Genomic DNA, 121,896 nt, shown 5'->3' with positions numbered 1-121,896 from the left:
CTGGCAAAAATTTATAAGATGTTCTCATCATCTCTAGCCGCTTTATCCTGTTCTACAGGGTCGCGGGCAAGCTGGAGCCTATCCCAGCTGACTACGGGCGAAAGGCGGGGTACACCCTGGACAAGTCGCCAGGTCATCACAGGGCTGACACATAGACACAAACAACCATTCACACTCACATTCACACCTACGGTCAATTTAGAGTCACCAGTTAACCTAACCTGCATGTCTTTGGACTGTGGGGGAAACCGGAGCACCCGGAGGAAACCCACGCGGCTCGAACCCGGACCTTCTTGCTGTGAGGCGACTGCGCTAACCACTACACCACCGTACCGCCTGCTAGAGATGATGAGGGTAAGTATCCAACACCACCATGATCCAGGCATGGTTGCCAGATTGAGGTATATCCCGGTCAATAACGAAATAAAAAAAAAAAAAGATGAAATAAAATAAAAATTTCAAGTTGAACGAATTTCGTTTAGCTACTATAATTCGAGATTGTTTTGTGTAAATCTGACGAGTTTAAAATATGTACTCTAGCTTGGAAAGCAAGTCATGGCAACCCTGATGAAATGAAACCGAAACACAGATGATCACAGCTTCCGGAAACCACATTCACATCTCGCTCATCGTTTCTGAACATCATCACAATTTGGTATGTTGAAAACACCTACCTTCGGGTTTTTATTTACTCGATATGATCGGTTTTTTACTAGTTATCAGCGGTCTAATCAAGATAAGATAAGGCGTTTATAAACATACCGAACCCGGGACGCTGCTTTTCAGGGAGACCTGTGTGCTGTGCCTTCACGCGCTCGTCAGAGACAAACATCATGTTTTTGTTATGTAAGTGTGAGATGGGCGGATTAAGGCCTGATCATTTCAGCAAAAACGCAGTTTGGGGGTCAAAAAACGGCGTCTAAAAGCGCACACGGGTAGTAGTGTAGGTGTGTAGTGTAGGTGTAGCGGTTTGGTATTATTTTCGGGCCTAACTTTCTTCAGATTTTTGTTTGTTTTTCCTTTTTGTCTTCAGCACTTACACTAACTACAGCTACTGACCTGAACACAACTCACTCAGCTGGGTTTAGCTGCAGCACCATGCTCACATAGTGTGAGGGAAAGAATATTTAAAAGAATCGATGTAAATTTGGCATGCTGTAGGCTAATATTCTCTCTCTCTCTCTCTCATCTCATTATCTCTAGCTGCTTTATCGCAATCGTTGTGTCTCCAACTAGTCGCAGCCCAGTAAGATACTGGCTTTAGTGGTTTTAATGTTATGGTTGAGCAGTGTAAATAAGATTCTACTCCTCAGTTAAGACACATACACTCACTGAACACTTCATCAGGAACATTATACTAATACTGTGTAGGGCATGGAGGTGTAGTGGTTAGCACTGTCGCGTCACAGTAAGAAGGTCCTGGGTTCGAGCCCAGCGGCCGGCGAGGGTCTTTCTGTGCGGAGTTTGCATGTTCTACCCATGTCTGCGTGAGTTTCCTCCGGGTGCTCCGGTTTCCCCCACAGTCCAAAGACATGCAGGTTAGGCTAACTGGTGACTCTAAGGTGGGGTTTACATTAGACCGTATCAGCGGATCATCAGATTAACGTTTTTAAAAACGATTAGCGTGCACACAGCAACGCCAATACACGATTCACGTGCACACAGCAACGCCAATACACGGATACGCGAATCACATGACTAATTCGGCACGTAAGTTGAAATGTGTCAGTGCGGCTCATCGCTTCCTCCTCAGCGGCTGCGCTCCAAATCACTCTGCCCTGAACAGCGAGTGCCCTCTGGAGGGTGCGCACTCCGGCCCTGCGCAGCTCACAGAGCGCGCGAGTGTAGTGCACGAGCAGTGATTCGGGACTGAGCCGTTGTGCGCAAGTCACTTACCAGTTGCAAGTGGAAGGATGGCAAGCCTAAAGACAATCATAACTACACAATGGGCAGTATTTGCATCAGTATTTGCAGTATTTTCATACTCTTTAATGAAAGGTGATACAAGGCGGAAGTCCGCGCCGTTTTTCAGCAGTCGCGTCACATGACCAACGCCAGCGAATCAGGAAGGTGGATGTCACAATGACGTTGTCCAATGACGACGCCAGCTAGAGCTCAGCACAGCGTATCCACGTATTCTCAATGTTTACACAGCACCGGACCAGACACGATCTGGATTGAATACGTGGACGCTGGCGGATTCCCGTTTCCCGGCGTTTCCAGGTGGTTTAATGTAAACGGACAGTGCATCCGCGAAGAAAACGAGACAGATACGGTCTAATGTAAACTTGGCCTAAATTGACCGTAGGTGTGAATGTGAGTGTGAATGGTTGTCTGTGTCTATGTGTCAGCCCTGTGATGACCTGGCGACTTGTCCAGGGTGTACCCCGCCTTTCGCCCGTAGTCAGCTGGGATAGGCTCCAGCTTGTCTGCGACCCTGTAGAACAGGATAAAGCGGCTACAGATAATGAGATGAGATGAGATGTAAGTTTGGCATTCTGTAGGCTAATATTCTCTCTCTCTCACACACACACAGTTTCTGTGTAAGCGCCTATATGCTGTAGTCTGGTTAACACCAGACCATATCACAAGTGAAATATGGTCTGGAATCCGCCTATTGAATTTCTTGTAGAGGAGGTGTGGTTTACGATTGTCAACGGCCATTTATTGGACATTGCGAATGTCTATCATTTGGCGTATACGTAGCCCATGGCCAATCATGGCAGTTGTACCCGGTGACGTAGTTAGAGCGACGAAGAGGCGAAGAAAGACTGAAACGCCAAATGCTGTTCTTTTTTTTTTTTTTTAAAGATATTTTTTTGGGCTTTTTGCACCTTTATTGGATAGGACAGTGTAGAGACAGGAAATGAGCGGGAGAGAGAGACGGGAAGGGATCGGGAAATGACCTCGGGCCGGAATCGAACCCGGGTCGCCCGCATTCATGGTATGGCGCCTTAACCACCTGAGCCACGACGCCGCCATGCTGTTCTTTTTTTAAAACAAACTTTCGCTCTAAACTATTCAGAACACTGTCTAAAGCTTGATCGGAAGTTTGGTTCGTATCGCTTGCCGCCATTTTAAATGTGATCCGTAAACAGTCCCAAATAAACTACAAGCTTCCGTTTGTCGAGTAGTACGCGTCACCGTCTTTCCACCCCTCCCCACTCTCTGATTGGCTCCCTAACTCAGGCGAGCCTTTAGACCATAGTTTCCATGCTGTCTTTTCAGATCGGAACGATTGTGCAAAGCAGCATGGGATTTCCCAGGCTGTATATGCTGCGTAAATTCTCTACTTTTCACATTTGTATGTGCAATCCGTGCCATATAATCTCATCTCATTATCTCTAGCTGCTTTATCGCAATCGTTGTGTCTTCAACTAGTCGCAGCCCAGTGAGATACTGGCTTTAGTGGTTTTAATGTTATGGTTGAGCAGTGTAAATAAGATTCTACTCCTCAATTAAGACACATACACTCACTGAACACTTCATCAGGAACATTATACTAATACTGGGTAGGGCATGAAGGTGTAGTGGTTAGCACTGTCGCGTCACAGCAGGAAGGTCCTGGGTTCGAGCCCAGCGGCCGGCGAGGGTCTTTCTGTGCGGAGTTTGCATGTTCTACCCATGTCTGCGTGGGTTTCCTCCAGGTGCTCCGGTTTCCCCCACAGTCCAAAGACATGCAGGTTAGGCTAACTGGTGGCTCTAAATTGACTGAGTGAGAATGATTGTCTCTGTGTCAGCCCTGCAATGACCCGGTGACTTGTCCAGGGTGTATCCCGCCTCGCGCCCATAGTCAGCTGGGATAGGCTCCAGCTTGCCCGATGGATGGATGGATGGGTAGAGCCTCCTTTTACTCTCAAAACAGTCTCAGCTCTTTGTAGCATGGATCCCATAAGATGTTGGAAACATTACTTTGAGATTCTGATTGCATCAGAGAATTCCTGCAGATTTTTCAGGTGCACTTTCATTTGTATTTTGTTACTTGCAAAAATCGGAGATTTTTGCAAGTGGGTCATTCCACGTCAATTCAACCAGGGCCCGCGCACTTAGGTCTCAAAAAATTCTGAAAAAATCACCAGATGTACCCATGTTACCTAGGAGAAACACTGTAAATTTATTTGAATGTAAGATGTATACTTTCCATGTTACAGCCAGTTTTACTAGGGGAGGGGGGTGTCAATTTTATTCAGACTCTTTTTTTTTTTGTCAAAGTTCACAAGCCCATAGCTCAAGAACTAAACCATGTAGGAGGCTCAAATTTTGCATGCTGGTACATAAATAGGAATAGTATGTAGCAAAACTGTCATTTTGGTTCTGGATGATCCTGCATGGTCATAGCACTCCCTCAAAGATGATCCAAATTTTATTGGAGTTTTTGGCTGTGCTCTGTTTAGGCCTTCAGAAGACATATTTTTACCCAACATAGGCTCTTGATTTTTTTCCCTTATTGAGAAGTAGAAACGGGCGGCACAGTGGTGTAGTGGTTAGCGCTGTTGCCTCACAGCAAGAAGGTCCTGGGTTCGAGCCCCGGGGCTGGCAAGGGCCTTTCTGTGCGGAGTTTGCATGTTCTCCCCGTGTCCGCGTGGGTTTTCTCCGGGTGCTCCGGTTTCCCCCAAAGACATGCAGGTTAGGTTAACTGGTGACTCTAAATTGACTGTAGGTGTGAATGTGAGTGTGAATGGTTGTCTGTGTCTATGTGTCAGCCCTGTGATGACCTGGCGACTTGTCCAGGGTGTACCCCGCCTTTCGCCCATAGTCAGCTGGGATAGGCTCCAGCTTGCCTGCGACCCTGTAGAAGGATAAAGCGGCTAGAGATAATGAGATGAGATGAGAAGTAGAAACACTCAAAAAAAGCAATAAACAGAAAGGAAACTCTATCAGTGTTTGAACGGAAGACCTCACAAGTCTGACAAATCATTTTGGATGTCATTTTCAGAGCACCGTAACACCTTGTGGGAATGTGCGCAGATTTTTAAAATATTTTTTTCTTTATTCTCCATGATCCCTTCTTTTTAAAAACACGACTCTTTCTTTTTTATTTTCCACCCTGAACATGGGCAAAATGCACCATTGAGAGCAATATGTTTTCTATAACCTTATTGTAAAGAGTAAATAACCAAAGGCCAATTTTGCTCTGACATGATCACCTGAGAGTGCCTGTGCAGGGGGTGGCGGTATCCTTTTCAATTTCAATGAGTCAGTGATTTTAGGGGCACCTGTGGTTACTCTCGATATTGAATTTTTTGAGACCTAAGTGCGCGGGCCCCAGTTGAATTGACGTGGAATGACCCAAGTATGTTGATCTGTCCGTTTGTTTGTTGGTGCTCTAGCATCGTCATTTCTTGACCAAAATGCACAGGACAACTCACTAGGGTCACACAAAGACATCATTAGTTTTTGGTGGGTCAATGTCAAATCTTGTAAAAACACCTTAACTTCCATAACTTCTGTTTCTTTGTGATTTTCGCAAGTATTGTGCTCTGCACGACTTTTCATTTGTTTATTTTTCAGGGACCATGTACAACAGACATTGAACTCAAATATATGAGAAAAGATGTATTGCACTAGAGTATAACTTTTAGCTAATTTCCATCCGTAGTTCCTGCAACAGGTAGACACAAAAACAATAGGTAGGGCAGGTAGACCCAAGCAAAATACTACACTAGGAAGGGTAAGTAAACATAACATGGCAGACACAAAGGCAACAACTTGACACAACAACACACAAAAATAATAGAAAAGGTAAACAAAATAACAACAATACCCGTGACCCTATTCCCATTTCCTGACTATCCCCACCCTCCCTCCTTGCCCAAAAGAGCACATGCTTCCACAAGCCATTCATGCTGTGAATCTCCTGTTCTACCACATCCCAAAGTTGTTCTATTGGATTCAGATCCGGTGACTGAGAAGGCCACTGAAGATCACTGAACTCATTGTCATGTTCATGAACCCAGTTTGAGACGACTTTTGCTTTGTGACATGGTGCATTATCATGCTGGAAGTAGCCATTAGAAGACGGTAAACTGTGGCCATGAAGGGATGCACATGATTTGCAACAATACTCAAATAATCTGTGGCATTCAAGTGATGATTGATTGCTATTAACAGACCCAAAGTGTGTGACGAATAATTCCCCACACCATTACACCACCTCCACCAGCCTGGACTGTTGACAAAAGGCTGGTTGGGTCCGTGGGTTCATGCTGCTGGGGCCAAATTCTGACCCTACCATCTGTGTGTCTCAGCAGAAATTGAGATTCATCGGACAAGGCTATATTTTTCCAGTCTTCAACTGTCCAGTCTTGGTGAGCCTGTGCTCACTGCAGCCTCAGTTTTCTGTCTTCAGCTGACAGGAGTGGAACCCGACATAGTCTTCTGCCATTGTAGCCCATTTGCCTCGTGGTTCAACATGTGCATTCGGAGATGCTTTTCTGCTCACCACAGTTGGACAGAGTTACTTTAGCCTTTCTGTTGGCTCAAATCATTATGACCGTTCTCCATTGACCTCTGTCATCAACAAGACGTTTCAATCCACAGAACTGCTGCTCACTGGATGTTTTTCTTTATTGCATCGTAAACTTTTAGAGACTTGTGTGTGAAAATCCCATGAGATCAGCAGTTATAGAAATACTCAGACCAGCCCATCTGGCACCAACAATTATGCCACGGTCAAAATCACGGAGATTACATTTTTCCCCCATTCTGATGGTCGATGTGAACATTACCTGAAGCTGGTGTCCCGTATCTGCATGATTTTATGCCTTGCACTGCTGCCACACAATTGGCTGATTTGATAATTGCATGAATGAGTTGGTGTACAAGTGTTCCTAACAAAGTGTTCAGTGAGTGTAGATAAAACATAAATAAAATCTAGCCTGTCTAATAGAATCAGTTTGTTATATGTACATATCTGTCAAAATCTAATAACACTCAGTCAGTCAGTAGAGACTGGAAGCATACTTTATGAACATCCATCCTTTACAGATGCTGCTTGATTGAGACCCATATTCTTGAGAAATGGCCTCCTCAGTGACCACAGATGCTCATGGAGTCAGGGTGGTGACCCAGATCATCCCTATGGTGACTCCAGAGCCTGCCCAGATTCCCAGTGACAACAAAGACAAGACTAAAGTTCCTGACGTACCATACATGACCAGGATGTTCCTGAAGGGAGAGCCTGTAGCACTAGGGGTAAGAATAGCCATCCCACTCACTGAAACAGTCCCTTTATAGCAAGTCACAAAATAACAACAGACTCTGCTTTCTATACACCGTAGCAAGTTGGCTTAAAATTGTTACTGACGGGAAAAAAATCTTAAGGGTGTATGTAATCAAACATGCACATCCAGTCAAAAGGTTTTAAACGGGTGGGTTTTTACAATACAGTTTACCTGCTCTTGGAAATGGAATAAGAAAAAAAAATAACTCTGATTCTAATGCACTTGTTTGGTTAAGCGTAGATTTGTTGATATACAGGGTTAGTCAAAATTATGTTAACACCTAAATGGTAGAAACCAATCGGATCTGTAGTGGAAGTTCATCAATGGCGTGCTGCTGCACTATCTGTCAGTAGACGTCTGGCATCACTGTTGGGTTGTCGGAAAAGTAGGGCCCAATTACGCCAGCAGCTGTCAAGGCACACTATGAGAAAAATAATCCATTAGTGTTAACGTAATTTTGACTAACCGTGTAAAATGTACCATGTTGAGACATGTTGAATACTGCAAGTAAGTAATTGGAGCGATCTAGATTTCCACATTTCTCAGTTCAGTTATTTCTAGTTTCTTACTTATTTTCTAATTCTAGAGTATTAAAGGAACAGTCCACCGTACTTCCATAATGAAATATGCTCTTATCTGAATTGAGACGAGCTGCTCCGTACCTGTCCGAGCTTTGCGCGACCTCCCAGTCAGTCAGACGCAGTCAGACGCGCTGTCACTCCTGTTAGCAATGTAGCTAGGCTCAGCATGGCCAATGGTATTTTTTGGGGCTGTAGTTAGATGCGACCAAACTCTTCCGCGTTTTTCCTGTTTACATAGGTTTATATGACCAGTGATATGAAACAAGTTCAGTTACACAAATTGAAACGTAGCGATTTTCTATGCTATGGAAAGTCCGCGCTATAATGACAGGCGTACTAACACCTTCTGCGCACTTCGACAGCGCATTGATACGGAGCTCAGATATCAATGCGCTGCCGAAGCGCGCAGAAGGTGTTAGTACGCCTGTCATTATAGTGCGGACTTTCCATAGCATAGAAAATCGCTACGTTTCAATTTGTGTAACTGAACTTGTTTCATATCACTGGTCATATAAACCTATGTAAACAGGAAAAACGTGGAAGAGTTTGGTCGCATCTAACTACAGCCCCAAAAAGTACCATTGGCCATACTGAGCCTAGCTACATTGCTAACAGGAGTGACAGCGCGTCTGACTGCGTCTGACTGACTGGGAGGTCGCGCAAAGCTCGGAGAGGTACGGAGCAGCTTGTCTCAATTCAGATAAGAGCATATTTCATTATGGAAGTACGGTGGACTGTTCCTTTAAACTTGAATCCATTTCTTGAAGTTTACCAAAAAAGGTATGGCAATGTGTGTTACAAATGTGGCAGGTAGAAATTAGGTGATACAGTAAAAATCACCTAAGAGTATTTTTTTAATCCCCTCTGTATAATTGTGAGTTGATTGGTTTCGGGTTTTGGTCTTTCATAGATTGTGCAGATCTTGATTGGGATCATAATGATGCCTTTGGGAGCGGTTACTTGGTTCACACAAACTCTGTATGGTGAAATCCCTCTGAGCCTTGGACTGTCAGTGAGTATTAACAGCTTCACCTCCGTCAACATCCTTTCACACAACTGCTGAAAGCATGTCGAGAATTAAAAAAAAAAAAGCTGATAAAACATTTTATATTATTCTGTAACATGTAGGTCTAAATGAAACATTAGGAGTCAATTCATTCATTATTTGGTGTAAGGGCGGCACGGTGGTGTAGTGGTTAGCACGGTCACCTCACAGCATGAAGGTTCTGGGTTTGAGCCCAGCGGCCGGCGAGGGCCTTTCTGTGTGGAGTTTGCATGTTCTCCCCGTGTCTACGTGGGTTTCCTCCGGGTGCTCCGGTTTCCCCCACAGTCCAAAGACATGCAGTTAGGTTAACGTGGGGCGGTCTTGGGCTGAAGTGCCCTTGAGCAAGGTACCTAACCCCTGACTGCTCCCCGGGCGCTCTAGTGTGGCTGCCCACTGCTCTGGGTGTGAGTGTGTGTGTGTGTGTGTTCACTGCTTCAGATGGGTTAAATGCAGAGGATGAATTTCACTGTGCTTGAAGTGTGCATGTGACAAATAAAGGTTTCTTCTTCTATTTGCATTGACACAGGTTTAATTTAAACAAAATGCAAATTTTTATCAATGACTTATTGCAGGGGTTTTCAAAGTGTGGGAGAGTCAGCCCCCCCTTCGGAGAGCAAATAAACAACAGCGCCCCCCCCCCCCCCCCCCCCCCCCCTACAATTTTTGTTGTTGCTATACTTAATGTTCCATTCGTTTTTTTCTTTCACATTTTAAACATCTGTGCTTTTTAAAACATCTTGTTTTACACATTTTAAACATCTCATAGCATCATTAGCTAGCACCTCTTGGCAGACAACACACTGTGGCAGTGGAGCATCTTCAGATCCAGTCCATGAAAATCCAAACTTTAAATAATCGTGGTCATACTTCCTTCTTTTTTCAGTCCCCCCAGGATTCCGCGGGCCTTTTTTGTGATTGCTGCGGGCTAAAATGTCTGATGTTGCGGGGGGGTTTCCAGAAAATTGTGATGAAAGTTGCGGTGTTTTTTAGGTTTTTGTTGCGATTACATTGCGGGAGGAAGTGAAAGTTGCGAGAAATTGTTGCGATTTTCTCTTTTTGTGATTAAAATTGAGTGATATGTTAAATATTAAGTTATTACTGAAAAACTATTGATTAAAAAAAACAAAGACACTGAGAAATGGTCCTATAAACAACTTTACCAATATAAAAGATGACCAGGACTACAAAAATGCAGAAAAATAGGCTTTACTTATCCAAATGCTCCTGCTGGTTCAAAAGTTAAAGTGCAGAGAACCTCACAGCACAACATGAAGTTACCTTAAAATATAATATAAATGCCTCAGCTTTCATGTAAGAAAAAAAAAACTATTAATACTAGTACTGTGTGCAGGCAGTCTCTCCTGAAGACTAAATTAAACAATAATTATAAACTAATAAAATAAATGGCTCAGGCTTCATAGAAGAAAAAAAAACAATTTGAACAGAATCTCACAGTATGATGCTGAAGCTGCCTAAACAATGGAAAATAAAATACCATTTTGGCAAAAATGTTGGCATCCATGAATTTCTTGTATTAAGTAAAAAAATAATGTAAAGTGCACACAGTCCTTCACTGTAAACATAACACACTTTCAGTAACAGAATTTAAGCCTACATAAACACTGACTCGCACATCATGCAATGTTGCCAGATACTGCTGACGTTTTCCAGCCCAAAATATGTTCAAAACCCGCCAAAATGCACTTGAAACCGCCCAATCTGGCAACACTGCGCGCATGCTGCTTCTCTTGAACGTATACACGGAAGTAAGGCGGAAGGTAGTTTGTCGACGTCACCTCAAGACGACGCCAACGATTGGTCAAATTTGCGGGAAGGTTGCGGTGATTGGATATAATTGCAACACCGCCCTGAATTTGCGGGGATTGGTTGAATTTGCGTTGAAGTTGCAAATCACAACATCCTGGAGGCTCTGTTTTTTTGCTTGGCCCAGACTCTGTCTCCTCACTCACTGTAGCTTTAGGTACTAAAAATCGATCCATTTTGTCTCTGGTAAAGGCTAGCTGAAGTTCGCTAAATGTCCGCAATAGTAACTTATTCTGGTTTGTTTCCTCACGTTGCGCCCCCCCTGAAGAACTCTGGCGCCCCCCAGGGGGGGCGCGCCCCACACTTTGAAAAGCCCTGACTTATTGTAATCCTGGCCATCCAGCTACTATTATGCCACTTGTGCTACTTTTTTTTTCTCCTTCTTTTTAACTTGCTACACTTACAAGACCTTTTGAAGTGTGTTTTGCAATAACACTTTTTTTTTAAACCAGAGAGGTCTACAATCCCCAATATTGTTACTTTAGTGACCATAGGCAGGTAGTGAACATTTAAAACTATTTACAAGTTTAAAAAAACAACCAAACAAACCTCATTATGAATATTTTCTAGTTTATCTTCTCTGGAGCTGTAACCTTGGGTGCACACAAGGGAACCCATCTTCCACTTGTAAGTAATCCATATGATGGATTTCAACAAACACCATTGCAGTGCTTCAAATTTCTTCTACAGATGTTTGTCTTTTGCACCATTTCATTGTTGTGTACATATACAAGTGTGTATTTGAAATTCATATATCACTCCAGAATGTTTTGTTCAGTTCTGAATGAAAGATTTTACACTATGATGGGATACAGTCTATCTAGTTTATATTCTCTTTGGTTAGATTAAAAGTACAATCGCCATGAACATCATCAGTGCTCTGCTGGCAGTGTCTGGGATCTGCTACTTCTGCTTCGCACTTACCATCCAACTTAAACTGAATGAGTGTATTAAGCAGGATGACGATTACTGGTACAACTACTATGACTGCATCAGTAAAGGTTACTGGCTGAAGGTAAGTGTTATCGCTGGCGTCTGCATTTTTTTTCTTTACAAAAATGTTTTAACTGGTGCTAAGTAGGGATTTTGCTAAATTTGTTCTGGTTTTACCCTCTGGGGTCTGAAGGTATTTTCTGGCACTAATGATTTTGGCATGCTCTGATTTTGTTCTCAGTTTCAACAAATCTAAGCAGTATTTTCAAAGTCATATGACTTTTTTGTATTCAGCACAAGTTCAGCTACAATAATATCTCTGTAGTATGTATGTATGTCATGATTGCACTTTAAAAAACAGATAAATGAAGATTGTTGTACAAAGCAGTTTTAGAACTGTGTTGGAATGTGTGAAAAAAACCATGACCTTACCCATTCTGTCGAACTGTTTTGGTTTCCGGTTGAGAGTACGTCGTGCGCATTCTGGCTGCCACTTCTCACCGGAGCTTTTTTATTTTATTTTCTCTCCTTTTTTATTTTAATTTTTTTTCTTTTTTCTGCGTTTGATGTTTGTTTGAGTGTTTTTGTCCGCCGGTTGTGGTGTAGCTCCGGACCCAGTTTTGGGCGTCGGTTCCCTCCAGGCCTTGGTTCGCTGTGGGTGATGCCTGTGCTCCCAGTTATGGACTGCAGTGAGCTCGTTGCTCATTTTAATATATATTTTTTATTTTTCTTATAAACAGAACATAGCACATATTGACAAACATTTATCACAGTCATTAATGTAGAGTATGTCAATACAGAGCATGGGAGGCATTCAGGTCTTGCAGTACAGGAGTCAGTCTTTTCCTTTTATGTAGGACAGTAGAGGGTCCCAGATCTTATGATAGTATTTCATTTTGTCCACGTTGCTCATTTTAACATCGTGGTTGTCCAGCTCTCTGTGCTTTAATGCTTGGCGTGATGTTCCGAGCGATGTTGCTCGGTGGCGTCGCAGCAGCTGTGCAGGCGGTTTGGGACATACCAGCGCTCTACGTGGCGGTGCTTCTGTGCTTGCTTTGTGGATCCATGGCGTGGTGTTCGAGCAATGTTGCTGGCGGCGTCACGGCGGCTGTGCTGGAGATGTGGGACTTGTTTTTGTGCGCCTTTTGGTGGGACTGTGGCTGCTACACCACTGGAATGATATCCTGACCTCTATTTGGTGGACTTCTTTTTTCTTTTTTTCTGCCTATTTTTGTAAAGCAACCTTGGGTTTTGAGGACGGCGCTATATAAATTGAACGTATTATTATTATTACATGAGGTGATTCTGTTCAGTCTTCGGAATGGATCAAGCACAAAAACTTCAATCTGCTCCATTGATTTGGGAAATTAACTGGCCATCAAAAAATTTATGTCCTATTGTTTTGGGATAAAGGGTTGGCAGTGGGAGGGGTATTCAATGAGAAGGGTAAAAAATTTCCATTCATTTAGTGAGAAGAGTGAAAATCCCTCCCACTGCCATCTCTTAATCCCTTCAGGTCAAGTCCCAATGGGTAAGGTCATGTGTTTTCACACATTCCAACACAGTTCTAAAACTGCTTTTTACAACAGCTTCATTTATTTGGTATTTGACTTTATTTTGGTATTTGACTCTTTTCAGTGTCTTAAAATGAACTCTTGTACTGTTTTACTCAGTTCAGAGCCACAACCTACTCTGTTACACAATTACGCTGTAATTTTGCTCCCACTCCAACTCCAAATTTTACTCTCTAAACTCAAAATAGAGCAAAATTAACTATTTTGAGGAAAATACTTTTTTTTAACTCTGGAAAAAATTGCTCAGTCATTTTTCTTGTGTATGCACTACGGCGCACGCATATCAACTGATCTGCTCATCAGAAATAGAAGAAATATTTACACTTACTCAAGTTGATCTTTGGCTGGATCGAGTCGATGCTTAAAAAAAAAAAGGCACTGTTCATCATCAGTGTCGCAGTCCTCAAGATTGAACCAAATCGCTGTCCTGAATCACGAACTGAATCATGAATTGATTTGCTGTCCTGAAATTGAATCACTGTCCTGAATCGTGAAATGAATCATGAATTGAATCGCTGTCCTGAATCATCTGAAGCGCAGAAATCCTTGTGCCATCTCGAAACAAGTTTTACCTCCAAATAGCCTGAACTATGTCTGACAGATTTTATCCTGTTTACGGTGGGCGTTCCTGAGAGAAACTGGAAGAGTGAAAGTGATTATCGTGCCCTTACCAGGTGAATAGTCTTTTATGAATGTGTGTGTGCTCTGCACTACAACGCCGGTGTGACTGAGGAAGGTGGCAAGTTTTATGTTTCATCTAATTAAGGTAATTTAAAAACTATAATATTATTTGGCACTGGGCACAGAGGAAAATGTAAAGTTTCGGTCAATATGTTTATCATGCCTGTATGATGATAAACTCGCAAAGATATTTATCTCAATACATGACCTCCTCATTCTAAACCTGCCGAGCTTCGCCGGTGAAGCTCTCGACCCCAGAGGGTTAATGTCTGTGAACATACTGTACCTCTTTGGACCCCAATGGAAATAAGTGTTTTATTATTGTTATTGTATAATTTTTATACAATGTTATTTTAATAATGATTAAATCAATACAACACAATAGTAACTTTTTTCTTGAATTACTTGACCTATACTTGCCATTCCTATTTTTTCCTGACATTCTTCAGGATTCAGTACTTGGAATAAAGGTCATGCTGTTGGTTTTGTCCGTGCTGGAGGTGTGCGTGTGTACGACAACTATTGTCTTTTCCTGCAAGGCCAACATACAAGCATCTGGGACCACAATGGTAAGACTTCCAGAAGGCTAGCTGATAGTTTATCTTACTACTTCTGTCACTCAGTAGTCTGACTCTCTTGTAATGTGTAATATAAGATTTTTATTATGATTGTAGTAAATTTCTTCACCTGATATTCTTTAAACATGTACTGTACTCAAAAACATGAATTTTAAACGGGTAACTCCTTTTGGATGGATTAGTGCAATTAACAATTATTTGCTGAAGGTTTCATCTCAGTTATTATTTAAATAATATTGGCTGGCATTGCGTGGTATATCAGATATATTCCATTCAGCTAGCATGATATTGAATGAGTTCAGTATCATGCTAGCTGAATGGAATATCTGATATACCACCAAAAAAGCCAGCCAATATTATTATTATTATTATTATTATTATTATTATTATACATACATGCACATTCCTTTCGGGTGTTCAACGCGTCTTTCTCTTTCAAAATTCTCTCAAAATCTAACATATTTAACGAAGCAAACCTGGTGGCCATGTTTGTTTACAAATTGTCAGTCACCCTCTAGCACGGAAGTTTTACGTCTCTGACGTGTCTCTTTTCCAGTTTTTCGATGTCCATTGGTTTGTTTTTCTCTAATATGGATAGTGATGTAATACACATAGGATGGGCAATATGTGAACAATATTGCATGGTATTGAACCAAATGAATGAAACCTGCTAGAAAGGAATAGAATATGTTTTTATGCCATCAAAAAAATGTCCTGTCTGTATAATAATTAAGCTATTCCATGAAATCAAGTTGTAAATGAGCTGTTAGCAGACGAGGCGCATAGCGCCGAGTCGGCTATAAGCCATGTACAATGGGCTTGAGTGGAATAACTGTTCTATTTCGTTTCTCCTGACCGCCAGAGGCGGTGCTTTCAGCACATGGATATCCATCACACGAATGTGCAGGTCGAGTAATAGTAACAACAAAGTCACGTGTGACCTGGGTGACGTCACCCCGTGACCCCGGCACAAAAGACCGGTGAACCCAGGAAGTGACCTCATGCATCTTCTTGCGTTTGCAGGTTGCGAGTTGGATTGGAATTTGGACAAAGCGCCGTGTTAGTTTCGTTACCCGTAGGGTTGGGGCTGTGCTTACGCATCCTCCAAGAAACTGCGTTAAGTCCACCAATTCTTTTTCTCTTGTCGTTATATTCGTATGGATTTGTTACTCCGTTAAGCTGAGTGCTCTCGCTCGGTGGAGTTAGCTGATTAGCCCTCCGAGGCAGTGTCCTCGCCGCTGGAGGCCGGCTTGTTTTCGTTCAGGTAAGCGGTTTTCATTCATTTAAATTAAAGCGGTGTTTCTCGCCACTGTTTGTTATCAGTTCTGTGGCGCACGGCGCCTATCTTTGTTAATATTATCGACCGCCTTGTTTTGTGTAGCCTTGCCTCCGGCCTGCTCATGGGCCGGCTGTCTTGTGTGTGTTGTATTCGTATTGTTTGTTACTCCGTTAAGCTGAGTGCTCTCGCTCGGTGGAGTTAGCTGACTAGCCCTCCGAGGCGGTGTCCTCGCCGCTGGAGGCCGGCTTGTTTTCGTTCAGGTAAGCGGTTTTCATTCATTTAAATTAAAGCGGTGTTTTGTCACCGCTGTTTATCAGTTCTGTGGCGCACGGCGCCTATCTTTGTTAATATTATCGACCGCCTTGTTTTGTGTAACCTTGCCTCTGGCCTGCTCACGGGCCAGCTGTCTTGTGTGTTTTAGCGGCGTATGATGTCTTCTCACGTTAGTGAGTGACTGTTTAGTTGCGGCTGTCTTTTAAACCTGCGGCAGTAGGCTCGGGGTTCGCGAGGTCCGGGTGCTCCCGCTTAGGCCCTCGCACCATTTTTTTCCCGACCACGGGTGTGTTCGCCCGGTCGTTTTTCGTTGCCGCCTGATTGCTTATTTTGTGTTACTTACTAATTATTGGAGTGTTCTCACCCTATTTTTTAAGTTCCCTTCTGCCAGCTCGGATGGATCCTCCGTCTGACATCCCCTGGGCCTCGGGGGGACAGGACATGGTGCCGGCTGCAGCAGCGGGGCCCAGCAAGCGCCGTGGGGCTCCCCCACGCGTCTCCGCTTCCAAGGCGAAAAAGAAGCGCTCGGGCGATTTGGCTCGGAAGGTGGAGGTGATGTCCGCCGAGCTGGAGGAGATGAAGGCCCTGCTGGCGAATCTCCAGCCTCCGCCACAGGGCAACAGTGTTCCCGCAGCCACCCCATCTGCCTGGCAGCCCGACCGTTCGCCATCACCACCGCTTCTGCCACCGGCCGTCGATGCACGCGGCCTGGATGAGCTGTCAATCCAGGCGTCGGAGAGCTTTGACTGCGGTGGGTCTGACGGTCACGACTCCACCTCTCCGGCCGGCTCCCAGGCCACCAGCCATGGCACCGTGGCAGCGTCGGAAGGCGGACGCTCATCCATCCAGCCAACGCTGAGGGCTGCATTGGCCCGTCTGGGTTTGGACACGTCCCCGGTGGCCCAGCATCAGAGCGCTTTTTTCAGAGGCTCCACACAGCCTTCCTCGTTGTCTGTTCCGCCCTCGGCCCCATACATCGAGGAGTTACAGAGGTGTTGGGCGAACCCCAGACGCCTTTCCCACTTCCCTAGTGACTGCAGGGCCCTGGCAGCAATGCAGGACGCCCCCACCTACGGCCTCCAGCAGATGCCCAACATTGAGCCCTCCGTGGCTGCCCTCGTCCTTTCACCCAACGAGGCTCTGCGGCCTGACGCCCGATGCCCCCGCACTCAATGCCGTATGACCGACGACCTCATCGTGCGGGGATACGACACGGCGGCACGAATGGGTCGTATCGACAATTTCATGTCCCACCTGCTGCTGGCCCTCACCCAGACGCTGGAGGGGACGAGCGCGGCATCACAGGAGCTGTGCGACGCGGCTCTCCAGGCCTTTGCCTACTCGTCGCGGGAACTGGGCCGGCTGATGTCGTATCTCACCCTCGCCCGCCGGCAGATATGGCTGGCGCAGTCCCCCCTGGCCGAGCCCGACCGGCGTGTGCTGCGCTCTCTCCCTGTTGTCCCCGGGGAGCTGTTTGGCGAGGCCGCTCAACAAGCCCTGGACCGGAGTGCCCAGGTCGTCCAGGCGCGACAGCAGTTCGCTGGCCTCCGCCAGGTCTACCACCATGGCAACGCTGCCCAGTCCTTCACGGGGCCCACACCGACTCTGTCTCGGCCATGCACCCGCCAGGAGACCAGACGGGTTGATGACTTTCGTCGCCCCACCACCTCCCGGACCCGCGGCGCCGCCCCCTACACCCAGTCTGCTCCTCGTCGCCCCCCCTGGTGACCGACGGGGGCGGCCTGGGCGGCGCTGACATCAGCGCGCCGGCGGTCGGCCGCTTTTCCAGCGAACAGCTCCAACGCTGGAGAGCGTTGACCCCAGACCCCTGGGTGCTGGTGACCCTCACCCAAGGTTACCGCATCCAGTTCTGCCGCCGACCGCCGCGTTTTCATGGGGTCAAACACACCACCGTGAGCCATCCGGGGAAGTCCCTCGTCCTCCGGCAGGAAATCGCCACCCTCCTGGAGAAAGGAGCAATCTCTCCCGTCGACAGGCAGAGACAGCAAGGTGGGTTCTACTCCAGGTATTTCTGGTTCCGAAGAAGGACGGCGGTATCCGCCCGATCCTCGACCTGAGGTCCCTCAACTCCCACTTGAAGACCATGAGATTCCGCATGCTGCGTACAGTGGATGTCTTACACCACATCCAGGCGGGCGACTGGTTTGCACCGTCGACCTGAAAGACGCCTACTTCCATGTCCCCATTGCGCTACACCACAGGCAGTTCCTGCGGTTTGCCTTCGAGGGCCAGGCTTTCGAGTTCAATGTTCTGCCCTTTGGGATATCGCTGGCACCCCGTGTGTTCACCAGGTGTGTGGCAGCAGCATTGGCACCACTTCAGGCACAGGGTTTGCGTGTCCTGCCTTACCTGGACGACTGGCTCGTCTGTTCACGGTCAGCAGCTCAGGCCCACACCAACATCGCGACTGTGCTCTCACATGTCGCAGAGCTGGGGCTCAGGGTGAATTACAAGAAGAGCTCGCTGGTGCCCAGCCAGGAGACTATTTTCTTGGGCAGGCACCTGGATTCGAGGTCGTTGATGGCAACCCCCTCCCAGACCAGGATCCACAACATCCGCCTGCTGCTTGGCCGCTTCGGACGGGGCAGGTCACTCGCCGTGAAGACCTTTCAGCACCTGCTGGGCATGCTTACGGCAGCCTCCTCTCTGGTCCCGCTGGGGCTCCTGGACTTGCGTCCGCTTCAGAGGTGGCTCAACGGTCTCCACCTCCACCCAGCGCTACGGGCTGTGTTCCTCGGCCTACAGCACTTCCTCCCAGGCCTGGCCGGCAGACACGTTCTGGTGCGGACGGACAACGCTACGGTAGTGTACTACATCAACCACCAGGGAGGCACCAAGTCCCTCCAGTGCTTGGAAGTGGCCGGCCAACTTCTGCGGTGGGCCCATCGACATCTCTTGAGCCTGCGTGCCATGTACTTGCCAGGCACTGCCAACAGGGCAGCGGATCTGCTGTCCCGCCAGGACCCCGATCCCGGGGAATGGAGACTCAACCCAGCGGTGGTTCTTGCAGTCTGGGAACGTTTTGGCAGGGCAGAGGTGGCCCTCTTTGCCTGCCAGGAGTCGACACACTGCCCTCTGTGGTTCAGCCTCCACGGCCCCAGCTCCCTGGGCCAGGACGCGCTGGCGCATGCTTGGCCGAGGCAACTGCTGTATGTCTTCCCCCCGCTGCCGCTGATCGTGACAACCCTACACAGGGTGGCGATGGACCACCACGGGCTGCTGCTTGTCGCCCCTCAGTGGCCGGGCCGAGTGTGGTTTCCCAAGTTGCTGCAACTTCTGAACGGTGACCCCTGGTGCCTGCCTGTGAGGACGGACCTGCTATCACAGCTGGGAGGGCAGATCTGGCACCCGGATCCAGCCCGTCTGCAACTCTGGGTTTGGCCGCTGAAGGGCCGGACCCCCTGCTAGGTCTTTGTGAGCCGGCAGTGGTCAACACCATTGCAAGCTCTCGGGCACCCTCCACCAATGCCCTCTACGCCAACAGATGGAGGCTTTTCTCCAACTGGTGCTTGACTCGGGGGGAGGAGCCTACATGCTGCCCCCTGCCGACCATTCTACTGTTCCTCCAGTCTCTGTTTGACAAGGGTCTTACTCCTTCCACCATCAAGGTCTATGCAGCTGCCATCTCTGCTCAGCATGCCAGAGTTGGGGGAAGGACCGTGGGGTCCCACCCCTTGGTGGCACGTTTCTTGAAGGGTGCTCTCCGGTTGAGACCCCCCCGACGGAGCCGGGTACCCACATGGGATCTTCACTTGGTGCTGCAGGCTCTCTGCGACGCACCGTTTGAGCCCCTGCTCACGGCAGACATTTCATGGCTCTCCCTGAAGACTGCTTTTCTTCTGGCCATTACATCGACGAGGCGCGTCGGGGAATTACACGCGCTGTCAGTCAGTGGGGAGTGCCTGCAGTGGCACTCCGGCGACAGTGGGGTCACTCTGTGGCCTAACCCCTCTTTCCTCCCGAAGACCCTCTCTGCTGCCTTCGTCAACCAGCCCCTTAGCCTTGCGGCATTCGAGCCGGGCCATGGTGAGAGGTCGGAACTTTTGTGCCCAGTTCGCGCCCTCAGGGTGTACGTGTCCCGTACGGAGGGCTTCCGTAGGAGTGACGCCCTGTTTCTGTGCCACACAGGGCCGAGGAGGGGTCTGGCGCTCTCTAAACAGGGGCTATCCCACCTTCACCAGGTTTTACCGTCTTAATGTCGTCCCACATAATCCTGTGGCGACGGCCGTCATTCCAGGCCCGTTGCAGTAGCACTGAGTACGGGTAGGCACTCCTCATGACCTGGTTGGTATTAGTCATCCATGTGCTGAAAGCACCGCCTCTGGCGGTCAGGAGAAACGAAATAGAACGAGGGTTATGTATATAACCGCGGTTCTATGAGTTTCGGATGACCGCCAGAGCTTGGCAGTCACTCGGAGTGTACACGAGAAGATTTGCCAAGAGGTCACTTCCTGGGTTCACTGGTCTTTTGTGCCGGGGTCACGGGGTGACGTCACCCAGGTCACACGTGACTTTGTTGTTACTATTACTCGACCTGCATGTTCGTGTGATGGATATCCATGTGCTGAAAGCACCGCCTCTGGCGGTCATCCGAAACTCATAGAACCGCGGTTATATACGTAACCCTCGTTTTATTCAATCCACATTTACTGGATTTTGAGAAACAGAGCATTTTTATTTGTATTTTTGGTAAATTCGATAAATAAAATCTTTATACAAAACGTCCAACAAAATCATTTCCACGTAGAATGTAAATAGACTGTCGAAATGACAGTAGCAATTTGTGAAAAATGCTATAATAGTAATTCTTGAAAAAATTTTAAAAAGATACGTTCTTACCAGGTGGTGTAGTGCTTAGCACTGTCGCCTCACAGCAAGAAGGTCCTAGGTTCGAGCCCAGTGGCCTGCGAGGGCCTTTCTGTGTGGAGTTTGCATGTTCTCCCCGTGTCTGTGTGGGTTTCCTCCGGGTGCTCCGGTTTCCCCCACAGTCCAAAGACATGCAGGTCACCGGTAGGTTAACCGGTGACTCTAAATTGACCGTTGGTGTGAATGTGAGCGTGAATTGTTGTCTGTGTCTATGTGTCAGCCCTGCGATAACCTGGCGACTTGTCCAGGGTGTACCCCGCCTTTCGCCCATAGTCAGGTGGGATAGGCTCCAGCTTGCCTGTGACCCTGTAGGACAGGATAAAGCGGCTACAGATAATGGATGGATGGATACGTTCTTACCATCAAATGCTTTTATTCCATATTGTGTTGCTTTTTTGTATTTTAGGGGGTTTTGGGTTTGAGTAGAGTTTTTATTTCGTCCTCGTTGAACCAACCATTTTGTTTTTCTCTACTCACGGTATATGAGCTGATATCCTCGTCGTAGAGTAGCCAATCAGAGCATGCGATTCCTCATATCCAGTGAATGTGGATAGAATAATCACCGATATTTATTGAGCCTGAGCCAGATAATTGTTTTAGTATAAATACACAGGTGATTATTTAAAAAAATAAAAACAAATTGTATTTAAAAAATTTTTTATTGCAAACTTCAGAAGTGGCATGCAAATGTTATATGCACGGAGTGTGTCACTTATCTACGCAGAGTCACATAAAATACTTTGTTTTGAAATGGATAAAATAAATCACAATTCCACCTTACCTTTGAATAGTTTTAGACCAAACTTCATAGCATCTTTAGTGCTTTTAGGAACAGCATTTTCTTTCTTTCATAATTTGTAATTCTTCCTCACTTACGGTGACGAAGCGATTGGCCGACGTTTTGCCGAGTCGCTTGAGGTGATTATTGAGAAATTGATCGAGAAATTTGGACTATCAGTGCACATGATTTTCTATAATCACCTGCGTATTTATATTAAATAGGTTTATATGCTGATCATATATTCATAACCATTGATGATAGACTCTCTTTGTATTTCCATGTAAATATTATTACGGGGTCACTATGCACAGTTTGTGATTTTACAAAATGGTGTCAGTGACTTGAGCCTGTTTTGATCCAATATGCTAAAATATAGTAAGAATGGGAGGATAAGTACAGTTAACAAGAAACTCATAGCTACAGAATACGCATGCTAAGCCAGCCTAGCAAGTTCATGTTATTGATGAACATTAAACTTATTTATCATACATTTTGGCTACTGTAAGGCAAATTGCCCAGAGCATAACACTACAAATCAAGACTCAGAAATTGAAATCTCACCTTTGTCTACTTTAAGGAAGATAGTTTATAGCCGTTAACTAACTGACTAAATATGTACTATGTTACTTAGAAATATAAAACAGCTGTGCAGTAGCATGGAGCAGTGTCGGTAAAGCTAATACTTGGACTTGCTGTTTTAGTGCATCAACATTTCCTTATTTTTGGGTAAAAATAGTACACAGTAAAACATGGGTTGTTGATTCCTCCACTTGGTCCTGCTGTGTGTGTACCCTGCACATTTTTATGATGGTAGTTTAGGGGCTACTATTTCAAAAAAATATATATAGAAGATTTTGGGAATAAAGTTGTGATATTTCATGAAAAAAAGAGTATCTGATATTACGAGAAAGAAAAGTTGCATTCATTTGTGAATATAGTCATAATATTTGGAGAAAAATGTAACTATTTTGATAATACTATGACAAAATGGTACATATTGGAGTGATGTTCGTGTGTTAAAATGAAGGATGTTGAGGATTTGGTGAAGTCACACTTTAGTATTGGTTTACTAATAATGAAATACTTAATATTCTGGTGCATTATTTTTCCTTGATCTATAATGCCTTTTTTTTTTCTTGATGTATTATGACATTAGTCACCAAATAATCTATTTTTACTTTTTAAACAGTGCTCCTAAAATGCCATTGTACGTTTTAGTGTTTACCCTGCCCTAACACACTAATGCTATTCAAGGTCAAGGCTTTTTTATTTGGATGTGGATCAGTAATACAACGAAGAACAATAAAATATGCAGTGGCAGGCAGTGTTGTAGTCGTTTCACTAAACCTTGAGTCCGAGTCCAGTCTCGAATCCCCAGTGTTCAAGTCCAAGTCATTAAAGAAAATTTCAGGTCGAGTCCACTATTGATCCAAGTCGAATCCGAGAACATGACTCCAACCACACCATTAGACGGTGGCTGTTGCTGCCTTTATGTGAAACCATCTCTGCTGCTGTGTTGGACTAACGTTACTGCTCCACTGCCCCATTTTAGTTAATAGGTTACAGATAAAAAGCTTGTTCATCGCTCAGCAAGCCCCGCCCACTATCAACAGGGCAAATAACATGAGAGGGGGTTAATACTAGCTAGTTCATCAGTCAGCAAGCAAACCCTGCTATCAACAGAGCCATGAACATAGCATGTCACTTCCTTCTCTGGGTGGAGTCTTACCAAATGACGATTAAAGTTCGAGGTTGTCCCCGTCGTCTCCTCGATAGTTCTCCTACATACGGAACACACAGCAGTGCCTTTTTTCCTACTGCACGAGAAGTCTGTATAAGCAAAGCAGACAATCCTAGGGACTTCTCTCCAGGCATTTTAGCGCCATTAACGTTAGTTTGTTCCTGAACATGACGTATGAACAGGTGAATGTGCGTTCTCTTGCACAAAATTAGTATAAAAGTTAATGCGGATATAAATATCTTATGCCAAATTATTATGGCATGTTACAAAAAATAAAGAAAAAATCCGAGTCCTCATCTCCAATTTACAAGTCCGAATGCAGTTAATGCACGAGTCGTCCTCAAGTCTGAGTCCTGGACTCAAGTACTACAAGCCTGGTAGAAGGTACAGGACCAGGACTTAGAGCCACTAGCAAAAAGCACATTTCCATCTCAGGAAACTGGTCAGCAATCCATTAACTTTTTCAGGAACTTGTCAGAGGTTAATTTTAGTTCCTGGGCAGTGGTCCTTAGAATTTATTCAGTTCTTGTTCCAGGGTACGTAATAAAAAAAATTGCATACAGAGCATTTGCTTTTAGGTCGAATGTAAGGTTCACAAAACTGCTAACTCTCATACCCGTCATTTTAATAAGGCCTGTTCTGTATCACAGACAACTTAAATATCAGCCTCTTCTGTGTTTGCTATATAATGGTCATGGTTCCTGTGGTGTGATTGAAACACAGAGTAGAAACTCCAGGACCTTGTGTAGTTCTGCTTGAGAAAGTTTCAAAATTCATGGAAGTGTGCTTAGTTAGGGGTCATTTCTGTTTGCATTTTCATATTTATTTACAATTCCCTGCATTGAAGGGATGCTCCGAGCTCATCACTATGGTTTGTTTTACTGGTTAACACCTGATGTGTGTATTCCAGCCTCGTGCCCAGTGTTCATAGAATAGACTCCACCACCAGTCTGGCCAGGATAGTGATTACTGAAGAAGAATGAATAAATGAATTATCCAATCTAACTACATTTTAAAAAATGCAGCTACATTTGTAGCAAGATACAAAACTACCGTACATCATCTTGCTATACCTTTCCTGTTTCCATGACACTTATTGACAACTAATTAAACCATACATATCACAGTTATGTTGACTGTAACCAAGATTATGCCATTCATACACACACACACACACACACACACACACACACACACACACACACAGTGGGGCAAAAAAGTATTTAGTCAGTCACCAATTGTGCAAGTTCTCCCACTTAAAAAGATGAGAGAGGCCTGTAATTTTCATCATAGGTATACCTCAACTATGAGAGACAAAATGAGAAAAAAAATCCAAAAAAAAAAAATCACGTTGTCTGATTTTTAAAGAATTTATTTGCAAATTATGGTGGAAAATAAGTATTTGGTCAATAACAAAAGTTCATCTCAATACTTTGTTATACACCCTTTGTTGGCAATGACAGAGGTCAAACATTTTCTGTAAGTCTTCACAAGGTTTTCACACACTGTTGCTGGTATTTTGGCCCATTCCTCCATGCAGATCTCCTCTAGAGCAATGATGTTTTGGGGCTGTCGCTGGGCAACACGGACTTTCAACTCTCTCCAAAGATTTATGGGGTTGAGATCTGGAGACTAGCTAGGCCACTCCAGGACCTTGAAATGCTTCTTACGAAGCCACTCCTTCGTTGCCCGGGTGGTGTGTTTGGGATCATTGTCATGCTGAAAGACCCAGCCACGTTTCATCTTCAATGCCTTTGCTGATGGAAGGAGGTTTTCACTCAAAATCTCACGATACATGGCCCCATTCATTCTTTCCTTTACACGGATCAGTCATCCTGGTCCCTTTGCAGAAAAACAGCCCCAAAGCATGATGTTTCCACCCCCATGCTTCACAGTAGGTATGGTGTTCTTTGGATGCAACTCAGCATTCTTTCTCCTCCAAACACGACAAGTTGAGTTTTTACCAAAAAGTTCTATTTTGGTTTCATCTGACCATATGACATTCTCCCAATCCTCTTCTGGATCATCCAAATGCTCTCTAGCAAACTTCAGACGGGCCTGGACATGTACTGGCTTAAGCAGGGGGACACGTCTGGCACTGCAGGATTTGAGTCCCTGGCGGCGTAGTGTGTTACTGATGGTAGCCTTTGTTACTTTGGTCCCAGCTCTCTGCAGGTCATTCACTAGGTCCCCCCGTGTGGTTCTGGGATTTTTGCTCACAGTTCTTGTGATCATTTTGACCCCACGGGGTGAGATCTTGCGTGGAGCCCCAGATCGAGGGAGATTATCAGTGGTCTTGTATGTCTTCCATTTTCTAATAATTGCTCCCACAGTTGATTTCTTCACACCAAGCTGCTTACCTATTGCAGATTCAGTCTTCCCAGCCTGGTGCAGGTCTACAATTTTGTTCCTGGTGTCCTTTGACAGCTCTTTGGTCTTGGCCATAGTGGAGTTTGGAGTGTGACTGAGGTTGTGGACAGGTGTCTTTTATACTGATAACGAGTTCAAACAGGTGCCATTAATACAGGTAACGAGTGGAGGACAGAGGAGCCTCTTAAAGAAGTTGTTACAGGTCTGTGAGAGCCAGAAATCTTGCTTGTTTGTAGGTGACCAAATACTTATTTTACTGAGGAATTTACCAATTAATTCATTAAAAATCCTACAATGTGATTTCCTGGATTCTTTCCCCCCATTCTGTCTCTCATAGTTGAGGTATACCTATGATGAAAATTACAGGCCTCTCTCATCTTTTTAAGTGGGAGAACTTGCACAATTGGTGACTGACTAAACACTTTTTTGCCCCACTGTGTGTGTGTGTGTGTGTGTATATATATATATATATATATATATATATATTTCCTGATCTGCTGTTGTCACGATGCATAGTTTTTAATCAATTTGTAAGTCATTTTTTTTGTCTTAAACATCATAAAGAAGCAGAAATAATTTTTACAAATTGACTCTATGGTATTGAAGTATGTACTTCCCATGCTGTCAGTTGAAAATGTGTGGCAAAAGAAAGCAGTTGTTGTATGTTGCCTCAGAGTTTACTTATGTGTCAGAGGGGAAAAAAAGTTTGGATTGGATAAAACGTAGAGTCCGTGTACCTTTCTAAAAGTGAAAAGCGATTTATGGGATGATTTTAATTCATAAAACCACCCGCTTTTCTTTATCATTTACAAATGACAGGTCCATAGAGGGTTAAGCGTCCAGGGGTATGCATTACTCCATCACATATGAGATCAGATTACATAGTAATACGCTATTAAAGCTCACATTTTGGTGTAATAATTGTTCTTAAACATGTTGTGAGTTTTATGTTTATACTATGCGGTTTACAGGTGTCAGTAGAAATGTAATCCATGTCAGAAAAATAAAATAACGTGTCATAGAAATACAGAAGTGATGTACATACTACGTTTCTGATTGCAGGCAGAGACAGTGACGGTGATGGAGAAGGAAAAATACAGCAGCCAGGAAGCTCTGTTAAAGAGAGAAGTGGCTTCACCTTCATGCTATGAGCCCTGAGCGAACATCATACATATATAAAGCACTTTATGGTTTAGAGTATAGTCTAACTTAGTTTAGAGTAGTACACACACACCTTTTGGGACACTAATATAAAAGAGTCGCAGGTATATTAAACTGATTATTGCACTTACAATTCATGTATTCTGCTTTTGACATTGCACAAATTGATACAACCTTTGAAACCGCCTGCAGTTATTTTGCATGCCTGTCTTCAATAAATCCTAAAGTGCAATCCGTGTGTGTTGGTCCTCTTGTTATTGTGATTTAGTGACACAGTGAAACTAAGCCATTCTTCACAGATCCTTAGTGAAGAATATATAAGTAGTGAAGAATCTTGGATCTCGAAGATCTTCACAGTATAGTAGTGGGGTGAGGCAGTACCTTTGTCAAGTCAAGTTTATTCGTATAGTGCTTTTAACAATAAACATTGTCGCAAAGCAGCTTTACACAATTTGAACGACTTAAAATATGAGCTGATTTTATCCCTAATTTAAATTAGATTAGATTAGATTCACTTTATTCATCCCACATCAGGGAAATTCACGTGTTACAGTAGCAAGAAAATGTCAAACAGATAACAAATAAAACTGAAATAAAAATTAGACAAACGAAGGATTAAATACAGAGGGCTATTTGCATTATCTACCGTGAAAAAGTATAGAAAAATTGCCTTGTTGAGAGGCTCAGAAAAATTGCACATTACAGGTAGACTCTGTATATATATACACACATATACATAAATAATATAAGTATGCATAAAAATAGTTGGGGGCGGCACGGTGGTGTAGTGGTTAGCGCTGTCGCCTCACAGCAAGAAGGTCCAGGTTCGAGCCCCGTGGCCGGCGAGGGCCTTTCTGTGCGGAGTTTGCATGTTCTCCCAGTGTCCGCGTGGGTTTCCTCCGGGTGTTCCGGTTTCCCCCACAGTCCAAAGACATGCAGGTTAGGTTAACTGGTGACTCTAAATTGACCGTAGGTGTGATTGTGAGTGTGAATGGTTGTCTGTGTCTATGTGTCAGCCCTGTGATGACCTGGCGACTTGTCCAGGGTGTACCCCGCCTTTCGCCCGTAGTCAGCTGGGATAGACTCCAGCTTGCCTGCGACCCTGTAGAAGGATAAAGCGGCTAGAGATAATGAGATGAGATGAGAGGTAGACTCTGTATATATATACACACATATACATAAATAATATAAGTATGCATAAAAATAGTTGGGGGCGGCACGGTGGTGTAGTGGTTAGCGCTGTCGCCTCACAGCAAGAAGGTCCAGGTTCGAGCCCCGTGGCCGGCGAGGGCCTTTCTGTGCGGAGTTTGCATGTTCTCCCAGTGTCCGCGTGGGTTTCCTCCGGGTGTTCCGGTTTCCCCCACAGTCCAAAGACATGCAGGTTAGGTTAACTGGTGACTCTAAATTGACCGTAGGTGTGAATGGTTGCCTGTGTCTATGTGTCAGCCCTGTGATGACCTGGCGACTTGTCCAGGGTGTACCCCGCCTTTCGCCCGTAGTCAGCTGGGATAGGCTCCAGCTTGCCTGCGACCCTGTAGAACAGGATAAAGCGGCTAGAGATAACGAGATGAGATGAATTACTAATCTATCCCCAATGAGCAAGCCTGTGGCGACGGTGGCAAGGAAAAACTCCCTCAGACGACATGAGGAAGAAACCTCGAGAGGAACCAGGCTCAAAAGGGAACCCATCCTCATTTGGGCAACAACAGACAACATGACTATAACATTAACAGTTTTAACATGAAGTCAGTTTTGTTGATGTTCTAAACTCTTCATTGATGGAAACCTGAGTGCAAAACTGTTTGCTCACTTGAATCTGCATTCATGTCCTTTTCACTCAGACTGAAACAGTATCAGCTCTTTAACATCATATTACACTACCTTCTCCTTCTTCTCCTCCCACACCCACGACGTAGCACACTAGTGTAAATATCCCACTGGTTCTACAGCAGTGGACCTTCACCTACTTGCTGCAGTTCACCTCACCAGATTTTCAGCTGTGCTTTCCAAGCCCCCAGAAGCGTTTGCATCGTTCAGAGCACGCAGCACAGCTCCTGCAGCTGCAGATTGCTGGAGGATCAGGAGAGAGTGGGCTGCCGTGCTGTAGCTGTGTCCCGATTGCCTCGCATCAGTAGCTTCAGAGTGCTGCAGCAGTGTGGACCCCTCCTCGGCTTCTCAGCACCGCCTCTGCACAACCCAAGGTAAGGCTTGTTTGCTCAAAGCCCATGCATGCAAAGGGAATCGAAGCATTTGTTTTGCAGTTGCTTTATGGTATGAGCTGTAAGGTGTGAGTGATGCTGTGCTCTGCTGTTGCTGTGCTGGTTTAATGTCGTGCCGCTGACTGTGTTGTGTGTTTGGCTCACACACAGAGCATCATGTCGCTGTACCCGTCTCAGGTTAAGGCGTTCAAAAGCAGCGAACCCAAAACCCTCGGGGTGAGATAGTGTTTTGGTGTTTTGTTTTGTTTTTTTCTTGATAGACTATGCGATACAGACTGTACTCCATGAACAACAGCAGTACCATCAGGGGCCTAAATATGACTGACTATGTGTCTTTTACACCTGTTTGTGTCAGTCATCAGTGCTGATCATAACATTCACCTCTATGATTAAATTTACCAAATTTACCACTGACTGTACAAGGAAACGCCCATATCAACAAACTCCCTCTCCCTCCCTCCCTCTTTCTTTCTCTCACACACACACACGTGTGTATATATACACACACACACACACACACACACAAAACCAACAAAATTATAATTGCCTGAAAAAAATATGAAGATACACACACACACACACACACACATATAATGTGTATATATATATATATATATATATATATATATATATATATATATATACACACACACACACATATATATAAAATGAAATTTCTCCCTCTCTCTCACACACGTGTGTGCGGCTAGAGATGATGAGATGAGACACAAAACCAACAAAATTATAATTGCCTGAAAAAAATACAAAAAATATGAATATATATATATATATATATATATATATATATATATATATATAATGTGTGTGTGTGTGTGTGTGTGTGTGTATGTATATATATAATATGTGTGTGTGTGTGTGTGTGTGTGTATACATATATAAAATGAAATTTCTCCCTCCCTCTCTCTCTCACACACACACGTGTGTGCAGCTAGAGATAATGAGATGAGATGAGACACAAAACCAACAAAATTATAATTGCCTGAAAAAAATACAAAAAAAATATGAAGATACACACACACGCGTGCGCACACACACACATATGTATATGTATACATATATATATATATATGTGTGTGTGTGTGTGTGTGTGTATCAAATGAAATCTCTCCCTCCCTCTCTCTCTCTCTGTGTGTATATATACACACACACAAAACCAACAAAATTATAATTGCCTGAATAAAATACAAAAAAAATGAAGATGTACACACACACACACACACACACACACACACACACACACCGTATATATGTGTGTGTGTATATATATAATATAAAATGAAATCTCTCTCTCTCTCTCTGTCTCTCTCTGACACACACACACACACAAGCACGCAAGCAAAGAGATGCAGCAGTGCCTTGGAGCAGATCCATTAGCCAGACTTCTTTCTTTTGCACATTTAGAGTAGGGCAAGCACACGATGCAGTGAGTTGAAAGAAAGAAAGAAAGAAAGAAAGAAAGAAAGAAATCCACTGTCAATTTAATTATCTGGCAATTGCATTTACCTACAAATTACATTTGTTTCCATTTAATGCAGTATTATAGCTAATAGGTGATCAGCTAAGTTCTACTGCCCTAATAGTTCTGACATCCATAACTGTGGTTTTACAAATTGTACTACAGTTGAACTAACTCATTATAAAAGAGTAACATTGTGGTGTATATGCTGATATATTTGTATAATCTGTTTAAAAGGCAGTGCAGATCATCATTGGCTTGCTGACAGTCATTCTCAGCACAATTGTGTATAAACTGCACTATCACATCCAGCGGGAGGTCATCATCCTCATCCTGAATGGTGCTCAAGTAAGGCCTGGCTCTTATCAACTTATGAACTCACTGAAAATATTGTTCACTACAACACACAGCCATGATAATGTCAAAAAACTTGAGCAATACCTAGCTTGGCCCATCAGTAGAGTAAGGAGTGAAGTAGGCTAATTAACAGTCAGTTGGATATATTTGGGGGGGGGGGGGGAAAGGTTTGTCGAGCGTTCTTTTGATAGTTACAGGAAGGGGTTCTAAAGCTTCTTAAAGGTAAACCCTTTCTGCTCAGGGAACACAATGTTGTTTGGGTTCAACACAGAATCCACCAGAAGGATAAGTCAAAGCTCACTTTAGAGTTCTAGATTTCAGTAGAGCACTTTTTCTCAGTGTCTATCATAAACAGCTGAGACAAGAGATTTTAATCTGCTGTATGCAGTGTCAATGGCTGACGAGCGTCCAGAATAGTTTAATTACGTTAGAGATCTGCAATGAAAAGAGTAGTACCTAACTGCAGTAGTTATACTAAAATTCATTGGTCTGCTTTGCATGTCATGTAACAACATAACATATTGAGGGTTATTAAACCATTTAGTTGTTTTGGTTCGACTTACTGAAGTGATGCAGTGTTTTGTATTCCTCTTTTCTGCAGCTCATTATCACTGGCATTGTCTTGGTGGCTGCTGGTAGGAGGCCATCTAAATGTCTGGTATGATATTTTGTATCTCTTAATGTGATTTTTTTTTTCTATTTAATGACTATAATAAATGTATAAAATCTGTTAAGCACATGTATTTTAGAAAATGCTGGGCAAGTGCAATCTAGTCCCTTGGGCAGCATCCAATACTGACTGATAGCTGGAGTCTTGCTTCTTCAGCACCCTAGACGTCTGTGTTTTTATCCTCTTTTGTTGACAAAAAGGTAAATAGGCAGATTACTATTGTTTAAGATCTTTTTTTCTTCAATGATGATTAGCAGTGTGGCCACTGACTGAAATACCAGTTCAGTGCAGTCAGTTATTGACATCGATTTTCTCTGCTCAAAGATTCATCTTTCATTGCTCTTTCCTTGATGTACTTAGATGCAACTGTTCAGCTGAAAGGCTGATTTGTTGTTGAATATTATTTGTAAAATCTGCTGTTTTGCTATGTTCATTGTCTCTGTACTTTTTCTCTTAAAAAAAAAAAAAAAAATATATATATATATATATATATATATATATATATATATATATATATATATATATACAGGGTTAGTCAAAATTATGTTAACACTTAAATGGTAGAAACCATTTATTCACAAAACATGCATCATATGTGCAAGATGGTTTACAGGATGGTCTCAACCTGTTCGCCATCATGTTCAACACACAAAAACCAGCGAGCAACAATACCGTTTAAAGCCCGGACACACATTTCGCGGGGAATAGATGATACCACAGTCCTTATTCTGTCCTTGAGGTCATTGATATCATGAACTTTTCTGCTATACACGTGGCCCTTCACCATAACCAGAAATCACAGGTCGTCAAATCAGGGGAGTGTGAAGGTGACGGCAGTGGTCCACCGTGACCTATCCATCGACCTGGAAATGTGTGGTCGAGATAAGCATGAACAGTCTGGCCAAAATGCGGCGGTGCGCCATCCTGTTGGAAATACCCCGCCAATCGGATCTGTAGTGGAAGTTCATCAATGGCGTACTGCTGCACCATCTGTAAGTAGACATCTGATGTCACTGTTGGGGTGTCAAAAAAGTAGGGCCCAATTACGCCAGCAGCGGTCACGGCGCACCACACATTCAGGAGAAAAATAATCCATTAGTGTTAACATAATTTCGACTAACCCCGTGTGTGTGTATATATATATATATATATATATATATATATATATATATATATATATATATAATTGTTATGTGATCCTTCCAGCTCATGCCAGGTGCCAATACTATCTGTGTACAGTGTATTTGTCACTCTGCTCCTCAGTCTCTCTCTTCTGGGAATGTGTCCAGTTTCTTTCAGATACTGGGCAGATCTCTGTTGAACTCACCACTGCGGTATACAGTATGCCTGAAATTTACAAACCGATTTGCATTTTATGTACCTAGATTTCACATTTGTCTTTTTTATTATTATTATTTTCGCAGGTGGGTACAACCATTGTTTTGCAGTTGTTAACTTCAGCATTTGATATTGTCGGATTTGGTCTCATAGCCCGACATGTACCCTTTCATGGAGAATCCTACTATTACAGAGACACTGAGGTAAACATCTGCAACATCACACAATTCAGATTGTTCCCACCATTTTATTTGTCAATGCCAAGAAAACAGCTGCAGCATAATTTTAGAATTCAGTGTCCTGGTAAAAACAAAATGGTGTATGTTTTGTTGTCCCAACATGGACATAGCTGTGTTGCAGTTATATACGTTTGTGTATGATCAGTTAAATTTGCATTATATTCAAATGTGTGATGCTCGAATTGGAAAATGTTATACCTCCTGACATTTAACTCACATACCAAAATATATAATCAGTAGTATTCTTTTTCAACCATTACCTGTGAAGCATAAAATTTCCTTATTTAATTGCAAATGTGGAATCTACTTCTTAATTATGATTTTTAATGTTTAATAGACAAATATGTATTCAAATTAATCTCACAATTGGCCCTTAGATTGAGGCCCCTGGTTAGTTCATGCTTTATATAATACATTTAACAATTATTCCACGAAATTGAGTCATGCATGAGCTGATAGCCGACGAGGCGCGTTGGACTGAGTCGGCTATAAGTCATGGATGACAAGATTGATTGGAATAATTTTTTAATTCTATCCACACTCACTGGATTTTGAGAAACGGAACATTTGTATTTTTATTTTTTGCAAATTTGATAAATAAAAAGTTTATACAAAACATCCGACAAAATCATCTCCGCTTAGAATGTAAACAAACTGGTGAAATGACAGTACCAAATTGTGAAAAATGCTATAATAATAATTCTTGAAAAATAAAAAAAAGATACATTCTTACCATCAAATACTTTATTCCATATTTTATTGCTTTGTATTTTTGGGGTTTTGTTTTCGAGTAGAGTTTTTATTTCGTCCTCGGTTGGTTCAGCAACACGCGCCGTCATTTTGTTTTTCTCTACTCATGGTATATGAGCTGACATCCTAGTAGTCGAGTAGCCAATCAGAGTGCGAGATTGTTCATATCCAGTGAATGTGGATGGAATAATGCAGTATATACTGTAGTAGGAATAGAAAGCATCAGTTATAAGGTGAAGAAATTTTCAGTTGGATGAACCACGTTCCAAGCGGAATAAATAGATCAAGGATATCTAGGAAGGTATGTGTCACCTCTGAGAAAGGTGTGACTCCAGGCTGTGCCCTGCTCGTTTCAGTGGTGTTGTGACCCACTCCATTCAGTGTGGTCTTGCTGTGGAGAAGGAGATAAAGGGGGACATAAGGAGGTGAGTTATATTCCGTGCTTTATTATATGCACCATTGACCAGATTGTTTAATACAGTAGTTCCTCTGCAACAATAATTTTGTCAAAGACTTCCTTTGGTTTTCTGAATAAGTTTATTGGACCTTGACAAGGTTTTTTGTTTGTTTGTTTGTTTGTTTGTTTGTTTTAAACCACCAATAAAAGAGTTTTAAGACTGTGTATTTTTTAAAACAAAGTATAACATTTTCCAATGTGGCCTTTGAGCATCTGACACAGTATTGTATTTTATACACTCACTTTGCATATTATTAGGAATATCTGTACACCAACTCATTCATGTAATTATTTAATCAGCCAATCACATGGCAGTAGTGCAGTGCATAAAATCATGCAGATACGGGCCAACAGCTTCAGATAACATTCACATCAACCATCAAAATGGGAGAAAAATGTGATCGCAATGATTTTTACTCTGGACAGTTCGTGCCAGAAGGGCTTGTTTGAGTATTTCTGTAACTGCTGATCTGCTGGGATTTTCATGCACAACAGTCTCTAGAGTTTACTCAGAATAGTGCCATAAAGAAAAAAACATCCAGTGAGCAACAGTTCTGTGGATGGAAATGTCTTGTTAACGAGAGAAGTCAATGGAGAATGGCCAGACTAGTTCAGGCTGACAGAAAGGCTACAGTAACTCAGATAACCACTCTGTACTATTGTCATGAGCAGAAAAGAATCTCAGAATACACAACACATTGAACCGTGAGGTGAATGGGCTACAACAGCAGAAGACCACGTTGGATTTCACTTTTGTCAGCCAAGAACAGAAAGCTGAGGCTGTAGTGAGCACAGGCTCACCAAAACTGGACAGCTGAAGACTGGAAAAACATAGCTTGGTCTGATGAATCTTGATTTCTGCTGACGCACACAGATGGTAGGGTTAGAATTTGGCACCAGCAGCATGAATCCATGGACCCAACCAGCCTTGTGTCAACAGTCCAGGCTGGTGGAGGTGGTGTAATGGTGTGGGGAATGTTTTCTTGGCACACTTTTGGCTTGTTGGTACCAACCAATCATCAATTGAATGCCACGGCCTATTTGAGTATTGTTGCTGATCATGTGCGTCCCTTCATGACCACAATTTACCGTCTTCTAATGACCACTTTCAGCATGATAATGCACCATGTCACAAGTCGTCTGAAACTGGTTTCATGAACATGGCAATGAGTTCAGTGTTCTTCAGTGGCCTTCTCAGTCACTGGATCTGAATCCAGTAGAACACCTTTGGGATGGTAGAACAGGAGATATACAGTACAGCATAAAAGTGCACCTGAAATATCTGCAAGAATTGTGTGATGTAATCATGTCAACATGGACCACAATCTCAAAGGAATGTTTCCAACGTATTGTGGAATCCATGTCATGAAGAATTGAGGCTGTTTTGAGAGCAAAGGGAGTCACTACCCAGTATTAGTATAGTGTTCCTAATAAAGTGTTCAGTGAGTGTATGTGTCTTAATTGAGGAGTAAAATCTTATTTACATTTGCTTACATGCACTGATCAACCATAACATTAAAACCACTAACAGGTGAATTGAATAACATTTATCTTGTTACACTGGCATCTGTCAAGGGGCGGGATATATTAGGCAGCAAGTGATCAGTTTGAAGGCAACACGGTGGTGCAGTTAGACCTGTTGCCTCATAGCAAGCAGGTTCTGGGTTCCAACCTGCCGGTCGACCGGGGTCTTTCTGTGTGGAGTTTGCATGTTCTCATTCCTGTGTGGTTTTCCTCTGGCTGCTCTGGTTTCCTCCCACAGTCCAAGGTCAACTACCAACTAAATTGCCCAGAGGTGTGAATGAGAGTGTGAATGGCTGTCTGTCTCTTTGTTTTAGCCTTGCGATAGACTGGCAACCTGTTCAGGGTGTGTACCCTGGCTCTCGCCCAAAGTCAACTAGGATTGGCTCCTACCCACCTGTGACCTGCAATGGATAAGCTGTACTGGAAATGAATAAATGAAGAATAATCGGTTCTCAAGGATGGTGTGTTGGAAGCACAAAAAAAGGGCAAGCGTAAGGATTTGAGTGACTCTGACAAGGGCCAAATTGTGACGACTACTGTAGATGTCAGGGCCAGAGCATCCCCAAAATGGCAGGTCTTGTTGGGTATTCCCAGTATGCAGTGCTTAGTATCTATCAAAAGTGGTCAAGGAAGGCCAACTGGTAAACAATGGAAGAAGGTGGCCTGGGCTGATCAATCACATTTTATTTTACATCATGTGGATGGCTGGGTGCATGTGTGTCACTAACCTGGGGAAGAGATAGCACCAGGATGCTCTATGCAAAGAAGACAAGCCAGTGGAGGAAGTATGATGCTCTGGGCAATGTTCTACTGGGAAACCTTGGGTCCTGGCATTTATGTGGATGTTACTTTGACATGCACCACCTTCCTAAACATTATTGCAGACCAAGTACACCCTTTCATGGCAACAGTATTCCCGAAAGGCAGTGGCCTCCTTCAGCAGGATAATGCACCCTGCTACACTGCAAAAAATGTTCAGGAATGGTTTGAGGAACATCATAAAGAGTTCAAGGTGTTGACTATGCTTCCAAATTCTCCAGATCTCAGTCTGATCAAGGATGTGCTGGACAAACAATTCTGATCCATGGAGGCCCCAGCTCATGATTTACAGGACTTAAAGGATGTACTGCTAACATTGTGGTGCCAGATACCACAGCACACCTTCAGAGGTCTTGTGGAGTCCATGTTTTGATGGGTCAGAGGTGTTTTGGTGGCACAAGGGAAACCTACACAATATTAGGCAGGTGGTTTGAATGTTATGGCTGATCACTGTGCACGTTATGCTTTGAGATCTGGATACTATTATGCTATTTCTGCTGTCATGTTTGCTCAAATTCTTTTGTAACTTTTTTGCAGTTCCTGGTGAATGGCATTTTGGGCACCTTGATTGGCTCTTTGGTATTGGTGTGTATTATCGGTTTGGTCATGGCCTTTTTCGGAGTGTATGCCCTATCTGTCAGTGCTATTAAGGTAAGATTGCTACTATTAAATGTAATTCCATGTACATAAGTTGTCATGGCTGATTTGTAATATAGTATGAGGCAAATAAGCTATACAGATTGAAGATTAAAATTCCACAGTGGGCTGCATGATTATAATCTTTATAATTATTTATGGTCTAAATGTACTATTGTAATTAAATGTTGATATAATTGACCTTGCTTAGAGTGAATGCAATTGATGTTTACATTTCTTCTCACCCTTTGCCTCCAGGATTTGACACCTATTCCTAACTCCACTGCAAAAACACAGTATGGTGCTGGAGGACAGGCCAGGACTAATGTGCGTAACGGGAACTGACAGAACAAATGTCTCACGGTTTTAAGGTCAACGGTTTTAGCACAGTTTCATACCAATCAAAAGAACCAGTTGTTTCACCACTAAATAGTACACACTTTAAAAAAATGTTCATGACAATGTAAATAATTTGGGCAAATGTTAGCTCCTGTTACTTGGCTGTTTTCTCACTCGGCAATGCATTTTGATGGCTAAATAGTTGCTAGGACTTCATTCATTTTGTACTAATAGACAAGTTTGTTTGCATGAAAACGCTTATGTAGTATCTGTAATGAGCAAGCCATAGACGTGAATGCTGTAAGATTGTTTAGACTTGTAGGTAGCAAAATCTTTTTTTAATATGCTAACCACTGTTCAGCTAAGACAGATTATTACAGTATTTGCAAAATCCATGGTTGTCTTGGACTACAATTGCTTTAAAAACAATTGTATTGAAGATGTATAATATAGTGTATTACAGTATTAATGCAAGTCTGTGCTGGGGTGCTGTAGAACATCATTGCATGAAACATCAGTCAAATGATAAGGCTAGTAATGAGGGGAAGTACTGAACAACATTTATTAAGCTTTTCCAAAAAAAAAGATATGTGTTCAAGGAACACGATGCCCCTCCCGACAACATTTCTGTAGGCGGTCATGCAGCCATCATGAATCAGTTACCTAGATTTTTCTATGATTTTTTTTCTGGAAGTTTAATCACATTCTCTGTCAAAAAGCTTATTATGGCATTCAAAGAAAAAAAAAAAGCAGATCAGTCTGCTGACCTGTCATAGTTCTTTGTCATTTTCACTGTAGAAAGCATGGAAGCGACAGAGGAGGCCAAAGACAGGAGGCCAATCTATACTGTCAATTTATTGGACAACATATGCCATTAGCCTTATAATTACACATAGTGTCAATGAGATCCAGAGCATTACATTACGATGCAGAGCATACACAATGTAAGAGGAATATCGAGTGTTTCATATTTCAAGTTTTTCAAGGCATTTTTGGCATTTCAGCAGAAATAATCCCAACATGTTAAACGAGAAAACGAATGGAATACATTCTCAGAGAAATCCAGCCCATTCAGCCACTGCCATGGCGGCTGCATAGATACCCGTTTAATTAAATAAAAGTCACTTTTCTCGTATGAAATGTTGACAGATTGTATCCAAACTGTAGCCAGGTCGAGAAAAGGGCATCCCCAATATATTTCTGCCCATTAATGCTCGCCCCACGCCTTAGTATTTCCTGGACTTTGATGACAAGAATGGTCACGAATCCACGCAAGTGAATCTCAATATAAATGAGTGGTGACGAAGACCGATTGATGGAATAAAAGTCAGTTTTCTGATATTAGATGATGACAGTTTGTTGCCAAACTGTTGCCAGGTCGAGAAAAGGGCATTCCGAATATATCTGCACCCATTAATGTGCATCCCACACCTTAATATTTCCTGGAGTTTGGTGACAAGCATTTTTGAAAGTAAATACATATAAGAGCCCCCATGGGGGGCCTCTAAAAAGAACTAGGCCCAAAAGAATCTATCTAGCCAACTCAAAGAAAAAAACCCTTAAGATTACACACAAGCTATATATAATGAACACTAATAATGCCAATGTATTTGTAAGAATATTTGGATTTACATGTTTAGTCACCCAGAGTTGACAGATTTTACAAAAGAATGAAAGCTTGATAAATATTGCCCAATGTATATATGAAAGGGAAGATGTTTCTAATGAGTGAGAATTGTGTCAAGATCATGGAAGTGTTAACAAATGACTGGCATTGCTTGGCTTTTTTGTCATCCTGTTTTATATTTACTGATACTTCAGGAAAGCTATGATGACTGCCAACTCTGTAAGTGCCACCACTTGTGACCAAAATTAATGGACACTAACAACAAAAAGTAAGAGGTTGAAGCCTCTCTCAAGGGCTCAGCCGGTGTAATCTCCTCTTGTGGAAGCACGTTATCAGTTCACAGTACTGTTTGTGTCAGTGTGTCATTGCCTTTACAACAGCATGTCAGATTTACATTTTGCCTGTATTCTTCGACTTCTTTATATGTAGTGATGACAAATCATAGACAGTTTCACGCGTGTTTATGGATGATAGATGTTTAAATAAACATGATTTGCTAAACAAACAGCAATGTAATAATTTCTTCTTTTAAAAAAAAAATTAAATGAAGGAAAATGTCACACCCACAAAGTAAAATAAATATTCGGTATACCTAAAAATGTATTATGGTAATTTATTGATTCATTTAAAAAGCACCAAAACAGTACCTCAGCAAGGTCTTAAAGTAACACACTTGTTGATTCTTTTTAAATAGGTGCACTGTCCTGCTCCAATTTCACACTCTGGTTCGATACTGTATGTGTTTCAGCTTGTAGTTACAGTGGTGCTTGAAAGTTTGTGAACCCTTTAGAATTTTCTATATTTCTGCATAAATTTGACCTAAAACATCATCAGATTTTCACACAAGTCCTAAAAGTAGACAAAGAGAACCCAGTTAAACAAATGAGACAAAAATATTCTACTTGGTCATTTATTTATTGAGGAAAATGATCCAATATTACATATCTGTGAGTGGCAAAAGTATGTGAACCTTTGCTTTCAGTATCTGGTGCAGCAATAACTGCAACTAAACGTTTCCGGTAACTGTTGATCAGTCCTGCACACCGGCTTGGAGGAATTTTAGCCCATTCCTCTGGGCATTCCTCAATAAATGAATAACCAAGTAGAATATTTTTGTCTCATTTGTTTAACTGGGTTCTCTTTATCTACTTTAAGGACTTGTGTGAAAATCTGATGATGTTTTAGGTCATATTTATGCAGAAATACAGAAAATTCTAAAGTGTTCACAAACTTTCAAGCACCACTGTACAGTGTATGAGTTGGCTTAAGAATACATCTTCATTATTAAAGCAATAGTTCAGACAAAATTAACTGATTTTAAAAATAAACATGATTTCCCGCTTACCACAATTGTAACGTGAACATGCAAATTACATGTTGCTTAACTGGTAGCCAGATCAGCTACATTACAGAACTGAAGAAGCAAAATTTAGACGCCTAACATGCCCATCAGTTACAGTCTACAGTTGAGAGACATAATGCGTAATTCATTCACTATTTTCAGACCCTGAAAATAGTGTACAGTATAGTGAATAGGTGATCATTTCAGACATAGCTTGTGAAGGTCGATAAGACAACTGGCGACATTAAAGAGTTTGCAGTGTGATGGCATTCTTTATTGAAAGACTTCTCAAACATATTGACTAAATGAGATGCTGTTGCTCACTGAAGCATCACTTTTTAAAGTGACTTAAGTGAATTCCCCTATTGATAACAAGTTGTCTAGCTGTTCTCAGTTGCACCACTATGTCAATCAAAACTGATTACACTGATTTACCTTTAAATAAATCATGATTGCATATTTACATCACAAGCTTAAATGTTCATCTTTTCACCTTAGCAAGATACTTCTCAGCACCTGACTTCTTATATGGCCATTTTAAGCAATGCATATTTTAATTTAAAGATTTTAATTTCTACCCAGTTGCTTATATTAAAGGTAGACTGCCTTTCAGGTTTTTCAAGTGTAGGTCATAAAAATAAATTTTCCCTGACACCCAATTATTTTTCTTTAGTGGACCGAAAGCTACTGAATTCGAATCAAAGACTTCCAATTTTATTCATTTTTTAAAAATAGAACGTGGCCCTAAATTCTCTGCCATTTTTTCTTGCTTCACCCTGACCCAATTCAAGATACTACATCATGCATCATGTGGTGGGCTTTCCCCATTTGTGCAAGGCATTGTGGGATACAAATTTGAAACAGGAGAGGAAAATGGAGGGCACGAATGAAACATGAAAGACTGACTACAGTAACAGAAAGCGAGAAGAAAAGACGTTATGTTGCAAAGGAAAGGAAACGCAGGACCAAACTAATAAATATCAGCAGTCAACGAGCACCTCGGTGTGATCAGCCATTCGTTTAGCGACAGAATGATGTAACTGTCAGTGCACGGTCAAAGGTAAACCTGTAGATGGCAGTAATGCAACATTGTGGATGCCAGCTGCTGTAAAACCCAAAAGAAGAAGGAAAAGAAGAAGGTAAACCTGCACATGCACACACGGACTTCCTCTGTCTGCTTGACTGCGCAAAGCGAGCAATTTTATGCACATTATTTGCTCAGGAATCCCCTCAAATTAAATAACTTCCCAGCCACAGAATGGCCTGGGTTTTTTTTTGAGATATTATAAAAATAAACATGTATCACAATGACCAAATTTCAGAGGGAACTAAATTTCACCAATTTGATGAAATAGAAAGGCTGTCTAGCTTTAAAATGATTAATTCTGTATTTGTGGGGTTTTTTTTGGTTTCATTATAACTTGTTTTTTGGGAGAGGTGGTGCATCAGTACTGTAGGCTTATACTACTACTACTACAACAACAACAACAACACACTTCTACATAGGAAACACCTGTGTATCCTCACTCTAAAAGCCTCCTTTCTGCTCTCTCCTACTGCATTTTAAGAACTGGTACCGCCATAAAATTGGCAAATGATTTCCTGGATGAGCTGAGCTGAAGGAGGTAGGATTGAGAAATCAAGGCGGTGTCAATTATAAGTTTTGAAAGCACCAATAGTGAAGAATATCCTGTGCACATTTAATCCCATAATGCACAAAGGTGTACACATGCTGTACCCATCTCATCTCATTATCTCTAGCCGCTTTATCCTTCTACAGGGTCGCAGGCAAGCTGGAGCCTATCCCAGCTGACTACGGGCGAAAGGCGGGGTACACCCTGGACAAGTCGCCAGGTCATCACAGGGCTGACACATAGACACAGACAACCATTCACACTCACATTCACACCTACGGTCAATTTAGAGTCACCAGTTAACCTAACCTGCATGTCTTTGGGGGAAACCGGAGCACCCGGAGGAAACCCACGCGGACACGGGGAGAACATGCAAACTCCACACAGAAAGGCCCTCGTCGGCCACAGGGCTCGAACCCAGGACCTTCTTGCTGTGAGGCGACAGCACTAACCACTACACCACCGTGCCGCCTGCTGTACCCATATTGCACAGAATCTTTTTGGTTTGCGTTCACATCCTTGATGAGAATTACTTGAGCTAAAAAGGCAGTGCCCCTTCAAATTTCTCTTCAGACATCTCAGGCTCTGTCCAGACTGTCAGTCAAAATCTGATTTATGTGCATATCTGATTGGAATCCGATTATATATAGCAAGTCTGAACAGTTGAAAATCACACAGGATCCGATTTTTACGAATCCATTTCAAACTGTATTGCCATGTGGTAATGAGTAAGCTCATTTCATTACCCTACATTTTGGTTTGTTTATGTAAACTCCTTCTACTTTCAGGCACAGTGTCATTAATATATCAACCAATACGAGAAAGACTGAAAATGAGGATTGCCATATGGACAAGCAGATTGGATCTGATCACTTGTGAGATATAATGTGGACAGTGAATAAGGAAGGTTGGGCGGCATGGTGGTGTAGTGGTTAGCACTGTTTCCTCACAGCAAGAAGGTTCTGGGTTCAAGCCCAGTGGCCGATGGGGGCCTTTCTGTGTGGAGTTTTCACGTTCTCCCCGTGTCTGCGTGGGTTTCCCCCACATTCCAAAGACATGCAGTTAGGTTAACCGGCTACTCTAAATTGCCCATAGATGTGAATGTGTGTGTGAATGGTTGTTTCCCAAGCCTGGAAACGGGAGGGTTGGAGCAGGAAGGCTATCCGGTGTAAAACTATGCGCCAGTTAATGACATTTGATCCACATGGTAGCAACCCCACACTCATAAGTGAGAGTGACTCAATCAGGAAGATAGTTTTTGCATAGCCAATCAGATTTGGACTTATAGTCAGAACATAACCTTATAAATGTAAGGAGTAGGCTTGGTTTATGCTTGATTACTTCAATGAGCTTAGATTTGATAGATGACAAGTGTCACAAAGTGATGCACAAACCTGTGTAATGCTGTGTTTTTAAAATAAATTTCTTCAATAAATATTTCTGTCCCTATACGGTACATAGTGTTGTGGCGGCACAGTGGTGTAGTGGGTAGCACTGTCGCCTCACAGCAAGAAGGTCCTGGGTTTGAGCCAAGTGGCTGGCAACGGCCTTTCTGTGTGGAGTTTGCATGTTCTCCCCATGTCTGTGTGTGGGCGCTCCGGTTTCCCCCACAGTCCAAAGACATGCAGGTTAGGTTAACTGGTGACTCTAAATTGACCGTAGGTGTGAATGTGAGTGTGAATGGTTGTCTGTGTCTATGTGTCAGCCCTGTGATGACCTGGCGACTTGTCCAGGGTGTGCCCCGCCTTTTGCCCGTAGTCAGCTGGGATAGGCTCCAGCTTGCCTGCGACCGTGTAGAAGGATAAAGCGGCTAGAGATAATGAGATGAGAAATATTTCTGTCCCTATACATAGTGTTGTGGCGGCACGGTGGTGTAGTGGTTAGCACTGTCGCCTCACAGCAAGAAGGTCCGGGTTCGAGCCCAGCGGCTGGTGACGGCCTTTCTGTGTGGAGTTTGCATGTTCTCCCCGTGTCTGCGTGGGTTTCCTCCGGGTGCTCCGGTTTCCCCCACAGTCCAAAGACATGCAGGTTAGGTTAACTGGTGACTAAATTGACTGTAGGTGTGAATGTGAGTGTGAATGGTTGTCTGTGTCTATGTGTCAGCCCTGTGATGACCTGGTGACTTGTCCAGGGTGTACCCCGCCTTTCGCCCGTAGTCAGCTGGGATAGGCTCCAGCTTGCCTGCGACCCTGTAGAACAGGATAAAGCGGCTAGAGATAATGGATGGATACACAGTGTTGTATGTATATTCCAGTGTAGTGAGTAGAAAACCATTTCAAACAGAGCGAATTAGTGTTGTGCGTGACTTTTATTTTGAAAAATCCGCAGCCATTTTGAAAGGAAGTCCAGTAGCTGCTGCGCCTCTGGATTCATCCATTTGTGTTGTTGATGTTGATTCAGTGAAATTTTATTTTGGGCTAATTTCCTGTGAATGTATGATAGCTGTTTTACATTTTGGGGGCAGTGTTAGGTTCCTTAAGTTAACCCCTCTTCACGAGTTATTATTATAACTTGATATTCACTGTCATGGAGAAAGTAAGAAGAATCCTGGTGCATTTATCGAAAGAAAGCACAGCTCCACACTGTGCCCAGTTTGTTCAGGTCTGTTAAACAAGAGCTGCTGTCAGAAGTCTACACTCATACTGTTGTGCAAAGTGTTTGAGTGGTGTTTTTATTTTTCCTAGAGCATTACTGGATACTTTGCTGGACATTTTAGCGACCAAGTAACTGTGAATTGTTCCCTGGAAAACAACCGGTTTGTTTTGTGTGAAGGAAGTCCTGAGAGGGGCGTGCCTCTTAAGGTTTGACGTCATCGGCGCTTACGTCATTACTGACCACATCATTCAATCTATTAACCATTAAACATCCCTTTACACGTTTTCAGGGTTGCATGTTAAATTATTTATTAAACAGCATTACAATGCAGTACCTAATGATATGTAGAAGAATATTTAGACCTACTGATTAGTGTGCATTTCTGTACCAGCTTTTATTTTGCTTGTGGATGAAACTCACTTTCTGCCTCTAGAGGCCGCTGTTCTGCCCAATCAAATTGCTCTCTGCTTCAGAGGCGGCGTCACTTAATCCAGACACTCTCAGTAGAGGGGTGGATGTGGGCGTGGCCATACTGCTCCAGTCAGCCAATGAGAGGCTGTTGCTGACCAGACGAGCTCATGCCCTGAGGATTTTTCCCAATGTGTGGGTCCCACCTGGTGAGTATGATGCTGCAGTGTTTCTTCTTCTTCAGTGTCACAGTAAACTGCAGCTTTAGGAGAGAACAAATGGAATGTCCTCGGGTATATGTTTGTAATGAGCTAAAGTGTAAAGTAAAAATCTGCCTACTACTGAGCCATTTTTGCGATCGTATGGCCAACAGGGCAGAGCATTACTCTGAGATGCTTCAGTCTCTTAAAGGAGAACTGAAGGCAAATTTTTTATCATCATCAAAATTCTATTGATCTCATTTTATTAAATACAAGAATGCATTTTTGATAGCTATTTTGTCACTGCTATAGCAAGTTACGAGTGTATGGAATATGCTGTGTAATATATCAGTCCATATGTCAAAGCAATGGCCGTAAATGAGATTCGTTGAGACCTGTGCGAGACATCGTAGGATGGAAGTAAAACATACAGCATACATGTCAACCTTTAGTTACCCATGCCCTTTAGGGTTGGGCGGTATTACGGTAAGAAGGTATCCCGAGGTATCCAAAAGTACCAACGGTATCGGTCTCATTACCGTCATTTTAAAAAAATATATAATATCTAAATAAATATGGAGTACATGAGGTCATAATATAAAATAATAAATTGAAGATCATCCCGAATAACTGTGTGATCGTATTTTCACTAATTCTATCAATTTCCTAAAGAAGTTTTCATCGCGTGCAGGGTTGTTTATGTCGTTACCATGGCAACCCTGCGTGACATTTTGGAGTCTGACAGAAAGCTTCGCAAGAGACTGAGACCGGGGGTGTCATGGCTCAGATGGCTAAGGCACCGTACTATAAATCCGGGGACCCGGGTTCGATTCCGACCCGAGGTTATTTCCCGATCCTGTCTCTCTCTCCCCCGCTCATTTCCTGTCTCTCTATACTGTCCTATCTAAAAAAAAAAAAAAAAAGAGACTGAGACCGCGGTTGAAAGATGGCAAGTCAAGATAACGAGTTAGTGGCAAAAAAAATACAACATCGGCAGTGTGGCAGTATTTTGGTTTCAAACCAAACGAAAAATCTAATATGTCCCCTAAGGCACACCATAGCCTGGGGTACTCCACTTCCACGAGATCTCTCCAATGAGTTGTGTTTTGAGTAGGTTACATGAGTAACAACAAGGTAAAATAATATAACGTATGAAATTTGGGATGTGGGTAATAAACGTTTGAAATGTCATCTACTGAAGAAACGGAAGAAAACATCGTAGCGTAAACTGTTAGGTTTCTGGTGGGAATTAGCAATGCGCTTGCTATCTTTGTTGGGTGTGTTAAACCGTATGGATTTAAGTGGAATAATTGTAAGGAGTTATGTGATCAAGACAACGTTTTAAGCAAGGTAAGGCCATTTGATTATTAATTTCCCCGCCATGGCATGACGTGGGCCCATATGATTTTGCCTTGTGCAGCTATCACGCATTTGAATTAGGTTCGCCTCATTTGCGCTGAAGAATATGGTTTATCGCGCAGTCTAAACGGACTTGGGTGTTGGTTGATTCTTTTTCTTTTTTTATTTCCCATGCTTGAAAGGGTATGATCCTGCTCATCGTGTACTTTTTTTGATGGAGTAGGTGAAATAGTGCTGCAAATGGCGTTTCAACGCAGACATGTGTAAACGACAGTTGAATGCTATTTTCAAGATGAAGGAAGAGTTGCGTGATGCTTTGAAATATCTCTTAATCCATTCATCAATGCACAAAATTCGCTTTGCTGCTTAATCCATACCACAATGCACACAATTCGCTATGCTGCTTTTAAATAGTACATTTGAGGCATAGGCGCACGTTACACAGTAGGCCGAAACAAAATATTTTTTTTCTCGGTAATACCGTATACCCCGGGAAAACACAGAGACGGTTTAAAGGTATCAAAATTTGGATACCGCCCAACCCTAATGCCCTTACAAAATCTGTACTTTTCCCTTACATACACCCATGAGCCCTTATGTACGAGAAAAAATTCCAATATATAATCTAAAGCGGCGGCACAGCGGTGTAGTGGTTAGCGCTGTCGCCTCACAGCAAGAAGGTCCGGGTTCGAGCCCCGTGGCCGGCGAGGGCCTTTCTGTGCAGAGTTTGCATGTTCTCCCCGTGTCCGCGTGGGTTTCCTCCGGGTACTCCATTTTCCCCCACAGTCCAAAGACATGCAGGTTAGGTTAACTGGTGACTCTAAATTGACCGTAGGTGTGAATGTGAGTGTGAATGGTTGCCTGTGTCTATGTGTCAGCCCTGTGATGACCTGCCGACTTGTCCAGGGTGTACCCCGCCTCTCGCCCGTAGTCAGCTGGGATAGGCTCCAGCTTGCCTGCGACCCTGTAGAACAGGATAAAGCAGCTACAGATGATGAGATGAGATAATCCAAAGCACTGATTGTTTTATTCCACATTATACACTCCTATTGTAATAGGCATATTTATCACACTGCATCAAGTTAAAGGGATCAAATAAGCATGCACTGAATAAAAATAAATTTTAGATCCCAGAGAAAACAACTGAATTAAAAAGGACTATATGTACAGTCAAGTAAACAATTATCTACTAAAGAGAATGACTGAACTATAAACTTAATTATTTAATATACATTGTATTAGTAATACCAGAATTATTGATGTACATTTTGCAGATAAAATGTATTAATATTAAATAGTTCATGGCACGGTGGTGTAGTGGTTAGCGCTGTCGCCTCACAGCAAGAAGGTCCGGGTTCGAGCCCTGGGGCCGGCAAGGGCCTTTCTGTGCGGAGTTTGCATGTTCTCCCCGTGTCCGCGTGGGTTTCCTCCGGGTGCTCCGGTTTCCCCCACAGTCCAAAGACATGCAGGTTAGGCTAACTGGTGACTCTAAATTGACCGTAGGTGTGAATGTGAGTGGGTCATTCCGTATGAAATCATCAGATTTTCCAAAATCTTCCCGGGTCACCGACTCGGATTCTCATGATTTTTTTTTACAAGTACCTACATATGTCTGATGAACTCATGTAAAATATTTCTGCTTAATTCCAAGTAGTTTTTTAGATATAATTTTTTTAATCAGGGTACCCACAATCTTATTTTACACTCATGAATGCATTTTGAGCATTTTTTCATTTTTAAAAGGCATTATCTCAGCTAAAAATGCAGATATAAAGCTCAAATTTGGAATACACCCTATTTGGGCACCCCAGATACAGTATAAAGCTCAAATTTGGAACACACCCTATTTGGGCACCCCAGATACAGTAGTAAATTTCAAAAATGGGATACAGAGCTGACGCTAGTGGCAGGCGATACAAGCTTGCTGAAACAGACTTAAAAAAAGTTAAAGATATTTTCCTGAAATTCAAAAGTTGAAAACTACTGTGAAATTCTTGGAAAAATCTTCCCATTAGATACATGATATACATGTACATGTATATATAATACATATATAGGTATAGAAATATATATTGATCAGTGCTTTGGATATGGATTTGAAGCTGAAGAATTTTAAAGAAACAGTCCACCGTACTTCCATAATGAAATATGCTCTTATCTGAATTGAGACGAGCTGCTCCGTACCTCTCCGAGCTTTGCGCGACCTCCCAGTCAGTCAGACGCAGTCAGACGCGCTGTCACTCCTGTTAGCAATGTAGCTAGGCTCAGCATGGCCAATGGTATTTTTTGGGGCTGTAGTTAGATGCGACCAAACTCTTCCGCGTTTTTCCTGCTTACATAGGTTTATATGACCAGTGATATGAAACAAGTTCAGTTACACAAATTGAAACGTAGCGATTTTCTATGGTATGGAAAGTCCGCACTATAATGACAGGCGTACTAACACCTTCTGCGCGCTTCGACAGCGCATTGATACGGAGCTCAGATATCAATGCGCTGCCGAAGCGCGCAGAAGGTGTTAGTACGCCTGTCATTATAGTGCGGACTTTCCATAGCATAGAAAATCGCTACGTTTCAATTTGTGTAACTGAACTTGTTTCATATCACTGGTCATATAAACCTATGTAAGCAGGAAAAACGCGGAAGAGTTTGGTCGCATCTAACTACAGCCCCCAAAAATACCATTGGCCATGCTGAGCCTAGCTACATTGCTAAGAGGAGTGACAGCGCGTCTGACTGCATCTGACTGACTGGGAGGTCGCGCAAAGCTCGGAGAGGTACGGAGCATCTCGTCTCAATTCAGATAAGAGCATATTTCATTATGGAAGTACGGTGGACTGTTCCTTTAAGTACTCTCAAGTACTGTTAAAACTTTGTATTTCTGCTGTTTTTTGTAATTATACAAAGTAAATGTGATGATGGTTATTAATGTTTATTTTATGCTAATTGTAGAATAAAAACCCTTTCTTTTTACCAGGCATATTGTTTCTATAATATCAATTGAATATTGCGATGATGACTGAATTGCTAAATTTATGATGCCATGAAAGAAAAAATAAGCTCAGTAATCTGTCTTTCAAAGTTGATCCATTATTTTGGGGTGACAAATATTGTAAATACCAAATTTGAGCTTTATGCTTCCATTCAGAGCTGAGCTATTGCTTTCTGAATATGCAAATACAGGTTCAAAATTGGTTCGCGCCATGTTACGGTACCCTATTTTGCAAATTTTTTTTCACTGTGAAGGCATTTGAGCTAGATAAAAAAAATTTGACATAAAGTTGGTATATCAATATGCTCTCCACAAAAAAATTATGAAGTGGCTGAGCACTTGCCCACATGGTCAAATCATAAAAAGACTGGAGGCCTATTTTTGACATTCTGCGATCATGTTCGATTTTCAAGAGTCAATAATTCAAAAACCCTTCAAGTTCTGACCACAATTTTTTACACACATATAACTAGTACCCCAGATATGTGTATTCTACAATATGAAGATTATCCATTGAATCCCTTCTTTAGTACAGCTCTTTGAAATTTTGTAATTTTTTGCGAGAATGGACAAACTGCCATTTTTGTGATGCTACAGAATGAAAAATTAGCTCCGTATCCCATTTTTGAAATGTACTACTGTATCTGGGGTGCCCAAATAGGGTGTATTCCAAATTTGAGCTTTATACTGTATCTGCATTTTTAGCTGAGATAATGCCTTTTAAAAATGAAAAAAAGCTCAAAATGCATTTGCGAGTGAAAAATAGGATTGTGGGTACCGTTATTAAAAAATTATATCTAAAAAACTACTTGGAATTAAGCAGAAATATTTTGCATGTGTTCATCAGACATATGTAGGTACTTGCAAAAAAAAAATCATGAGAATCCGAGTCGGTGACCTGATGATTTCACATGGAATGACCCGAGTGTGAATGGTTGTCTGTGTCTATGTGTCAGCCCTGTGATGACCTGGCGACTTGTCCAGGGTGTACCCCGCCTTTCGCCCGTAGTCAGTTGGGATAGGCTCCAGCTTGCCTGCGACCCTGTAGAAGGATAAAGCGGCTACAGATGATATGAGATTAAATAGTTCATAAAAATTACGCAAAGTTCTATTTGACAAGTGTTGGCATCACCTACAATATTACATTCCACCAAAGAAAATTACTTGAAATATAACAGCAGTACTAAGTAGGTATGTTAATTAAAATAGTAGGTTACATGTAATAAATGATATATAATCATGTCAAACAGTAAATGAAGGTTAGTAAAAGTTCCATTTGAGAAAAAAGTGTTGACACCGCAAGCAGTGTTCGATCCAACTAAAGATGACCTGAACCACATCAAGTATATTATGTAAACAAGAATAAGTGAAAATATTAATAAATTATGAAGTTAAATTGAAAATCTTCCCAGTAATTTATAGCAAGAATTTAAATCTTACTCCTTTTTGGAGTGTTCTTTGTTGTACAAAGATGTTGCCGATTTGGCACTAGCTATAATATCACTGCTTGGGTAGCAGTTGTAGCTCCTCATCACAGTTCATTTTAATTTTCAGATATGCAGTTAATGTGTCTGCAGCCATATTTTTTCTGTCCTCAGTATGAATTTTCCTAACCAATGAAAAAGCCCTCTCACTATCTGCATTGCTATGTGGGAGGCACAGCAAAGCAGTAAAATGTTGTTTCAGCATTGGAAACCTGACAACACCCAGAGCAGTTTTTACATCAAAGACCTTTCCCCAGTATACATCTACTATTTTCCTGGTCAATAAAAGAAAATCAGAGCACAGCAAACATGTAGATGGTGTTAAACTTTTTTTTTTTTCCGCTAGCTGCGAAAAATGGTCTGCCACAGTCGGGGGGATGTTGTGTTCCACGAGAAATTGGCAGAACACAACTTCTGCAGCCATCACAGAAGTCTGGGCAGTCCGAGCCGATGGACTTAAATGACAGAAAACCACGTGCAATTATAAAACCACATAAATCGAAAATAGTTCTGTTTCATTGTGCATGCCTCTTTGAAAAAATAAATGGTGGATGCTAAGATGTTCTCGGAGTAATGGAAAAAATCTCTGATACAAAACGTAATTTTCCCCGTATGAAAATCAGTGTACGCCGTATTAGCCAAAAAATTGCATTTTCCCATACAAAATACGGGGAAACCGTATAACTTGACATGTATGATACAGCGGAAATCAAAGTAGAAGAAGAACAACAAATTTATTCATCTTGCGCTTGTGAAATTCTTCTCTGCATTTAACCCATCTGAAGCAGTGAACACACACACACACACACACACACACACACACACACACACACACAGAGCAGTGGGCAGCCATGCTAACAGAGCCCAGGGAGCAGTCGGGAGTTAGGTGCCTCCTTCAAGGGCACCTCAGCCCAAGGCCATCCCATATTAATCTAACCGCATGTCTTTGAACTGTGGGGGAAACCGGAGCACCCGGAGGAAACTCACGCAGACAACCCAAGTGACCAACATCTGCCAACGTTGTCAAAAGACGTGCATGCCCTCTTTCGAATGCTGATGTAATCAAGCCGGAAGTTTTGTTTGTTTTGATAGCCATCAGGAAAGTTTGAAAAAAGTAGGCAGTAATCGTCATTTAAACTCATTTTTGTGCAATATTTCATTTGGAAAACAGTTTTCAAAATGGCGGCACTGACACCTGGCTGACACTTCACATTTCGAAGTCTCGCACAAGTCTTGTGAAGATCGTGCGGATAAGCGACGCCTGCCGTGGACCAAACGAACTAAATTCAACATGGCTAAAAACCGAATAGGCCGATAAGTATAATATTTAATTGCAATTCGTAGCCAATACGAGTCACGATATAAGGTTACTAAAACCGAAAACGTAATTGAATAACACGTTAATTAAGAAATAAAGCAAGTTTAAAAATGACTTCAGTTCTCCTTTAAAACATAATAAGGAGCCATGATGCTTTCACCTACATTTCAGATTGTAGACACAGCTAAGGATTTTGTGGACTAAATGCTCTTCTCATATTCTGCAGGTGGCCACGTGGAACTGGATGAAAAGGTACAATTTGAGCTACAGTCGATTCAAGCAATGTTGGCTCCCTTCAATAAACTGGTTAAAAATAACGGTGAATAAAGTTATTTTTAGACAAGTAAAGAAGAACGCAAAGGTCATAGTTTTAACATTCCACAGTTTGGGTGGGGTTGTCAAGCTTTAAAATCAGTTTTTAAATCAACAAGAGCTGAGAGGACAGGGATTGAGTTGGGTAGACGTAGGAAGAAGGGCCCAGAATCATGTGCGCTGGAGAGAAATCATCGATGGCCGATGCGCCGCAGGGGGCAAAGGGTTTAAGTAAGTAAGTATTAAATCAACAAATCATCCATGATATCAAACTGTTTGTATGAAAGAAACACTTAATGGGAACAACCCAGAAAATTCAGTGCTCATTAAAACAGCTTTTGGAATCCTCTGCTGTGTTCAGACCAAAAGTGAACTTTTTGGCAATGCACAGCATCGGCATGATTAGTGAATATGGGGGCTGCGTCTAAGGAAGAGCACCCGATCCCCAGTGTTAAACAGGGTAGGGGATTATTGATGTGCTGGGGCTGGTTTGTGGCTGGTGGTCCAGATGCTTATGCGAATACTGATGGCGTCATGAATTCTGCCAGTAGCAGGACCTTTTAACACCAAACCTGGTTACTTCTGCCAGGAAGTTAAAACTTGGATCTAAATTGACGTTCCTAAGGGATTTTTCAAATAGGGCAGGGTGAAGTCACAATATAGTATTGGTATTATGATCAATTTTCTCATGATTTTATTTTTTCTTTCGAGAAATTTTATTTCCGACTGGAAGAAGCTGGTGTGAGTTTGTACTTTACAACTCTAAAACGTAAAACATTCACAGATTTTTGTTTTTTCCCCCCTCTTTTCCAATGTTAAATATTTTGTATCATTGAACAGTCTTTAAACGCAACACTACTGTACTGTTGGCAGCTTGTGAGCAAACCTGTGTACAATGTTGTGATACATATCGTGTATCGTAGACATGACTTTGAGTATTGTGATTTTTTTTTTTTATCATATCATTCACCACTATTTTCAACAAGATAATGACCTCAAACCTACATTCAAATCAGCAGTCAACAGCATTCAAGATAACACACTTTTTTTGTGTGTAGCAAAAAAAAAGCTATACAATAGTAATTTTGTGTGGCGATTCCAAAATTTTGTGTAGCATTTTCTTGTTTCGATATATATTAAGTAATAAATGTGTAAGTGACAGAAAATAAAGATACGAGTCTTATGACAAGTTTACAACAATGTTGTATTGCAGCGAGCCTTTATATCATTGTGCTAATATGCAAATGTAATGGTACAACTACTACACCAAGCTTTAAGACCCATTTTTGGTCATTACACATTACTCATATCCAGCTAGGAAGGTCATCTATTTCAGCGCTCATTTTAAGGCTAATTCTGTGATCAAGAGTTCTGAGTAATGCTAAAGAAAGTTTTGGTGTACTTCTAAATTTCATGAATAATGCTATTTATGCTTAAAAGTTATAATGCCCTAAAGAAGTTAAAGGCGAAGTCCGACACCGTAATGGCTTGTTTGATACAAAATATTTAGTTTTAATTTGTGCAAATAAACTTTTTGGACATTCCGTTTCAAATACCAGATTCTGTGTTTTACGTCCGTTTACCGTGATAGCGGAAAACTGTCGTCTCTATTATTATTCATCTCGTCTCATTATCTCTAGCCGCTTTATCCTTCTACAGGGTCGCAGGCAAGCTGGAGCCTATCCCAGCTGACTACGGGCGAAAGGCGGGGTACACCCTGGACAAGTCGCCAGGTCATCACAGGGCTGACACATAGACACAGACAACCATTCACACTCACATTCACACCTACGGTCAATTTAGAGTCACCAGTTAACCTAACCTGCATGTCTTTGGACTGTGGGGGAAACCGGAACACCCGGAGGAAACCCACGCGGACACGGGGAGAACATGCAAACTCCACACAGAAAGGCCCTCGCCGGCCCTGGGGCTCGAACCCAGCACCTTCTTGCTGTGAGGCGACAGCGCTAACCACTACGCCACCTCTATTATTATTATTATTATTATTATTATTATTATTATTATTAATTTATCCATCCATCCCCTGCTGGACAATCGGCAACTGACTAACCCAGTTACTCTGGGAATATTAGGAAATAAGGAAAGCTTATAATTTTCTTAGAGACGTTGGCCAGCTTTTTGCATCGCATCTCTGTGCGATATACTGGGGAAATTGATTAGCAATTCTTCAAAATTGGGTCGTGTTTTGCGATGTGATACCAGCTATAGTCTCTACCGACCAAACGGGTTTTATAAGAGGATGCCACTCGTTCATTATCATTCGCAGGCTTTTAAGTGTGGTGCATTCTCCTTCGTTCAGGGACGTACCAGAGGTGGTACTTATACTGTACTTATTTCAAAGTCTTCCAGTTTTTCTACCAAAGTCTTTTTTTCGCTCAGCAGAAGAGCAACTTTCACACTTTATATGGGGAGGTAAATCCTCAAGGCTACGAAGGACATATCTTGAAAGACCAAGAAAAGAAGGTGGGCTTGCCCTTCCAAATCTTTTGAGTTATTATTGGGCAGCAAACTTGCAAAAAATTGTTTATTGGTTCCAGACCCCTGAAACAGACTGGTGCAGTGCAGAAGCAAAGTGTTGCAAGCAAGCATCACTTGCCTCACTGATTACATCAAAACTTCCCCTCTCTCCTTCATGGTTCTCTTCTCATCCTGTAGTAAGTTCTACACTTAGGATCTGGATACAGTTTAGGCAAACATTTAACTTGTCTGATCTTTCTATACATAGTCCTATCTGTAATAATCACCATTTTCCAGCTGCTAAGTTGGATGACACCTTCAGACAGTGGGGCCATAAAGGCCTCACTACATGCAATAATTTCTTCATTACCCAGGTCTTTCCCAACTTCACTGACTTTTCCAACACATTCAGTAGTTCTAAATCCAGTTTCTTCCGATACCTGCAGATCCACCATTTCATTCAAACACACATCCCATCCTTTCCTCAGTTACCTGAACATTCAGTTATGGATGACATACTTCAAACTCCTCTTACCCTTAGAGGCCAGATATCTATTATATACAACTTAATTATATCATCCAAAAAACATCTATGGATAGCATTAAAGCTAAATGGGAAGAAGAAATAAAGACTGACATATCTGAGGCAATGTGGGCTGAGTGTCAATGAGTCCTCCTCCTTTGCACGCTTAAACTTAATTCAGTTTAAAATTCTCCACCGTATGCATTACAGTAAGGCAAAACTGGCCAAAATATACTCTAATGAAGACGATTTATGTGACTGCTGTAGAATGGCCAGAGGAGATTTAACCCACACGTTCTGGACGTGTTCTAAGATGAGAGAGTTCTGGACATCAATATTTAAGATTTTGAATGAGGCCTTTGGCTTACTGTAGATCTACAACCCACCCCAGCAACAGCTATATTTGGGGTACAAGGAGGAGACTTCATAATACCCAGCAGTAAAGAAAATGTTATTGCTTTTGCAACCCTCATAGCACGCCGGAGAATACTCATGGAATGGAAATCAGTAGCCCCACCAAAAGCATCTGTATGGCTTTCTGACATAATGATATTTTTAAAACTGGAAAAGAGCAAATATTTTCTCAGAGGATCCACCAAAAAATTCTATAAAACCTGGGATCCTCTGCTGACTTATTTTGATAAGCTAACAACACTTCCTTAAAGTGCATATTCTGGACCAATTTTGTGTTTTTTTTAAAATGAAAGTATGTCCCTTTTACACACTCATCCAGAAGGGTAATTTTGCACAAGGCCATCCGTCTACAGCAGAAAAAAATAAAATAACAAAACGCGTCTGGAAAAATCCCAAGCGAGTCTGGAGCCAGATTCGTGACGTCACCTGCGGAAGCGCCAGCAGGCTGCGCGAGCTTTGCGCGGTTTCAGTGCACAGCCTGTGTAGACCAAGCGCTCCCATTTCTCTCTCATTGTCCTGTCTTTTGGAAAACGATGAGTACTAATCCCATCAAGATTGGTGTTGCTACACCCTCCTACGATACATCTGTTAACCATTTTAATAATTACGCGATAACGTTGAAGAAATTTGCAGAAAACCACCAGGTCGTTTTCTCATAAACAAACCAGCACTGATGTAGGATTCAGAAGGAGGCGTCCTGCACACGATGTCACGAAAATCAATGTTTGCCGGGAAATCCAAATGCCAAGTGTTTTCAGAGGCGGACCAATTCGCCTCAAATGGCTTGATTTCAACTGAATTTTTCTGGTATTGCGCAAGGTAAAAAAATTGCAGAGAATGCAGAATGTTACAGATATTTGACCAAAGTTTAATATAAAATAGGAGAATTACATTGATCTTGCTCCTGAATTTACCCGTGATATGCACTTTAATAGTAATTGAGAGCGCATTGTGAAGCAAAGCTCAAAAACGACGCAGTCATTCACCATGAGCATCCTTTTTTTTTTTTAGGGAATTTCTTCCTTGGCATAAAGGTTTGTTGGGGTGGGATGGGAGATATAAGGTGATTGTAAGTGCAATGTATGAATGTTGTATTACACATTGTTAAAGAACCTTTTATAAAATAATAAAAATACATGACAAAATTGTTTAAAAAGTGCATCAAAATAAATGTACCTATACCAATACTGTTTGTTGTATTAAAAAAACAAACACCTTATTGCATGTTTTAATTATTTTTGTACATTTTCATGAAGAGTGGCAAAAGTTTAGGAGGTGACTGTACATGTAGAAACTGTTCTGCCTTTGTTTTTTTGCTGTTGTTTCTTATGTTTTTACTTTAACCAACCTTTACTAATATATCACTTGTGCAGATAAACCAGAGGCTCATTAATCAAATAAAGATCAGACCATATTTTGCATCTTGTAGACATTAAGTATGGCCTCTTTCTTGTGTTGCATTAGCTGTTGGATGCAGGCCTGCGGGAGCTAAGGGAGGAAACTGGACTTAAACTGGACCCTGAGGACATCTCCTCCTCTCAGCTGCTGGGCCTCTGGGAGGTGAGCTCAGAGTGCTGATGTACCGAGACATTAGGCCAAAGCAAACAGTCTTTGTTTGTAGCACGGAATAAAAAGCCGCTTTGTAAAATGCTAATAAATCACTAACGTTGTAAAAGGCTGCACTGAAACCAGAGATAATTTCTGTCAAAACATCTCCATGTATTAGGTCTTGTATCTTTTTTCCACCCTTTCTAATCCAGGATTTTTGTTCAGTAGCTAATATCCAAAGTAGTCATTTTGAATGTTATTTTCCCCTGTAAAGAGAAACATAAAACTCTTCTCACAACCTGTCTCTTCCGCAGTCAGTATACCCACCCATGCTGTCCCGAGGACTGCCCCAGAGACATCACATTGTCACCTACATGCTACTTTGCAGTAATCAGACACACCTCCAGCTACAGGTAATGCCAGCCTATGTCATCTAAGCTCAGTTATATGGATCAAAAATGTTATTTAACTGGTGATGGAAGAAACATGTAACTGGATTGTTTGTATGTATGTACGTACAGTGGTGCTTGAAAGTTTTTGAACCCTTTAGAGTTTTCTATATTTCTGCATAAATATGACCTAAAACATCATCAGATTTTCACACAAGTCCTAAAAGTAGATAAAGAGAACCCAGTTAAACAAATGAGACAAAAATATATTGGTCATTTATTTATTGAGGAAAATGATCCAATATTGCATATCTGGGAGTGGCAATTAATTTGAAGGTGAAATTAGAGTCAGGTGTTTTCAATCAATGGGATGACAAACAGGTGTGAGTGGGCACCCTGTTTTATTTAAAGAACAGGGATCTATCAAAGTCTGATCTTCACAACACATGTTTGTGGAAGTGTATCATGGCACGAACAAAGGAGATTTCTGAGGACCTCAGAAAAAGCGTTGTTGATGCTCATCAGGCTGGAAAAGGTTACAAAATCATCTCTAAAGAGTTTGGACTCCACCAATCCACAGTCAGACAGATTGTTTACAAATGGAGGAAATTCAAGACCATTGTTACCCTCCCTAGGAGTGGTCGACCAACAAAGATCACTCCAAGAGCAAGGCATGTAATAGTTGGCAAGGTCACAAAGGACCCCAGGGTAACTTCTAAGCAACTGAAGGCCTCTCTCACATTGGCTAATGTTAATGTTCATGAGTCCACCATCAGGAGGACACTGAACAGCAATGGTGTGCATGGCAGGGTTGCAAGGAGAAAGCCACTGCTCTCCAAAAAAGAACATTGCTACTCGTCTGCAGTTTACTAAAGATCACGTGGACAAGCCAGAAGGCTATTGGAAAAATGTTTTATGGATGGATGAGACCAAAATAGAACTTTCTGGTTTAAATGAGAAGCGTTATGTTTGGAGAAAGGAAAACACTGCATTCCAGCATAAGAACCTTATCCCATCTGTGAAACATGGTGGTGGTAGTATCATGGTTTGGGTCTGTTTTGCTGCATCTGGGCCAGGACAGCTTGCCATCATTGATGGAGCAATGAATTCTGAATTATACCAGCAGATTCTAAAGGAAAATATCAGGACATCTGTCCATGACTTGAATCTCAAGAGAAGGTGGGTCATGCAGCAAGACAACGACCCTAAGCACACAAGTCGTTCTACCAAAGAATGGTTCAAGAAGAATAGAGTTAATGTTTTGGAATGGCCAAGTCAAAGTCCTGACCTTAATCCAATCGAAATGTTGTGGAAGGACCTGAAGCGAGCAGTTCATGTGAGGAAACCCACCAACATCCCAGAGTTGAAGCTGTTCTGTACGGAGGAATGGGCTAAAATTCCTCCAAGCCGGTGTGCAGGACTGATCAACAGTTACCGGAAACGTTTAGTTGCAGTTATTGCTGCACAAGGGGGTCACACCAGATACTGAAAGCAAAGGTTCACATACTTTTGCCACTCACAGATATGTAATATTGGATCATTTTCCTCAATAAATAAATGACCAAGTATAATATTTTTTGTCTCATTTGTTTAACTGGGTTCTCTTCATCTACTTTTAGGACTTGTGTGAAAATCTGATGATGTTTTAGGTCATATTTATGCAGAAATTTAGAAAATTCTAAAGAGTTCACAAACTTTCAAGCACCATTCCTATCCATCCATCCATCCATCCATCCATCCATCCATCCATCCATCCATCCATCCATCCATCCATCCATCCATCCATCCATCCATCCATCTTTCTTTCTGAGCTGTGACCCCGTCCCTTCTTTTCTTATTAGTCCTGTATGAGGCCAGACCCTGCTGAGGTGAGTGCTTGTGTTTGGGTTGATGCAGGACTGGTCAGGGCTATCGTATCTGCTGTGGATGGGGAGGAAAAGTCTTTTCGTGTACCTGCCGATCTTCCTCAATCTGTCAGGTATTTAGATATTTTATACCTAATTAGAAGTGTGCTTTGCAAAAAAAAAAAATTAATATTACAGTACCCTGTAGCATGCAGATATGCAGTTCAACAAACAACATTTTGTAAACAGTCTGATCATCTTATGTTTTGTGAAATACATAAATTTGTTTGAACAATTAATGTTTTACTCCCCAAACAGTCACTCTGGACACATGGTCAGTTTGGGAGCGGTCTTATTTGCAGAACTGTTGAGTTTAGTGCTCACTCTGCTGCAACACAGTTTTACTAACAAGAGAATTGGTCGTTAGCTGATCAGCGAATTGGGGAACACTGTAGAACCTTCTGTGAACAACATTCATAACCGAGCTTCTCTAAATGCATATCATAAATAAAACGTCTTGATGTTGAATGTTCTAATGCTTGTGATGTTCTCTGTGGTAGTGTTACTGAGGTGTCTCGTGAGGGGGAGCTGAGCGAGTCCACATTGCCCGTGTCAGTGTTATGTAACCGGGCTCCGGCTGAGGGCGAGGATGTGGAGCGGGTTAGCACCGGAACCAAGTACGCCTTAGAGCTCTGGCTGAGTACCCTGGCAGCGAGCTGTGAGAACGACTAACTGCAGCAGATGCTTTCTCACTCTCATGCCTGATCTGCGGACCCCAGATATACAGCTGATATTTCCCTTCAGAATGCACCGACATGGTTTAAGTGCCATTAAAAAGATGATGCTAGGATCTTACTTCTGATGAACATCTCCAGTCTTTTTCTAAACATTTTAATTAATCTAATTAAACATGAAATGTTTGCCAGCCACAAGGGGGCAGTAAAGACTCTTGTTACCTTTAAAACAAATTATTATATAATTGCTTAGTATAGTTGCTTAAAATGTAAAGTTTTCACTCAGACCCACTAATCAGGTAGTGCAGTTAATTGAATCTGTTGATTTATTAATTTATTATGTTCAAATAGTCATGATTTGTCCTATGTTCTCACAGTGAGTGTTACAAAGGCCATGCTGATTGGTAAGCTTATAAGGTGTGGTCTTATTTCTTGTAAAACTAACTTTGGAACAGGCCATGTTGAATGCTCGTGGTCTTATAAGGGCCACGATCACTTGTATAAACTATGATGTAGGTTATTTGTGTCCCAGTTGAGCAGCATGTTTTGGGAGATTCATTATAGTCATTTGTATGCTGAGCATTTTACAAGAAGTGAGAATAGTCTCAGAAAAAAAATATTTTATGCATACAAGTGCATCATGAGCTTTTATAACGATGCATTATGTTTTATTTAGTCATTTTCCTAACACTGCAGGTTGAACTGAAGAGATACAGTAACAGCAGAGCAGTATAAACTGTTTCTGTGTACATTTTACTGGATTTAAACTCAATTTCTCATTGAAACACACACACAAAGGTTCTTCTTTCGATAGTTAGATCCTAATTGTAACTGGATCCCTCATTAATAGGGATAATTCAAAAAGCATTTTTGGCCACAAGTGTGTGTGAAAGTTCCACCCTGTTCCAGTGTGGACACAGTCCTTTTAATGCCTAAAAGGACTTTTGGTTATTTCACTGTTGTGTCATACAAAAGCGTTCAATCACCTTGTTACAGGTGAATGTTTATCAGTCTCAGCCCCACCTTGCCGGGATATGTTTGAGTGTGCTAGGATGTAAGCAGAGATATGGAACAAGTCACAGAGCAAATTTTGACGATACAAAACATGCAAGACTATGTTTCTACAGACAGTAGCAGTCAAAAGTTTGGACACGGCTTCTAATTCAGTGGTTTTTATTTATTTTTTATTAAATAAAAGTCACTTCATGTCTTAAAGTAGTGATGGATGTCGTTTCTCTTTATTTAATTGAACGGTTCTTGACATAATATGGATTACTACAGTTGTTGAATGGAGCTATTTACTGTATTTTTATTATTATTTACTGTTTGATCTAAAACGCATTAAGAAGGCAAGAAATTGCACTAATTAACTTTTGACGAGGCGCCTGTTAATTGTAAAGCATTCCAGGTGACTACCTCATGAAGCTGGTTAAGATAATGCCAATAGTGTACAAAGCGTCATCAATGTAAACGCTGGATACTTTGAAGACTAATATATGAAACATTTGTGTTTTTTAACAATTTTTGTTTACCACATAACTCCATATGTTCTATTTCAAAGTTTTGATGTCTTCAGTATTGTTCTACAATGTAGAAAACAGTCAAAATATAGAAAAACCTCAGAATGACGAGGTGTGTCCAAACTTTTGACTGCTCCTGTAGATTCAGTGTAATTCAGATCTGCAGCTTGGTCTGCACACTCAGACTTTTGATCTAGGAGTGGTCTAACATTTGATTCACTTCTTTATGTTGTTGTTTTTTCTTTTATGAAGAACAGGTCTTTAGGTGAAGGGTTCCACTTTTCTAACAGTACTGAAGGTCTGTCTATCACCATTCTGTCTCTCTCTTTCCCTCTTCTTCCCTTTGAGACCTGCAGGAGAATCTTTGAGCTGGTCCCATCCACACAAAGAAACCTTTTTATGAGCACAATAGCCCCAGGAAGTAATGACCCTGGGGGCTGAGGTGATCTGGACACTGGCACAGTTTAATATCCCTAAACCTACCCCCATTCAACATCGTTTAACCAGAGACATTCCTGGTTAAATTGGCAAAAAAAAAAGAAAAAAGTATTTGTTTCAAACCATATTTCTTTTTAAAATAAAATGAAACATTTTCCTTTATTTTTCCCCAAAAAAGAATATACATTGTAATAGTTCCTTCATCGCAAAGCACCACAGACCAATCTGAAATGACGTTTTGCAATAGATAGCAATAATATTAGCAAGTTAGAAGCAGTCCAGTTTATCTAAATGTATTTGCTAACTCTGTCAGTAAACCGTTTTAAAGCAAACAGACACTGTCTCATAGAACATTACAGTTGTCCAAAGTGACAGTAATATGTAGTGGTTTGTGAGTGTGCTGAAAACATGGTTATATATTGTGAATATTGTACAATCGTATCCCCGCTGGTTATTTGGTATTACAGTCTGTGAACAGCTTTGCCATGGTGCCTCTTCGATTGCTGGACTGGCACGTGGAAGGTGGAGCAGCAGAACCAAACAGCACCTGGATGTTGTTGCTGAGTAGTGGTGAGTAAATTATGATGTGGCTTTCACTGTTTAATCCAAAAGTTGCACCATTTGACTTTAAGCCCTGGGCGTCGCATCACTTGTTCACTGCATATGTTCCAGTCCGGTTTTTATGAGGTCTCTCTGAGCCTGAATCCTGTTAATTAAGATTCTGTTAGAGAATTAGTATTGTTTGAATACTGAACTGCCTAATATTTGCAATCAATTCACTGACATTTTCCCATGGTTTCATAGTTCACTGAGTTAGGTTCCAGTGAGTAAAGAAAGGGCAAAACTCCTTCTCCGGGAGCTGCTGTGTGTGAGTTTGTTGTAGTGTGGACAGCATGCAGGCTTATTTATGGCCTATCAATGGCCTCTTTGTGTGAGTGAAATGGAGCAACAGTCTTCACTGACTTCAAACAGAGTGCTAGGATAATCATTTAGACGTTGTAATATCATATGTATAATGACGGATAAATATGTTTTCTTTAATTAATGGCTATGTAGCTTGTGGTCCCATGAACATATATCGCTGTGTATAACACATTCCTCTCTCTTAATGGCCGTTTCAGTTACTAATCACTTTGGGCAAGAGGTTTTGATAGCATGAGATCAGTTATAGACCATTTACAGAAATCAGACTACAGAAATGTTTGTGGCACTGATGAACATCCTCAGTGAGGAACATAACCGTGCATTAAATGCTACAGACGCGTGTGCGTGAAGGCAGTGTTCTTTCTATGGGTAGATGAAGACAGTGCAGTGTGAGGTCTGATAAAGCGTGAGTTCCAGGACAGTTGTGGGATAGAGAAACAGCGCCGGAGTAGAGTTTCCCACGCCTCAGGTTTCCCTGTCAAAGCTGGCTGGGCACAAAGAGAGCCCTGTACAGGTGGGAGGGAAGTGGGATTGGGGGCTGTTTAGTAACAGCAACCAGTTTTGCCTGGATGAACATGGAGATGGGGGATGCATGGGGAGTCCATGCAAGAGTCTATTGTTGCCTTCCATCTTTACATCTGATTGCCAAAGGATAAGCATGTAGGATATGTAGTCATGTACCGTATACGGGACCAGTCAAACGTTTGGACACACCTTGTCATTTATAGGTTTTTCTGCATTTTGACTATTTTCTATATTGTAGAACAATACCGAAGACATCAAAACTATGAAATTGCATATGGAACAAATATGGAATTATGTGGTAAACAAAAAAGTGTTAAAACAAAATATGTTTGATATTTTAGATTCTTCAAAGTATCCAGCGTTTACCTTGATGATGCTTTACACACTATTGGCATTATCTTAACTTCATGAGCTTCATGAGGTAGTCACCTGGAATGCTTTTCAATTAACAGGTCTGTCTCGCCAAAGTTAATTAGTGCAATTTCTTGCCGCCTTAATGCGTTTGAGATCAGACAGTAAACAATAAAAATACAGTAAATAGCCCTTTTCCACAACTGTAGTAATCCATATTATGTCAAGAGCCGCTCAACTAAGTAAAGAGAAACGACATCCATCATTACTTTAAGACATGATGCGTCCTTTAATGAAAAAGTAAAGAAAACCCATTGAATTAGATGTGTGTCCAAACTTTTGACTGGTACTGTATATGATGCAGGTGTGAATGTGTGTGACTAAAGGAGGTGCTGGGTAGCAACAACATGTAATCTGGCTTACAGAATCAGATTCCAAATGTCAACTACACTGCCCTGCCCAAAATAAAAAACATTTTAAATAAATACTTAAAAGTAGACTGCCTTTCAGATTTTTTCAAGTGTAGGTCATAAAAATAATTTTCCCTGACACCCAGTTATTTTTGTTTAATGGACCGGAAGCTACTGAATTCAAATCACAGACTTCCAATTTTATTAGTTTTTTTTTTAAATGGAACAGTTAATGAATTTAGGGCCACATGGCCCTAAATTCTCTGCTATTTTTTCCTGCTTCACCATGACACAATTCAAGATACTACACTGCAAAAAATTGAAAACTGAATTTGAGGAGAAAGTTACTTAATCAAAGTCCCTTCCCACGCCATGTGCCGGTGCCAATCTCCGTAGCCCTCAGCCTCTTGCCTATTACATAGCTAGGGTTAGAGTGGGGGGCAAGTCCTCTGGTAACCACGAGAGTTTGACTCCTCACTCGCATCTGTATTACAGCGTGCCTTGCCAGACGGCAGTAGGTAGCATTTTTATGATGGTCTTTGGTATGACCTGACCGTGAGTAGAACTCGCAATCGAGAGGCAGACACGCTAACCACTAGGCCAACTCGCGGTAAAGTTACTTAATACTAGTGAAATTATCTTGCTGCATGGACAGAGATATTTTTACTTGATAAGACATCTTAGAATAAGTTGGTTGGAATCTTAAAATTAGTGTCTTGTATTCTTCTGATAGGAAATGTTAGATCATTTCAACTATTTTCAAGATATTTTCACTTGCTAAGATATAATTTTTTGCAGTGTACATCATGCATCACATGGTGGGCTTTCCCCGTCACGCAATGCATTGTGGGATACAAATTTGAAACAGGAGAGAAAAATGGAGGACGTGAGTGTGTGAATGAAACGTGAAAGCCCGACTACAGTAACAGAAAGCAAGAAGAAAAGACATCATGTTGCAAAGAAAAAGAAATGCAGGACCAAACGAATAAATATCAGCGGTCAGCGAGCACCTCGGTGTGATCAGCAGTTCGTTTAGCAACAGAATGATGTAACTGTCAGTGCACAGTCAAAGGTAAACCTGTAGATGGCAGTAATGCAACACTGTGGATGCCAGCTGCCGTAAAACCCAAAAGAAGAAGGTAAACCTGCGTGTGCGCACACGGAATTCCTCTGTCTGCTTGACTGTGCAAAGCGAGTGATTTCATGCACATTATTTGCTCAGGAATCCCGTCAAATTAAATAACTTCCCAGGCACAGAATGGCCTGCATTTTTTTTTTGAGATATTACAGAAATAAACATGTATCACCATGACCAAATTTCAGAGGGAACTAAATTTCACCAATTTTATGAAACCAAAAGGCCGTCTAGTTTTAAGAGCCTTTGATTGGATAATTACTGCAGTGATTAATGTGTTTCAGTTGGGTACAATTCTTTTAACCCTAACTGCTGCAGTGAGTAGCTTCTCATTTCTTAAACAAACATGTTGGAAGATGTATCCTGTGTTACTGTGTTTCAGAAAGGTCAAATTCTTGGCCTGCATCAAGCAAAGAAAACAACTAAGGAGATTACTGAAATGACTGGAATTGGGTTAAGAACTGTCCAATACATTATTAAAACCTGGAACGATAGTGGTGAACCATCAAGTTCATGGAAAAAATGTCGGTGGGAAAAAAAAAATCCTGACTATGATCAGAGATCACTTAAATTCTTGGTGAAGTTGAATTGTAAAAAACAAACAAAAAACAGTACACCTCATGGCTATGTTTAATAGTGAAAGTAAGAACATTTCCACACACAGCGCAATGAGAACTCACAGGATTGGGACTAAACAGCTGTGTGGCCAAAAGAAAACCATTTGTTATTGAGACTAGTCAGGAGAAAAGGCTTCAATTTGCTAGGGAGCATAAAGATTGGACTCTGGAGCAATGGAAAAAGGTCATGTGGTTTGATGAGTCCAGATTTAACCTATTCCAGATGTCAGGTATAAGTAAGGGTGTGTCAGGGTAAGAAGGGAAGCATATGAATTGATGAACCCATAATACATAGTGGCTACTGTACAAGCCTCTGGAGGCAGCGTTATGATCTGTGGTTGATTCAGGTGGTCAAGTTGAGGCTCAGCAACGTTATGGGGCAATAAAATGAAGTCAGATGATGGCATGAATGTACTGAATGACCAGGTTATCACATCAATGGGTTTTTCCTTCCCTGATGGCGTAGGCATAAAATTAGGGCTCAGATTGTGAAAGAGTGGTTCAGGAAGCATGAGGAATCATTTTCACACATGAATTGGCCACCACAGAGTCCTGATCTTAACCCCATTGAGAATCTTTGGGATGTGCTGGAGAAGACTTTACGCAGTAGTTCGACTCTCCCATCCTCAACATAAGATCTCGGTGAAAAAGTAATACAACTCTGGATTAAAATAAATGTTGTGACATTGCATAAGTTTATTGAAACAATGCCACAGTGAATTCGTGCTGTAATCAAAGCGAAAGGCGGTCCAACTAGAGATTAGTGTGCAACTTTTTTTTTTTTTTGGCTGGGCAGTGTACATATAATCAGAGCTGATTAAATTTGGACCCATGACCAAAAGCTGGCTCATACAGAATCAGCTTTTTTTTTTTTAACCTGCTATCTGAAGTCCAAGTATAAAATATAAGTTCATGCTCCAAAAGAAGTGGTCCCAAATGTAATTCAAATGTAGTTCTAATTTTTAAGTTGTCTAAAGAAATGCATTACTGATTACACTGATTCATTTGTAATCAGTGCCACAATACATTCACTCAGTACCCAGGACTTCTAATGGAAACTTTGTCTTTGTCTTTTTTTCCTTTTTTTTTTGCCAGTATTTAAAAATTGTCATTACCACTCTGTGGTCATGCTAAGTACACCCTAAATATAATAAAACTCTTAGATCCTTGCTTCAAGTAAGTACAACAAATCAGCAATTGAAGAGGTTCTGACTGGTGTGAATTCTCCCTTAAACTGTGTTATGTAAAGTGTGCATGTAAAACCAAAAAATTAGAAGGAAGTATAGATGGAGATTCACTCACCAGTGACTTGCCGTTGTGTGAGTCATACGTGCTGTGAGTGGAGTACATAGGAATGTCGTGGTTATAATAGCCCATTGGGTCTGGATCAGACACATTCATGAAGCCACGCTGTCTCCACCAACAGCACCAAAACAGCAGCTGTGAGGAGGAGTATGCTTTATTTTACGTTTGAGCAAAGCAATGGTGGCACAACAGCCATGTTCCATTCACAGCAAGAGCACACCGGTGTGAACAACAGAATCATGTGTTACACCCAAGTTAAAAAATGGTTTTGTATTGACATCAAGGTTTCAGTGCAGAAGTATAACAAGATCTCCACTATGTAACAGTATATTTATGGCAAAGAAGAGCAGAAGAAACATAGAGGAATGTTATAGTATGATACAGCTTAGTTAAATTTTTGAATGATTTGATTGGTAGTCTATTTGAGGCTCACCAGCAGTAGGAGGAGGACAAGCATGAAGAAAAGTATGATGGCCGCCAGCACCAGGATGGCAATGCCCCACCCGGGCACACCCTGCTCTGTTGCCACTGTGTCTGAACCTTCAGGTCCTGTGGACTTTTGAGTTGCAGTTTTCCCTGGACTGACTGAAGAACTAGAAGAAGACATGGTTGAAACGCTGCTGCTTGGATGTACTGTCGTGGTTGAAGGACTGGAAGAAGACGTAGTTGAAATGCTGCTGCTTGGATGTACTGTCGTGGTTGAAGGACTGGAAGAAGATGTGGTTGAAATGCTGCTGCTTGGATGTACTGTCGTGGTTGAAGGACTGGAAGAAGACGTGGTTGAAACGCTGCTGCTTGGATGTACTGTCGTGGTTGAAGGACTGGAAGAAGACATGGTTGAAACGCTGCTGCTTGGATGTACTGTCGTGGTTGAACGACTGGAAGAAGACATGGTTGAAACGCTGCTGCTTGGATGTACTGCTGTTGTTGAAGAACTGGAAGAAGACACGGTTGAAATGGTGCTGCTTGGATGTACTGCTGTTGTTGAAGAACTGGAAGAAGACACGGTTGAAATGGTGCTGCTTGGATGTACTGCTGTGGTTGAAGGACTGGAAGAAGAGATTGTAGTCATGCTGCTGCTTGAATGCACTGTCGCAGTTGAAGGACTCAAAGTTGACCTAGTTGAGGTGATGGTGCTTGAATGTGCTGCCGTACTGCTGCTGCTTGAGGTACTCTTTGAAGTAGTCCGAGAAGTAGAATGGATGACGTCACTGGTATTAGTGGTGGAAGGAGTTTGTGTGGTTGCAGTTGTGGCACTATTATTGTGTGTTGAATTGTCTAAGCCGTTGATGGTCAAGGGCAGGCTGGTGATGAATGCAGCTGTAGGAGAGACAGAATGAGAAATGTCTGACAAGGGAAGCAGAGCGAGAGGAATGGGTTCTTGATTTTCAAGGCAAAGACAGAATTATACCGATAGTTAAGGTTTTACAATCATGCATGACTCTGTGATGTATTTATAAATCTATAATGTATTGTCCACAATCTATTGAGTGTATATTAATGTCAAAGCATGTAATGGCTTCAGATTGTTGTCTAATTAACAGTTATTCCACGAAATCAAGTCGTACATGAGCTGATAGCTGATGAGGCGCGTAGCACCGAGTTGGCATATATGACGAGTTTGAGTGGAATAACTGTTTTATTCTATCCGCATTCACTGGATTTTGAGAAACAGCATTTTTATCCATCCATCCATCCATCCATCCATCCATCCATAATCTGTAGCTGTTTATCCTGTACAGGGTCGCAGGCAAACTGGAGCCTATGGGTGAGAGGCGGGGTACACCCTGGACAAGACGCCAGGTCATCACAGGGCTGACACATAGACAACCATTCACACTCACATTCACACCTACGGTCAATTTAGAGTCACCAGTTAACCTAACCTGCATGTCTTTGGACTGTGGGGGAAACCGGAGCACCCAGAGGAAACCCACACAGACATGGGGAGAACATGCAAACTCTGCACAGAAAGGCCCTCGCCGGCCGCTGGGCTCAAACCCAGGACCTTCTTGCTGTGAGGCGACAGTGCCAACCACTACACCACCGTGCCGCCTCAGCATTTTTATTTTTTGCAAATTTGATAAATAAAAACTTTATACAAAACATCTGACAAAATCATTTCTGCTTAGAATGTAAACAAACCAGTGAAATGACAGTAACAATTTGTGAAAAATCCTATAATAATTCTTGGAGAAAAAAAAAACTTTCAAGAATTTTTACCATCAAATACTTTATTCCATATTTTGTCACTTTTTTTTGGGGGGGGGGGGGTTGTTTTCATATAGAGTTTTTATTTCGTCCTCGGTTGGTTCAGCAACACGCTCCGCCAGTTTATTTTTCTCTACTCATGGTATATGAGCTGATAGCCTAGTAGTAGAGTAGCCAATCATAGTGTGCGTTTGCTTATATCCAGTGAATGAATGTATGTATGTATGTAGCCCTAATGCTCCAGTTACTCACTGGCTTAATGTATTGTAGTAAAAATTCAGATACTTTTGAAAAACGATATGAGCGATGTTTGTTTTTACCTGCAGTGTAGTTGATGTTTAGATCCAGCATCAGCGAGTGGTTTTGTCGATAATTGGTAATAAAGATGTCTTTCACAGTCTGTTCACTTTGCTTAGTTCCAAATAACACTGTGGAATTGGCAATCACAGATCCATTGCTGAGGGAAATAAAGTTACACATTGTGGAAAGAAGTACGAAAAATTTACTCCAGGCCATGGCTTACAAAAAGGAGTCAATGATTTTTTTTAAATATTATATAATATTTATTTTTTCAACTTTATTATCATTATTTTTAAAAATATTTTGTTGAAAAACACACATTTATTTATTTATTTGTTTATTTTTACCTGAACGTCATCTCTGTAATCTTTTGATACTGAGCTGTTGGTGTTAATCGATATATCTCAAAAAACTGAACAAATAGAGAAAAATAAGAAGTTTGCTCAGTTTAAAATTCATGATACAGGAAAAAGTATACCAATAAAAAGGTTAGCTACAAATTTTTAAAAAAGTCTTCTTTTTTTTCTGGTGGATAACAGTAATGCATCTTACCACATCCTCAACATCCTTTCGTAGCATTTTATAATTCTCTGATTGGTTGTCCTCAAGTGAGTCATTGTAAATGCGGTTAGTTATTTTTATACTAATGGTAAAGACAGATATTTCATTTGAAGTTGTTGTGCCAAGTCCAGGAGCTGCTGTGACGTTGCCAGCTGTAATAACACCTGCACAAATACAGATCCATGGAAAATATTTACTCAAGGTAATTAGCTATATACCAAATACTCAAATCATTAGTATTTGAACATATGAGAAGGAGGCATAAATGTTGTGCTTCATCGGATTTATATGAAGGAAATTTCATTCAAAATTATTTCGGGACAACTGGATAAAATGTGTGACAATGACATCAGATAATATTTTACAAAAACTATATTATAAATAATAATAATAATTGTTGTTGTATTAGATTCTTAGAAATTTGAACAATTGTAAATCCCATACTAACAGAATACAGTTTATTTCATACATACTTTCTAGTGGTTCTTGACCAAAAAACAAAAAAAGATATGTAAACATTTTATACATTTTAATGAACAGGTTGGCTTACATCACTATACTTATACTCTATACTTATGCAAATAAGTATTTGCAACATTTTTGTTTAATGTAGTTTATAGTTTTCACAAAAGTTGTTGCTCACAATTGTAAATATTTAAAAAATTGCAAATTATTCATTCTCCACCTGTTATCGTCTTCGTCCCTGTAAATTTAAAATTATATTAATACCTTACCTGACCAAAGCACTAGGAGCCCAATAATCCAAAAACGAGACATTTGTTTGATGATGATGATAGTGCACATTAGTGCTAATTCTTCAGCCTGTAAACACTTCTTCCCGGCTTTTGTTCGAATGAAACAGTGCTTTAGATGCAGTGCCTCACTGTGAGAGTGAACAGTCCCTTTATTGTTTGAGTACCTGAGCAGGCACTGGGGTGGGACCCATCTGCTTAATCATCGGGTCACATCCACATGGATACTTTATTTTCAACAGGAAGATAAATGTAACTTTGTTTCCATATGGAAATGATCAAAAACAGATAAATGATCAAAAATAGATTGGGGTTGGCTGAATCCATTTTTTACGACTATAGAAGATTCCTTTATTGTTTTAAGAGGTCATGGAGAACTGGTAAATAAGATAAGGCAAATCTCCTCAACTAAGTGTTCATGCTGCTAAGATGCTCGGCACTGCCCACTAGTGATTCGTTTTGAAGCTTCATTGAAGATCACATGGCTGTTCATTTTGAAATAAGTTCAAATCCTGTAATAGACTTTCCTTTCATTTTCCTTATGATGGGCTCCAGTTATTCAAAGGGAAAAGCCTCTCTGATAGAGCTCGGTTTAAACATGTGAACATGCGTAGCACAAGCAAGATGGCTGTGTGAGATATAATTAACAATCAAAGGCAGTTATGGAAAATTTGAAAGGACGTAGCCTACTTGTGGTTTTTAAATTGAGGTCATAAAACAAGAGAAGCTTTTTTGGCAAACCGAATGAAGGTATTATGCCGATGTTAGCAGATTTCAGTTTTTTTTTAAAGTATCAGTTGAAGTGGGTGGTTAGTCAAGGTAACAAGATGCTTTACAGTTTCTTTCTGATTTTTCTCTTTCAGCTGATATATACTGGTAAGGCAGTTTATTATTATTATTTTTTAAATACATTTTCTATAAATATGTACATTTTCTTCACGAAAACAATCAAAAATGTGTTCTGTCTTTTTATTTTTAAATTATATTTTAAAAAATTATAATTTTCTTAATGTGCATTATAGGTGGGAAGCTGGTCTTTCAATCTTCCAGTCTGACTGTGGATGTTGGTACAAATGTCACATTAACATGTGATATCGCAAATGCATTTGGTCAGTGCTCCTCTGTGAGATGGCTCCTGCACCAACAAGAAAATGGCTTTAAGATCTACATGTCAGGCTTCAGGACAACCACCAGAAAAGCTTGGCAAGACGTACTATGTATACTGACGATTTATGAAGCCAGTCTTTCAGATAACGGGACATTTTATTGTTTATTGTTGAATGAAGGTGTGGATTATATGGGTAATGGAACAACACTGACAGTCGTGGGTAAATGGCCTTAATAAATCTTGACCAATTTAAATTTTATATGTACTGTATTTTATTTATTGTCTCTAGTGTGGTTTGTATTTGATGTTGGTTTTTGTTTAATTCCGCTCCAGATAAAACCAACAAGTACAAAGTGAACACTCATGACCACAAGACACAAGACGACAAAAACAACAAAGATTTACAACAAGGTATTATTTGTTGTTTTCTGATTATCGTTATTGCAGAATTAGACCTTATTTTGTTCATGAGTTCATTTGGTTTTCAATTTAAATTAAGTTTTACATTTTTTTCTATTAGATTCAGTGAAACTTTTTTTTTTGCCAACAAGATTTAGAAGGACTCCTTTAAGAATTGCTCTTTCTCATTCAAAAATGTCATATTACCTTTATTTACAACTTATGATTTTATTAAAAGGTACAGTGTTTGAGTCCTGGTAACTGGGGAACGCACCCACAGTGTTACATATTGGCTATGATTAAGTTATCTCTCCTCTGTAAACCAACTGTTTAATGGTTTATTGCAGTTAAGGAACATCAGTGTTTGGTCCCCTTAGTTGTTTTGGGAGGAATCTCACTTCTGATTATCTTGGGAATCCTAGCCATGTGCGCCTACCACAGAAGAGGTATGTCATGGACATGCAATGTAAAAAATTAAGAAGTGATGATTTCTGGAATAAGATATTATAGATGACCTGTAAAGTTAACATTTAGCCAACTGAGTACTGTATATTGTACGTACTGTGCCATTCTAAAATATAGAAAAAGTACAGTACTGTGCAAAAGTCTTAGGCACCCTACTTTTTTTTTATATAAACGTTGTGATAGATTTCTATTTTCTGACTTCTACATTATTGAGCCAGTACAAAAACATTTGAGTCCAAACGTTCATTTTCCAGTACAAAATTTAATGTGACAGGAAATTTTTTTTGTGTCTAAGCAGCATCTATATAATAAGCAGCAAAGTTTGTTTGTTTGTCTTGAGCTAACGTCACTATTTCTCGACAGATTTTCACCAAATTTGGCAGGTAGGTCGGGGGATGACCTGGAATTTTGCAGATATAAACAAAATTCCTGTACAGGCCCCAGGGAGGTCTCGGGGGGGGGGGGGGGGCACATCATCCACCCACCCCCTCCCTCAATGCCTTTCACGTTACATTTGTCAACACAAACTCTTGACAGATCTTCACTAAACTTGGCACGTAGGTACAGGAGATGACCACAATTTGGCAGAACTCAGAAATTCCATATTTGGGCCCCAGTGGGCCCCTGGGTGGTGGATGTTTGGATTTTTGTTTGCTTTGGGTTAACATCACCATTTCTCAATGGATCTCAACAAATTTGACATGGAAGTCTGGAGGCAACCCAGAATTTTGCAAAACCCCGGCAATGCTGGGTAACTTGCTAGTATTACATAAGAGAGCACTTTTCAGATTAAAACAGAAAGCATAATGAAGGCTACTGGGTTTTGCTGCAAAATTAAGTAGCAAGTGTGACAGTCAAAGTGTCCAGAAGAACTGTGGCTGGTTCTGCAAGATGCTCAGGTAAACCTACAGCTCATTTCCTTATAAAACTGCACTCACTGTACCTGAGACTTCGATATTATTATTTTTTAAAAGCAAAGAGTCGTCTCACACCAAATATTGACTTTGGTTCATTTATTATGGCTTACTACTGTTCATAGCATTTTTTGATGTTGAAACATTTCATTTCACTTTATTTATTTTTTAAGCCATTTTTGGTCTACACTATTTCTTTACATGTACCTAAGACTTCTGCACAGTACTGTATATTCAGGTATGAAATCTGGAAAAATATGAGTGTATGTTTGTAATATGCAGTATACTGAAGGAATATTTTAACAATGAGGTGTTCATTTTTTTCAGCCATTTTGATGCACCAGAGGGAAAATAATGCATCACAGCTACATCAACAAGTAAGCATAAGAAGTATAGATACAGTACCAGTGAAAAGTTTGGGGACACCTTCTAATTCAATGTTTTTTCTTTATTTTTATTAATTAAAAGACACGTTATGGCTTAAAGTAATGATGGACGTCGTTTCTTTTTAGTTAGTTGAGTGGTTCTTGACATAATATGGATTACTACAGTTGTGGAATAGGGCTGTTTATTGTTATTATTTACTGTTTGATCTCAAACTCATTAAGAAAGCAAGAAATTGCACTAATTAACTTTTGACGAGGCAGAGCTGTTAATTGAAAAGCATTCCAGGTGACTACCTCATGAAGCTGGTTAAGATAATGCCAATAGTGTACAAAGCGTCATCAAGGTAAACAGTAGCTACTTTGAAGAATCAAAAATATATGAAACTTTAACACTTTTTTTTGTTTACCACATAATTCCATATATGTTCCAGATGTTATTTCATAGTTTTGACACCTTCAGTTTTGTTCTACAATGTAGAAAATAATCACAATACAGAAAAACCTCTGAATGAGTAGGGGTGCCCAAACTTTTGACTGGTACTGTATATTAATGTATTTTTACAGACCCAGGGAAGTAACAGGTACATGTACTGTATATTTACAGGAATGTTGTGTTAGCAAATAGTATATAACGATTATAACCATTTCCTGACTGGCATTAGGTCAAAGCCACGTTTTGTATAAATTATATTGTGAGTCTATTTGCCAAATTATATGGCTGTTTTTGAGAGCTAATTAATAACAAGATCTCATGGACTTGAGGAAAGAAAGGAAAAAGGTACATTAGCTTTAAAATACAGAAATACTTCCCTGGCTCTGTTAATTCTTATTTTACTTTAAAAATAAATACTTTAATGTGTCTGTAATCATTCTCCACAGTCCTCCAGTGAGACACATTATGCTACCTTGCGGTTTGTAACCGGGAGACACGAGCATGTTGCAAAATCCTGAGCCTGAATCTTCACTGTCAACCGTTATTTTGGTTAAATCTAACATTTGAATGGTCCTGTACATTTTATACAGTGCTTCAGCTTTTTTTTTTTTGGCACAACCCTTACGAAAATTAACCATGGTTTTACTATGAAAATTAATCATGGTTTTACTATGAAAACTAACCATGGTTTTACTATGGTTTATAGTTATTCATGGTTTTCATGGTTTTTTGGGTAACCATGAAAACCATGGTGCATTTTACCTCAATGTTCACTTAAATTTTTAGGTTCTAAGTAAATGTTAATGTATCTGGGCTGTTAATCGAGATCCTTCTCTACAGCATTGACTGTTGGACGAAAGCATGGTAATACTACAGTTAGTGCATCCTTTTAAAAAAACCATACTATCTCTTTTTAAACTAATTTCGTAGTTACTATGACCTATTACACATACAACTATGATGCTACCACAGCTACTTCAGTACTATGGATAAACCACAGTAATGCTATGGTTGGTTCATAGTACTTAGAATCACCATGAAATACCATAGTAGATCCATGGTTACTACCATGGATAAACCATAGTAATACTTGCCTGCGACCCTGTAGAAGGATAAAGCGGCTTGAGATAATGAGATGAGATGAATACTATGGTTGGTTCATAGTACTTAGAATAACCATGAGATACCATGGTAGAATCATGGTTACTACATAAAAACCATGGTAAAACCATAGTAAACCATGGTAGATTTTCGTAAGGGAATAATTTACCATAAAGCTTTTCATATATCTTTTAATGAACTTGTTATTAATATCTGCACTGCAACTGAGAAGTATTCAGTACTCGGTGCCAGTTCTGGAGGCTCCATGCACCGTAATGTTTCTTGCTTTCTATATTCCAGCAAAAATGGTTTCACTCAATGGGTAATTATAAATCCCTTGATAACTTGACATTATTGGAACATACACACCGTACTAGCATGTGGAAAAACAAAAATCTACAAGCCATGGGCTCTCTCGGACTTGAACTGTCCCAGGAGTGCTCATTTACACTATTACATGTAACTTAAATCTCATACCGCTTAGTGATTTGCTGTAACCTGCAAAAGGATTTGTGTACTCAGGAAGGATTTTAACCAGTGATGCGTACACACACACACACACTTTGATACGGCATATACCAGGGATTGTCAATTTTTTAATTTTTTATAAAATAATTAGTCTCATTGCTTAAAATTACAATAACTAGGCTCAATATTACAATATTATTACAATATTATTGCAATATTTAAATGGTTACATTGTTTGGACCCAGAGAGATTTTTTATTTTTATTTTTTTAATTTCTGAACCCATTCAATTAAACCCATTTAATTCAAGAGATCAGTAAATCAGGCTAATAAGTAAGGCTAAAAACTCAATAATAAATATAATAACTTTGATAATGGTGGTTGTAGTTTCCATCACTGTAACAAAATTAGAATTCATGGCCTCCTGGATATGCTTCACACACCCCTGGAGATCCCCAGACCCCACTTTGAGAGCTATTGGCATATACAATATGAGCTGAGTCAAATAAGTTGAATCTTGGTTTTGACCAGGAACTCATGAATTGTGCAAGGCACTGGCCATTTTTGTAAAGACATGAGCTATCAGGTCTATCAGCCAGTTCCCCACTAGAAGGCAGCAGATTGTCCTTCATACATAGAGCCGCTGAAGTACATTGTCTCTAGAGTAGACTTACATTTTTGCTACCTTTGATCTGTGATTTTGGTCTTTTGTAATGGTCCTGATTTTGTGTTGGCATTGTGGGTTTTTATTAAAAGAAGGGAACATGCAAAGTGGTTGTGAATGTGGTTTATTCGTAAAGCAACTATAGGAATAAACTCCGAACAAGACAGAAGAACATTTGCAGCAGTTCAAGTTCAAATGTGCTTTGCAAAAAAACCATGCGGAAACATGGCGACCTTTCTGGCCTCAAAAACAACAAACGGAACTCCCCTTTATCTCTGAACACAGCATGTGATGTCATGTCTTGTGAATGTCCTGGCCCATGTCTTGCCAGCGGCAGTGTTGAACTGTTGCAACACAGATGCAAATTAATGTCCAGCTTAGGGTCCCTCTGCATCTATAAAACAACATCCTCATGTATGACACCATGATATGCCTAAATTGTTTTCAGATTTTGGTATACTTTATAGTTAGCAACAAATAATACATCATGTACTAGTATCTTGGCTGAAGAAGTATATGTTTGTCCAACAAAAAGTGGAATTGCATATGGACATTAACATTTAGGCAAATATGTGTGTGTGTGTGTTATTTTGAATACATTTTTACAGTAAACCAAACAATTAGAATTGTTGTACGGTATATACAATGACATGCTTCATACTTAAAAACAAACACTTTTTTCACTGTGCTTGTGTACATGTGATAAATAAAGGCTTCTTCATTCACCATCAATAACCTGTCCTGGTCAGCCAGACATTCATTCATTCATTCATTCATTCATCTTTAGTAACTAGTCCTGATCATCTATATGCCATAAGACATCCATCCATTATCTGTAGCCGCTCTTGCCTACAGGGTCGCAGGCACGCTGGAGCCTATCCCAGCTGACTATGGGCGAGAGGCAGGGTACACCCTGGACAAGTCACCAGGTCATCACAGGGCTGACACACAGACAACCATTCACACTCACATTCACACCTATGGTCAATTTAGAGCCACCAATTAACCTAACTTGCATTTCTTTGGACTGTGGGGGAAACTGGAGCACCCGGAGGAAACCCACGCAGACACGGGGAGAACATGCAAACTCCACACAGAAAGACCCTTGCCGGCCACTGGGCTCAAACCCAGGACCTTCTTGCTGTGAGGCAACAGTGCTTGCCATAAGACATCCATCCATTATCTGTAGCCACTTATCCTGTCCTACAGGGTCGCAGGCAAGCTGGAGCCTATCCCAGCTGACTACGGGCGAAAGGCGGGGTACACCCTGGACAAGTCGCCAGGTCATCACAGGGCTGACACATAGACACAGACAACCATTCACACTCACATTCACACCTACGGTCAATTTAGAGTCACCAGTTAACCTAATCTGCATGTCTTTGGACTGTGGGGGAAACCGGAGCACCTGGAGGAAACCCACGCGGACACGGGGAGAACATGCAAACTCCGCACAGAAAGGCCCTCGCCGGCCACTGGGTTCAAACCCAAAACCTTCTTGCTGTGAGGTGACAGTGCTTGCCATAAGACAATCAAGTAAAATTAATCTCATCTCATTATCTGTAGCCACTTATCCTGTTCTACAGGGTCGCAGGCAAGCTGGAGCCTATCCCAGCTGACTATGGGCGAAAGGCGGGGTACACCCTGGACAAGTCGCCAGGTCATCACAGGGCTGACACATAGACACAGACAACCATTCACACTCACATTCACACCTACGCTCAATTTAGAGTCACCAGTTAACCTAACCTGCATGTCTTTGGACTGTGGGGGAAACCGGAGCACCCGGAGGAAACCCACGCGGACACGGGGAGAACATGCAAACTACGCACAGAAAGGCCCTCGCCGGCCACGGGGCTCGAACCCGGACCTTCTTGCTGTGAGATGACAGTGCTTGCCATAAGACAATTAAGTAAAATTAAGGTACATATTAAATGGTTGTGTAACTAAGAAAAAATAAGATAAAAACTCATATGGGAATGTTATAGTAATGCTATACTAGTGTTTTTTTGTTTGTTTGTTTGTTTTTTTTTTTTTTAAATTAAAGCCAAAAAAAGCTCCAAAACATTTTGTTGTTTTCTGCAGCGTTGTAAAAATAACTACTTCCGAGTCAAAGGTTATTTGAGTTAGGAGGAAAAAAAAAAAGATGGCGGCCCCCTTAGAGTTGTTTTGCTGGAAAGGGGGTTGGGGTTTACCTTCTGTTGATCCTGACAGTCTAATAGTTTTGGTAAGTCCTTGATACTGTTTTATTTTTAACCAGATTTATCTCAAACAGAATGTGTTTATTCTTATTGAGACCCAAATTTATCAGCTGTTCATTCCACTGCACTCAGGTTCCATGCAAACAGGATGATTTTAATAATACCGCTGTCGGTGATTCTGTCTGAGAGATTTATATCTGTTAGGGAAACACAGAGACTAGGCTTCGTGTGTTAAAAAAAAAAAAAAAAAAAAAAATATATATATATATATATATATATATATATATATATATATATATAAGAGAATTAATCTAAAATTGAAACCATAATGTAGTGTTTATGGGAGTTGAGCTTGATGGGAGTGCAGCTGCTCTGTCTTGATTTTACAGCCTGTCTTCGAAATAAGAAAAAAAAAAGTATATTTACTCGTTAAATCTGAGCAGTTTAGCGACATGTTTAGTCTCTCTGGGAGCAAACACATGCACATATTTTCCAGCAGGTGTGGTGATAAGTTTGTAGTTTGAGCACACGCATGAAACAGAGATAAGAAAGAGAGAGAAACATTGTGCAAGAGGAACAAACAGTCACCATAGCAGTCTGTTTATAGGGAGTGTTTCTGTCAGAGAAGTTTAACTGGCAAACTGTACTGCTTATTAGGAATGGGGAAATATAAAAACACACACATATGCTTTAGACCCATAGTATTCATAATTACACTTCCCTTTGCACAACAAGTAATTATTCAAGATTTGGGAATGATATGGTTATTATAAATATTTAATTTTATTTTATTAACCCATAAATTTCACTCTGGGCGGCACAGTGGTGTAGTGGTTAGTGCTGTCACTTCACAGCAAGAAGGTCCTGGGTTCGAGCCCCGTGGCCGGCGAGGGCTTTTCTGTGTGGAGTTTGCATGTTCTCCCCGTGTCCGCGTGGGTTTCCTCTGGGTGCTCCGGTTTCCCCCACAGTCCAAAGACATGCAGGTTAGGCTAATTGGTGGCTCTAAATTGACCGTAGGTGTGAATGTGAGTGTGAATGGTTGTTTGTGTCTATGTGTCAGCCCTGTGATGACCTGGCGACTTGTCCAGGGTGTACCCCGTCTCTTGCCCATAGTCAGTTGGGATAGGCTCCAGCTTGCCCGCGACCCTGTAGAACAGGATAAGCGGCTACAGATACTGGATGAATGTCTTATGGCAAGCACTGTCGCCTCGCAGCAAGAAGGTCCTGGGTTCAAGCCCCGTGGCCGATGAGGGCCTTTCTGTGTGGAGTTTGCATGTTCTCCCCATGTCTGTGTGGGTTTCCTCTGGGTGCTCCGGTTTCCCCCACAGTCCAAAGACATGCAGGTTAGGCAAATTGGTGGCTCTAAATTGACCGTAGGTGTGAATGGTTGTTTGTCTCTGTGTGAGCCCTGTGATAACCTGGTGACTTGTCCAGGGTGTACCCCACCTCTCGCCCCACTTGGGATAGGCTCCAGCTTGCCTGCGACCCTGTAGAACAGGATAAGCAGCTACAGATAATGGATGGATGGATAAATTTCACTCATAATAATGTGAAAGCAGACCCAACTGTGTATTTATGTATATCCCACTCACTCACGTTCAGTAATCATTTTATCCTGGTTAGAGTCACAGTGGATCTGGAGTCTAGCTCAGGAACGTTGGGTTTGAGGCAGGAATACACCCTGGATGGGATGCTGGTCCATAGCAGGGTGCCATACATACATACAGTGCCTTGAAAAAGTATTCATACCCCTTGAACTTTTTCACTTTTTTCCACCTTACAACCACGAACTTAAAAGTTTTTTACTGAGGTTTTATGTGATAGACCAACACAGAGTAGCACATAATTGTGAAGTGAAACGAAAATGATAAATGGTCTTCAAAATTTTAAACAAATAAAAATCTAAAAAATGTGGTGTGCATTAGTATTCAGCCCCCCTGTACTCTGATACCTCTAAATACAATCCAGTGCAATCAGTTGCCTTCAGAAGTAATCTAATTAGTTAATAGTGTCCTACTGTGTGTAATTTACTCTCAGCATAAATCCACTTGTTCTGTGAAGGCCTCAGTGGTTTGTTAGAGAACACTGAAGAACAAACAGCATTATGAAGACCAAAGAACTCACCAGACAGGTCAGGGATAAAGTTCTGGAGAAGTTTAAAGCAGGGTTAGGTTATAAAAAAATATCCCAAGCTCTGAACATCTCAAGAAGCACTGTTCAATCCATCATTCAAAAATGGAAAAAGTATGGCACAACTGCAAACCTACCAAGACATGGCCGTCCACCTAAACTGACAGAGCGAGCAAGGAGAGCACTGGTCAGAGAAGCAGCCAAGAGGCTCATGATCACTCTGGAGGAGCTGCAGAAATCCACAGCTCAGGTGGGAGAATCTGTGCACAGGACAACTATAAGTCGTACACTCCACAAATCTGGCCTTTTTGGAAGAATGGCAAGAAGAAAGCCATTGTTGAAAGGCAGGCATAAGAAGTCCCGTTTGCAGTTTGCCAGAAGCAATGTAGGGGACACAGCAAACATGTGGAAGAAGGTGCTTTGGTCAGATGAGACCAAAGTTGAACTTTTTGGCCTAAATGCAAAGCGCTGTGTGTGGCGGAAAACTAACACTGCTCATCACCCTGCACACTCCATCCCCACTGTGAAACATGGTGGTGGCAGCATCATGCTATGGGGATGCTTTTCTTCAGCAGGGACAGGGAAGCTGGTCAGAGTTGATGGGAAGATGGATGGAGCTAAATACAGGGCAATCCTGGAAGAAAACCTGTTGGAGGCTGCAAAAGACTTGAGACTGGGAAGGAGATTCACCTTCCAGCAAGACAATGACCCTAAACATACAGCCAGAGCTACAATGGAATGGTTTAGATCAAAGAATATTCATGTGTTAGAATGGCCCAGTCAAAGTCCAGACCTAAATCCCATTGAGCATCTGTGGCAAGACTTGAAAATTGCTGTTCACAGACGCTCTCCATCCAATCTGGCTGAGCTTGAGCTATTTTGCAAAGAAGAATGGGCAAAAATTTCAGTGTCTAGATGTGCAAAGCTGGTAGAGACATACCACAAAAGACTTGCAGCTGTAATTGCAGCAAAAGGTGGCTCTACAAAGTATTGACGCAGGGGGGCTGAATACTAATGCACATCACATTTTTCAGATTTTTATTTGTTTAAAATTTTGAAGATCATTTTCATTTCACTTCACAATTATGTGCTACTCTATGTTGGTCTATCACATAAAATGTCAATAAAAAAACTTTTAAGTTCGTGGTTGTAAGGTGGAAAAATGTGAAAAAGTTCAAGGGGTATGAATACTTTTTCAAGGCACTGTATATACACACACACAGTCATTCATGCAATTTATCTTCGTCAATCACCCTATGGCCATGTGTTTGGGAGGTGGAGGGAAACCCACAAGAACATGCAAAACTCCACTCAGACACTAACGAGAGCTTTGGATCAAACCAGGGACCCTGGAGCTATGAGGTGGCACCTGCTGAGCCGCCTCCATCCAGTCTAATTTTCATATGTGGACTCTACATTTTGGCATGTAAAGCATGTTTCTTAATACCAAAAACAAAAGGAACAGACTTCTATTAGAATAAATCTTCTGTCTTAAAAGATGACGTCAGGGGAGGACACACCAGAACACATAAAGAGAAACACCCAAAGTGTGTGAGTTATGTAATATTTGTGAAGTCTCACACACATTTGGCCCTACACTTTACAATCTGTCTCAGTATTATGCAGTGCTTGGGCATGAATCACAATTAGGCAAATTCATAATGTTGGCAACAACTGACTTTTATGTTAAATTACCTTTGTCCAGGTACATTAACCTGTGACACTGTACAATAAGGAGCTGCTGTTGCTGGGTTGTTGTTTTTTTTGGTCCAGGGAGCTTGTACCTATTCATTAGGAATGAGTGCATCTCACCCAAGTGCACACGGGTTGAAAAATTTGTTTCTCTACAAAATGCAATCTCTTCTACCATGTCTACACATCTGACCTACTTCACACCAGCTACAGCTAAGAAAAAACAATTTCAGGCTTTCACATTTTTCTAGTTTCATTCCTCTAGGAGTATGGAGACTTGTACAGCAGAATGTGTGGGTTTTATAACAGCTAGTGTGGTTTTAAACACTGGTTAAAATAAAAGTTTAACTGTTGCGTTAAACCAGGTTGTAAGAACAGGGCCTTGATGGCTGCACATGAAATCAGGAAAATACCATCTTATCCTGACATCTGTGCCAAGAATGGGGTTTAAGAAGTGGTAATGCACATACATTTTGGTCCAAATGGTTTAAAAAAAATGATACTGCTCTGGTGGATTTTGAATGTCGCACAAACTTTAGTGCAGCTTGTTAGTTTATGACGAGGATAGTGCAAATGGGGGAAAAATAGCTTCCACCCAATCAAAATAGCAAACATCAGTATAAATAGAGCTTGGCACTGGTACCTAAATGGAGGGGACTTATTTTTCATTTTGCAATTTGTTTTGTAAGGTTCCATTTCTTTTTCGAGTTTAACACAGTTACACACACAAAATCTCTGTGTGACACAAAGTACTGATGCATGAATAGTCTGTGTTGATTCTGAGACTCGATAGAACGGCAGCAGTATATTCGTTTCTTATTTACTCTGTGTTCTTCAAATTTCCACCATGAAAACAAGGTCTTGTGATTTAGCTAGCATTAAGCCATGGACAAACCAAAATTTCACCTTGCAACTTTGTTTAGGGTGTGGAGCAAGATGAAGCGATTATGGGTAGTCGTGGTGTGACAGGTTTCTGAAGGGAAAGTACTGGTTCACTGAACAGCTAACTAGATTGAGATTGTTGTTTGAGAGTAATAGACAGTATTTTGACTAATATGTGCAGCCTACAAATTTTATAAAATTTTTATTAGAAGATTAATTTAGCTCCCACTAACCAGTTGGTAATTTTTTTTTTTTTGTATGTATGTACATTAATTTTGTATGTATGTACATCAAACTCTCGCGGTTACCAGAGGACTAGCCCCCCCCCACTGTAACCCTAGCTATGTAATAGGCGAGAGGCCGAGGGCTACGGAAACGGAGATCGGCACCACCCTATGCGCCACATGGCGTGGGAAGGACTTTGATTTGATTTTTGATGTACATTAGAGGTGTAACAAAACAATTGTGACACGATGCATCATGATGCGGAAATGTGCAATATCAGCATTCTCATAATTATGCATGTAATGCATTTGCACTGTTTGCACACCAGAGGTCCCAACCTGCATATCCAATAGAGTTAAAAGATATAAGCTAGAGAGCACATTGGTGATGTGATCATGTTCTTCTGTGGAGAACCTGCAGCATTGCCAAAACAGGACTCGCAGCTTTCAGCTGACGCTCACCCAGCAATCTGTAGTGTCTGAGAAAGATGCTGCAGAATTTGGGCATTTTTAGCCAATTTTGAAGCTCTATTTCCAGCTAAAAGGACATCTCGGGCATTGCTACAGAACTCATTATGTTCTTAAGTCAAGTCAATTTATTTGTATAGCACTTTTAAAAATGAACATTGTCACAGAGCAGCTTTACGGAAAAATAAAGATTTTAAACATATGAACTAATAAATGCATCCTTAATGAGCAAGTCTGAGGTGACAGTGGCAAGGAAAAACTCCCTGAGATGACATGAGGAAGAAACCTTGAGAGGAACCAGAATCAAAAAGGAACCCATCCTCATTTGGGTGATATTAGATAGCATGATTTATAAATAACTTGCTTCTAGAAGTGTGTCCTATATAGTCAAAAATTGCAATGGTGTAACTAAGAAATTCATTATAGTTTTAACATGAAGTCTGTTTGGTTGAAGTTATCAACTGTTCAGTGATGGTGACTTGAGTGCAAGACTGCAGTCCTAAAGTTACTGTGTCAATTGTAATCCTCTAAACCATTGTAGCAAAACTATAAGTGTCCAGAGTCATCTTCTCAGTGTATCTTTATACTGTCCATATGGGGCCATCCTCCACAGGAGCAATGTGATAAGAAACTCAGCTAGAAGTAGGGCATTAGGATGGATCAGGCAGGTCTGAAGAGCAGGAAAAGCCAGCATCACTGGTGTCTCAGGATCAACATGTAACTTGACAGAGAGTGAGATTATTAGGTATGCCCATTGTCACCTAATGGTTAAGAACATTGTGCACCAAGTGCAAGCAGGGACTCCAGCAAGACTAGCTATGATGGCAAAACTAAAATGGAGAGCCAGAAGGTAACACAGACATGAAGGAGCCCTGGGACATAAAATAGCCAGCCACTCCTCCATCAACAAACCTGAGTGAATGTGTGAGTGTGGGGAGGCAACAGCATCCATACATCCCAGTTTACCAAAACACACTATGCCTGAGGACCCTCCAGATCTACTCCTTTAGCTAATAAAATGCTACTAACAAAGGCTTGACTAAACAGATATGTTTTATCTGTTTAGTCAAACAGAGAAGTCTCTACTCACTTGAGTTTGTTGATGGTGTAGTGGCTGGCTGCTTTATGTTCCAGGGCTCCCTCATGCTTGTGTTACCTTCTGACTCTCCCCTTTTAGTTATGCTGTCATAGTTAGTTTTTCTGGAGTCCCTGTTTGCATTCAGTGCAAAAATGTATACTCTACTTACTCACTAGGTGACATTGGGCATACCTAACAACCTGTGTCATTGCCCCCCCCCCCCCCCCCCCCCCCCCCCCACACACACACACACACGCACACACTCTCTGTCTGTCCCTCTGAGTTACATGTCAATCCTGAGCCTGAGATGCTGACCTCTTCTGCTCCTCAGACCTGCCTGGTCCATCCTGATGCCCTACGTCTGGCTGGAGTCTCATCACATCGCTCCTGTGGAGGACGGCCCCATATGGACAGTCAAAAGTCGCACTTGGAAGATGCTCTGGACACTTACAGTAATGCTTTTATGGCTGAGGGTTACAGTTAACTTGCTAACTTTAGGACTGCAGTTGTCATGAACAGTTTTGCACTCAGATAGATAGATAGATAGATAGATAGATAGATAGATAGATAGATAGATAGATAGATAGATAGATAGATAGATAGATAGATAGATAGATAGATAGATAGATAGATAGATAGATAGATAGATAGATAGATAGATAGATAGATAGATAGATAAAACTTTATTGATCCCTTTGGGAGGGTTCCCTCAGGGAAATTAAAATTCCAGCAGCATCATTACAGAATAAACAGAGAATAGAAAATAGAGAAAACTTCTAGATAAATTAAGTATTAACATATACAAATAAAATAAAATATAAAAAAAATCCAGCAGGAGAGGTATCGCACATTATATTGCACATTTATATTGCACATTTATATTGCACATTGTCCAGTATTGCTTTTTGTCAGGCTAGGCTACTGCTCCTTCCCATCCTCTGTCCTCCTGTTACCCCTCCTCCCCCCAGAGAGGAATTGTGCAGTCTGATGGCGTGAGGGACAAAGGGGTTTTTAAGTCTATTAGTCCTGCACTTGGGAAGGAGCATTCTGTCACTGAACAGGCTCCTCTGGTTGATGATGACGGTGTGCAGAGGGTGACTAGCATCATCCATGATGTTCAGTAGTTTGTCCATAGTCCTCTTCTCTGCCACCGTCACCATAGAGTCCAGCTTCATGCCGACTACAGAGCCGGCCTGCCTGATCAGTTTGTCCAGCCTGGATGTGTCCTTCTTGGATGTGCTACCCCCCAGCACACCACGGTGTAAAACAGGACACTGGTGACCACAGACTGATAGAACATCCACAGGAATTTCCTGCAGATGTTAAAGGACCGCAGCTTCCTCAGGAAGTACAACCTGCTTTGTACCTTCCTGTACAGGTGGTTGGTGTTACAAGTCCAGTCCAGCTTGCTGTCCAGCCACAGCCCAAGGTACTTGTAAAATTCCACAGCCTCCACCTCGACTCCCTTGATCAGAACTGGTCATGACCTTGGTCTGGACCTCCCAAAGTCAATGACCAGCTCCTTGGTCTTCGAGGTGTTGAGCTGCAGATGATTCCTATTGCACCAAATGGCAAAGTCCCTCACCAGGCTCCTATACTCCTCCTCCCTGTCGTCCCTGATACACCCCACGATGGCGGGGTCATCAGCAAACTTCTGAATGTGACGCATCTCTGAGTTGTACCAGAAGTCCGCAGTGTACAGGGTGAAGAGAAGAGGGCCCAGCACCATGCCCTGGGGTGCTCCGGTGCTGCTAATCACAGTGTCAGACGTGATGTCCTTCAGCCTGACGTACTGCGGCCTGTTGGTAAGGTAGCTGGAGATCCAGGTGACCAGGCAAGGGTCCACTCGCATCCTGTTCAGTTTGTCCTGAAGCATAAGGGGCTGGATTGTATTGAAGGCACTCGAGAAGTCCAAAAAAAGGATTCTCACTGTGCCATTTCCCTTATCCAGATGCAAGTGGGCTTGGTGTAGCAGGTAAAGGATAGTGTCTTCCACACCAACACCTGCCCAGTATGCAAACTGCAGACAGTCCTGGGCAGGTTGTACCTGGGGTCTGAGGAGGCTGAGGAAGAGCCGCTCCAATGTCTTCATCAGATGTGAAGTGAGTGCCACTGGTCGGAAGTCATTCAGCTCTCTGGGCCGGTTCTTCTTAGGAACTGGAACAATGCATGATGTCTTCCAGAGGGTGGGCACTCTCCCCAGCTGCAGGCTGAGGTTGAAAATACGTTAGAGTGGTTCACCCAGTTCAGCAGCGCAGGTCTTCAGTAGTCGAGGACGCGCCTTATCCGAGTCTGCTGCTTTCCTTGGGTGAAGCTTCCTCAGTTGACCTCTGACTTGGTCTGCAGTGATGCATGGAGGAATCTGTGTTGAGGTAGGGGAGGAGGAGGGGACTGCTGCAATGGCTGGGGGGAGGTGTATTGAGGGAAGAAGGAGAGATGGCTGCGGTGGGGGGGGTTGTGGACTGGTTGAACCGGTTGAAAAAGTCATTCAGTTTGTCCCCCCATGACTCTGATCTTTGTATTGTGGACTGTGATGGTTTTCACACCTTCCCAGACCTCCCTCATGCTGTTCTCCTTCAGCTTCTGCTCCACCTTTCTCCTGTAGCTGTCCTTAGCTTCCCTCACACAGCGTTTCACCTCCGGCTGTGCTGCTTTCATCACTTCTCTGTCCCTGCTCCTGAAGGCGGCCTTCTTCCTGTTGAGGACAGCTTTGACTTCCTGTGTTACCCATGGCTTGTTATTAGGGTAACACCATACAGTCTTGGCAGGGGAGACCACGTCTGCACAGAAGTTGAGGTAATCCGTCAGACAGTGTGTCAGCCCCTCTATGTCCTCAGTGTGGGCTAAGCAGTACATCCCAGTCTGTGGTGTCATAACAGTCTCTGAGGGCATCTTCCATTTCAGGGGACCACCTCCTGATGGAGCTAGTTGTTGCAGATGGCCTTTGTACCAGAGGGGTGTACTTCGGCTGTAGACGAACCAGGTTATGGTCAGACTTCCCTAGTGGGGGGAGGGGTGTGACTCTGTATGCATCCCTCACATTAGTATACAGCAAGTCAATTGTGCTGTTTATAATTTTATAATAAATTTCCATCAATGAACAGTTTATAACTTCAACAAAGCAGACTTCATGTTAAAACTAATGAATTTCCTGGTTTCACAGTTATACTTTGTGACTATACAGGACACAGTTATAGAAGCAAGTTATTTATAATCATGTTGTCTGTTATCACCCAAATGAGGCTGGGTTCCCTTTTGAGTTTGGTTCCTCTTGAGGTTTCTTCCTCATGTCATCTGAGGGAGTTTTTCCTTGCCACTGTCTCCACAGGCTTGCTCATTGGGGATAAATTAGGGATAAAATTAGCTCATGTTTAAAGTCTTTACATTTTTGTAAAGCTGCTTTGCGACAATGTCTATTGTTAAAAGCGCTGTAAAAATAAACTTGACTTTTCAGCCTAGACTTAAACACTGAGACAGTGTTTGAGCCCCAAACACTACTTGGAAGGCTGTTCCATAACTGTGGGGTTTGTCAGAAAAGGCTCTGCCCCCTGACGTAGCCTTCACTATTTGAGGTGCCAACAAATAGCCTGCACCTTTTGATCGAAGTAGGTGCGGTGGATCATAAAAGGCCAGAATTTTGCTCCAGTACTATGGTGCGTGACCATTCAGTCCTTTCTAGGTCAGCAGTAGTATTTTATAATCAATGCAAAACCTGATTGGGAGCCAGCGCAATATGGATAAGATAGGGGTGATGTGGTCATATCTTCTAGTTCTAGGAAGGACTCTTGCTGCTGCATTTTGAACCAACTGGAGCTTGTGTATGCACCTACTGGAACATCCAGACAGTAAGGCATTACAGTAATCCAACTTGGAGGTAACAAAAGCATGAACTATTTTTTTTTTTTTGTATCATGTAGTGACACTATATTTCTTATCTTGGCAACATTTCTAAGATGAAAGAAGGCTATCCTCGTAATATGTGGGCAGCCATGGCCGAGAGGTTAGAAAAGCAGTCTTGGGCACAAAAGGTCACTGGTTTGATTCCCTGGTTCAATTTTTAGGGTTTTCTGTAGCATAAATAATGGATTCATTTCCTGGTTGCATTTGATTTCTAATAAATTTGGTCCACATACTGCTGATGTGTTTACTGCGTGAAGTGTTCAGAAAAGGTGAGTTTGGTTAAGACTGTTTGTTTTGGAATTGTTAAAATTAGGTGGTGTTTACATTAGACCGTATCCGTCTCGTTTTCGTCGCGGATGCACTGTCCATTCACATTAAAACGCCGGGAAACGACTCCACAGGCGGAACAACTTGAATCCGCCAGGGCCCACGTATTCAATCCATTACGTATCTGATCCGGTGCTGTGTAAACATTGAGGAACGAGGATACGCTGTGCTGAGCTCTAGCTGACGTCGTCATTGGACAACGTCACTGTGACATCCACCTTCCTGATTCGCTGGCGTTGGTCATGCCACGATGGTCATGTGACGTGACTGCTGAAAAACAGCGCAGACTTTCACTTCCTGCTATTTGTCCCGAATCACTGCTCGTGCGCTTCACTCGCACGCTCTGTGAGCTGCGCAGGGCCGGAGTGCGCACCCTCCAGAGGGCACTCGCTGTTCAGGGCGGAGTGATTTGGAGCGCAGGATGCCTGCGGAGCCGGGCGTATCCGTGTATTGGCGTTGCTGTGTGCACGCGAATCGTTTTAAAAACGTTAATCTGATGATCCGCTGATATGGTCTAATGTAAACGCCACCTTAGATAATTAACTGGTAATTACACACTTACATTTTATTATTAATACAGCTATTAAAAACAGAATTGCAGTTGCCTGCTATTTGCATTGTTTTAGTGACCGGTGTTTTTAATCTCATAAATAGAACCATGAACAGCATGAGGTCTTTTCTGTGGCCCTGGGGCTCCTTCTGTTCCAGAGAAATAATTGATCATGGAAAGAGTTTCTTCACTTTGCTACTTTTCCAGTCTGTCTCAGCTTTACCAGGAAATCCCTGTCCGTATTTCTGTAACACCATAGTAGCCACATGGAATTAATTTCCGTTATTTCAGGATCCCCCACTTTTTTTTAACTTTCAAATGATGTGGCTTATTTGCAGGAGGTGGGTTCAGAAGAACTTTCCTCTTCTTGGTGGTTGGGAAAATGCCTGTGGCAGTTTTCCCCCCCCGTAGTGGGGTCTGTAACTACAGGCTAATTCCTGACACAGCAAGCACTTAGTGACAGATCATTGTACTCTCTCACAGACTGTCTGGAAAATTATAACCCAGTTCCATTCAGTTTCCACATGATTTCAGGGCTGTTCTTGCAATGAATAAACTCGCAGTATGGGGGAGGCAGCAGAACAGCAACGTTCACATGCATTCGAGTTTGTTTTATAATTAGCCGAATCCCATCCAATTTTTTTTTCATTATTAAATTTTCTTGTTGATATGTAGGAAATTCCTACATAAATAACGCGTGTAAAGCGCAGACGATTTGTGTGATCTGTGTAAAGTCTCACCTTCAACCGAACACAGTGAGGGCTGGAGGACTTGAGTTTATTTAATCTCTCAATCTCGACCAGCAGGCCATATTAATATTGTAATCTCCTCTTTAGTGAGCTGCCATTTGAAAAATGATCTTAACTGGATAGCCTGTGTTGACCAATTTCAGTGAAGTTTCAATATTTTATTGGCACCTCATGACCCTATTTTAAGAGATGGCACATTACATCCAGCACTAAATCATGCATTCGTTCAATATGCATGATTTTTATTTTTAAATCTCACATTTTATACTGTGGTGAAATTTGCAGCTCAGCATTGTTTATAACAGAAAGTCCATTTGGAATGATGCTTATGGCATTTTTATACGAACTGGTGCTGTGCTGTAAACTAAACTGTCAGCAGAAGCATTTTGGCCTTCAGCAACTTTCCTGTTCATGTTTCTGTTGGACAGCACATGGGCATTCATGTCTGTGGTTTTATGACACACTTTAAAATTGTGGAGGAATTCTCCAATAATCTGAAGGCATGATGTCAGCCTTTGATGGCAATCCTTTTATTCCAACTGGCTGCATTGCATCGGATCTATTTCCACTGCTCTGCTCATAATGCTGAACCGCACAGTGACAGTATAGATACTTAGATTTCATTTGACTTCTAATTTCTGAAATATAAAACTGCAAAAAAGACAGAAACTTCCAGAACTTTAGTGTAGAATACATACAATCGGTCTCTACTAATCTAAACCTTCCTGGACTTTCTGACAGTATTTAATGAGTGCCTGTTAATAACTATTCCTAACTTTTTAAATGGGTGAAATGTGTTTTATATTTATTTAGAAACGTAATAGCTATTACGTCAGATTCATTATAAAAAAAACTAAACTAAAAAATAATTCTCAGTCTTTCTTTTGGTATAATATAGACTATTTATATGCCTTTAATGCTCTGGACTCTGGGGAGGTTTTAGTGTCAATGATCTTGCAGTAAAATTTTATTAACACTTGAAATGAAATGAAAGATAATGGGGGGTTTTTATATTCTCTTTGTGGTTGTACTCTATGTAATTTCACCACTTAACTTCTTTTTTTGCCTTCTGGCGTGCTGAGTTTTCCTCAGTCCACTTCTCTTTGTGATTTCTTCAAACAGCTTAAAAAATAAAAAGCATCTCAAGACCTGCAGACATTGTGGAAGAAATTTAGTAGTGTTTTCCATGACGTTCCCCCGCCCCACCTTCCCATCCACCCACCATTTATGCAAGAGAGTCTACATGACTCTCCTGTCCACAGTAAAAAAAAAAAAAAAAAGTAAAAACAAAAACAAGGCTTTCAGCAAAAATGTCACATCGATGCAAGTGTTTTTCATGGTTCCACTCTGATGTGTATGACGCCCAAACCATGCTCAAGTTATAAACAGTACGGCTCTTGTTTCTGTCTTAACTGAATTCATCTAAGAGTACTATTTATACCCTTGTCGTTGTTGCAAACTTGGAAATCTTTAAAATATGTATATTACGCTTTTTTTCTTGGACGTAAATAATAAGATTCATTTGCTGGATGCATTTGTCATGTAATAAATGATGTATTCAATGTTTGGCACTCGGTAGTTAATAATCGCTCTGTGGCTGTGATGTCTTTGACAGGAATTAAACTGCAGTAAGTCAGTGAGTTGAAGTCCTCCTGCAGTGATGTGTTGAGTGGCTGTTTTCTGCCAGAGGAGCTGTGAACTGCTTCCTTTCTCAAGATACAATAAGCAGAGCATGACTTCCTGTCTTCCACTGCCAAATCTACTTAAGCCAAAATCACAATCGCACTAAATCACAACCTCGCTCTGCTTCGTTGTATGAAGTATCCAAATTCTCTAAAATCTGGATCAAATTCCAGAATTCCTTAAATCCTCACCTAATTCTAAAGCTACGATTCCCGCTTGTCTGAGACGCTGCCCGTCTTCGGCTCTTGGTCCAGTCTTTTGCTGTCTCCTCAATAAGCTCCTTTAGCACTCTGGAAGTGTACACATTTTCTCCACTGCTAACATAACTGAAAATTAGTCCCAGTACCTTCAGGTTTATGTGCTGAACTGTTGAACTGCTTCACATCCTGTCTTAAATTTCCTATGCTAAAAATAAGGCTGCCAGTGGAAAAGGTTTTCAAATGGTTGTGCGTCTGTGTTTGTGTCTGTCTTGTATGAGAACAGGCTGTTATTTATGGTTTTTGATATTTATTAGGTTTTTAAGCTTTATACCTTGCTATCCAACTCATGAGGAAGACACACGGTGTCTGTTTCTGGGTTGTTTTATGTCCTGGCTGTGTTTCCCATCCACAGATGTCCTGTAGGATGTGTAGAGTGTGTTAAGACTTTCTATGTCAGCACATCCATTGATGCTTTTCCAGTCTGGCCTGGTTATAATTTGAATAAAGATGCAATTAATTTAAACCTTTTCCAGACTGAGGCATGGAAAGCTATGCCTAAAGTATCACTGTACAGTTGCTTGCATGTTGCTTCAATTACACTTTTAACTCAGTAGCTGGTGTGTGTTCAGCTTGTCCTACTAAATCATTCAACTACTGTACATTAAAAAAAAAAAAATTCTTCTCCAAGTTGCATGCAAAAACATTTCTACCAAAGAGGTTGCTAGATCCCGCGTGGGTTTCCTCCGGGTGCTCCGGTTTCCCCCACAGTCCAAAGACATGCAGGTTAGGTTAACTGGTGACTCTAAATTGACCGTAGGTGTGAATGTGAGTGTGAATGGTTGTCTGTGTCTATGTGTCAGCCCTGTGATGACCTGGCGACTTGTCCAGGGTGTACCCCGCCTTTCGCCCGTAGTCAGCTGGGATAGGCTCCAGCTTGCCTGCGACCCTGTAGAAGGATAAAGCGGCTAGAGATAATGAGATGAGATGAGGTTGCTAGATCTCCAAATGTTCAGTAATGCTTCTTTAACCAGTGCCTTATGAATGGATTAAAGCAAAAAAGAGCCTAGGTTATATCCCTTTGTAGTTTTCTTTTTCTAATACAACAAATTCTGCTCATAAAGGTCTAAATAGTTGAATAGAGTGTGTTAAATGTTTAAATGTTAGATGTTTACTTCTGCTATTTTTTTTCCAGCTCCAGCCTGGATTACAGCAGAAGTCTTACTCATAACATTGTTGGCTTCTTAAGTGATTTTTTTTACACTTCCAGGCATATGCTCGATTTGCTGGAACCCCACTGAAAGTTCACAAGATCGCCAACCCCTGGAGGAGTCCCACGGGTAAGCAGATTTTGTTGTCATGGGATTTTCATGGTTGGTTTCTGAGCAGGCATGCACTATTAACATAAATATGGTGCTTTTAAGCTGATCAGGTTACCTCTAATGGCAGAAATTGTCTGATCCACTAATCCCAGAAAACTGAGACTGATCTGAACTGGATATTGTGTTGGAGGTTGACAGTGCAGAAATAGACCTAGCTGCTAAGGGAATTAGGAATTTTAGTGTATCCTATATAACGCCTGTTATATACACTCACTGGCGACTTTAATAGGAACTTGTTCTTGAGTCTAAGATTCCTGTTCTTGGCTGCAGGAGTGGAACCAAGTGTGGTCTTCTGCTGTTGCATGCTGAGATGCTTTTCTGCTCACCATGGTTGTAAAGAGTTGCGATGAGTTACTAGATCCTTCCTGGCAGCTCAAACCAATCTGTCCGTTTTCCTCTGACCTCTCATCAAGAAGGCGTTATGACCCACAGAACTGTCACTCGCTCAGTGTTTTTTGGTTTTTTTGCCCCGTTCTGTGTAAACTCTAGAGACTGTTGTGTGTGAAAACCCCAGGAGATCAGCAGCTTCTGAAATTCTCAAACCAGTCCATCTGGCTCAAACCGACACCCATGCCACAGTGAAAGTCACACTTTGAGATCACAGTTTTTCCTATTCTGATGTTTGAAGTGAACATTAACTGAAGCTCTTGATGTATATCTGCATGATTTTGTGCATTGATTTAATTTTAATTTAAAACTTGTCACATGCACACTCAAGCACAGTGAAATTCATCCTCTGCATTTAACCCATCTGAAGCAGTGAATGCGCACGTGCACACATACCCAGAGCAGTGGGCAGCCATACTACAGCGCCTGGGGAGCAGTTAGGGGTCAGGTACCTTGCTCAAGGGCACTTCAGCCCAAGGCCACCCCATGTTAACCTAACTGCATGTCTTTGGACTGTGGGGGAAACCGGATCACCCAGAGGAAACCCATGCAGACACGGGAAGAACATGCAAACTCCACACAGAAAGGCCCTCGCCGACCACTGGGCTCGAACCCAGAACCTTCTTGTTGTGAGGCGACAGTGCTGACCACTACACCACCGTGTTGCTGTCAAGGAATTGGCTGATTAGATAACTGCATAAAACAGCAGGTGTATGGGTATACCTAATAAAGTGGCCAGTGAGTGTATATTTACCTGCTTCAGCACTCCTTTTCTGTCATAAGCTTTTTAGATGCACGAGTAGCATTAGTATTGATTTTAGTACAGGTTAGTGCTATCAGCGGTAGTTAACGATATGTAATGTGAGATAACCGTTGTAGTAATAAGTTACTTCCACTAAATCTATCAATAACAGAGTAACACGGACCAGTATTTGGTGTGAGATCTGCACACAGCAGGCTTACAGTAATGTGAGAAGACTATAGTAGCAGGAGTACACATAGACTGATGTGTGTTGTGGCTGCATGCTCCCAGGTTCACTCCCTGCTTTGAAGACTGAAGAGGATGGGAGCTTTTCTCATCCCAGCAAGATTATCATTCAGCTCAGGAAACAGGTAACCCAGTGTCCTGGACTCATCGTTATGGCTGCAAATTAATTCACTTGCTTTAATATAATATAGATTCTATAGTTACAGCTCATTTACAGGGACTCATGTGGTGGACACGCCACAAGGCTAAGGTTAATAATGAACAGGTTACAAAACGTCTTGTTATTTAACAAAGACAGACATAACTATCGATATGATGACTTCAGTGAGGGGAAAAGAGAAGCCATCTTGGGAAGGGCTGTTTACAGATGTGATAATGTGAGCGATAACAGGAGCTAAGGCGATGTTCAGACCGTCAGGCGAAATCTGATTTATGTGCATATCCAATTGGAGTTGGATTATATGTAGCAAGTCTGAACAGCCGAAAATTACATGAGATCCGATTTTTAGAAATCCGTTTGAAATACGATTCAAATTGCATTTTTGCAAATCCATTTAGGCCTGACTGATCTGGGGGTGGGTTTCCCCAAAAGCATCACAGCACAAAGATCATCGTTAAATGGTAGCGTGAGCAGCACAATGAACATTCTCTCCCCTAGTTAAGATGCTCTTAGTGTTGAGGCTTTTGGAAAACCTACTGCTGATCGGATTTCAGTTTTTTTTTTTTTTTTAAAACATCTGTGACTTTTGTGCCACATACGTAAAGTTCATGTTTAGATCACACATACAGGAAACATGCTAGTTTGGTGGTGCATGAAATAAAGCCAAGCAGCTAAGCCTCCTCCGTCTCTGATGCTCCATCTCATTATTTTTATTGTATCAATAACTGTGCAATAACTTTTTTTTTCTTTACATATTATTATTATTATTATTATTATTATTATTAGGGCAGCATGGTGGTGTAGTGGTTAGCGCTGTCGCCTCACAGCAAGAAGGTCCGGGTTCGAGCCCCGTGGCCGGCGAGGGCCTTTCTGTGCAGAGTTTGCATGTTCTCCCCGTGTCCGCATGGGTTTCCTCCGGGTGCTCCGGTTTCCCCCACAGTCCAAAGACATGCAGGTTAGGTTAACTGGTGACTCTAAATTGACCATAGGTGTGAATGTGAGTGTGAATGGTTGTCTGTGTCTATGTGTCAGCCCTGTGATGACCTGGCGACTTGTCCAGGGTGTACCCCGTCTCTCGCCCGTAGTCAGCTGGGATAGGCTCCAGCTTGCCTGCGACCCTGTAGGACAGGATAAAGTGGCTAGAGATAATGAGATGAGATATACTATTGATATATGGTTTACATTTTACATATCTGTTTAATTAATTTGCACTAGCAGGGCTGGCGTAAATTGTTACTCTCACTCAGGCACTTTTTACTTTCTTATTATTATTATTATTATTAATAACTTTTTTTAGGATGCTATTTCTCCCTGAGTTTTCAACCAATCATCACCAAATTTCACATTCAGAATACCTCTGGGCTGAATTGAGTTGCTATGACTTGGTGCTGATCCGGATCACCGAACCAGAATGATCCATGAAAAACTGGCTTTTTTTTTCCTCACTAAGCGTCATTTTCTTATCTCTTACCATTTCGGATCTATAGGGTACAGTGACCAGACATCCCGGTTTGTAAGAGCTAGCGCAAATCACTGTAACTTTATTCACAGTATCAATCTAGTTTTGTAATTTTTTTTTTCTCTACTCGAGTCTGAGCAACTGCAGATGTACTCAATTCCCCCTCAGCATTATGAAAGCATTTCTGATTCTGATTATAAAACCTGCCTCGCGGCTCCACATTGCCATATGATTGATAAGCAAGCCCATTTCATTTCCCTCCATTTTGGCTTGTTTCTGTCAACTGCTCCTGCTTTCAGGTGGAATGTCATTACTATAGCAACCAACGTGAAGAAGACTGAAAATGAGGATTATCACACAGATCAGATCTGATCACTTGCAAGATATGATGCGGGCAGTCGATCAGGAAGATCGGATTCAGACCGGATATGCAGAAATCTCCAGATTTGGACCGACAGTCTGAAGATAGCCTGACTTGTCTTGTGGATATTCCACAACATTAAATGTAACTTGACAAGTGCATTTCCTGAACAAAATGTGAGTGTGATTTCTCAAAAAAAGTGACTCATGATGGATGCTATAAAATGAAGTTTGATGGCTGTTGGATGAATCATGACTGAGTGGGACAGCTTGGCTTCTGATGCCCAGTGTGTTTCTATGGGGCCAAAAATGCACTGATGCCAATGGGAGAAAAAAGGATGGATGAAAAGCAAGAAAAAGATGACTGTGTGTTATAGCTGATTTCATGTATATGTTGGGTGTGTTGTCCTGAGGTGTCGTATTAAGATTGGTGGCCCTCTGATGAAGCTTGTCCAAGCAGGAAAACTTTTTATTTGTATTGCCCACACTATTTGGGCATAGGACAGAAGAGTTGAAGTTGGTTTGCAATCAGTATCTCAAAAACTGCAGGAGAAGAAGTGCAGCAAAAAAAAAAAAAAAAAAGTGGTCCAATGGATAACAATAGTGTGCTGGCTTCACAATCACACTAACTGCTAATGTTTAAAAAGTATGCGATGGCATTCATTAATTGTAATCGTTGCCAGATTGCCATGGTGTATTTTCCTGTTTTATTTCTCACATAGCCTGTACTAACTTTGTGCTTTCTTTTGTATATTATGATGACACTGAACATTTTGAAACCTTAATGACTGCTAATTTGCGAGATGATTTGTCGTGTTTATTTCAGAAATACAATGCAGACTACGATCTGTCCGTGAAAGAAGGAGCTGACATGCTTGCTTTTATCTCTCTGGTGGAGGAAAAGCTGATGCCTGCTCTGGTGAGATTCACAAGTGATAAGAGAGGTGCAAAATGACCCGGTGTTCCCTCAGTGTTGAAAGGGAGTCAATATTATATAACAGTATCTTCATTACCTTTCATTATATGCAGTTTGTCCTAACAAGCATTCTCTCCTGCTATGCCTTCTCCTATGATTCATTAGTAGGTAAATGGTGACTGGGTTATTATCTCTGGTATTTAATAGCTGCAGTATAATGATTCCAGACAGTTTCCGCTCAGTTGGAGGCAGTGGGGCTGGAGTGGGACGAGTTTTTAACTCTTTCATCACCTGAACTGCTGCACTGAAAAGAAATCCATATAAAGCATGTGTTATGAACTATGTATATCATCAGTGATTTAGAATGCTCTTAATATTTTGCATTTTTAAGTCAGAAGAAGAATGGTCTTATGAATATCCACTCACACACCTTTTCCCGTCACACTCTGGCAGATTTATGCTCTGTGGATCGAGCCGAAGAACTATGTCGAGGTGACGCGTCCCTGGCATGCAGAAAACATCACCTTTCCACTGAACTTTTTCCTGCCGAGCCGCATGCAGTGCCAGCACCTGGAGAGAGTGCGACTCATGCGGGGAAACGGCACTCTGGAGGCCGGCGAGGAGGCTGAGAAAGAGGTGCGGAGGCATGGAATTATGGGTTGGAGAAGGAGAGTTTGGGGGCTGCGACTTTGAGAGTGGGAATGTGAAATATAGCAATCTAAAGCCCAGGTGTCCACACATGCAGCTGGGGATTGACCCTGCGGCCAAGTTTGTTTCCACGGCTAATATAACAACGTGATCCAACCGCACGAGGTCTTGATTATCATCAGAATATTACAGGCGAAGGCGTTGAGAGAAGAACTGCTGCTCTGCGTACCATAGATTCTTTCTGTGCACACACTTTTAAACACCTGCAAGTTTGATTTATTTTATCGTGAGGTCATAGACATGGTCATAATTTTTTCACACAAAGAAAAAAAAAACCTCCCTGTTTTTCTTTCTCTTTCTCTCTGAAGCTGTACAGTGATGCTCTGGAGTGCATGAATCTTCTCTCTCAACGCCTCGGGTCAAACAGATTTTTCTTCGGGGACTCGTAAGTTCATCAAAACACACAGGCTAAACTACAGCTTTAGGAAACGGATGTGAATGAGCTTCCCTCCTTCTTTGTCTCACATCACTGGTTCCTAAAGTGATGAATACTTTATTTGTAAGTCAGTAAAACTGTTATAGTGAGCCTGAACAGATTCACATCCAGCTTGTTGTTGTAGGATCTTATTTGTCAGGGAGTCACTGAAGCAAATTTATCTCCAGGCCTTGTTGAAAGAAGAATGTATATGACTTCTAGCAAACTTGTAAGAAATTTCGTTAGTAGGAATAGGTTTGGGAAGATCCAGAAGCTCAGAGGGTGAGAAAGACATCAGAGGCAGATATAAATGCATTGAAGTTATTAGATAATATTTATATCACTTTCAGAAAAGGTAATGCCTGGCTTTCAACTGAAATTTAGAAATTAAATTAAAAAAAAAAAAAACATCTTGACTTGTCTCATCTCATTATCTCTAGCCGCTTTATCCTGTTCTACAGGGTCGCAGGCAAGCTGGAGCCTATCCCAGCTGACTACGGGCGAAAGGCGGGGTACACCCTGGACAAGTCGCCAGGTCATCACAGGGCTGACACATAGACACAGACAACCATTCACACTCACATTCACACCTACGGTCAATTTAGAGTCACCAGTTAACCTAACCTGCATGTCTTTGGACTGTGGGGGAAACCGGAGCACCCGGAGGAAACCCACGCGGACACGGGGAGAACATGCAAACTCCATACAGAAAGGCCCTCGCCGGCCACGGGGCTCGAACCCGGACCTTCTTATTGTGAGGCGACAGCGCTAACCACTACACCACCGTGCCGCCTGTGTTAAATGTATTATTTGCTAATTTTAAGAAATCAGTCATTTTGCACTTAGTTTTATATTTTGTAAAATTCCATCATTACATATTTAAAGTGGCAGAGTATACACTTTCAGAGCAGTTTATTAGGAACACTATACTAATACTGGGTAGTGCCTCCCTTTGCTCTCAGAACAGCTTCAGTTCTTCATGGCATGGATTCCACAAGATGTTGGAAACATTCCTTTGAGATTGTGGTCCATGTTGACATGATTACATCACACAATTCCTGCAGATTTTTCAGGTGCACGTTCTACCACATCCCAAAGGTTCGTACTGGATTCAGAGCCGGTGACTGAGAAGGCCACTGAAGAACACTGAACTCCTGGTCATGTTCATGAAACCAGTTTGAGACGACTTCTGCTTTGTGACATGGTGCATTATCATGCTGGAAGTAGCCATTAGAAGATGGTAGATTGTGGTGGTGAAGGGATGCACATGATCAACAATACTCAAATAGGCTGGGTCATTCAAGCGATGATTGATTGATTGGTATTAACAGGCCCAAAGTCTGCCAAGAAAACATTCCCCACACCATTACACCACCTCCACCAGGCCAGCCTGGACTGTTCACACAAGGCATGTTGGGTCCATGGATTCCTGCAGTTGGTGCCAAATTATGACCCTATCAACTGTGTGCATCAGCATAAATTGAGATTCATCAGACCAGGCTGTGTTTTTTTTTCCAGTTTTCAGCTGTCCAGTTTTGGTGAGCCTGTGCTCACTGCAGACTCAACTTTCTGTTCTTGATTGACGGAAGTGAAACCCGACGTGACCTTCTGCAGTTGTAGCTCATCTGCTTCAAATTTCGAAGTGTTATGCATTCTGAGATGCTTTTCTGCTCACCACAATTATACAGCGTGGTTATCAGAGTTACTGTTGGCTCAAACAAGTCTGGCCATTCCTCATTCTGGCTGCAGAACTGTCACTCACTGGCTGTTTTTTCTTTGTTGTGCTAATCTGACTAAATTCTAGAGACTGTTGTGCATGAAAATACCAGGAGATCAACAGTTATAGAAATACTTAGTCAAGTCAAGTTTATTTCTATAGCGCTTTTAACAATAAACATTGTCGCAAAGCAGCTTTATAGAATTTGAACGACTTAAAACATGAGCTAATTTTATTCCTAATCTATCTCCAATGAGCAAGCCTGTGGCGACGGTGGCAAGGAAAAACTCCCTCAGATGACATGAGGAAGAAACCTCGAGAGGAACCAGACTCAAAAGGGAACCCATCCTCATTTGGGCAACAACAGACAACATTAACAGTTTTAACATGAAGTCAGTTTTGTTGATGTTATAACTCTTCATTGATGGAAACTTGAGTGCAAAATTGTTAATGACAACTGCAGTCCTAAAGTTAGCAAGTCAACTGTAGTCCTCAGTAGTGGTGTCAACAATAATCGATTCTGCAATGCATCGCAATGCGGGGCATGGACGATTCAGCATCGATTCGGCAACATGCCAGATCGATTCAGCGTATTTAAAAAAAAAAAAACTTCCGTGGGCATTTCCGGAGCAACATCACAGACATGCGCAGTCTGTAGCTGCACGCCAGTCGAGAGAGCACTAGCTTAGCAAGATGGCTGAGGCGGAGGAAGAGGACTGCGAGAGACAGGTTATTATTAACGCTAAAAACACTAAACAGCTGTAATTTGTTTTCTTTTTCATATTTGAAACTCTATAACATTCAATTTTATTTTGTTTAAAACAGGGGTGATACACACAACAGTCAATAAAATGTTGTTCAGTATCTGACTGCTTGTATTGCCTCATGACTACTGAAAAATTTGCCTTGCTTTCAGTAAAATTTTAACGCATCACAATGCATCGTAGAATCGGATTGAATCGAATCGAATCGTTACCCTCCGAATCGTAATCGAATTGAATCGTGAGGGCTGTGCCAATGCACACCCCTATTCCTCAGCCATAAAAGCATTACTGTAAGTGTCCAAATGCGACTTTCAACTGTCCATATGGGGCCGTCCTCCACACGAGCGATGTGATGAGACTCCAGCCAGACACAGGGCATCAGGATGGATCAGGCAGGTCCGAGGAGCAGAAGAGGTCAGCATCTCGATCCCAGGATTGACATGTAACTCAGAGGGACAGACAGGGGGGTGATGACATTCGAGTGAGCAAGCGAGTGGGGGACTGACAGCATCCATACATCCCAGTTTACCAAAACACTCTGTCTGAGGACCCTCCAGATCTACACCTTTACCTCATAAACACCATTAACAAAAGGCTTGACTAAACAGATATGTTTTCAACCTAGACTTAAACGCTGAGACCGTGTCTGATTCCTGAACGCTACTTGGAAGGCTGTTCCATAACCATGGGGCTTTGTAAGAAAAGGCTCTGCCCATCCGATCTGGAACCAACAATCATGCCACGGTCAAAATCATTGAGATCACAATTTTTCCCCATTCTGAAGATTGATGTAAACATTACCCGAAGCTGCTGGGCTGTATCTGCATGATTTTATGTATTTCTCTGCTGCCACATGATTGGCTCATTTTTAGATAATTACATAAATTCATCAATGTGAAGGTGTTCCTAATAAAGTGCTCATTGAGCCTATAATTGATGTGCTACTGTCGAATTGCTTCAATCACTCCTAAAGCATGGTACGTAAATTCCTTCTAGTTATGAGCTACAGTTTATAGCAGACTCTACAGAGAGCTCACTTTGAGATCTACCCTTCAGGCCTTCCTCCCTCGATGCCTATGTGTTTGGTTACTTGGCACCTCTACTGAAGATCAGGCTGCCCAGCAGCGGACTGCAGCAGCACCTAAAGACTCTGGACAATCTGACCAAGTTCTGCTCCAACATCCTGTCCCTGTACTTCCCCGATGAGAATCGAGGTGAGGTACCAGTCACTATTAGGAAGACTAGTGTTGGATGCACAAGAACCAATAATATCCTGTCTACTGTGTGCTGTAGCATGTGTATTTATTCTTTGTTGTATTTTGCCCAGTGTTCAGGATAAAACGGTTACTGAAGGCGAATAATTAAATGTGTGGTTTACTTGTTGACAGAAGGAGTGAGTCAGCCGGCATCCAATGTGCAGGAGAGCAGTGACTTTGACCATGAGCCTTATAAGAGAGGCAAGCAACTGCTGTCCATCCTGGTAGCTGCAGCAGCCATGCTGGGCTATGCTCTCCTCACAGGCATTGTTGCTATTGAACATGTGAAGGAGAAAGAGTCAAAAGGAAACACTGTCTCCACTGAACTTCAGGATGAAGAGGAAGAGTGATGGAAGGAGGAATGGGAAATAATTTATCTGGTGGACAGAGATCTTCACTGGCGATTCACACTATGAGGAAGGTTAAGATTGCAATGTGTCTTTCTAGTCGGAGAAATTTGAATGGGATTCAGGATTTGCTCTGTTTTCCCCTGCATATATGACAATCATTTATTTCTCTCTTTTTCAGTTCTTTATTATGTGGTGCAATAACAGTTTCTTGTTTCTACATTAGTGACAGTAGCTTTTCAGTGGACCACACCATACCAAATGTACGATGAAAGATACTGTTCTATGATCTGACTTGAAAGTGATGATTCGATATGGCCGGTACTTTCTTAGGCTACATCCACACGACAACGGCAACGAGATTTTTTTTTAAATATCGCGTCCACATGGGCAACGGATCAGTAAAATATCAGGTACATATGGCAACGCAACGCTTGCTGAAAACGATGCAATACACATGCCACACCACTACGTGCGCTGTAAGACGGTCCCATCGGAGACACCAGAACAATAGAAGTAGTAGGACGCATGCGCATAAACCCCTTCTTCTGTAGCATCAGCCACATAAAGTTTTGATTATTAATCAGTAGTGTAAAATAGTATCTATTGTCTAAGACACTTATTTATATTTCATATTAAAACGTCTATGTAAATTAATACATAGAAAGCCTGGCCAGGCGCTGAACATTCTTCTGCCTTCACTTTAAGAGAAATTCAGGGCGAGCATGAGCCTAGGTTCTTCCCTGTCACTCACCCTGTCACTGTCATACGCACACACCTTCTCACTCCCTATCCTATGGATATAGTCCCTTTAAATCACGTGCTCATTTTTTGAATGGAGACGTGGAAAGAGGAATGAATGGGGGTAGATGGAAGCCGGTACGCCAACATTCTGATATCCTCCAGAATTCTTTAATGGTCCGGAATAAATTGAATGCTACACGTTGATGGATTACTTTGTTCTTCTACGCCCTTTTTGAGGAATGTATTGTCGGACTTAAACCAACATCTGAAGAGGTGAGATCGCTCCTTTTTTTTTCCTTTTTTCCTTTTTATTTGTTGACAACTCGCATAGAGTTCATTACACTTCTACCCGGCGTTAAGCACTCACAGTCATGTGGTTGTGACGTCATCGTAAACAAATCCGTTCTACTTATCCAGACGACTTCGTAACGGCGCCGTTGCCAGATTTTTCTGCTCTGGAACCCGTTCTCAAAAGATTTCGTTTTGGGGCACCCAAAACACCGGTGCCGTGTGGACGCCAGGCCGAAACGATAAACAATTCTATCAGATTCACCTGAATCCGTTGCCGTGTGGACAGGGCCTTAGTGGGTTATAGACTAGGTGGTAAATACTGTACTTTAATTGAAATATTGCTTTCATCTAGTAAAGATTTTGGCCAAATTCCATTGGTAGACCAACTAATAACATCTCGACTTGATCTGTTCATAGCACTTGGGTGAAAACCTCTTTTGCCTTGTCCGCTGAGACGCACATTCCTGCTGATCTTTACAGTGTTTAAGCCAATAATGATATCCAGGGGACAATGGTGCTTAGGTCACTGATTTTTATTTATTATTTTTGTATTAATATTTTTGTTTGTTCCAAAGGACATTGTAAGACGATGTTTGAAACATGAGTTTTAATAAAGTGTTATTTGCCTGGTTGCAACAAAACATTTGTGGTTTATCACATTTTCTTTTGTATTTAAAGAGCTGCATTAAAAAAAATCTGGTGAACAATTTAGATAATGTGACTATTTTAAAAAAGTTTATCCATATTGAGCGTGAGAATGCGAGCCTGAGAACCAGGCTTAACGATCCTACTTATGCAGGTTTACCTGTAATACTGTACTTTCTATGTGTGCATGTACGTGCCTGTGTGTTTATAACTGCATGTGTGTACTTGCTTGCAAGATGAGGAGTTTGTCATAGTGTTTAAAGGGAGTAATTCTATTTGGGGCGTATAAGTTATTTTTTTATGTCTCTATAGGTGTTTAGTATGCACATCTTTCATTTCCTCAACAGTAATATTATGTCTGTCCTATGTTTCTACCGTTTATCGCATTTGTTTTGTTTGTTTAGGTTTTTTTAAATGTATGTACTTCTGGTACCTGCTATATTTCTTATATATAATGCAATTCAACCTACATTTCCTTACCTGCATTTCATTCAAAATCGCATTCTGCAGTAAATGTGCATGTTTTGAGTAACTCTTGTCTTATCTCTAGTAATTTTGGGTGGGGTGGGGGGGGTCATCTGTTATTAACTTTAAAGACCAGTTGGTGACCTGGCTGATAAACTACAATGAATTGAATCTACAGGGTTGTTTTGTGCCGTCTAAGATCCGCTGCACTCCACGTAGTTGGTTTAAAGCTCAAAAATAGTGCAATTATTTGTGATTTTAGATTTTGCTGCTGTGAAGGTTAAAAAAAAAAAAAGGTACATTGGCACATCTTAAAATGGTCTTAAGGATTCAAAAGGTATTGCTATCCGGCTGTTCTTTGACACAGTCCAGAGATTGTTCATGCCCAGTGACAGTTTGGCATGAGTGAACTGATTATCTAGTATTAACGTGTAAAAAGACAGTTGAATCTTTGAACATGGCTGGTTTGTTGGTGGCCTACTAAACAAGCTAATATAACAGAATATATTATTCTATCTACATTCACTGGATATGAGCAAATGCATGCTCTGATTGGCTACTCTGCTACTAGGATATCAGCTCATATACCGTGAGTAGAGAGGGAAAAAAACTGGTGGGGGCGTGTTGCTGAACCAACCGAAGACAAAAGAAAAACTCTACTCAAAACCGCAAAAAATATCAAGTATTTAAAAGAAACAGAAATGGCTAAAAGAATAGTGTCATCATCGTCTCCCCCCGCCCCCCCCCACACACATCTGTTCCACGTTCCAGTCCAGTCAGTGGCAGCAATGCACCTTTTAAGTTGGTTTGCCAACCGCCAAAAAACCCTAAAGAAGAAGACCCCCCCCCCCCCCCAAAAAAAAGCAAAAAAAAAATGGAATAAATGTATTTGATAGTAAGAACATATTTTTTTTTTCAAGAATTATTATAGCATTTTTCACAAATTGCTACTGTCATTTCACCAGTCTGTTTACATTCTAAGTGGAAATTATTTTGTCGAACATTTTGTAGAAAGTCTTTATTGAATTTGCAAAAAAATGAAAATAAAAATGCTCTGTTTCTCAAAATCCAGTGAATGTGGCTAGAATAAAACAGTTATTCCACTCAATCTCGTCGTAAATGGCTTATAGACAACTTGGCGCTATGCACCTCGTCGGCTATCAGCTCGTGTACAACTAAATTTCGTGGAATAACTTAATTATATTATAATAGAAATGGCCAGGCTGCTCAAATCAATGAGAATAATCCAGTGAGCACTAAAGACTTCATAAATTTCATTCACACAGAAACAGCAAAAGACCGTATTTATCAGTAACAGTAATAATTTTATTTGAATCTAAAATCTGAGTCTGATGTGAACAGGTTGAATGGATATCAGATTAACCAAAGTTAAAATTTTTATTTATTTTTTTAATGAAGTTATTTGGGGATTTAAAATGGTTGAGACAACTCTATTTTACCCATTCCAACCACCAGTGATGGCAAGAATCACTTGGATGTTTTATTGTGCACCAGTATACATGCTGAGACATTCCAACAGCCGTATAGTGATATGTGATCCAGTATTAAATAGGACTCGCATGTAGCTATCTTACTTGTACACCACGTCCCATGTGGCGCTACAACTAACCCGTCCTCCAAAACTTGGTGCTTGCCTCCTCTCATCCATTCTGCCAAGGTGAGTGTATTTTCTTATGTATTAAAAATGCTTTTTTAGTGATACTTTATTGGACTGGCTTCCCTTGTTTGTATTACGGTTCACTGGCTGTGTCTGTAAATTCGTTTTACATTTTTACTCAGTAGTGGCACGTCTTTCATTCTTTCCACCTGGTCTGGTTCATCTCAAAGTATTTCAAATGCGCTGCTGTCCATCCTCCCCATTCATCATCTGAGGAACATGAGGATGCTAAGTCTACAGACTGATAATGACTTAGCAGACTCATAATGACCTCACTACAAACAAGTGCCACAGCCCACAAAGCTCCAGCTACCTCATATTAGACTTAGGCAGAGCAAGTCAATGGTCTCACATCACTAAAAGGCATCTCATTGCCCACATAAGCTGTATGACAGACCATGCCCATGAAGTGGCTGGTAATGGCATGTTTTAGAGTCAAAAACATTGCCAACAAAGTTGTCGTTCTGACCCAAGAATTTTGTTCTCTTTTGGACAAAGGAGCATTCAAACAAAGTTACTACTCAACATACTTCTTTGTTCAGAAGACAGATACTGGGTTCTCTCCAGTTCTAAATTGGAGAGGTTTGGAGGTAATACAGATTCAGTTCGATTAACCCTCATCCTACCATGCTATTTTACACCTTAATCTTACCATGTGGGGTCCGTTTGGACCCCAATACTTTTCTTTAAAATTAAAGCTTATAAAGACAAAATCACCAGATAAGTTTTGTTCAGAACATCTTGTATTAATAACAGCAATACACTAAAGGGCCCAAGGCATAAAGAACACAACCTTCATCCTACCAGCCAGTTTTACATACACAAATTACCAGGCGGGGTCCGTATGGACCCCAGGAGGGAATACCTTGAAATCAATGCAGCAAACAGACATAACTTTATTGAAGAACAAAATCCACTATGGCTGAATATCAGTGATGTATTATAAATGCAATAACATTGCAATAATATTGCAATAACTAGCATACATGTAGGAAATTATAGCGCCACAAAAAAAAAAATTGGCATTATATACATGATTTTTGCAGCTCATGCAGCTGTAAAACATTCTGGATTACAACTTAGGTCTTTTCTTACAGAATTTAAAACAAAAAAGTAATTGTAAAATAATTTAGGGCTTTTGTTTTGCAGCCTGTGCTTATTGCAGCAGTGGGGTCCACACGGACCCCAAGAAGGAATGCCTTGGTAGTTTCATTATGGAACATAAAAGAAATAAAAGAAGTTAATTTTCAGTGTGCTATTCAATTATAAAATGAAAGACAGATAAACTTTACTCTGGGGTCCAGTTGGACCCCAGTAACAAATTAATTATACCTTCACAATGCAAAAAGCTGATCTTCCAGTGCTTTAGTGTTTTAATGAAGACATAAATTCCGACAAATTCATAAAACGGTGAGACAGTATGTCACATATTTTTAAAATGGCAAACAAACATATAGGTGCGGGGTCCAGATGGACCCCACTTGGTAGGATGAAGGTTAAATTCAATTTACCTTACAGTTCGTCGTAGCTTAGGTGGATAAGGTGTCATACCAGAAATCCGGGGACCTGGGTTTGATTCTGACCCGAGGTCATTTCCCGATCCCTCCCTGCATGGGCGTTGCCACCATTGAATGTGAAGGGGACATGTCCCCCTCACATTTCATAATTCTTCGTTTGGACCCCCCCACTATTGGTGGGACATGGCGATTCATTTCCGCCAGTTCGTTCATGTTGGTCAGTTCAGCAAAGAAATTCGTTCGTTCAGTTCGTTCACTCGTTCATTTTGATGACGTCACACCAAAGCGGCACAACAATGGCTGTCGTCCGAAGTTTAGTTCATCTTGAGTGAACGAGAGGCGGCAGAGGTGCCATCCACAATAGATTTTCATACATTACAATGTGCTTGAGAAAAAGATGGAAGAAAAACATTATCCTAGCATTATCTGAAAAAGACTACATAAACAAAGCTCTGAAAGTTAATTAAATGTAGATGAGAATAAAGCTGTTTTTATATTTATTATATTTATTTTAGTAGAGCCATGGTCTGCCAGCTATGCAGTTGTTCTCTCAAACCCATTATGCAAAAAAAAAAATTTGCTTATTTAACAGCAACACTCATTTCAGAGAATAAACAACTTTACAAGTCATCGTATTCAGCGAACAGTAGCCTGCGATGTCTCTCTGCTGCATTCATGATCATTCATTGTTTGGCCTGGTCATGGACATGGAAACGGTTGTTATGCACGAACATTCGACTGACGTCACGTCTAGCGAGACCTTTTCCAGCTGTTCGAGCAAGAGACCTCCTTTTCTCTCCTTGACGCGGACGAGGGAGGGGGATGCCGACAAAGTTGAGAAGAGACAATTTATCATCTTAACTCCACAGGTAAAATCACAATGGCTGTATGAAATACATTGTTGTTTTATATGGTTTATTATTGCCAAGTTGCTTAGAGCTCTCAGTCTGAGGCCACCAATTTAAAATTGAAACGCAGGAATATCTGTTTTTGCTCGACTGCTAAGGTAAGACCAGACATGTAGCTCCTTTGGTTTTCGGAGTTATGCTCTGATGTACTACGTCGTGTACTTTTAGTTCATGCAAAAATATTTTGTAGAACCACCTGACCAACCATGTCGGTTTACCCCCTTGTCGAATATCACACGGACGTGACCGTGTACCACCATACCATTAATGTTTGCCACCATAACCATCTGCTTTGTTAATGTGATTAAGGCTGTTAGCATGCCACCTGTTCGGGCGGAGTCGAAGTTTGTTTCGCGGCCAAATAAATCCCCTCGGCTGAGAAGATGACGGTAGCATGGTGCATCTAACCCTATGAAATTCTACCATGCTTTTACTATGGCTAAATAACCATGGCTTTCATGGCGTATTTTGGGCAATTGAGCACCATTTAATTAATCCAGAGTTACTATGACATGCCATGCCAGGGTGGCCGCGAGTCCTTAAAGTCGTGTTATTTTTTTTGTCAAATAAGGCCTTGAAAAGTCTTGAAATGTCTTAAAATTTCAAACCCAAATGTTTTAAAATTTTGCAGAGGAATCATTGACATTCATGTCTCTTTGAACTTTGGGGGATAAAAAAAGAAAGCAGTTTGGTAGCCACATACAGAGAGAGTATCACTTGCATGGATTTTGGGCTTTAGCACGCGCCTCACGTGCGTTTCATGCAGCTCACGTGCGTTTCTGGTCAAAGATTTTTCAGCTTTATTTTCACGTGTATAATCTTGCGTGTTGCTCTAAAATGTCTAATAATAATGTCTTAATTTTCACTTGGTCAAACCTGTAGACACCATGCATGGTTAAACCATGGCAAAACTAGTTATAAGTGTGCTGAATGTAAAGATAGTTTAAGTAAATCATTTAATATGGTGGGTGTGTAATGTCAGCAAAAAAGGGCGATGTATACTCCTGAGTTGTGGGTCAGAAAGATTGTAATTTATAGATAATAGGAATAGAAAAGGAATAGAACATCAACTGTAACTGTCAATACAAATGACAAAGAACAAACAGCTCAATGAACACTCTCTCTCTCTCTCTCTCTCTCTCTCTCTCTCTCTCTCATTCATTCATTCATTCATTCATTCCAGTTGGCGTTGAGGAAGACCAGCTGCCGAACTTTGGAGGACTTGAGCCTGCTCCTGCGGTCGGTAATTATCCCTCCCATCTTACTGAAGGCAAGGCAAGGCAAGGCAAGTTTATTTATATAGCACATTTCATACACAATGGCAGTTCAATGTGCTTTACAGAAGCAAAAACAAAAACAGTAAACAATAGAGAAATAAAATTACATAAAATAATTTTATTTTTAATCTAAAACAATTAATTAAAAGAATTAAAAGAAAATAATAAGAATTAAACAACAGTAGAACTAAAATAATAAAATGCCAAAAAGAAAAAAGGAGAAAAAGAAAAAGAAACCAGCGGAATAAAATAGAATAAAATTAAAGTAAATTTAAAACAGGCAGAGAAAGTAAAGATTATAAAAAATTTAAAAATATTAATTATTTAACAGAAAGCATCTGAAAACAGCTTGGTCTTTAACCTAGATTTGAAGCTAGATTTGAAGATCTGAACACTCTCTCTGACGGAACTGATGAGCCAGTGACACACAGCCTCTGCCTCATCAAAGCAGTCAGCTGGGGATAGATGGTGCTGCGACTCTTCCACCAGGCAAGTGGATTTTGAGACCTTGGTAGGAGGGACTCCTGAGAGTAAGCCCGCACCTCAAGGATCGCCTCAGCAGAGCTACTTCCCTGAGAGACGAGGCCCGACACCTGGTCATCAAAGTCCTTCCAGATCATGCTCTCACTGGCTGAGGCTGATGACGCTCCATCTTCTGCCACACCTTCAATCTGGCTTCCACTGATTGGCACTTGAGCAGCTGCTTGAGTCAGCCTCTGCGTGACCTCAGAGGCAGCGTGGTCGTCAGAGAAGGCCTTCTTCTTGAAACGGGGGTCCAGGTAGGATGCCTCTGACAGAAGGGTGTTAAATTCCATCCTGTGAAACCTTTTGGCCATGAGGCCGTTGAGGGCTGTCAGGAGGTCAATGGTGATGCGGTTTTGAAAGCGATTTGTCCTCAAGTTGTTGGCCGTCATGCGCTGAAGCCCCCTTGCCAACAGAATAATTTTTGAGGCGGTCACGTATCTGAAAAAGCATAAGGAGACATAAATTGAAGGTTTTACACATTGTCCCCCAGCGTAGCCCCAAAACACACACACACACACACACACACACACACACACACACACACACACACACACACACACACACAGCTTTTTTGTTACAGTTGGTCACAGTTTTTATTTATTGACTCATGTTTAATTTTAACATTATGGATCAATCCCTTTGCGCAGAGCCTAGACTCTCTGTATTGTCATAGCAATGTTATGACGTTTTTGAGTATTTATAACAGTGAATGGGGCCCATCCACGCAAAGAGGCTTCAAGAATTGCATAATGTGTTCTATCTATCTATCTATCTATCTATCTATCTATCTATCTATCTATCTATCTATCTATCTATCTATCTATCTATCTATGAATTGCAGTGTATTGGCGTACAGTATGATTTTACCCCCACAATTAAGTTATCAATATCAACAGGGTTTTTTTTAATTATTTGCACACAGTAGAGGTAGCATTGGAAGTGTTGTATTTGACACAAGTTTTCTGTTGTGATCTGTTTCAGCTCTGAACCCTAGCTGTAGAGCCTCCCCCCCACCCCCAAGATGGATACCCTCCCCACCCCCCAGGATGGATTCCCCCTCTCCCCTGAGAGACGAGGCCCGACACCTGGTCATCAAAGTCTCTCCAAATCATGTTCTCACTGGCTCCCCTCTCCCGCCAGTTCCCTTGCCCTCCCCCCTCGCCTTCCCTAATGCATGTGTATTTAATATATCTATATGTATTATTATTATATCTATGATCTCCTAACCATTCTACCCCTCATTCCTGCTACACCCTACGTTTCCTTGATGAACTATTTAAATGCACTGTTTATTATTATTTATTATCTATTTCATTAAGAGTCCCATATTCCTTTTCCATAATCCAAATCACCCCCCCCCAAAAAAATGCACTATTTATTATTATTTATTATCATTATTATTATTTATTTCATTAAGAGTCCCATATTCCTTTTCCATAATCCAAATCGTCCCCACCCCAAATGAGTTTCCTGAGTGTAAGCCCACAACTCCAGGATTGCCTCAGCAGACCTACCCCCCAATTTTAATGCACTATTTATTATCTATTTTATTAAGAGTCCCATATTCCTTTTACCTAACCCAAATACACCCCCCCGCTATACCCTACATTTCCTTCATGAACTAAGAACTATTTCAAGCACAATGATCAGCTGTAGAGCCCCAACCCCACCCCCAGCTGTTTTTAAATTATTGATTTATTAACTTACCTCTCTGCGCTGATCTCTGTGGTGACCTCCTCAAAAGGCTGCAACACCTCACACGCTTCCGTGATGGCTTCCCACTCGTTGGGGGAAAGGGTTGCCATGCTAGGATTTGTGAGGGCCATGGTGCTCACAATGGCATCCTTCATGTGGCTGAACCGCTTCAGCATGTACAAGGTGGAGTTCCACCTTGTCGGACAGTCCATAATTAACTTAAGGTCTGGGAGCTGCATTTGTCTGAGTGTCCCTCTCAGCCTCTCTGCTGCCACGGTACTTTTATGGAAGTGTTGCACTATTGCTTTCACCTTCTCCACAGTGCCCTCCATCACACCCAGCGACCCTCTAACAATTAAATTGAGTGTGTGGGCAAAACAGGACAACTGCCTCCAGTCTAGCTTCCTTACAGCTGCCACAACGTTGGCAGCGTTGTCAGTGACACAGGCCACCACCTTATCAGAGACGCCCCACTCCTCCGCAATCTTGCTTAGCTGCTCTGCCAGGTTGTCTGCTGTGTGCCGGTCTGAGAATTCAAAACAGTCCAGCAGATAGCTGACCATCTCAAAATCCTCATCAATGTAGTGGCAGGTCACTGACAAAAAGCTGGTGGTCGTCCGGGATGTCCAGCAGTCGGTGGTTAGGCATACTGATGCAGCCTGTGCCACTTTCCCTTTCACCTTGGCCTGGCACTTCAAGAACCGACTACCATGGTTTGCGAGAGCACCTTCCTGCCAGGCAGTGTGTAGGAAGGATTTAAGGCCTTCGTGTATTCCCTGAACCCCTTGTCCTCCACAACAGAGAATGGCTGAAGGTCAGTAGTGATCATTTTGATCAACTTCTCATCCACCTCCTTTTGCCACGGCATTCATTGGTCGATGTAAGAACTGTGTCATCGGCACTTGTTCGGCAGCCCTTGACCTTGCAGATGTGGTTGGAGGTAGTGCCTGCTGTCCCCTGGCCCCTGCCCTCCTGTCCCCTCCTGCCCCCTCCTCACCTCCGCTAACTGCAGGGTTGGGTGCCTGCTCTTCAGATGGCAATGTAAATTTGCTGTTGAGCCTCCTTTGAATGAGATGGTTGCCTTACAGGTTGTACATACCGCTGAGGTGTCTCCAGATGGATTAAAGAAATTCCAAATGGCACTTTTTTCTGGTGGTCATTGTTTCTTTTAGCAATTTTCAATAATCAATAATCAAACGCTGGTATGAATGGGTCAATGATCAATAATAAAGGTCAAAATGTCTGCCCCCAGCTAGGTCACCATCAGACAAACCAAAGTGGGGGGGTGTGGGGGTGTGGGTGATGGCGCTAATTTATTACAGTAGTGGAACGTCTCACTTTGTTTGTTTATTTATTTATTTATTATTGCTGGGAATATCATGTTAACTTTTTCGGTGCAAACATTGTGCACAGAGGCACAAGTGTTGACTTAACATGCACCCCCCCCCCCATCCGCACCCAAGTTCATGTTAAAGACCAACGGAATATTCAACTCTCGTCCCAGCCGGGGGGGGGGACTTATCGTGATGGTAAAAGTTGTGATAAATCAAGTCACTGTAAAGTTAATCTGAAAAGATAAATAAAGTTCTTGTAATTTTTATATGTATTCGTACTGCCTACATTGTTTGCATTGTTTCTTCTTGAACTGGTCTCAATTTTAAAACTCACAATTTACAATGACCAGTCAATTGTGTACTGTATCTGGCGCTAGCTCCGTCCAGTACTACTCTGTCAACAACGAGAGAGGTGGTGGTGTTGCTGAAAAAATGAATACAAATGCTAGTTCTGAATAAATAAGTAGTGGCAGCCCGCTGTATTTTATTCTCTCTTTTTTTAAGTATTATTATGAAATTGTAATAGACATGCATGCCCCCCGCCCCCATAGTGGTGCGAACTTTCTGATAATGGTATCTCCCAGTAGGCAAGGGAAATAAAGTAAAGCCAACTACGATAGATGCAGACTGTTTCATGCAGTTGTTCAAACCCATTAAGTAACACCCATTTTGCTCATATTCAACAGCAACGCTCATTACAAAGAACAAACCACTTTATTACAAATTGCATTAACATTAAAAAAACGAACACAGTATGCCGCGATCTCCAGAGCCACGTTCTTCATTGTTTATCACAGTCATGGAAACCGTTGCTATGCGCCCAGCCCAGTATGGCAGCAGGCAGGCTGGCTGCTGGCTGTTCGTTCGTTCGCGAACTGCTGAGCTCGTTCGCTGTGAACTGAAATGTATTGCTGAGTGAGAGCTCTAAGGCTACGTTCACACTGCAGGCTGAAGTGACTCAAATCCGATCTTTTCGCCCATATGTGACCTGTATCCGATCTTTTATTGACAATATGAACGACACAGATCCGATTTTTTCAAATCCGACCCAGGCCGTTTGGATATGTGGTCCTAATTCCGATTCCTATCCGCTCTTTTCATATGCGACTTCAGTCTGAACCGCCAGGTCGCATTCATCCGACTTAAACGTCATCAACAAGCCACAAACGTCACTATTCTGCGCTGAAGTAGGCGGCGGGTCTCTCAAAAAAGTTACAACAACATGGCGCATAATCACGGGCGCAGATAGAGGGTGGGACTCGTCCCACCCAGATTTAAATTCACCTCGTTCGGTCCCCCCCCACTTATAGGGAGGAAAAACGTCTATGTTGTCTTTCTTTGCATAAGGCAAACCTCACGTAAAAATCAAAAGACTAATTACCATTCGGTTTATTGAGGTGCACAGCAGTACATACATAGTTGCAACAACTCACATAAAACAAAGACTGATATTCGGTTGGTTGAGCTGCGCAGACTGCACAGGTTGCGAACTCGAGCTTGGTTGCTATGGTAACCCACAACAAGTTTGACAGGCATATCGGGGTTGGGGTTGGTTTGCTGGCAGCTTTGTCCCCCCCAGTTCAAAAAACGTATCTGCGCCCCTGCGCATGACATCAATGCGAGGGACGCTTCGGGCTGTGAAGGTTCTGAATCTTCTCAATGGAAGGACGCAGAGGTTAGGGAGCTGATTTCCATTTGGGGGGATACAGCTATTCAAGCTAGATTGGATGGGTCATACCGCAACCGGGCGGTTTTACTTCCGTAAACACTGGCCATGCTCACTGCGTGTGATGTCGTCGTATCCTGCAATGCGCATGTGGAACACTTTTAGGTCGCTTTTCGTTCATACTGAGGATCACATACAAGTCGCATATATTTGTTAATGTGAACGACCTCACAAAAAAATCGGATTTCACAAAAAAATCGGAATTGAGCATTAAGCCTTGCAGTGTGAACGTAGCGTAAATTGTAAACTAAAGACCTGGCATGTGTCAACGCTCTGATAATAGGGCTCAGATAGCCCTTAAAGAAGTAAAGTGGTGCTGCTCTGCACAGATCAAAATGCAAGTTGGACGCCCTTCTGCTACTGAACAGATCCTGCTGATTCGCCGACGACCGAGATTCAGCGACCGCCCTGCTGCCAGCGAGCAGAGACTGCTGATTCGCGAACGACCGAGAACGAGAGGCAGCGCGAACTAGTTCTAGTCGTTCACTTCGAAGACTCGTTCAAAAAGAACGGTTCGTTCGTGAACGACACACCACTACCCCCCACATTTAACATAAAATATTAGTTCACCCAGCACCGTTTCTATTGCTTCGTGAAAGAATCCATTCCACTTGATCGATAAGAGAATAGAGTGCTTCGAGATCAGCGCGAACCCGGCGGCGGCCATATTGGAAGTCAAAGGTCGCTGTGTCAGTGCATTGTTGTTGTTCAGCGAAGCAAAAAGGGGTGACAATGCCGAATACGTGCATCATTGTTGGCTGTAGTAGCCGAGGGGAAAAGGGTGGCAAAAGCTTCCACAGACTCCCTAAAGTTGTGACTAACCCGGGAATTGCAGCACAGGAGAAAAGCGAGCGGAGGAGACGACAGTGGCTGGCTGCCATTAGGGCAATTCCATGTAAATGTCAACCTCAACAGGCAAAAATAAAGCAACATGTAATACATCAAAACCACTCCCAGAGATATCACCTAGGCCTGTATTTTACAGATGTGAATAAGTTGAACCAATTTGTAACCAACCTAATGTGTCACTGTCAGTCTTTCTTTCTTATAATGTAAAACCCAAGCTAAAATCAACTTTGATCATGTACAATTCTATATTATTGCCACAAGCCACAGAAATGTATGCTAAAATCCACAAAACAGCAAAACAATAGCCATCCTAAATATTATTTAAGAACTTTAATAGTTTTAGCTGATATTTAGAGAGTTTTTCAAAGGGTTATGGTGGTTAAATTGCTGATTTTCTAAACATATGCCATGTCTATTTCAGACGCGTCACATCCATAACGGAATTTCGTCACATCCATAACGCTGACTTTTCCTTCCGAAACTCTGCATGAAATACAAAATATTTTAAACAAAGATTTTTTAATATTCACCTTGGACCCCTCTATCAAATGGATATCTCCATTTCAACATTAGGTTTACAATTTCACAGAGTTTGATAAAAATGTACAGTCACCCAAGAAAAGTGATACTTTTTCTGTCACATCCATAACGCATCTTTTATTGGCATTTTCTGGCATGCCCTAGATGTACTATGGGAATTGTTCTTGTTCTATCACTTCTCCAGTATGGTACAGCCTTAAAATATGCAACACCTGTTTAAATACTGGGAGACAATAAAACATGCACTGGGTCATTTGTTGCCATTTTGAGTTCAAGTGTCACGTCCATAACGCTGGAATTGCTCATTAACCGATCAAATTTAGGACAACTTGACTGTATCCGGATTTGTTCTGATCACTTTGTGACAGGTAGGTTAATATTGTCTTGAATTTCATAGTTACTAAAATAGTTATTTTAATTTCATAGTTACCGGTAGCATCCAGTATGCCGGCTGTTGTGTGACCGTCGTTCTTTCCCTCAGTCTCGTGGCCGCTTCAACATAAAACAACAGGGAAGCAACATGGGAGCAACATTCCCCAAGTCCAGCAATGCAGTTGCAATGTGCACACAAAATAGCATGTCTCTTGTCAGCTATTATCCAGGGGTGTAGACTAGGCTGGGATAGACTCTGCGAGTGTAACACTTTCCCTCTGATCACTTTTGTCTCTCCGTCTTCAGCAGTAAACACCGACACATCGCGGACCCAACCGGACACAAATCTATCGTATGCTTCCATGCTCTTGTAGTTCTGGAAATCCTTTAGTTCACAAAATGGACTTGGGTGAAACACTAGATAGTTCACAAGATCTATGTATGTCACATGCGGCAACAAGCTGTGGTCAGCTTTCCATTCCTTCTCACTAACAGTGTATGGATCTGCATTCCCAATGAAACGTAACTTCTCAGCATAACGCTCCCGTGCCCGCTTATCCAAACTTTCACAGTAGTGCTCCATCACTTCAGATGTCTAAATTCTTAAAAAATCCAAGCTTTTAAGCCCTCTAACGCGGAAATGAATCGCTAAATGTGTACTCTATGATGTGTACTCTATGAGCGCTCTGGCGCGAGTGACTTCCAAGATGGCCGCGCACGCGCAGTGTTACTATTTTTAGCATCATCTCGGGCGCTCCCTACAACAGCTCACCGCGCGCGACTGAAGTGAATCTCAGCGCGAGCGCAGAAATGTTGGTGCAGCTGCTGGAAAGTGGAGGAGGTGACGTCAGCCCCATTGCAACCTCACAATGTCTAGCTTTTGCTAAAACCTTATTCTTTTGTTATATGCCCTCAAAATTAACCCTAGGCCACGTTAAATTAATGTTCAACTAAACAGTGAAATAAGCTTAGCCTAATGGGGTATTCTTGGTTGATGATGAATTGTTTGCAGTATTTGCTCCTCCCCAGACACAATGGACATAAGGACATTCTTTACAAAGAAGCGGAAAGTCAGTCAAAATTTCCCCACAGGACAGGGTTTTTTTTATCCCAATGGAAATGTTAGTGCAGTTAGCTGGCTAGTCAGTGTTAGGAGATGTATCAGCTAGCTTAACGTTAGATATCATTTAATTCAAACCCAGTAGGCCTGCCTTACTGTAATGCCAAGAATGAGGTCAAGTCTGCTCTGATGATATTTATTGATTCCTTGTTTTGTCTGGTCTTTGGCAGTTTTCTGGAAAGTAAGATGGGAAATCAGTGTATGGGGAAGGAATAGTAGAGAGGAAAGCGATGGAGAGAGATGGATGTTATTCCAGGTGGATTGTGAAGGAAAGGGGGATAAAAGTTATGAAGTGGTAGAAATTGTGGTGGCACCAATATAAGAAGGAGTTATATCTATAAATCTATTTGTTATACTAATCTGTAAATGCTACTGTAGTACCACCATTGCATGTATTGTAGGTTGACAAAACTGCACTTGTTCATTGTGTGAAGTTCTCTTTTATGTGTCATTGCTTGACCCAGTGTAATTTTGTGTTATGAAGACTGCATGATGCCATGCCATTTTTGTTATGAGTATCGCTAAATCGGAAAAAAGTAAAATGCACCCACTAAAGTCACTGTTGGTGGTGAACAAAATTGCACCTGTTCATTGTGTGAAGTTATTTTTTATGTGTCACCGTTGCTTGACACAGTGTGATTTTGTGTTATGAAGTTTTCATGATGCCATGTCATGCCTGTTCATTGTGTGAAATTATGAATATTCTTATTTTTAAACATACAGTTGAGTGTCACTATTGCTTGGCCCAGTGGCATGTTGTGTTACATCTAAAACTAAATAGAAAACACAAAATAAAAAATAAAATGCACCCATAAAGTCATTGTTGGTGATAAATTGTGTCACATTCATCTTATTATCTTAGGCGTAGCGGTGGGTTTAAAAACAGGCTGATGAATATGTGGACTAGTTGAATGAGGACTTATTGTTGAGTCTCTAAAATAGTCATTGAATTAAGTGACTTTTGTAGGTAAAATTAGGTGTTTAACAACCTGTTAAAAATACACCAGAATGCAGGAAATGGCATCTAATTAATTAAAAATTTTCTGGCGGAGGACCCCCCCCCCGCCAGTGTGTCCCCCCCCCCACATTAAAAATGCTTCTGATGCCCCTGCATCCCTGTCTCTCTCCTGCTCATTTCCTGTCTCTACACTGTCCGATCCAATAAAGAAAGCAGGTATAGTTATGATAATCATTATGCTCTCATGATTTTTAATTTTTCAATAAAACTCAAACTTTAACTGTGACAATAAACAAAAACTATCCAATGCCCCATTATGGTGCATGTGTTGTTATAACCCATTACCTGATCTGCAATTTTAAGAGTCAG

The 121,896-nt window shown here is 41.6% G+C and overlaps 4 protein-coding genes across 8 annotated transcripts; all 4 read left to right on the top strand.

Annotated features, from left to right (window-relative positions):
• Positions 1 to 553: 553 nt before the first annotated feature.
• si:dkey-7j14.6 (uncharacterized protein LOC556585 homolog) lies at positions 554 to 27,163 on the top strand. Its single transcript, XM_060921852.1, has 7 exons — positions 554 to 655; positions 6,988 to 7,194; positions 8,715 to 8,816; positions 11,244 to 11,300; positions 11,518 to 11,688; positions 14,311 to 14,430; positions 26,833 to 27,163. The coding sequence occupies exons 2-7, from the start codon at positions 7,021 to 7,023 to the stop codon at positions 26,926 to 26,928; spliced, it is 720 nt and encodes a 239-aa protein (XP_060777835.1). The 5' UTR covers positions 554 to 655; positions 6,988 to 7,020; the 3' UTR covers positions 26,929 to 27,163.
• A 140-nt stretch (positions 27,164 to 27,303) lies between these two features.
• si:dkey-7j14.5 (uncharacterized protein LOC556563 homolog) lies at positions 27,304 to 39,852 on the top strand. Of its 2 annotated transcripts, XM_060921854.1 has the most exons (8): positions 27,304 to 29,132; positions 29,301 to 29,366; positions 30,865 to 30,975; positions 31,586 to 31,642; positions 33,079 to 33,195; positions 34,338 to 34,406; positions 37,319 to 37,432; positions 37,676 to 39,852. In XM_060921854.1, exons 2-8 carry the CDS (start codon positions 29,307 to 29,309, stop codon positions 37,760 to 37,762), a joined length of 615 nt encoding a protein of 204 aa, XP_060777837.1. In that variant the 5' UTR covers positions 27,304 to 29,132; positions 29,301 to 29,306; the 3' UTR covers positions 37,763 to 39,852. The 2 variants fall into 2 exon arrangements, with proteins under 2 accessions (XP_060777837.1, XP_060777838.1); XM_060921855.1 differs by lacking the exons at positions 27,304 to 29,132; positions 34,338 to 34,406 and having other exon boundaries at positions 29,296 to 29,366.
• Positions 39,853 to 44,717: 4,865 nt separating this feature from the next.
• nudt17 (nudix (nucleoside diphosphate linked moiety X)-type motif 17) lies at positions 44,718 to 78,050 on the top strand. 2 transcript variants are annotated; one of them, XM_060921851.1, is made up of 14 exons: positions 44,718 to 44,960; positions 45,044 to 45,160; positions 45,388 to 45,571; positions 52,942 to 52,967; positions 57,907 to 58,002; positions 58,305 to 58,403; positions 60,221 to 60,357; positions 60,784 to 63,485; positions 72,870 to 72,882; positions 73,029 to 73,334; positions 73,448 to 73,525; positions 73,891 to 73,959; positions 75,220 to 75,269; positions 76,158 to 78,050. In XM_060921851.1, the coding sequence occupies exons 1-8, from the start codon at positions 44,886 to 44,888 to the stop codon at positions 60,953 to 60,955; spliced, it is 906 nt and encodes a 301-aa protein (XP_060777834.1). In that variant the 5' UTR covers positions 44,718 to 44,885; the 3' UTR covers positions 60,956 to 63,485; positions 72,870 to 72,882; positions 73,029 to 73,334; positions 73,448 to 73,525; positions 73,891 to 73,959; positions 75,220 to 75,269; positions 76,158 to 78,050. The 2 variants fall into 2 exon arrangements, with proteins under 2 accessions (XP_060777834.1, XP_060777833.1); XM_060921850.1 differs by having other exon boundaries at positions 73,861 to 73,959.
• A 2,014-nt stretch (positions 78,051 to 80,064) lies between these two features.
• Positions 80,065 to 106,559, top strand: mtx1a (metaxin 1a). Of its 3 annotated transcripts, none has more exons than XM_060921848.1 (9): positions 80,094 to 80,170; positions 86,950 to 87,070; positions 95,295 to 95,364; positions 96,827 to 96,906; positions 99,587 to 99,679; positions 100,130 to 100,312; positions 100,693 to 100,769; positions 104,337 to 104,494; positions 104,672 to 106,559. In XM_060921848.1, the coding sequence occupies exons 2-9, from the start codon at positions 86,969 to 86,971 to the stop codon at positions 104,884 to 104,886; spliced, it is 978 nt and encodes a 325-aa protein (XP_060777831.1). In that variant the 5' UTR covers positions 80,094 to 80,170; positions 86,950 to 86,968; the 3' UTR covers positions 104,887 to 106,559. The 3 variants fall into 3 exon arrangements, with proteins under 3 accessions (XP_060777832.1, XP_060777831.1, XP_060777830.1); XM_060921847.1 differs by having other exon boundaries at positions 104,669 to 106,559; XM_060921849.1 differs by lacking the exon at positions 86,950 to 87,070 and having other exon boundaries at positions 80,065 to 80,170; positions 104,669 to 106,559.
• The last annotated feature ends 15,337 nt before the right edge of the window (positions 106,560 to 121,896 follow it).

This window comes from Neoarius graeffei, chromosome 5 (genome assembly GCF_027579695.1).
Source record: "Neoarius graeffei isolate fNeoGra1 chromosome 5, fNeoGra1.pri, whole genome shotgun sequence".
Taxonomy (NCBI): domain Eukaryota; kingdom Metazoa; phylum Chordata; class Actinopteri; order Siluriformes; family Ariidae; genus Neoarius; species Neoarius graeffei.
This window is presented reverse-complemented; position numbering and strand designations above follow the sequence as displayed.

Bases quoted from the DNA above. Each gene is read 5' to 3' on its own strand.
- si:dkey-7j14.6 (XM_060921852.1), top strand. From the start codon at position 7,021: ATGGCCTCCTCAGTGACCACAGATGCTCATGGAGTCAGGGTGGTGACC. The intron at 8,817-11,243 runs GTGAGTATTAAC...AATATTTTCTAG, and splicing joins CTCTGAGCCTTGGACTGTCA to TTTATCTTCTCTGGAGCTGT. The intron at 14,431-26,832 runs GTAAGACTTCCA...TTCTGATTGCAG, and splicing joins AAGCATCTGGGACCACAATG to GCAGAGACAGTGACGGTGAT.
- si:dkey-7j14.5 (XM_060921854.1), top strand. From the start codon at position 29,307: ATGTCGCTGTACCCGTCTCAGGTTAAGGCGTTCAAAAGCAGCGAACCC. The intron at 33,196-34,337 runs GTAAACATCTGC...TGCTCGTTTCAG, and splicing joins ACTATTACAGAGACACTGAG to TGGTGTTGTGACCCACTCCA. The intron at 34,407-37,318 runs GTGAGTTATATT...ACTTTTTTGCAG, and splicing joins ATAAAGGGGGACATAAGGAG to TTCCTGGTGAATGGCATTTT.
- nudt17 (XM_060921851.1), top strand. From the start codon at position 44,886: ATGGAGAAAGTAAGAAGAATCCTGGTGCATTTATCGAAAGAAAGCACA. The intron at 52,968-57,906 runs GTACAATTTGAG...GTGTTGCATTAG, and splicing joins ACGTGGAACTGGATGAAAAG to CTGTTGGATGCAGGCCTGCG. The intron at 58,003-58,304 runs GTGAGCTCAGAG...TCTCTTCCGCAG, and splicing joins AGCTGCTGGGCCTCTGGGAG to TCAGTATACCCACCCATGCT.
- mtx1a (XM_060921847.1), top strand. From the start codon at position 86,969: ATGCCCTACGTCTGGCTGGAGTCTCATCACATCGCTCCTGTGGAGGAC. The intron at 87,071-95,294 runs GTAATGCTTTTA...TTACACTTCCAG, and splicing joins AGATGCTCTGGACACTTACA to GCATATGCTCGATTTGCTGG. The intron at 95,365-96,826 runs GTAAGCAGATTT...GCATGCTCCCAG, and splicing joins CCCCTGGAGGAGTCCCACGG to GTTCACTCCCTGCTTTGAAG.